The sequence below is a fragment of the Ctenopharyngodon idella genome, chromosome 3 (assembly GCF_019924925.1).
Source record: "Ctenopharyngodon idella isolate HZGC_01 chromosome 3, HZGC01, whole genome shotgun sequence".
Lineage (NCBI taxonomy): Eukaryota > Metazoa > Chordata > Actinopteri > Cypriniformes > Xenocyprididae > Ctenopharyngodon > Ctenopharyngodon idella.
The window spans coordinates 5,547,029-5,691,207 of record NC_067222.1 but is presented as its reverse complement, the minus strand read 5'-3'; the positions used below and the strand labels follow the sequence as shown (position 1 = coordinate 5,691,207).

Sequence of the window (144,179 nt, the reverse complement as noted above, 5' to 3'; positions counted from 1 at the left end):
GGACATGCTTTCACTCTGATGGGTCTTGTTCTGTATTCACAGCAGCGAGTCCCATATGTCCCTCCACAGACCTCCCTGATCACCACTCCATCCTCTATCCGAGGGTGAGGACCATTGAGGTACAGCGTGATCTGTGTATTACAGCTGTATGAACTAACACAGGTCTCTGGCATCTGGATGTTCATTCCATTGTAGAAAAACCGGTACCAGCCATTCCAGGAGAAAAATCTATCACAAATACGATCTTCACTTTCATTGTTGGTTCTCCAGGGACGATCCAGAGACTGATAGTTGTAGCAGGGATCACTGCTGATGTTTTGGAAAGCAACTGTCATGGAGTTTGCAAAAGTACAGTTAAAACACTGCATTAACATTGAAGACAATTTAGATTATTCTAAAACCAATAAGCATTGTTACTTTCATGATTTTGAAATCAGCAATTATATTCTAACCAGTGGCATGCAGTCTGATCCAAAAGCCCAAGAGGACTGTGCGTCATCTGTGTCTGTGTTTCTTGAAGACTCTTAAGTTGATTTTGTTTGGTTTTATGTTTTGTGTTTCTATTTCCTGTATTCCTGATTTCCTTGGTTTCTGATAATGTTCAACTGTTTCATTTAGCATCATTATCTTTTTTATATTCCTTGATTTATTTTGTTTCTTGTCTATTCAACATAGGTGTTTAATGTTATCTGCTTTATAAATGATGTTACATTTTGCTTTTCTATCTTCTTAAGTTTTTCTGTGTTCTGTATTTACTTTTTTATTAAAAAAAATAAAATAAAATTATATATATATATATATATATATATAAAGATGCCTGTGATTAGATCCACACCATAACTACTTTCCTTTTTTTCCTGTCAAACATTAAGCAACTACAGTAAGGATGCATTTGTACTATTGAATGGTTTGATTAAAGTTGTGAGATTTCTGGAATTGAGGAAGTGCTACAGTAATGATGGGTGGGTGTGATGAGCTAATGTTTAATGGACTGCACAGCACTGATTCTGACTGTTTAAAACATGTTTAAAGATTTCTAAATGACCTAATACATAGAGCATTTACTCTTCATATTGACTTTTAAAATTCACCTGCACAATACATTGGCTTGGGAATCGATGCATTGGGTTTGACAAATTCATAGACATAATAATCTCCTGGACAGGCTTTGACTCGAATGGAGGTGGACTTGTAACTGCCACAAGAAGACGACGACCACAACCACCACCATGCATTAGTTCCCACAACTTTACGGGTCACCACTCCATCTTCAATACGTGGATGAGAGCCATTAAGAGACAGTCCAGTTTCACCACCACAATGTGTTGTACTCACACACCACTCAGACATCTGAGCACTTTTTCCTCTTAGATACAGCCGATACCAGCCGCTCCATTCAACAAGAGTGTCGTCATGTACAAGGCTGTAAAAGCTTGGCTGTATGTCTCTCCAGTATTGATCAAGAGTGGTATAATTATAGCATGGATCAGAGCTGGAAGTTGTAGAACCTGATGTTGAATAAAACAACAAAAACAATCAGTTCTGTGATGATACATTCTCAATCACTGAATATTATTCAGAATACAGACAGCAAAAAACTAACAGTAGAATACAGGTAAACATTTGTGTCTGCTTGACAGAGAAGATGTGGATTGAGAACCTCAAATGTATCATTTATACTCATCTTTAATAAAAAACGATTCATTTTCTAGAAACTGTATCTGTGCTGAAAAGTATTTAATGCAGAAAGTTTATTTAGGAATATTGTTAGTATGACATAAACTTCTATATAGACCTCTAAACCTAATGTGTATTATACAATGATGGGCTTGTTTCTCAAAAAATGCAATTTATTACTTGTTGTCACTCTTTTAAAAGTAATATTATTGCTTATTACTTCCTTGTAGCAGTAATTTACTAAATAACTGTGGTAATTGAGTATTTCCTTTTTAAAATTCTGACTTCGCATGTGTGCCTCTTTGTTATGTTAAGGTTTTACATATTTTATTTTGTATTTCTTTATACAGAACCATTATAGCTATTCATTTTCCACTGAATTATGTGATCTGGTGAGCATAGTGGCTTCCAGCACTGTCTCCGTGTGTTTTCATTTGTACAACAGCTGTTATAACTCGGAGGAAGATTTGCATTGTGTGTCACTCATATTACTCTTCCAATGATGAAGTTCCACTACATTTCTGAGTTCAGTTTCATACATGCTATGCATACTAACTGGGACTAGTCACAGCACTTGAATATTGTTGCCCTATTGTTGGCTTGATTGCTTCTATTGCTCTCCTCATTTGGATAAAAACGTCTGCTAAATGATTAAATGTAAAATGTAAATGTACTAACCTAGAGAAGCATTTCTACATATGAAACATGAAGCTAATAAACAAATGATTACAACAGCATGGTATTTTTATGCAATTTTCATGTGATTTGGGCTATTTTTTTTTTTTTTTTTATAACAATAAAGAATATTTACATGGGAAATGCTAAGCAGGGGTAGGAATTAGCTTATTATAAAATGCTACAACATATGTTTCTGCCTCATCATATGACCAAAATCCACATTACACTGTAAACACAAATAAGTTGGACTAACTCAAAAAAATTGAGGTAATCAGTTACATCAAAATTTTTGAGTTATGTTCCCAATTTTAAGTAAGCAGAACTATCAAGTTTTGAGTTTGTATTACTCATGTTTGATACTCATACATTTTGATAGCAATTAACAAACGATTTAGTTGATTAACATTTTTTAGTTCTTGCAAATCAAATGATTCATTTACTTCACTGTTTGACTACTCTAATTTATACATTTAACTTAAAGGTGCAATATATAGAATTTTCTGTCCGCTAGAGGTCGCTAGAGGCCTATTCAAAACAAAGGCGTAGCTTGATGATGGCAAGTTTGAGCGTGGAATCTTGGGACATGTGGTCTTCACCTCACAGCCGGTAGAAATAATCTGGATATGACTTGGGCAGAAATCATGTTCATGGATGAGATTATTAACGTTACCGTAGTATGAAGCAGAGCAGGACCGAGTGTTGTGGGAGCTGAACGGGGCCGCTGGAGCGACTGCGCAACACACGCCTCTTGAGCAGCGGAACTTTTATTATGCCACAGTCGCCGGCGCTGCTTCCGCTCTTCCGGTCATGAGTATGAGGTAACACAGCTCTGTTTATCATATTATATACATTGGAGAGTGTTGAAAATGATGTTATAACGTTACTCTGTGCGTTCGCTCGGCGGCTGCTGTGAGACACTTGTTTGAGACACACTGCAGTAAGATAGATCGATTTTAGAATATCATATTAAATGCTGGATGGCTTGTGTTGATAAATGGCATGAAATTAAATTTAAAACGTATTATATGATGGAGAAAATGATGTGTTACTGTTACTAAAAATAAAGCTGCATCTGATTATGCTATGTTAGCTACTTCACAAAATAGTGTTTTTCTCTGAGGCATGGTAAAAGCATGGTACTCGCAAAAAAAAAAAAAAAAAAAAAAAAAAAAAAAAAAAAAATCAAGAAAACTAGATAAATAGACAATAAGACGTGTTGAGCTATGCTACGCTACGTGTTGAGCTACGCTACGTCGAATGACGTGATGGGAACCCTCTGTGTGATTGCGTCGTGAAGCACTTCTGTATCTAACCAATGATGAGACGAGACGTCAGAGGCGGTGACGTCACGGACCAGGAAACTGGTCCGTGAACAAAGAACGCTAGCTTCTGTTGTCTTCAGCAAGCGCTCTCTGTATCTTGTGTGTCTTATTTAGTGTTGTTTGTCCTGTTTTCGCACAGTGATCTCTTCGTCTGAGGACAAGAGTTTCAAAACACTCACAAAGACACAATATATATATAATATATATATAAAATGGCGGAGAAAACCAGCAAGCAGCAGTTCATTAAGTGTGTGCCTCCCTGCACGCGATTCATCTTGGGTGGGGACACACACGAGATGTGTGTTGTTGGCTCTCAAACATCAAGATATAGTAACATTGTGGGGCTGAAGCACCACGGCTATGGGGCGATGCCTCGGGGAACCGTCATTATTTCCTGGAAGGCTTCAAAGAAAAAGTCCTGACGCCAGCTGTCTGGGACTCACGAGGGCAGCCCCCTTGGGCTGAGGCTCAATGCCAAGAAAAGTGTGCTGGTTCCGAGTCAAATTACCAACTACTTAGGGGTAATTTGGGACTCCACCACGATGCAGGCATATCTATCCCCTGCTCGTGTGAGTTCAATTCTCGGGGCCGTGAAAGGGGTGAAGTTAGGCCAGTCACTCACTGTAAAACAGTTTCAGAGACTGTTGGGTCTTATGGCAGCTGCGTCCAACGTGGTAACTTTTGGCCTTCTGCACATGAGACCCTTACAGTGGTGGCTCAGGACCAAGGGGTTTTCTCCGAGGGGAAATCCTTTTCGCATGATCAAAGTCACGCGCCGATGCCTTCGTGCTCTGGTCATGTGGAAAAAGCCTTGGTTCCTGTCCCAGGGACCTGTGTTGGGGACTTCTTGTCGTTGCGTAATGCTTACGACGGATGCTTCCTTCACGGGCTGGGGGGCGATCATGAGTGGTCGCTCGGCTCAGGGTTTATGGGAGGACCATCAGCTCTCCTGGCACATAAATCGGCTGGAGATGATGGCGGTATTTCTTGCATTGAAACACTTCCTCCCAGACCTGAGGGACCATCACGTGTTGGACAACACGACGGTGGTCTCATATATCAACCACCAGGGGAGTCTGCGGTCTCGCCGACTTTGCAACTTGGCCAGTCAGATCCTCCTGTGGGCCCAGGGAAAGTTCCTCTCATTGAAAGCAGCTTATATTCCAGGGCATCAAAATGTGGGAGCGGATGCCCTGTCGAGGCAGGGGCCGAGGCCCGGGGAGTGGAGACTCCACACCGAGGTGGTGGAGCTCATCTGGAAAAAATTTGGTCAAGCGGAAGTCGACCTATTTGCTTCGGGAGAGTCAACCCAGTGTCCACTGTGGTACTCCCTAATGTACTCAGCACCTCTGGGGCTGGACGCTATGCTACAGACGTGGCAGACGTAGTTCTGGAAAAAGTACGCCAGGAAGGGGTCAGCCTAATACTGGTGGCCCCATACTGGCCGACCAGGATATGGTTTGCGGACCTAATGTCTCTGTTAGACGGCTCTCCAATGAAGCTTCCTCTCAGGCAGGATCTCCTGTCTCAAGCAGGCGGCACAATACTCCATCCCCGCCCAGAACTATGGAAACTGTGGGCCTGGCCTCTGAGGGGGCAAGGCTCATAGATTCCGGTCTCACAACCGAGGTTGTGGAGACCATCCTTCATTCGAGAGCTCCCTCCACAAGGAAGCTATATGCATACAAATGGAAGTTGTTTTCTACTTGGTGTAGTCAACGCAATATGGACCCTGTCCAGTCATCTATTAGCCTTGTGCTTCAGTTCCTCCAAGAAAAGTTCTCGGAAGGGTTATCTCCTTCGACATTGAAGGTTTATGTAGCAGCCATCTCGGCTTATCATGCTCCTGTAGGGGGTTTCTCGGTGGGTCGAGACCCCCTTGTCATACGCTTCCTTCGTGGCACGCTGAGGCTGAGGCCTTCAGTGCGTACAAGAACTCCAGCCTGGGACTTGGCTATAGTATTAGAGGGGCTAGCTGAGGCTCCCTTCGAACCACTAGAAGAGGTGTCAGAAAAATACCTCACTCTGAAAACGATATTTCTTCTGGCAATCTCGTCTCTTAAAAGGATAGGAGATTTACAAGCACTGTCGGTTGCTCCTTTGTGTCTGGAATTTGCGCCTGGTATGGTTAAGGCTTTCCTGCACACTAGACCTGGCTACGTACCAAAGGTCCCCACCAACGTCCCGGGTCCTATTGTACTCCAGGCTTTCTGTCCTCCTCCTTTTGTAGATCCGGATCAGGAGAAACGCAATCTGCTTTGCCCCGTCAGGGCTTTAGATACATATGTCCACAGAGCTGCCCTGTGCCGGAAAACAGACCAGTTGTTCGTATGTTATGGGTCCCCTAAGAAAGGGGGCCCAGCATCTAAGCAGAGGATGAGTAAGTGGGTGGTCGAGGCCATCTCACTTGCCTATGAAGCAGCTGGACAGCCATGTCCTCTAGCTGTCTGTGCTCATTCCACCAGGGGTATGGCGGCCTCTAAGACATTAATGTCAGGAGTGTCATTGAATGATATATGTGATGCAGCTGGATGGTCATCCCAGCACACATTCATCAGGTTTTACAACCAAGATCACAGACAGGTACTCGGTGATACGGCGTAGTTGGGACAGCGTTTCCATCACGTCATTCGACGTAGCGGCGATAGTTCCCACGAAAGGGAATGTCTCGGGTTACTGGTGTAACCCTTGTTCCCCGAGTAAGGGAACGAGACGCTACGTCACGTTGCCGTACCCCCAGCGTACCTGTGAGCGTCTTGCTTCAGTCATAATCCAGAAGCTAGTGTTCTTTGTTCTGGGTATGCTTTATAGTTTCCTGGTCCGTGACGTCACCCGCCTCTGACGTCTTGTCTCATCATTGGATAGATACAGAAGTGCTTCACGACGCAATCACGCAGAGGGTTCCCATCACGTCATTCGACGTAGCGTCTCGTTCCCTTACTCAGGGAACAAGGGTTACACCAGTAACCCGAGATGTTTTCTGTCTATAAATATATCAAAACAGTTGTTCCCTTGTCTATTAAAACATGTAATATATTAAAGCGTCTTTGGTGTTTTCATGGTTTCTACAAAATAAAACCGGAAACTGAGGGTAACGCAGGTATGACACAATTGACAGGCGACTCCTCACATGTCCTGGAGCCTTGGTTAAAATTGCAATTTTCTCACGATTTACAAATAGTTGGAAACATTTGGGATGTTGCAATTACTCAAGTGAACAAAATATATAACACTGGCCTAGTGGTTTTTGGATATTTTACTGCAAAATTCTTACATATGGCACCTTTAAAATTATCAGGTTATCTCAACGTAAATAGGTTGCTAGCTATAACATTAGCATAACAAAACATTAATCACTTCTAAAGCTCCCTTACCATTAATCTTACACAATAAACATTATATAACACTTGATTTGAGCATTTACTCTCCCTTTCGAGTGCCATGGGTAAAGCATGCTGGAAAATAGAAATCCCATCCCAGTTTCAGTTAAACTTAAGTTAGTCTAAATTAAAAGAAATTAGTTCATGCAACTCAAAACAATGAAACAGTTCAGTTTACTTGAAATATTTCAGTGATGTGAACTCAAAAAGTTCTAAATACTCATAACAGTTAATTTAACTGGACTAATTTGTTTAATTTAAGTTTGTCCTACTCAACCAATTAAGTATTTTGAGCATTAGGGTTTACAGTGCAGATCACAGTAGGAAGTGACGTCACATGCATGTGCGAGTTGTGAACGTTACAAAAATGAATCTAGGAATGGATGGATTGTTGGATTTCAAATCAGGGGTTGAGGCATCAAAATTAACACTAACTGTAAAGAGCTGTAAAATTATTACAGAAATCTTGTTAGTAAATAGTTACACTACTAGTTACACAAAGTAATATTATTACTTATTATTACTAATTTAACAACAGACATTTTTCTAGATAATGCTGAAATTAAAAGTTGTGCTGATTTGTTTATTCTTGCTATGTTTTTAAAAGTACTATAGCAACTTTGACTAAAAACATTTACAAAATGTAAATGCTTATTGATAAACTGAATACAAGGAATTCTTTTTGAAACTCTCTTTTGAAACCCTGAAATATTTCTCTTTGAAATATAAATATTTAATTTGCTTAAAATTTGATGTAATTGATGTTTAAAATTTGATAACCGTTATGTCTGCTTTTATCTTTCACTTTTTGCTTTCCAGGTCCTGCTCTGACCACCAGGGGAAGATGTTGTTACTGTTCTGCTGTCTATCAGGGATACTCTCACATGTAACCCCGCCCATTTCACCTGTTCATCATTACCATCTTGCCTTCTTATCGTTCTGATCGTTCAATATCATAGTGACAATCGTTGCCTTCTTATCGTTCTTATTGTTCTGATCGTTCCTTGTTTTTCTTATGTGTTTAACATCAAGACATTCCTATTTAAGTCATTATCTTCATCTGACATCTGAGATTGCTCTTTTAGCAATAACAACATATTAAGTCACAACTTTGCCAAATGAAGTAATAATTAACAGAAATAAAGTTGAAATTGTAATCGTAAATATGAAAAATAAGAACGCAACTGCGAGAAATAAAATAACCCGAAACATTTTTTTTTCTTCTTTATTCAAGGCAAATCTATACATTAGATGCAAATTCAAGAAGTTAATTTTGCTTTGATGACCGACCTACACTTATCCCTTACAATATATTGGTACTGATCTTAAAACAATGCATTACATACTCTTAAAATGACCATGTGAGAATGGCCATATAACAGTTCATACAGCAATTTCAGCTTTAATTTGATCAGTTAATTTGATCAGCACCCTTAATGATTATCAACCAATATCCGAGAGGCTTTAATATGGCAGGTGTGAATTATTCCCACCACATTTTTAATAAAAAGCAAAGGATGGAAAGGGGAAAGATTCAATAAAGTGACAAAACATTAGAAACATGTTTGTCCATGAATCATTTCACATGTTAAATACAAAAGCATAATGTTTTAATACTGTCCGTTGGTTAAACTACCTGTAGATCCATCCACATGACAGATGATAATACTCACAATTAATCAGCAGCATCAGCAGCGACACACACAATGAGATCAGAAACCTCATAGTGACAAACTCCTACACCTGCACACACACACACACATAATACCCTTACAAAAAAGTTTAAGTGTGCAATTGTATACATTTAGTTTTGAAGTAAAAATAACAGTATACTTTTCAGTCTACTTTTTATGTACTTCTCAGAAATACCAACGCTATCTCACGCCAATTTGTACGTATTTTACGAGGTTGCTAATTCATACAAATTCGTATGACCTCGCTTGTAGAGCAGTTGTTTCAACTTATGTTTTTGAGTTAAAACAACAATTATACTTGTTCACTTAACTCAGTCTAGTTGAGGACAAGTAAACTTAAAATTTCTTGTTGTCTGGACAATCTAGTTATCTCTACTGAAAGAAATAAGTTGAAATAACTAAATCGCAAAAATATTTTGGTCGAACGAATTCAAACAAATTAGCCACTTCATAAAATATGCACAAATTGCCATGAGATCAGGTTGGTATTTCTGAGAAGTACATAAAAAGTAGACTGATTTTGTACTTCTTAGAAAATTATTTACAATTGACATACTCGTACTCAATCTTTTAATAGAGATATACTTAAAAGTATAATGAAGTATTCTAAGTACACTTGGCTTGTAGTTGTGTTTACTCTTTTGATTGAGGAGCCTATTAAATACTTTTTTTCACATAAATTTACAAAATGTCTTATAAACTTACCTGTTTGAGTTTATATAGTAACAATTCAGCTTTGGGGTGCAAAGTATGAAAATAATATATTAATAGTGAACTATAACATAAGCATGATGTTAAGTCCACTTAAAGAGAACTTTCAAGTATACTTGCAGTATAAAACTACTAAACTAGTAGTTTACTACGAGTATACTTCAAAGTGTACTTTCATTAACTAAAAGTAGGCTAAACTATCAGTATACCTGTAAGTTCACTTGTAGTACAGTTGCTGTACAAATGAAAATGTAGTTGTAAACTAGCTGTATACTCAAAGTTTACTACTGTTATACTTAAAGTCTACTTAAGTGTAGCATACTTTCATACACTAAAAAGTGGGCCACTTAAAAGTAAACTACTAGTACATTGATATTAATTTACTTACTATATAAAGTATACTTAAAATATACTTTAACTTTAAGTATACTTAATACAATGAACTTGAAGTATACTTATTTTTTTGTGATGGATACATATATAGGTAGACATGAAATATGTCTCTTTTAATTATTGTGCTAGATTTTATTTGTTTATGGTGCACATTTGTAAAAGCAAAGTTATTTAAGTTTTATTTAAAAAAAAAAAAAAAAAAAAAAAACTTGAAGTAACATTCAGAGATATTTATATAAAATTAATGTTTTTCAAAATTATCTTAGTCCATCAAATCCAATAATATAAAGAGTGATTTGAGCCCAGTGGGATGAAATGAAGAGAAATAAGTTTACCTGAGGTGAAATGCTTCTGCAGAGCAAACTCAGGGAGATTCAGAGTTCAGTGATGCTGAACTGAAGCTCTCACAATCTCAACAGCCTTTATTAATACCTGTGGGTGGACCAACACTGAAATCACCAGTAATCTCTAAACATCTTAAACCAGTTTTTCATTTTCATGTGTGCTTAAGATTTTCTTTGTTTAAAATGAGAGAAAAATAAAACATGTAAATAAACATAAAAAAATAAATAAATAAATAAAAATCTAGATCTAGATCAGTCACTATGTTAATTTACCTCTCTAAATGTACAATACATTTTGGGGTAACTGGTTCAACATTAGTTAATACATTAGGTCTCATGAACAAACAATCAACATACTTTTACAGCATTTGTTATTCAAGGTTACTGTTAATTTCTACATATTTTATACAATTAATTATCATTAATGTATTACAAACAATCGTATAGATTTTTATTTAACATCAAGCTTGATTCTTTAATTCTGTAAAAGAAATTAAACTTTATTGTAAAGTATTACCTATAGTTTTGATGTGCACACATGCTGCGATACACATACATTTATTCTGCTGTGTTTTAATCTGACCTACAGCATGATTTTATCTCTTCATGTCAAGTTTACTTATGTATTTAGTCAAACTCGATATCAGCAATGTTATCATTTTTGTTCATTACCATGCTTGGGCCAATATAACTTTTTAAAAAACAATTATTAAAAAAAGTATTAAAAAAAAAAAAACCCTAGCCTAAGCTACTGTACAGTGCCTTGTGAAAGTATTCTTATACCCTCATTTTTTCATAGTTTGTTGCATTGCACCCTTATGCTAAACTACTTTACTTTTTTCAGTCTACAGTCCACACCCCACAATGACAAAGAAAAAAAAAAAAAAAAAGATTTGTGCCACCTTTTTTCAAATTACTTAAGAAAATTAAAAACTGGAATAATTTAATTGCATAAATATTAATGCCCTTTTCTGTGACACTTGAAATTCAGCTCAGGATCATTCCAATTTCACTGAATCACCTTTGAGATGTTACTACGCTTTGAGTGGGAAAAGCCAAGAGTCAAACTGCCCAACTAAAGGAAACACAAATATTTTCAATAAAACATCAACATCTAAATATCTGTTAATTCTCAAAAAAGAACTTCGGTAGATGAATGGAAGAAATCAATCTGGTTATTAATAAATGAAGCTGGTAATGCTGTTTGTGGAGTTATGTAATCCTCCTCTGCTGAGATCTTGAGAGATTGAATGTCTTTTATCTTCAGTTGATTTCATCAACTGTGAAATCAACTGAAGATAAAAGGTGTGGCTGAAGTCACATGTAGTTGTTGTGTTTCATTTTCTGAGAGTGCAAGCATGATGTTGAACCAACACATTGTAACATTGATTCATGCCATTACCATTGATTTTTTTTTTTTGATGAGATTTCAAAAAAATGTTCAACATTAATTGTGGGTGCATATGTGATGTTGATTCAATGCGGTTAATGTTGACACATTAACATTGATTTAACATTGTTTCGATGGTTGCTTGCTATCCCAGCCAGGGCCTGAACTTGAACCCATCTCTGGAGAAACCTTAAAATGTCTGTCCACCAATAGTCTCCATCCAACCTGACAGAGCTTGAGAGGATCTGAGGATTTGGCACACAGTCCTGCAGTGTGACTTCTCCTACGAGTCGAACGTCAAATTGTCTTCCTTTTTCAAAACAAGCCGTGATCAAAATTAACGCTAGAGATGTCTTTGTTAGCCACCAGTTCTCATGCGCGCGTCCGTTTTTAACGTGTCTTGACAGCTGAGATCCCACAGTGTGACATGAGGATCATGAACGTACAGTCTGACAAGCAACCAAGGACTATTATAAATCGCACAGTGTGCATCCGGCTTAAATCTAAATTCTCTTCACAGATTATTTATTATTTGACTAATTTTAAGTAGTCAAAATTAGTCCACAATGACTTTTATAAAACAATAAAACATGATCAATCCTACTGAGGGTGATCAGGAGTTTAAAAAGGGTTCTACTTCATGCATATGCATTATGTTTTCTTTTTTCCGTGTCAGTGTTTTTAGATTGTATGGCTGATTTAGATGTTTGGCTTTCTGCATAGTAAATTCTCTAAATCAAATGAGCTGCATATCTTATCACATTTTTGGAGCATGCTGGTGAAAAAGTACACAGTATCGCACATCACTCATTGCGCGTTTTAGCATGAGAAACTTTGCCTTTATCTTAAAAGCTCTGAACATGTGATACATATATATATATATATATATATATATATATATACACATATATACATATATATATATATATATATATATATATATATATATATATATACATACATACATACATATATACATATATATATATATACATTATATATATATATATATATATGTATATATATATATATGTATATATATATATATAGCTATAATTAACCCATAATTCTACATGTTTCTATGAATCATGGTAAAAATACTGGGGGGTTACTCTCAGTGAAGCACAAACCTCATTTAGAGATAGAGATATGTGCTGCGGAGGATAAAACATTCTCTAATTCTTGTTCTGTAACATCAGCAAGCTGACAATATTCATTATCAGCTTGCTGGTGTGAGTCTAAAGTAAATTGTTGTACAATGAAAAATTAGAACTAAAAGTATATCTTACACATTAATTGGTATATCATATTACCATGACCACCTTTTTCAAACTCCTGTTACACCTATTAAATATATTGGCTATATTACACCATGATATACGTATCAGTAACCCTCACAGTCCAATAGTACGACAATCGTGCCTGTGTATCAGATTAAACTACACAACAACAGCTGCTCACGCTTTCAGAACAACTCATCCAGTGCAGCAGCATTCTTCAAAACTGAAAGTAAAATAGCAAGACACTTCTCATGCATGTTATCGTAAATCATCACTATGGAAAATGAGCGAAACGATCGAAAACAATAGAAATGATAACACTATGATCAGTAGTCTTCCTCTCTTTCTTTCACTTTCTCTTACTAAAAAGAAAAACACTATGTTTTTAAAACACTAAAGACAGACAATGAGGCCACCTTGCTAATTCATCAGTGTTTATTTTATTTTTTCCCCCAAAAACTCGTCATAAATGATTGCATTTTAACGCCTCTATCACATATGCCTCATAATAAATGCCTTTAAGAAATATTAAACACTTAATATCATATTACAGTAGTTTATTTTCTACTATCACAATATCATGTTTCTGTTTTGCTATTTCTCTGCTGAGTCTGAAAGAAATACTTCCTTGAACTACTACACAAGCATATTAATGTTTAATGTGTTATTAAACAACAATTAATTTATAACCGATATAGAATATAGAAACGTAAATCCACTGTGCCATCGGTGCCACCTCCATTGGCATTAGAAAATATATGGAAGTACTGTCCGACCTGCGCTCTTTCCAATGTGGTCCAGAGTTACAAATCTACAGGAGAAAACGTACTTAGTTACGTACGTAACCTCGGTTCAGGAGCGAGTACTGCATCGCTAGACGCATGTGGGGGAAAACTCCTTTTCCTCCATTTACTGAAGCCTTTTTCAATAACGCAGTAAAACTGCATGGCAATTGGCTCGAATTTGAGGGGACTTTGAGCGAATTGGAGTGAATAACTTTGTTTTATAACCCCCAACACCCAGCTTGACACTGCCAGACTTGGCCCGCTTGGCAAGTGGTTGGATCAGATCGGACGACAGGCTGCTGCGCAGGGGCCTGGCGTTCACGATAGGCGGAAGAGGAAATTTGCTCTCTTTTTGAGTATTTTTGTATTTTATTGTATTCAGTGACTGGTTGCATGGGCACGTGAACATGTTCGGGCCCAATGTTTGCAACAGACACATTGCTTCCAACACCCGGAACTGAAAGAGGTGGCGGGAGGCATAACAAAGGCAGTTTACAGTGAAAGCGGTCTGAACGCAGCGAGGCGGACTCGCGCTTTCATGGTGAGAGCGTCCATCTTCGATGGAGGCGGATTGCGGGGGCGGGGCCAGCAAGTGACGTGCTCTGAAATTCGGCATTTACCACACGCATCAGTGAAATAATGCTATTTAGAAGAAATATATTCCATAAGTCTCACTTGATAGTTAGGGGAGCTAGTCATGGCATAGAGCTACATTCAGCTGAGCACTGAGCAGTGTGGCACTTGCCCTAAAGCGTCTACACTATGAAAGCAATCCGGTCAGATGCATTTTTGACTCCCTCAATAAGTGGTCGAAAGTGGACAAGCTCAAAACAATTTAGACCGCGTTTACACCTGTATTTAGCATTGTCCATTTGTGATCTGATCAACCAAAAAGCATCTTAACACCAGGTGGAAACAGGGCCAACAGGCAAAACTCATCAAAATGCCATTTCAAAAAATAAATTTTTATATCTCCTGACCAGTAGGTGGTGCTGGAATGAAACTACCCTCAAGTCATGCTTATGATAACATGTACCAAGTTTTATCTCATTATGCTAAAGCATTGCAGAGATAGCCTCACATCCATTTTTGCATGCTCTTCATAGATTGATCACAAATTATTCAAGAACCGTTTGACTAATCAACTTGAATTCCATAAATTTTTGTCAGCATGGTCTGAAGATAAACTGATTCGATTTTCGTGAAAATGGGAGCAACAGCCTAGGAGGAGTTAGAATTATTTTTTTTTTTTTTCATAAAATTAAAAATGGCAGGGAAAAAAAATCATGATAGACAGTGACATCATAATGTATTCAAATCAAAGAATCAGAAGGAAAATAATTTTGTTTCTAGGCCTTACCGTTCAAAAGTTATTAGCATAAACATGAGTGCAAATTGGAACAGTTGGTGGCACTAAAGGGCTTGAGCTAGAGGGTGCTTCTCATTTCTTATTTATGCATACTCATTTCCTTCTCTCACTTCCATTCCTTGCATCTCAGTTTCACCCCCTTATGATGCGAGGAAAAGATACACCAGTGTATCCTCCCTCATGACTCTTCAGGAAGCTTCCTCACTCCTCGTGGTCAAATTAGAGAATTGAGATGGCTTTCAAGATGGAGTTCAGTCGGTTTCTAGGCCATGGATCGGACTTGTTTGTTCAGCACATCCCACAGATGCTCGACTGGATTGAGATCTGGGGAATTTGGAGGCCAAGTCAACACCTCAAACCACTCATGAACCATTTTTGCTTTGTGGCAGGACGCATTATCCTGCTGAAAGAGGCCACAGTCACCAGGGAATACTGTTTCCATGAAAGGGTGTACATGGTCTGCAACAATGCTTAGGTAGGTCGTACGTGTCAAAGTAACATCCACATGGATGGCAGGACCCAAGATTTCCCGGCAGAATTAAGGGAGGAGCTTACAATTAGTGTTTGGGTTGAAACTATCTTCAAAATATGAAAGGAAAGGCATCCAGACTTTAAAAAATCTGTTGACAGAGCCTTGCATGGAATGCTTCAGTTTCTCGAATTTTAAATATGCCATGATACTTTCTACCCACTTAATATGTGTTGGTGGTTTATTTGACTTCCATTTTAGAAGTATAAGCCGTCGGGCCAGACTGTTTCTGCGACTACACTTCCCAAATCCTCTTCCCACTGTTTCTTTAAAAAAATCTAAAGATGGAGAGACCGCTCTTTGAATCAGACTGTACACTGTTGATATCAGACCTCGCTCAGATATACTCAAGTCAAAGAGCTCCTTAATCCAACAATGAGGAGGAGGGACCAAAATGGTATTGCAATATTTTTTGACTAGACTTCGCACCTGCAGATATCTATAAAAATTAGATTTAGGAATATCAAATGCTTTAATCATATGTTCAAAAAAGACAAAACTACCGCCTTGAAAAAAAATCCCTTACACACCTGAGTCCCTTTCTAAACCATGCCTGAAATGCATGATCAATTAAGGATGGTGGAAACAATGCATTGGAAGTAATGGGTAACAAGGAAAGTGCTTGTTTTTGCTTAAAGTGTGACCTAAACTGAGCCCATATTTTTAGAGAGCTAGTCACCAATGGGTTGCTTGTCAAATACTTCCTGTTGAGTGGTAATTTGGCACAGAGCATTGAAAATTGAGAGACTGGACCATAAGATGCCTGTTCCATCTCCACCCAAACAGGTTTGTTCTCCTGATTCAAATGTTCTGCCCAATAGATAACTTTATCAATATTACATGACCAATAGTAATACAAAAAGTTGGGCAATGCCATTTCCCCTTCATCCTTCTGTCTTTCTAAAAATGTTTTCCTGATTCTTGGAATGCTTTTATTCCATATGAAGAAAGATTTTTTTTTTAGTTTTTTCCATCAATACAGAGAAATTACAGTTAAATAGCTCTTTGTATGTACTTGTCACTGAAAATCCCAAGTACTTAAAGGATTCATAAGTTGTTTTGAATGGAAATTTCTTGAGGTCTAGCTGCTTTGCCTCATTATTAATTGGGAATAATATACTTTTATTAAAATTTATCTTATATCCTGATATTTCCCCAAAACTATTTATAAGTTCTATCGCTTTAGGTATGGACATATCTGGGTTGGATATATATATTATGAGGTCATCAGCATACAACAAAATCTTGTGGGTGCTCCCACCTCTATTTATACCTAGCAGATCTGCCTTCTTCCTTAACGCTATAGCTAGGGGTTCTATCACTATGTTAAATAAGAGTGGTGACAAGGGGCAGCCCTGTCTTGTACCCCTGTGCAAACAAAAATAGTCTGATATTACCCTTTTGGTTCTTATACAAGCAGTTGGGTGTGCATAGAGTACTGATCCAAGTGCAAAAACCAGATCCAAAACCAAAATGTTTCAGGTCTGTGAATAAATTCATGTATTCTATGTGATCAAAGGCTTTATGTGCGTCTAACGACAACAGAACCTCTGGTAGGCGTGGGCTGCCTTGTGAATAAAGTATATTGAAAAGTCTTCGCAGATTACTTGAGAGCTGCCGTCCAGGTATGAACCCTGTCTTGTCTTGATGTATAATAGACTGCATGACAGGATTCAACCTCACTGTCAAGATCTTAGCTAATATCATATAATCATTTGAAAGCAAACTTATTGGGCGATATGAGTTGCATTTTAGGCAATCTTTACCTCTTTTGTGTACAACTGTAATAATTGTTGGTGGTAAAATTTTTTGCTCAATTATTTCTTTAAACACTTCTTTAAAAATAGAGGATAGTTTTCCTGAAAACTTCTTATAAAATTCAATTATAAACCCATCGGGTCCAGGTGCTTTTCCATTTTTCATTTGTTTAATAGCTTGTTCAGTCTCCACTGTTGATATGGATTGTTCAAGATTGGCTTTATTTTGTTCACTGATGGTAGGTATTTCTAATTTGGCAAAAAAAATTGCTATGTTCGCCTTGTCACATGGCTCCAATGTATACAATTCCTCATAAAAAAATTTAAACTGCTTGTTAATATTCAACTGGTCTGTGGTTACTCCATTCGCTGTCTGAATTTCAGTTATATAATTAGCTTCAGTTGTCTGTCTCAGGTGGTGAGAAAGCAACTTGCTAGCCCTTTCACCATACTCAAATTCTTGCTGTTTAGATCTCAGATACAATGCCTCCTCTGCCTCTGTAATCAGGTTATCTAATTCTGACTGTAATACTCCTCTCTCCTTATATAGAGTAGCAGTGGGGGTTCTAGAATGTTCTTGATCTATATCATTTATCATGGAGATAATCTGATTGATCCTCTCCATTCTTTTTTTTCCTCATACCTACACTGAATGAAATTATTTGGCCTCTTAAAAAGGCCTTCATTATCTCCCAGAGGTTGCAGTGAGTCATACCTGGTGTGCGGTTTGTTTCAAAGAAGTAATCTATCTGATTAGATAAGAAATCAACAAACTTCTCATCTGTCAATAGTCTGGAGTTGGAGTTCTTATATTTCCATGCGTCGACCATACCATAAGTTTGCATAAACTCACTGACACATCGGGCTGATTTACTAAGTGGCCCAGATGATGCTTTAGATCGGTCCAGCACTGGGTGGAGTGTACAATTTAAATCACCTCCTAAAATAAGCTGGTGACTGTCAAGATCTGGAAGACGTGTAAAGAGGTCTTTAAAAAAATTTTACATTGTCCCAATTAGGTGCATGTATGTTTACCAGCAGCACTTGCTGGTTGAACAGTTTTCCTTGGGCAATAACATAACGGCCCTCTTTATCAGCTATCACCTTTGATTCCTCAAATGATACATCTCTATGAATTAATATGGCAGTACCTCGACTTTTTCCAGTAAACTTTGAATGAAAAATTTTTTGAAAGCCCCCTCTTTTTAACTTATTGAGATCTTTAGGAATCTTGTTTCTTGTAAATATACAATAGATGCTTTCTGCTTGGAGATGTGAGAGAAAACCTTACTTCGTTTTCTTGGATGATTACGACCCCAACAATTCCAACTTAAAACTACTGTACTGCCTCTCTTTGCCATCCGTGATTACTATTTGCTGCATAATATATGCTCCCTGGGAAGGGGAGGAAAAAAAAAAAAAAAAAAAAGACAACACAACACAACAACAACAACAACAACTTGAGCTGGCCTCTAAACAAAGGCTGCTAATACTACCAGTTACCATATCCTCTTAACGTCATTTGTCCCACTGACTTAAACTCCAATCTGAACTGTTATAATAAAATAATATTGCCACAAACTGCATTTCTCTTACTTACAGAAAGATGTTAAATACTAGAGATATAAAGAACGGATCTCTTAAATGTATTACTGTCAACCGACTTTATCTTCAGATACTATCCCTGATAGCACACGTACATCTCGGAGACGTCTATTTGAGGTGTGTGTTTACGTCTGGAAGATGTATTTTTTAGAATCTTTGCTCATCTGGAATACGTCTATTGGACGTTTCCTGTCAGATGTCAAATAGACGTTTAGAAGATGTCTTTAAGATGTTTATGATTTAGAATGTATGTGAAACTGACATCTAAAAGATGTCTATCAGATGTTTGTAAACAGCAGATGTTTTCCAGATGAAGTGATCTTTAACAGACATCTTGCAGATGTATGTGTGCTAGTGCCATAATCAACAAAAACCAATCAAACAAAGTCCGAATGATATAAGTTTAACTCACCATGCATTAATTAGCAAGATATTAAAGGGCATATCGTTTGTATTAGGGTTTCAGAGTGTCTCTCACGAAGTCCATCCTGCTTTGGATCTTTAAAACTCCGCCTCACCCCATCTTTCGCGGTGATTCTCAACTCGGCAGGATAGAACAGACCGTAGCGCACACCCTCACAGCGTCTGAGTAGTCCACGTACCTCATTAAAGGCTGATCGCTGTTTCACGACCTTTTGGGTATAGTCAGGCTGGAGGTGTATTTTGTCTCCATCCGGTGTGACAATCTCCCTTCTCTGCATGGCTTTCTTAAGCAATAATTCCTTCTCCTGAAAACAGTGAAATTTCACTATAATTGCTCTTGCTGGTTGATCGTCTCCTGGTCTCGATCTCAAGGTTCTGTGTGCGTGATCTATTACAGGGGCCTTGTCCAGCTGCAACGCTCCTTGAGAAGCTCGGATATGAAGTCGGGAATATGCTTTCCCTCCTCCCGCCTCTCCTTTACTCCCGTGATGCGTAGATTACAACGGCGCGATCTGGCCTCAAGATCCTCATTTTTTGCTTCCAATGCAACGACATCTTGTTATAGTTTCGCCACCTCTCGCTGCAGAGTACTCACGTTATCCGAATGTCCACTTTCTGCTTCTTCCAGCGAGAGCACCCGCGTCTGAATTGTGGCCATTCTCGCGGCTGCTTGGCCCATCACGGTCCCAAACTCCTCTCTCAGTTGCTCACATTGTGTCTTTAACTCCGTGGCCTGGACCTCAGCTTTTTCGTCTATTTTCAAAAGTAGCTCCGTTTTAAGCATTTGTATCTCGCTGAGAATAATCTCTTGGTTAGTTTCCATTCTGTTTTCCGCTACTTCAATCGTCGCGTTTTCCGCCATCTTATCTGGTTTGCTGCGTGTGCCGGGCATATTCAATAAACCTCTGAATTAGACGATTATTTATTCAAACGTTACTTTGTAGGGTCTCTTCTCTTTTAACTATATGAAATCACAATGAGCTGGTCGAGAATGCATTTGTTTTTAACTAGTTAAATACAGTTCAGTATGGAAACCAGTCAAACACGTCTTCACATGTTGCCGTCCAAACCGGAAGCCCTGTATTCATCAAAAACCACTACTGCCTCGAAAAATGAACAAGAGAGCAATTAAGAAAATCAAAATGAGTAATTAAGTCATCATGGTTGTGTCATTTATGTTGCGATCCTGACTTAGACCAGGAATCGTAACAATTGATACAGTAATTTCAAATGAATAATTTGCATATGCAAGAGTGAAGGGGCGTGGTCCCAAGTACACACACACACACACACACACACACACACACACACACACACACACACACACACACACACAGGCAAATGCAGGTCTCTGCAGGACACTAAAAAGCCTAATCAGAGTTTGTCAGTGTTGCCTTAGTAAATAAACCAAATTGCAAAATTTATGTAGGCCTATGTATGTTTTAAATCTCCATCTTGACATTTCCTCCAGTAGCCTACATAAAGAAATTGTAATTCTATCAACAATTCAATGAAAATACACTGTCTCTTTCTTTAGTGTTCAGTCGATCATCTTCTCTGACTCCTGACGTCTGTCTGTTCATCATCCTGTAAGAGATTCATCAGTTCTGAAACTGTTCATTTCATCGACTGTGTCGTATGGATCTCTGAACACCTGCTATGAGTCACAGGTTTGATTCCAAATGAACAAATACTGATCAAACATTGAGTCTTTTTAGATAAAACCTGTCAAATGCATAAATGTATATCGTGGGACAGGACGTTGGTGAGTGACTCACCTTACTGGTGTAAAATATGTATTTTAATATGCATAAATACAATTTGACATTTATTCTGTCTTTTATCTCTCCAGGTACACACTTGTGTTTGAGAGAGAAATTCTGTACGTTTTAATAGATAAGTAATGTATTACTTTCCATACAAAGTTGTTACACCTCACAATTGTTGCACCTCATAATTACTTTTCATAGAACAAACACAAAGAGTGTTTATAATGAAATATACCCCTATTTTGAGGTTTCATCATGCTTAGATATTTCTTTCCTTGTTGCCAACGAGAGCAGCTAGAAGTTTGCAGTCATGTTACAAAGGAAACTAACCTGTTTTATGTCTGTCTGGTCTGACAAGTGCAGGTAAAAGTTTAAGATGCAGTTCCTGTGAGAATGATGAGGGGCAATGTGAATAAATGATAAAGACATAAAAACAGCTAACCATAAAGGCTTTCAATGACAAAAGTTAAATCTGTCTATTCATTTCTATTAGAGAATTTTCAGTGATATTCTGTTAAAGGGTTAGTTCACCCAAAAATGAAAATTCTGTCATTAATTACTCACCCTCATGCCGTTCCACACCTGTAAAACCTTCGTTAATCTTCAGAACACAAATTAAGATATTTTTGTTTAAATCCGATGGCTCCGTGAGGCCTCCATAGCCAGCAATGACATTTCCTCTCTCAAGATCCATAAAGGTACTAAAAACATATTTAAATCAGTTCATGTGAGTACAGTGGTTCAATATTAATATTATAAAGCGAAGAGAATATTTTTGGTGCGGCAAAAAAAACAAAATAATGACTTATATAGTGATGGCCAATTTCAAAACACTGCTTCAGGAAGCTTTGGCGCGTTATGAATCAGCGTGTCGAATCAGCGGTTCGGAGCGCCAAAGTCACGTGATTATAGCAGTTTGGCGGTTTGACACGCGATCCGAATCATGATTCGACACGCTGATTCATTACGCTCCGAGTCTTCCTGAAGCAGTGTTTTGAAATCTGCCATCACTATATAAGTCATTATTTTGTTTTCTTGGCACACCAAAAATATTCTCGTCGCTTTATAATATTAATATTGAACCACTGTACTCACATGAACTGATTTAAATATGTTTTTAGAACATTAATGGATCTTGAGAGAGGAAATGTCATTGCTCCCTATGCAGGCCTCACTGAGCCATCGGATTTAAACAAAAATATCTCAATTTGTGTTCCGAAGATGAACGAAGGTCTTACGGGTGTGGAACGGCATGAGGGTGAGTAATAAATGACATTATTTTCATTTTTGGGTGAACTAACCCTTTAACTGGTGGATAAATTGTGTTGTGTATAGCAAATATCTGACAGATGTCCACCTTCTAGATTGACTTGTTTGTTAAATATCATCAAATCATCCTCAATTTCATGTTCTTTATGATTAAAATCAGCAGAAACATGGACATGAAATCTTCTGTTTCCATCAGCTTCAATTGTCAGCCCAGTGTTTTTATCACAGCTCATCTCAATTCTCAGGTAATTATCACTTCACTTACACCAGAAAACAAAAAGTTTCATACACACTGATATTATGAATTTATAAATGTGTTTTTTTTTTTTTTAAGTTGAAAGTGTAAATATAGAGTCGTTTCTGTCCTCTGGTGGTGAGACTGTTGAACTGCAGCTCCAGATATTATAATAGAAAAGACCTCAAACTGCAGTTCTTTACTTATAAAGTTAATGAGCCATTTGCTCTATTTTATTTTTTTATTGTATAATATGTTTGTTGTATTTTATAGTACTGTGAAAATGTCGTGCAAGTAGAAGCAGAAAGAGATCAACTGAAAGTGCATCATGAGTTTAATCAGAACTCGAAGTGATTTGATCAGTTTTTAATGAGTGTCCCATTTGACACATTTACCATCATTACAGTGATGATCACAGTGGTTCATGACAGATGCTTTTGAATGCAGTTATATATAAAGATCCCAGCAGGTGATAGTCATGAATCATGATGAAGTAAAGGAGAATTGATTGTAAATTCACAAGTTAGTTTCTTTCTCCTTATCCACCTTTTGGTGTAATTCACTTCCAGTAATTTTACCTGTGCAAAAACAGTCTGTTATGCTGCTTTATATTGCAAACTTTTGATTATCATATAATTTTAATTTCATTATCATAATCTTAAACATACTGGATTGTAGTGCCAATGGTTCGATCATTTAGGCGTTTACTGCACTTTGTTTTTCTTCTAGTTATTGACATAATAGGCTCTACTGAATCGGAAGATGTGCACATTCAAAAAATGGCTTACTTCACAATGTAACTGCGTTTGCTGGGATGATAAGCTATAATGTACATGCATGCTGGCTGTTGCATATGAATTTCAGGACTTAAATACTTGTGTAGGCCTACTAGTGATGACTGACTCAGTAAACAGCAGTAAGTAGTTCATACTGCATAGGTCATAGTTCATGTGGTGATCATCTCTAAACTCTCTGTTTATGTTGTGTCTCCATCATGATTGTGATGTAGGAAACAATATTTCCAACAAATTTAGGAAAATAAGTTTATCATTTACTACAAAACAACCTTTGATTCAAACTCAGCACAAATAACCATTTGCAAATAAAGTGAAAGACCTTTGAGTTGAACATTTTCAGTGTTTATCAAAAGTATAAGGTCCTATAAATGGCATTTTATTTATATTTTTATTCAGTTTGAGATGATGAGGATCATCTAGGTAATATGGGAGACAACAGCAACTTTAGTTTTGTCCTATTTAAGCACATTCAAATACTTGTCAAACTTTTTTCTACCTCTCAGTTTTTATCAGTTCAATAGATAGCTCAGTTTTCTAAACGACATGCTTTGCAGTGGCAGTTAAAAATATATTTTACAATGGCTGTACCATTGCAATGTTTGGAAGCTTGAACATGTTGTTCCACTGATTTCACAGACCAGGCTTAATCTAGTCCTAGACTAAAATGCATGTTTGAGCTTTTTTAACAGAAAGCAACTTGCATTGACATATCTTAAAATATGTCGGTGTCATTGTATTTTTTTTTTTTTCTTTACAGTGCTCTGTGGGTCAGATTTATCTGTCAAATTCCATACTTCTTAAATCAATGAAATACATGAAAAACATCTAACAGGTTTAGGCTACAGAGGTCAGCGGTGAACATGGCCTTAACTTTCATATGTTACATAAATGTGACTCAAGAAGTTTGACTTCACTAAGAGAACATTTCTTCTGGTGTTTCCAAATGACAGATATTAATGGCTGATTCAGATAGGATTTTGTGTTGTTTTTATTTATAGGAAATATTGTCTGTGCACAGAGAAGTCTGGTGTAAGATACGTCTTTTTGACTTTTGTAAATTATTAACTTGATCAACTTTTTGATCCCCAAGCGCAGAAGAGTTTCAGAGAGCAAAGACCAAAAAAGTTGTGAAGTGAGCTCAAAATGGCAGGTCCACTAAAAGTCCTCGGCTTCCTCTTTTGGTTGTTTTCCTTCAGTTTTGTGCGAGGTCAAGGCAAGTGTTGATGTTGTTCTTTATTTTCATTGTTCTTTTCATTTACATTTTATTGACTTGAATGTAAATATTACTCATACAGTATTATATGAACTTCCTGTAACATTTAACTGACCTCACGTAGCTTTAGAGAGAGTTGAGCTTGTACTTCAGCGTGTGATATACATTAGACAGTAATGTCTTTGAGTAATGTTTGTTTCTGCCTCTCAGCATGTCTTTGAGAGGATATATGAAAACATAAAACTAGTTGTGAGAGCTTCATGTGCTGATGGTAAAAAAGTGAACTGCATGACAGGTTACGCTGGCTTTTTTAAGACAGCTCAGGCAATGCTTCAAACCACTGTCAAACTACTAACCTCAGATAACAGTTTCATGTTAAAACTGAATTTCAAACTTGAAATATGCTTTATTTTATTCTTCTGTAACTGTTACTCTAATATCAGAGGAGTTTTATATTATCACGACAGGTAGAGATCCATCAGTGTTAGATATAGATCCGAGTCGCTAAAGACCCGAATATGTAAGAATGATTAGCAAAACATTCATGCATTTAAAGGGTTAAAAAAAAAGATGAGAAAGCATCACAGAACACGTATCATAATTTTCAATTGTTCTGGGGTTTACAATACGGTTGGTGAAAAACAATCTTTTCTGTTGGTTTCTGATGGCTGCGTGTGCCATTTTTCTTGATTTAAAAAGGATGGATCACAGTGGAAATGACCTGACTGATTTCATCCAGTATCCTACAGTAAAACTAGAGACAAATCATTTAAAATCAGTGTTATAAATATTTAATGAAATCGGTAACACTTTACTATAGGGAACACATATAAACTATTAACTACAACTTTTCCCTCAATAAACTCCTAATTTACTGCTTATTAATAGTTAGTAAGGTAGTTGTTAAGTTTAGGTATTGGGTAGGATTAAGAATGTTGAATAAGGTCATGCAGAATAAGGCATTAATATGTGCTTTATAAGTACTAATAAACAGCCAATATTCTAGTAATATGCATGCTAATAAGCAAATAGTTAAAATACCCTAAAATAAAGTGTTACCATGAAATCAAAGCAGTATAACTTGTGTAGTACAGCACTAACAGTTACACAACCATTCAGACAAGGAAAGGACAGACAATAACAGTTGTTGTTGCAAAATTTCAAATGTCTTCAACATCGTTTCATTGTATATAAACCAAAATTGTTTTCATTTCAGTGAATCCACAAACACCAACCCTGAGCTTGGTTCCTGTAATAACTCAGAAAAGTACATCTGTCATGTGTGTTTTTGAGGATTTCTACCCCAAGGACCTCACTGTGCAGTGGGAAGTAAATGATACTAACTGCTTGAGACAATCAAAACTGGAGTACAAACTGAATGCTGAAGGTCTTTACACAGCATACAGTCTTTGTAAAGTCAGCAGTGAGACGTGGAATGCAAATATTGACTATACTTGCGAGGCCATGCACCAGGGAGAACTGATTAGTGTGAGGAAGAACTTCAGAAGTAAGTCATCTAATGTTGGTTTGCTCTCTCTAGTTCACACTGTCATTTCTATAAATCCATGTGCTGATGGTGAAAAAGTGAACTGCATGACAGGTTACACTGGCTTTTTTAGCCCAGGCAATGCTTGAAACCACTGTCATCCTTCAAACCTTGAATGACAGTTTCATGTTAAAACTGAATTTCATGTCATTTAAAACACTTAAAATATTCCAAAGGGAAGCTGTACAGGATCTAGCACTATTGTTCTTAACCTGCACTTGTTTCTTTTATTTTATTTATTGATATTATTGATTTGTTTGCTTATTGATTTATTAATTGCAGTAGTTAGTTTGAGCAGCATTAAAGGGCGTCAGCCAAAATTGAATGTGTTATTTAATGAAAATCCTGATCTTGGCTGTTGGTTTCTGATGGCTGCGCCTGCCAGTTTTCTTGATTTCAAATGGATGGATCAGAGTGGAAATGACCTGACTGATTTCAACCAGTACCCGACAGGATACAACTAAAGACATTAAGAGAAATGAAATGAAAAGCAATATAACTTGTGTAGTACAGCACTAACAGTTACACAACCATTCAGAAAAGGCAAGGACAGACAATAACAGTTGTTGTTGCAAAATTTCAAATGTCTTCAACATTGTTTCATTGTATATAAATCAAAATTGTTTTCATTTCAGTGAACCCACAACCACCAACCCTGAGCTTGGTTCTTGTAATAACTCAGAAAAGTGCATCTGTCATGTGTGTTATTGAGGATTTCTACCCCAAAGACCTCACTGTGCAGTGGGAAGTAAATGATACTAACTGCTCGAGACAATCAAACCTGGAGTACGAACTGAATGCTGAAGGTCATTACAACACACACAGCCTGTGCAAAGTCAGCAGTGAGACGTGGAATGCAAATACTGAGTATACCTGTGTGGTCAACCACCTGGGAAAAGTGGTTAGAGTGAAGAAGAACTTCAAAGGTAAGTCATCTAATGTTACTTTGCTCACTTATACGCTCTCACTTCTGTAAATACAAATTTACACATTAAATCATATTTACTTTCTTATTCCTTTGCAGATAAACTCACACTGATGCTGAAGCCACCAATTGAGAGAGAATTATTTGTCAATAATAAAGTTGTCTTGGAAGCTGTTGTTTCTGGAGATGAACTAGAGACAGTGAAACAAGCTTCAGTGTCGTGCAAAGTGAAGAATAAACCTGTAACCAGTGTTGCAGGAAATATAAACTTTCCTGAAGGCGCTTCACAGTTTATAAGAACCCACTACATCTTTGTTGATACAGAGAAATGGTTTAATAGTGAAATGGTCACCTGCAGCATTCATGACAGAGGCATCAATAGAGACATCAAGCAGGAGATCAGCTTTGATAAAGGCGGTGAGTCTTTCCAGTTAATCAACTGTGTGGCTCTGTGTGCATTCATGGATGATGAAGGGTTGGATATGATTTTTTTGTATGGCAAAAAAGCACATTTGAAATGCTTAGACACACTGTCAAAAGCTGGCTTGTTAAACTCTTGTTATTCAATATTGTTTGATACTTATATTTGATTTTTTTTATGATTTATTCTTTATCACTTTCTCCAATTCAGATGGACGGAAACCCAGTGTTGTCATTTACACACCTGATATTAACCACACAGACGCAGTCTCTCTGGTGTGTGAGGTCACCAGCCCTAAACTTGGCCATGTCTATATCATGTGGAAAGTGAACAAAGAGTCTTACATAAAGGGCTCAACCAGCGCTCCCATTCAACGAAATAACTCCATCTCTGTTCTCAGTATTCTGACAGTGTCGAAACAAGAGTATGAAGATCCCAGAACTACCATCACCTGTGCAGTCAAACATGCCAACATGAGCAATATAGGATCTGCATTACAAGTTTCAACATCCCAAAGGAAACAGGCAGAATGTCCAGTGTGCAATAGAGATTATGCTTGTTAATGTACAGCAACTCTCTCAAAAGAGCATGAAGTTTATCTGTTGTTCACTTGTACGTACTCCAGTGCTTCTGTCCTGTTGCTCTCTTGTCAGCTTATATATCTTTGTTGTTGTTTTTATGCATTTTTTTGTCTATCTGTATCAATGTTCTGCAAGAGTCTTCAACTTCAATGCTAAATTACAGTAAACACTATGTTTAATTTGTTATTGCATGCAAATAAATATGGTCACATGAAAACATAGTCAACACAATATAGTGTGAAAAATCAAGTTTTCAAGAGAAAAAAAGGTATTGTGAATGTGATACTGTTAGCCTGTTCATGCCTTCTAACATTTTCACATTCTGTTCTCTAGAAATTATGATTTTAAATCCAGAACGATTCATTTCGATTTGCTTTTGTTGTCTTAAAATATTAAGCAATACATTTTTCTGTTTGCACGATTGAGTTTGTGTGGTTCTCAACATCAGAAACATTCATGTGGTTAATTTTCTGGTCCATTTTTTATCAGTATTTAGAGAAAGAAGAATATTTTTGTGATTCTGAACACAGTAAACCCTCATACTCATTTCTAAAAGTGACCATCAAAGTAAATATTGAAATTAACATAAATTGCAATGCACAGATGTTTTGTAAGGATGTGTGATATTTTGTATATCAGCATTAGATACTGATAGTTGAAAGTTACTTGACAACAGTATTATAAAGGGAAGAATAAGCATATTTTTATCAAGTGTATGGTGTAATGCACTAAAAATGACTAACAGACAGCTGAACATTATTATGACCTGAAAGTTTCAGTCTTTATTTAAAAACATTTCCCTGAAAGTCTGAGTTAGAATAGTTTGCAAGAGCATTATCATAAACACAACAAGGCTGTAAAAGCGACTTGTGAGTAGATTTTGCTGTTAAGTGTGATGATGTTTAATAATCAACCTCTGTAGTCCCATTTAGCCACTTGTTCGCAACCCAGATCTGGCCTTTTTTATTTATTTATTTATTTTTGTTTTTTATTGTTTTAAAGAATTTCGATTACAGTCAGGGGGGTACATTGAATAAACAAACATAAGACAAATACATAAATAAAACTGACAAATTTAAAAGATAAAAAATAAAAGTTAAATAATAAGAAAATGTTTACAAATACAAACACATTTTACAGCTTTCTTTTAAACATAACATTGTATTTAGGTATTGTTTAACTTCTGATTTTAAAATTAAAAACAAAGGCTTATTTCCCCCAAAATTACATTTATGAATACTAAATTTAGCTAAAAGAAGCAGCAGATTAATTAAATAATATTCCTTAGGATAACATTTGTTATAGGAGAAAAAACAAATAAAACATTTTTAAAGCACAGTTCAAAGCTGGGCATGATGTGAGCCTTCATAAAAGGACAGAAATCTGACCAAAAACAAACTAAATGAGGACAACTCCAAAATAAATGATATGTCTCAGCATGTAAACCACAAAATGTACAAAATATTTCAATATCAAAATTAAATCTGTTTACAAGATAGTATTTACAAGGGTAATATTTATAAATGAGTTTAAAAGAAATTTCTTTGATTTTATTTGTGATTAAATATTTATGAGGAAGTTTCCAGATTTTACTCCACAATAGACCATCAACACAACCATTCCAAAATGATACAAGAGCAGGTCTGGAGACAATATCCCTTTGAAACAAAGCTCGAATGTAACGATTATTATTCTTAAGAGGGAGATCCGGTCCATATCTGACACATGTTGAATTGTAACGGATCAAGACATTTTCTCTGCTAAATTGTAATTTTCTTCCTAATCAGTAGGGGTCAGTCTCCTCTGGTAAAGAGTCCTCTCCAGGTATAAAGGGAAAGGAAGAGAGGGTTAGAAGAGCGACTGTTAGATTTAAGAGAATAAGTGATGGGTCTGTAACAAAGAATGGATATAGATAGCGGAAAGTTGTCAGTGATAGATTTAACACTGGTATCAGATAATTTAGCAAGAAAGAGTACTTAGATAGTGTTAACTAACAATAACAATATCATTTTCCAATTTTCTGTAAAAAAATGGATTCATATTCAAAAAGAATAGGTAGAAAGATGGAAATTTAAAAAAAGGCTAAATGGGTTAAATTTTATGTTAAATTTAATTTAATTGTGAAAATCATTTGGAGGGGTTGTCAGATGAAATGGAGGATATAGATCAGTTTATCAAAAGAATTGCAAGGTGATACGGAGAGCAGCAGAAGAAGCAGTTTGCAAAAAGAAAGCAGGTAGTTTCAATGAGGAATAAAGCTAAGAAGTAATTTTAATTTAATGGATTTAATAAACAATAAGAGGGCACAAGCAAGTAATTGTGAAGCATGTTATAAGAACAGCAAAGAGAAAATATTGGAGGGAAATTGATATATGGGGGATGATTAGGAAAATGAGAGGGATTCAGCGATACAATAGTATACCAGCTCTAACAAATAAAGATAAATTAGCAGTTACAGATGAGAAAAAGCAGAATTATAACCAGAAACATTCATGGAGGTGCATAGTAATGACAATATGTCTGAGGAAATGAGAAGATACAGGAAACTAGAGAAAAATCTTAGAAAAATGAGGGCATGCAGGTAGTGTAATAGAGGCGGAGTTTACATTGTATGAAATGAAGAGAGCTCTATCGAGGGTGAAAAGATAACATTTTTGTTGAGATATTTTTAAAAAATGATCAAAAACCTCACTAAAAATAATACTAAGATTGTTTAATAAATTATAGTAAACAGGGAAACTTCCATTCGAATGGAAACACGGGATCATAATGCCGATTGCTAAGCCAGGGAAAGATTAGTTTGCCGGCACTATCTACATCAGACAGGAGGGGGCACTCCTCCTCTACTTTTTTAACTGATATGTAACAGATTGTCATAAATACAATCTTCCCTAATAAACAATCTATGCCTATGGCATTTATTCAAGCTTATTATTCCAACAACATACTTTTATATGTTTCTTAACTGTAAGTACACCTAAGTACACTACATAGGTAATAGTGACCTCTAATTTGTGTAAACTTATGGAGACAATGGTAATGTCAAGATTGTTGCATTTTATTGAGAAAAAAGGGGTTATTTTCCCAATACCAGTAGTTTTACTCAGTAGCAGCAGCTGTCTGAATGAATGAATGCATGCTAGAAGCTCTCCCCTACAAAGGCAAAAAGCAGTAACTTCATTTTTGGTCGAAAATGAGTTATTCATTTTTTTGGGACATTCAAGTATCTTGAGTCAATTCCATTGCTATTTCGAGAAAATAATGGGTTGTCTTAACAGTAACATCCAAAAGCCTAAGAGAAACCAAGGCAAAACACCATAACACCAGTTACTGCTCTTTGCCTTTGTTTTGGAATGCTCAAATTGAGTTAAGGTACTCTGATAATGTTTAGCCATTGTTTGGAAGTTACTGTGCCAGCCTGGAGTTGCAGTATTTTGCCTTTTTTACTGTCCATTAAAGTTTGCTGCGTTTAAATTATGGTGTAGCCTGTGTCATACATCTGTCACTGAAGCGCTTCTGACACGCATGATACCTGAATAAAAGTGTAGGTAAAACAAATAGTTGAGTGGTTGTTTTTACTAATATCTTTTAAGGATGGCCCATTGCTCTCGAGGGGAAATGATGGTTGAGATGGCTTTGAAATGCAGACATCAAGGTCAGTGTAAGAAATTGTGTATCACAAAAGATGCATTAGACAAACAAATTTGATAGATCACAATCTACTTCATTTAGCTAGCTAGCAGCCTATGAATAGGCTAGTCAGCTATCCAATGAATAGCCTACCAAACTGCTCGTGCTCCATATATCAGCACGATAGCAACTATAAATCATCCAAAATAAATGCCATGATCACTAGATTTCATACAGGTGTTACTATAATGATTTTGTTAATGGTGATTAGCAACCAAATTTTTATAATGTGGAAGTTACTGCCATTTGTATTAGTGTGACAATTTTTGCAGACAATACAAAGGCAGAGTACAGTAACTTCAAACTAGTGGTCAAAAGTCTGAGCTCAAGATTTTATATATATATATATAATTTATATATAATTTTCATTACTAAAACATCTATGGCCTGTTGCACAAAGCCGGTTTCAGTTCCCAAATGAGTTAACTAATTTTTATTTGCAGAATCTGCCATTTAAGTTTTTAAACTAATATTTATAATGTGCTAGTAATGTGAGCATATTAATGCTGTGAATTTATTTAATTTGAGCCCACTAAAAATATTACTACTTAAAGGTAAATTAACTGAAGCATCAAATTAATTTAAATCTCTTGCAGACTAGCTAACTGCTAGCTAACAATAGAACACATGCATGTGCAACTGGAATTAACTAAGAAATTTTCACTGCATCAGCAACTACACAGTTACTGCCTTTAAATAAAGCAACACACAACTTATCATTCACTTACCTTAACATATAATCAGTGTTCTTGGTCTTCTCTTGGACTGAGGCACAGTCTCTACTTGACACTTGACATTTGACTTGACATTTGATATTCAACAGTGCTTTGATCTGCCTGCATTGACACTATTCTTTTAAGAGCTGCTGTGCAGCCAAATAATGTACCAGTTATCAATGTAAAGCTGCTTTGACACAATCTACATTGTAAAAAGTGCTATATAAATAAAGGTGACTTGACTTGACTTGACATTATCTTGTAAGTCGAAAAATCACTACTACTTCAGTGGTAAAAGCATTGACAAAAAATTTGGTCTCCCTAAAATCCTCCAGACTGATCAGGGTTCAAACTTTCTTTCGAATGTGTTCAAACAAGTTTTGGACGCATTGGGTATTCAGCACAGAGTCTCTAGTGCTTATCACCCTGAGTCCCAGGGTTCACTTGAAGTGAAAAATGAAAGTGACATGTGAAGGCCAAATATGATAACCCATACTCTGAAATTGTCCTCTGCATTTAACCCATCCAAGTTAGTGCACACACATCAGGAGTAGTGAGTAGCGAACACACACACACTGCAAACTGTGGCACCCGGGGAGTGATTGGGGGTTAGGTGCCTTGCTCAAGGGCACCTCAGTCATTTCCTGCCAGTTTTGAGAATCGAACCCAATCTTCGTTTACCAGTCTGACTCTGTTTGGAAACAGCAGTGTGAGGCTGCTTTGAGTCCCTTTGGTTTAGTCTTGCAGAAATTTTCTTTGGACATACTCTTCATGGCTCCTTGTTATGTGTATTTTCATCATCTTTAGTTAGATGCATTTACATTGTGACTTTGCCTTAGTTGCAATCAACTCTACCTGTGTCTGTAAAGGTGTGAACCAAATGGCCCATACAGACATATGGCCCACAGAAACTAATGGGTGTGAATGACAAAGAAACAGTACTGTTCAGAGTAGAATGCATGATATATAAATCTCTTGTGGGAGGTCCTAACAGTTTTCTATTGGTTGTAGCCAATTTGTCTTCATGTATAAAGTTCTGTCCCACAGACAGAACTTTGGCTTAAGATACTTTGAAGGCCGACATGCTGAACTGTGCTACACTTGTACCTTCAATAAATTCTTCTCCCCACATGAACTATGGTCAAGCTTACTTATTTTATGTATTAAAGAAATCTAATATATTGGCGAGCCACCCCAAAAGACTGCTCAGCCAAATACAGCAAAAATCTAACAGTGATGTGTTAAATTGTAGATGATTTGGTAATTTAATCTCCTGATTGGTTACATCATGTTAATACACTTAGGGTTTATTACTTAATCTAAGTACTAATTTTAAAATATGACTAAGTCCAACTAAACATACTAAGTATTGCATCTAAGTGATGAAATGTAAAAATAAATAAGGTAAGGAAGTAAAGACTATGTAGAATGCATGAAGTCTTAAAGGATTAGTTCACTTCAGAATTAAAATTTCACATCACAGAGCAGTACAAGACGAGCATTTGTGGTTAAATGTATATCATTTTGATGCGGGCGAAGAGAAGATTAATGTTTATGTTTTAACATTTCAATCATATTTTTATAGAAATAATATATCTGGTAACGCTTTAGATTACAGCCCGGAAAGTACTGCGTAATTACAACGTATTTACAGCGTAACTTTCGATAATTATAGCGTACCTATAAAGTAAGTATGTGTAAGTATAGGGGAACAATATGAAAAGTCTTGAGAATAAAGGGGTAACAAAAATAACAAATTATTTATAATTTGTTATGATAGACAACAATCTTACGTTTGGGAGCAATTTAGCGAGAAAGTGCACTGATTAAGTTGTTTCAAGGCAAGTAGAAAGAACTACTGCAATCTTTTTTAATACATGGGGAAATATACTTTTGTTTCATGTAGTTACAGGGTAAGTATGACATTGCGGGCTGTAAATTAAAGTGGTGCTTGTTACGCTCTTGTTTCATGTAGTTACAGGGTAAGTAATATATATATATATATATTGTTATGTTCCATGTATGTTTTGTATTTTATTTTGTTGTTTCCTCCCTCTCTTATGTTATCTATCCATCGAGTTGTTTTAGGTTGATCTTATTGGACCGGAAGACCAGCAATCATCGTGATGTCATGACGCTCTGACGTCACGACCAGCGTTCTGCCAATCTGCGGGTTGCTGATTGTTTAAAGGGCTTTTGACGGCGTCCATCTGCAGTGAGCGTTTGGGCTTCGGACCTCACTCACCTTTGTCGAGCCAGAAGCACTCAGCCAATCTACGTGTCTTTGAGCCGTCCTCCATTGTACTTCTGGTTATTTATGTAGTAAGTTTAGTTAAGGCGTCGTATACGCCGAAGTTTTCGGTTTTGTTTCTACATTTTATTTTTGGTAGTTAGTTTAGGGGTGTGGGCGCTAGTTAATGGGGTTTTGTTTTGATTATTTCTTTTGTTTGGCGACACCCTCGTTTTTTTTTTTGTTCTTTTTGAGTTTGTTCTCTTGTATCGTCCATTTTCCCACCCGTGTCAATAAAGATCGGGTTATTTTTGCAACCCTTGTTGTCTGGTCTGCTCTTCCTCACACTGCAACAGCTGCATCTCACCTAAATGTTGCGTTCATTCCATTTAACATCTGTAAACACGTAACAATTATTGGTGGCAGCGGTGGGATATCCTCTTTAGGATATCTTTTTCTTTTGGAATGAATTTGTGAGATGCACTGTTGCTGGTGTGTTGGTGGATCGGTCAGGTAATAAGGATTGTTTGTGTAGTCGGTGAGGGCATGCTTTGCGTTAATTGACACCAATTTTGGGGGCTTAGTGTTCAGTTCAATTATCATGGCTGATTTTGATTTGAATAACTTTGTGAGTGCACCAACTGTCGAACAGCTAGATAAATGTCGGAAGGACGATTTATTAGACGTTGCGGCGCATTTTCACATTAAAGTCTTGAAACAGCAGCTTAAACGCGAAATCAAAAGGGTTGTAGTGCATGGCTTGAGGGAATTGGGTGTGCTTAAACTGGCTGATAGTTCCTAGCAGGGTCCAGGTTCTGATGGTGGCGCTTCGTGGATTGGTGAGGAGGAAGCGAGTGATACTGCTGAGGCGGAGGGTTCCGATGCCAAAGCTGTTTTACCGCCCTTCGATCCCTTTTCTCCACCCGTGATTGGGACTGGAGGTGACTCGCGGCTCAAGTATCGTTTGGCAGTCCAAGCGGAAGAGCGCGAGAGGGCAGCGGAGCGTAAGGCCCAGTTGGATCTGCAACTCCAAGTTCGCCGTATGGAAATAGAGGCGGACACGCAAATCAGGTTGCGGGAGTTGGAACTGAAAGCAGCCAGAGATGCCCCAGTTTCCCCGGTGCCGCTGGTGTCTACTGCTCAACCTGCGCAGACTGCTGCTGTTATGACTGGCGTGAATACGGCGAGTAAACACATTTCTCTTGTTCCACAGTTTAGGGAGTCAGAAGTTGATTCATACTTTAATGTATTTGAACGAATTGCTTCTGCTTTAAATTGGCCTAGAGATGTGTGGCCTTTGCTACTGCAGTGTAAGTTAACAGGAAAAGCTCAGGAAGTATGTGCTGCTTTGACTTTGGAAGATAGTTTAAATTATGATGTTGTCAAATTGACAATTTTGAGAGCTTATGAGCTCGTACCTGAAGCGTACAGGCAGCGTTTCAGGAACCAAAGAGCACGAGTCAAACGTTCGTAGAATTTGCGAGAGAGAAAAGTATGTTGTTTGACAAGTGGTGCACCTCAAACAAAGTTTCGGATTTTCAGGCACTTCGTGAGTTAATTTTGTTAGAGGAATTCAAAGGTTGTATTCCTGATCGTATTGTTGTCTACCTAAATGAACAAAAGGTGGCATCGTTGTCTCAGGCGTCTGTTCTAGCTGATGAGTTTGCGTTGACGCATAAGAGCATTTTTGCTCCCGTTCGTATTGACAAAGTTTTGTCTAGTTCCGTTGCTTCGAAAAATGTTTCAAAGCCTAAGGAAGATCGAGATTGTTTTTACTGTCACAAGCCGGGTCATCTCATTGCTGATTGTATTGCTTTGAAGCGCAAACAGCAAGGTAACGCTTCTAAAAGTGTTGCTTTTGTGAAGCCTGTCGATATCGTTAATTGTGAGCTTGGTGATAAGTTAGATGTTGGCTATCAACCTTTCGTTATGGAAGGATTGGTATCTGTCAGTGATCAGTCTTCGGATCAAGTGAAAGTGACTATGTTACGTGATACAGGGGCGATGCAGTCCTTTATAGTGGCTGGTGCGCTGCCGCTCCCAGAACAGACTTTTTGTGGTACCCATGTGTTAGTGCGAGGCTTTGAAATGAACGTTATGAAAGTTCCTTTGCATCAGATTTATTTGAAGTCAGATTTGTTTACGGGGTTTGTTAAAGTCGGCGTGCGTGACACTCTGCCTGTGCATGGGGTGAGTTTCATTCTGGGTAACGACATCGCAGGTGGGAAAGTCGTGCCGTTGTTAGAGGTTTGTGATAAGCCTGTTTTGTCTGAGTACACTGACGAATTGTCAGAGAAGTTCCCCGAAGTTTTTCCTGTTTGTGCCGTGACGCGAGCGCAGGCTCGTAAATTTGCTGATGCAGATGACTTGTCCTCTACTTTTATGTCACCTATTATTATGAATGACACTTTGCCAGTTGAGGAAGGTAAGTCAGTGGATCAAGCTCTTGTTTTGAAGTTAGACGAGGTGAAATTGTCAATGACTCGTGAAAAAGTAATTGCAGCTCAGAAAGAAGATTGTTCCTTGCGGAAGTGCTTTTTCTCTGTTGTTCCTTTGGAAGTGGCCAAAGAGAGGAAAACCGCTTACTATATCGAGAACGGGTTGCTAATGCGTTGGTGGTGTGCGGATGTTGCGAGCGATAATGAGTGGACTTCTGTACATCAAATTGTCATTCCTGTATGTTACAGACAGACTGTACTTTCTCTAGCTCACGATCATGATTTGTCTGGGCATTTGGGCGTTAAGAAAACGTATCATCGAATTTTGAAACATTTCTTTTGGCCCCGAATGAAGGCCGATGTAACGAAATTCTGTAAAACATGCCAGAATTGTCAGTTTTCAGGTAAGCCAAATCAGGAGATTCCGCGTGCACCGCTTGTTCCTATACCAGTGATGGGGGAGCCGTTCGAGCGTGTTATTGTTGACTGCGTTGGACCGTTGCCTAAGTCTAAAACTGGTAACCAATACTTGTTAACAATGATGTGCGCAGCGACGCGCTTTCCCGAAGCTATTCCGCTGAAGAAGATTACAGTGCCAGTGATTAGTAATGCACTTGTAAGATTCTTTTCTATGTTCGGCCTTCCGAAAGTGGTTCAATCTGATCAAGGTACTAACGTTTTGTCAAAACTTTTTGCACAGGTGTTGAAGACCTTAAATGTTTCTCATCAGACTTCGAGTGCTTACCATCCGGAAAGCCAAGGAGCTTTAGAATGGTTTCACCAGACGTTAAAAGCTATGTTGCGACGCTATTGCATGGATACGGGTAAGGATTGGGACGAGGGCATACCTCTGGTCTTGTTCGCTGTCAGAGAGGCAGTACAAGATAGTTTAGGATTTAGTCCTGCCGACCTTGTATTTTGTCATATGGTGAGGGGTCCTTTAAAGATGCTTAAAGAAGATCTGTTATCCTGTGAGCCTAATACTAAAATTCCTGTGCTTGACTATGTAAGTAAATTTCGTGAGCGGTTGCACAAGGCGTGTTCAACGGCAAAGGAGTCATTGTTGAGTGCGCAGGTGGCTATGAAACATCAATTTGACCGTAAAACTGTTCAGCGTCACTTTAAAGAAGGAGATCAGGTGCTGGTTTTATTGCCAGTTGTTGGTTCTGTTCTGTCTGCACGATTTTCGGGTCCATATGAAGTGAGTAAAAAATTGAGTGACACTGATTATTTAATCCGAACTCCCGAGCGCAGAAAGAAATCTCATGTATGTCATGTGAATATGCTGAAGGAGTACCATGTCAGAGGGTCGCTACAAGATGTTTCGAAGGTAGATGAGCTTGATACTACCTCTGTTGCTGCTCTTATGTGTGAGGTGGCTGATGTCGCTACGCAAGATAAGGACGATGGAGTGTTAGTGCGCCACACGTATCAGCAGTGCGTTAGGCTGAAGAATTCTGAGATGTTGAATGATTTGACTTCTCATTTGTCTCATTTACCGGATTGCCAAAGAAGTGATATTGAAACATTAATTCACGATTTCTCTTTGTTATTTCAGGATGTTCCTTCTCGTACTACGGTTTTACAACATGACATTGATGTATGTCATGCCGTTCCTATTAAGCAACGAGCTTATAGGGTTAACGTTGTTAAACGTTCGGTGATGAAAGCTGAAGTCGAGTATTTACGTGAAAACGGTCTAGCCAAGCAGAGTTTTAGTCCGTGGAGCTCCCCATGTCTACTGGTGACGAAGAGTGATGGGTCCGCTAGATTTTGTACGGACTATCGCAAGGTAAATTCAGTAACTGTTCCTGACAGTTTTCCGTTACCCCGCATGGAAGATTGTGTAGACAATCTGGGGTCTGCTAAGTTCGTCAGTAAACTAGATTTACTGAAAGGTTACTGGCAAGTGCCATTGACATCTCGAGCGTCTGATATCTCTGCTTTTGTGACTCAGGATGACTTCATGCAATATTGTGTTATGGCTTTCGGCATGCGCAACGCACCAGCTACGTTCCAGAGGCTCATTAATATTGTGCTTGCTGGTGTTCGAAAGTGCAATGCGTATCTGGATGATCTCGTGATTTATTCACCCAACTGGTCCGCACATGTTGCAACGTTAAGAGAGGTGTTTGAACGCCTTCAGAGTGCTTCGTTGACATTAAACCTTTCCAAATGTGAATTTGGTCAAGCTACAGTGACGTATTTGGGCAGAGAAGTGGGTCAAGGGCAGGTCAGACCTATAGGGGCAAAGGTAACCGCGATTGCAGATTTTCCAGTTCCGACCACACGAAAAGAACTTCGCAGATTTCTGGGGATGGCCGGTTATTATCGGAATTTTTGTAAAAATTTCTCTACTGTGGCCAGTCCGTTGACCTCACTCCTTAGTCCGTCACGTACTTTTATTTGGAGTGATGACTGTCAGAGTGCTTTTCATAACATCAAAGTTTTGTTATGCAGTACGCCTGTTTTGACAGCTCCTGACGTGGGAAAAGGCTTCAAGCTGGAAATTGATGCAAGCTCGGTTGGTGCAGGTGCAGTGCTTGTACAAGAAGACGCCAATGGTATTGACCATCCTGTATGTTATTTCTCGCGTAAGTTCAATAAACATCAGTTGAACTACTCTACCATCGAGAAAGAAACTTTAGCTTTGCTATTGGCCTTACAACACTTCGATGTTTATGTGAGTTCAAGTAATTTGCCTGTAGTTGTATTCACCGATCACAATCCTTTGGTGTTTTTAGCACGCATGAACAATCAAAATCAGCGATTGATGCGCTGGTCTTTGATCGTGCAGGGTTATGATCTAGTGATTAAACACAAGAAAGGTTCGGAAAACATACAGGTGCTGGTCATATAATTAGAATATCATCAAAAAGTTGATTTATTTCACTAATTCCATTCAAAAAGTGAAACTTGTATATTATATTCATTCATTACACACAGAATGATATATTTCAAATGTTTATTTCTTTTAATTTTGATGATTATAACTGACAACTAAGGAAAATCCCAAATTCAGTATCTCAGAAAATTAGAATATTACTTAAGACCAATACAAAGAAAGGATTTTTAGAAATCTTGGCCAACTGAAAAGTATGAACATGAAAAGTATGAGCATGTAGAGCACTCAATACTTAGTTGGGGCTCCTTTTGCCTGAATTACTGCAGCAATGCGGCGTGGCATGGAGTTGATCAGTCTGTGGCACTGCTCAGGTGTTATAAGAGCCCAGGTTGCTCTGATAGTGGCCTTCAGCTCTTCTGCATTGTTGGGTCTGGCATATCGCATCTTCCTCTTCACAATACCCCATAGATTTTCTATGGGGTTAAGGTCAGGCGAGTTTGCTGGCCAATTAAGAACAGGGATACCATGGTCCTTAAACCAGGTACTGGTAGCTTTGGCACTGTGTGCAGGTGCCAAGTCCTGTTGGAAAATGAAATCTGCATCTCCATAAAGTTGGTCAGCAGCAGGAAGCATGAAGTGCTCTAAAACTTCCTGGTATACGACTGCGTTGACCTTGGACCTCAGAAAACACAGTGGACCAACACCAGCAGATGACATGGCACCCCAAACCATCACTGACTGTGGAAACTTTACACTGGACCTCAAGCAACGTGGATTGTGTGCCTCTCCTCTCTTCCTCCAGACTCTGGGACCCTGATTTCCAAAGGAAATGCAAAATTTACTTTCATCAGAGATCATAACTTTGGACCACTCAGCAGCAGTCCAGTCCTTTTTGTCTTTAGCCCAGGCGAGACGCTTCTGACGCTGTCTGTTGTTCAAGAGTGGCTTGACACAAGGAATGCGACAGCTGAAACCCATGTCTTGCATACGTCTGTGCGTAGTGGTTCTTGAAGCACTGACTCCAGCTGCAGTCCACTCTTTGTGAATCTCCCCCACATTTTTGAATGGGTTTTGTTTCACAATCCTCTCCAGGGTGCGGTTATCCCTATTGCTTGTACACTTTTTTCTACCACATCTTTTCCTTCCCTTTGCCTCTCTATTAATGTGCTTGGACACAGAGCTCTGTGAACAGCCAGCTTCTTTTGCAATGACCTCTTGTGCCTTGCCCTCCTTGTGCAAGGTGTCAATGGTCGTCTTTTGGACAACTGTCAAGTCAGCAGTCTTCCCCATGATTGTGTAGTCTACAGAACTAGACTGAGAGACCATTTAAAGGCCTTTGCAGGTGTTTTGAGTTAATTAACTGATTAGAGTGTGGCACCAGGTGTCTTCAATATTGAACCTTTTCACAATATTCTAATTTTCTGAGATACTGAATTTGGGATTTTCCTTAGTTGTCAGTTATAATCATCAAAATTAAAAGAAATAAACATTTGAAATATATCAGTCTGTGTGTAATGAATGAATATAATATACAAGTTTCACTTTTTGAATGGAATTAGTGAAATAAATCAACTTTTTGATGATATTCTAATTATATGACCAGCACCTGTAATTGCTGATGCTCTGTCTAGAGTTTATTAAGCTGGGAGTAGAGTTAAAGAAGAGAATAAAAAGTGTTGTTTTTTTTTCTCATTTATTTATTTTTTTTAGGGGGGGAGTGTTATGTTCCATGTATGTTTTGTATTTTATTTTGTTGTTTCCTCCCTCTCTTAGGTTATCTATCCATCGAGTTGTTTTAGGTTGATCTTATTGGACCGGAAGACCAGCAATCATCGGGGGGGGGGGCGTTCGCCTCCATTGTACTTTTGGTTATTTATGTAGTAAGTTTAGTTAAGGCGTCGTATACGCCGAAGTTTTCGGTTTTGTTTCTACATTTTATTTTTGGTAGTTAGTTTAGGGGTGTGGGCGCTAGTTAATGGGGTTTTGTTTTGATTATTTCTTTTGTTTGACGACACCCTCGTTTTTTTTTTTGTTCTTTTTGAGTTTGTTCTCTTGTATCGTCCATTTTCCCACCCGTGTCAATAAAGATCGGGTTATTTTTGCAACCCTTGTTGTCTGGTCTGCTCTTCCTCACACTGCAACAGCTGCATCTCACCTAAATGTTGCGTTCATTCCATTTAACATCTGTAACACGTAACAATATATATATATATAAAATAAAAAAAAAACACAAACAATCTGATATCACTGACTCCAAAACCTTTATTTGAAAAACAACTTTATTAAAAACAGATTTAAAGTTACAACACTTCTTATTTGTTTCTCTTGCTTGGCTTCCTCCTCCTCTTGTTCCTCTTCTTCTTTTTCTTTCTTTCCACTGATGAATCTTAAGAGGGAATCCCATGTCATTTGCTAATCTGTATTAAAAGAAAATACAGTACACCCGGAAATGTGCTCACCGTTTACTCATCTTTTACCCTCATGCCATCTGAGATGTATACGACTTTCCTTCTTAAGATAAACACAAAACAATTTTTTAGAAAAACAAATAATCTCTGGGAACGCTTTATGCAAGTGTGTTCCTAAAAGTCGAAGCATCAAACACTACATACAGCAATAACTACAGTAATCCATACGACCCCAATGGATGAATCAATGTCTTCTGAAGTGAAACAGTACGTATTTGTAAGAAAAATATTTTAAAATTTTAAACTTTCGACCAACTGTAATCTGCACGTGCATGAGAGGGTTGAGAGTTCATGCTTGACGTAACTTGAAGCGTGACGAAACAAACAAGTTCTCGCGCGAGTTTCACATGAATCTCCTGAGAGAACTTCATGAAAGCTTCACGTTGCTCATTACAATATGCTTCGTCAAACTCAAAGTCGACTCTCATGCAGGCGCTGGTGACAGTTGGTCGGAGGCGAAAAGATGAATAGCCTAAACCATGAGAAAATTTCTGGGTGTACTGTATTTTCTTTTAAAGGGATTCCTTCTTAAGATTCATCAGTTGAGAAACAAGAGGAGGAGGAAGCCAAGCAAGAGAAACAACAACAACAAAAAAAGGAACAAAAACGTGTGACTTTCTGTCAGGACTTTAGAACTTGAAATGAAAAGTTGATTTAAAAAAAATGAATAAATGAATAATAAGTGTTGCAGACCTGTTTTTAATTAAGTTGCTTTTCAAATAAAGGTTTCGGAGTCAGTGATATCAGATTGTTTGCGTTTTGTTTTATTACTTACTCTAACTATATGAAACAAAAGTGTAACAAGCACCACTTTAATTTACGGCCCGCAATGTCATACTTACCCTGTAACTACATGAAACAAAAGTATATTTCCCCATGTATTAAAAAAGATTGCAGTAGTTCTTTCTACTTGCCTTGAAACAACTTAATCAGTGCACTTTCTCGCTAAATTGCTCCCAAACATAAGATTGTTGTCTTTCATAATTTATTAAATAATAAGTACCCCTTAGTTCTAAAATACTTACAGTATAAATAATTTGTTATTTTCCTGGTTGTTACCCATTTATAACCAAGACTTTTCATATTGTTCCCCTATACTTACACGTACTTACTTTATAGGTACACTATAAATTATAGAAAGTTACGCTGTAAATTCGTTGTAATTACACAGTATTTTCCAGGCTGTAATCTAAAGGGTTACCGGAAATTTTCATTACTAAAACATCGAATTGCCAGATTTCCAGTGTCTACCTTTAAATAATTTGGCTGGACAACTAAAAAACTAACTAAACGTGATTTTTTCACAGTTCCACACTCTAGTGAGTTAAGGTCTTTTGCCTTTGTAGGGCAGGGCTGTAGGTTTTACATATTTACAGTAAATATTTTTGAAGTTTTGAAGTTTTTTAAAATAAATATTTTACCAGAATTCTGCCCGACTTCCCCACGTCTTATTTGTTTTTCAAATTATGCCTTTGTCAGAATTCAGTTTGTCCTTCACCACCGCTGTAGAATTGCTGCCATCTGGAAAGCAGGATCAGAGTGAACTAGTGAAAATGGAGTGACGATATGAATACAATCGAAGGACAGGTAGAAGAGAGAGACTACTGGGGGAGTAAAACGGAGTTTATTTTAGCCGTGGCAGGAAATGTGGTTGGACTGGGTAACGTGTGGAGGTTTCCTTACCTCTGCTACAAGTACGGAGGAGGTATGAGGCAGTCCAAATGCACAATTGTTGGGTTTTTGTTTGTTTGTTTTGTTACAAAAAGAAATTATTTTTAATCAAATTATTTTCAATACATTTAACAACACACTCTGTCTTAGCATTGTGTCAGTGGTAATTTAATAATATATTATTGTACTAGTGTGTTCTCAGGTGCGTTCCTGATACCCTACCTGGTGTTTGTGGCTACTTGTGGGCTTCCTCTGTTCCTACTAGACATAGCAATGGCACAACAGTGGATGATAAACAGCTAATGTCCTGTGAAAGATCCTGTCAAGATTTTTGTTGTAAATGTCTGTAAATGACATTTTTAAACCGTAACCTGACTGAGGGCATTTCTGCTGTGCCATAAAGTTTGGGGGTCTTCCTAGATTGTCACCTGCTGATATCACAAAGGCCTAACCACATTTAATCTTGAAATAAGCCTTATACATTGTAGAGGGGTCTGGGGAAAACAAAACTACAGAGCTTATTTTTTAAAATCACATTCTCTGTGAGATGTTTCTAATAATGCTATAATATGGTTAGATAACATGTTACTTTTATTTATTATATAATGAGAGCATCAAATTACAAAAATGAGCAGAATATTTTTTGCTGTTGCCATATTGGGGGAAAAATAAGGCAGCTTGTGCAGTGAATTTCCTATGGGAGCTAAAAGAGAAAAGAGAGGGCTCCTGCAGGAACAGAGAGAGAAATGACTGCTGGGGTAGTGAAGGAATACTTTCCTGTTCCTACAGATGATTAGAGAATGATTAGAGATGGTTGTAGAACTGCTTCGAGAGCAGTGGCTGAAATCACTGCTGCAGCAGTGAGAAATAAGTTTAGAGAGCAGTGGGGGAGATATCATTGCTGTGGTAGATAGAAATAAAGTTTTAGTCTGAAAGCTGATGCGAGAGCACTGGCTGAAATCACTGCTGTGACAGTGGGGAATAAAGTTTGATCTGAAGAGTGTTGCAAGAGAGGTGGCCGAAATCACTGCTGCGACAGTGGGGAATAAGGTTTATTCTGAAAACTGATGAGGGAGTGGTGGCCAAAATACCTGCTTTGACAGTAAAATTAAATTCACATTTATTTGTATAGCGCTTTTCACAATACATATTTCAAAAGCAGCTTTACGGATATTCATGTATCTACATTTCAATTTAGAGTGATCTGTCATTAGAGGTCACTGTGTCCAAGTAATGTATTTCAGAAATGTACATACTGTCACTAGTGTAGATGCGATGCACCCTTTCTATCTCGACTGATTTGTTTTTAAGGGAAGGAATCCACTTAGATAGCTGTGTTTGCACAAAGCCCACAGGGTCGGTGCCCTCTTCTCTAAGGCCAACGAAATGAATGTTGGATTGCCAACTCTTATCTTCCAGTCTCGCCATCTTGTCTTGTAGCATGTCTACGGCTAGCTTAACTTCAGCCGAATCCTGCTTTACTTTCCGAACCGCTGATTGAATGTTATCAAAGTTGTTACTGATTAAGAGGTGTACTTCAATATACTGCAGTTCTTTCTTGTAAGGAATCTCTGTCAGTAGGTCACGTGATCTCCTACATGTTACTTCTTGCTTTCATCCTGCGCTTATCATTTACTTCCCCCCACTTTAAACCTATCAAATCCACATGATGTTCTGCTGTTCTCTTTTGAATGGGAACTCACTGCATCCACTGGAGGGCACAATGGGTAATGCCTCTGATATGACTGGTGTTTGAAGCATGAGTCTAAAAACGCAAATGAACTTGACATTTTTCATTGTTTTCATATCTCAAAATGTTTTTGTTTTGCTATGTATACACACAAGCTTTTTTAATTGATTTCAACTGATTTGCGAACAGATCCTTTGAAACAGGAGACAAATCTCTTTGGTCTTTTTAAAATTTTTACCAGTTTGAATTTTTACTTTATTCAAAACTACAGATGACTGATTAATAACGTAATCATAACTGAAACTATTTGTATTTTCATTTACTTTCAAAAGAGGGAGCAAAAAATAAAGATAATTATGTATATTACAATAAATTAAATGTTTTAGTCTTATATTGTTTTCCTTTACATAGTGTGTTAAATATAGAAATATACAAGCAAAAACAATGCTTGTTCCCAAAACACTGCTTGCATACAGACTCTGGTCTACTCACACTCAACTCTGCAAGACAATGCTTGTGAACTAGCTTCACCAGCTCTGTTTTGATTGAGAACAGTATGACTATGTTGGTCCAACAGCCAGACCAGCACTAACCAGCATAAACCAACCTGGACCAGCATGTAATTAATGCTTATTTATGCTGGATTTTTGAGCAGAGTCTCTTTCTGGACTGGGGCGAATCTAGATATTCTGAAATGTTTTTCTTTAGTGTTCATTCATACACTAAGTAAATGTTTAGACATTGGTCAGAACATTTTGTCTTTCATCTCTTGAGCTGCATGCAGGATTTGTCCAGGGCTTCAATAAGACAAGAGGGAAAATGTGTTATTTCTTTGTTTTTATTTTTTTTACTATACTTGTTACATGATTTACACAAGCAAATGCAGCATTAGGCAAAATGTTTTTTTATAGGTTTTTTTTTTTTTTAATCTTCAATTTTGATATCATCATATGAAATATTAAAGTTGTTATTTCATTATCTGTATATCTACAGCTAATTTCACCTCTAAAAAAATCAGGAAAAAACTCTGTAAAATTCACCACCACAAAAACAATTCAATTTTAAATTAAATTTTGTTGAAAGTGCGGTAAGTGATTTCTGAGAAACGCTGTTGAAAGTGGTTCAGACCAAGCACCAAAACACACTTGTAGCCAATCATCAGTATGGGGTGTGTCCACTCATGATGGGGGAGGTGTCTGTGTTGCATGGTGTTTGAGAGTTTGTGAGTTCTACCACAATAGAGGTGTGATCCCTCTGGGTAGGGACATGTTTATTATGGTGATTTGAAAGATAAACAGTTCTTCTCAGAAATCGCATACTGCACATTTAAATGTAGCATATATTTTATGAGTAATTGAATCTTGTCAAGCTCTCATATTTGCTGAGATGTTGATGACTTCAGAATCTCTGTCATGTGTAATAGAAACTCTTACTGTGATCATAGTTTCATTCTTTCATTTTTCTATTCTTCTCCATTATATACATTGATCCAAACTCTCAATAGCATCCTGTTTTGTGTATTTTTTCCATTCGTCTGGAATCTTACCCTTCCCCTGAAATGTTTTGCTGTAGCTTTTTTCCAGATCTTTCTGGAATCTGCACACAAACCACTTCCAGTAGGGCTGATCGGAGTGGTCAGGGGTGATGCTCCATTCTGCATAAACTCCTCCTGCTGTGCTGTATTCTTTATATTTAAACTGACCATCTGGTGTATTAAAATACTGATCACTTCCCACTAAACTTGTACAAAGATTCTGTGTTAGACCATGATATGTGCCATTAATTCCATCCACTCTGTGGAAAGCAACTCTGTGATCTTCATGATGGTTTTCTATGGTGTTGGTGCAGACGGCTCCACAGAACGGACACCGAACCCAACAGCACTGACTGAAGTGATCAATCAGAATCTGGTGTGGTTTGTCCTTATAGTCAAGATTTACTAGAAATGTCTTTCTGTTGAATCTACTGCTGATGTCAGACATTATAGCAGGAAGTTGTTTTCTCATCACATCTTCTAGAAGCGTAAAATCATCAACAACATCATGTTTCACTCCACTGAGGTCTTTTTCAGAGAAGATCAGCACATCTGAGAGCTGCTGTGTGAAACTCTTCAACCACAAACCAACATCTCCTCTGTTCACTTGAACATGTTCAGTAGATTCATGTGCTGCTTTCATGATCTTCTGCTGCAGGAGTTTAATGTTCTCCTTCATCTTGGGTAAAACACTGACACTGAACTTATCAGTGATGTACTGACTGACTTCATCTCTGATGAAACTCTTGAAGTGATCTCTGGGATTATGAATGTAGTTCATGTATTTTCCAAAATCTTCCTCTTCTGCTAGTGTCTTCAAGATGTGTTTCTCCAGATTTGATCTGTTTCCATTCAGTGATTCACAGTTTGATCTCATTTCATCTGTCAGATCTCTGGCAGTCTTCTTATAGACACTCTGCTCAATGGATTCTTTCAGTTTCTGACAGATGATCTCACCAAAAATGGTAGCTGATGTTGCTTCATGACAGTATTTCTGGAAAATACTATAGTACTCTTCTCTCTTCTTCTTAACATATATTTCAGGATCATTGGCTTCTCTGAACAGCCGATGTTGGTCACTGATCATCTTGTTTGCTCTCTTACAGATGGAATAAACCAAGTCCATGACAAATTTACTCTTAAACACATATTTCACTGGTCCTTCCTCGTGTTCTTTTACTCTTACCCTGATGTAATCTGTGAGTTGTGGAATGCAGCTGATGTTGTAGCCCATCTTTGAAATGTTAAATGACTGAATAATTTTGTCTGCTTGCTGATCAACATCTGTGACCAATGATCTTATTTGGGCTTCATCCTCTTTAGAAAGTGCTAATTTGATGGCATTTTTAAAATCTCCTGTAAATCCACTGGACCGGTTTCCCTTTACATAATCAGAATAACTTGCCACAGAAAACATATCCCTGCTCTCCATCCAGTGATTGAAAAAAACACCTCTATAGATGTCACTGTGGTGCTTTTTCACATCTCTCATTATGTCAATGTCTTTGATTGGAAGAGTGTCTGTAATGATCTTCTTCACATATTGTTCCAAAAACAAATCAAACTTTTTCTTCAGTGTTTCTTCATCAATTGTTTTGTCTTTGAGTTTCAAGGCAAGTTTTTTGCTCTTTTCATAGAGAGTGTTTTCATGATTTATCCTCTGAGCATCAATAATTTTCTTCAGATATCGCTGCTGAAGAATCTCATTTAATTTCCTCTTTTTTTCTCTTACAATGTTTTCCTGAATCTCTTTGATTTTGATTTCAAATGATGTTTTCCACTGAATCAGTATATCTGCATCAGTGTCTTTCTCAAAGTATTCTGACATTGATTTCTCCACTTCTTCACTTGTCTTCTTCAGTTCTCTCTGAAGATCAGTTTCATCAACCTCATGAATTTCTTCATTTTCTATTTTGTTGTGTAGTTTGTTCTCAATTTCCATCATGGCACTGTGAACACTCCAGGACCACTTGCTGTATTCAGTCTCCAGTTTCCTGTAGGCTGTGACCTTTTGGAGTTAAAAGCAACACAAATCATTCAATAACCTTTTGGCAAGTTTTGGTGGGTTATTATTTCTGTTACAATTTCTTTTTTTTTTTTTTTTTTTGTAATAACAGAACTTGTACTGAACACTCACCTGTACTGAATCATCAGTTTCAGAGCACATCTTCATCTCTTTACTCTTAGTAAGTCTCAGATATTGATAGTCAGAAATCTGTTTCTCCCTCTCACTCCTTTTATCATCATGCTCTTCTCTTCTCTTTCTCTCTATGTCACGATTCTGTCTTTCTTCCTCCATCATCATCTTCATAATCTCTTCTTCATGTTTGCCTACCAGTTCTTCTCTGACTCTGTCCATCAGGATCTTCATTTGTTGATCTTGTTTTTCTCTCTCCATCTCTCTGAACATCTTACATGAGTAGAAACTCCCTCCGTTCGCTGTCACCATGTTGTCTATCTTCTCCAGTAGATCAGACACCTGTGTTCGGTCTCCAGTCTGATTATTATTGAACACATGGAATCTGTTTCCACACACTTCAATCAGCTTCATCACAGGAGATCCAGGTTTCCCCAAACACTGATCAACTGTTTTATCCTTCAGATCATCTCCTCTGGTGAAGAGCACCATGGTGTACATTAGAGATTTCTCCCCAAATGTCTCTTGAATGATCTTCACTGATGTTTCTTCTTCTTGAGTGAATCGTTGTCCTAAATTGAGCACAACGATGAACACATGTGGTCCAGGCAGTATCATGGAGATGCAGTGGCTGATTTCTCTCTGGATCTCCTCATTGGTAAGTTCAGTACTAAACAGTCCTGGAGTGTCGATCACAGTAACGTGTCGGCCGTTGATTTCAGATGATTCTCTCTGACTCTCTTTAGTCACTGATCGCTGAGATGTTTCTGCTTTAAACGCGTCACTTCCTAAGATGGTGTTTCCTGTTGCACTTTTCCCAGCTCCAGTTTTTCCCAGCAGCACAATCCTTATTTCATCTTCTCTCTCTGTTGAACCTGTAAAAGAAGAATTGCATAAGTCAAAGTCAAAAATCCACTTGTCCTGGACAAGTATTGAGCCCTTCTCAGTGTCATTTGGAATCAGAAATGGGTTCAAGTTAATCAAAAAAACCTTGATTAACTGAATCAGGTGTATTGGGACTAAACTTTGTAGGAAGGTAGATCTCCAGGAGCATTACTGTCTTAGTAATGCAGTCCACTACAGTCCATGAAAGTTTGACCAACAGTTGTTAAATGGGACGATCTAGCCTATGGAATTGTTAATCCTGTTTCCTAGCAACTGTGACAGCTGACTGAAAACAAAACATGGTTCACAACCTGTCTAACCATGTTCAGCTTGGTCCATTTATGTACGTAATAAAAAGTATATAAAACTATATACTATATATACTATCTATAAAATCTACACTTGAACAACATTCAACATACATTTTTTTCTTTTAAAATTTGTATTATTTGTGTAGAATGAAACCAAATACTTAATATTAATATTATACTTATTAAGTGTAATCTAGCATGATCTATCAAAAAAAAAAAAAAAAAAAAAATATATATATATATCCCACTGTCACTGGTGTGCAATAAATATTGAGATAGCCTGGGCCGTGAAGGATTCATTCGTTCTATCCTTCGTGGCTCAGGAATAAAAGGACAAGTTTGTGGGCTGCATTTGAAGGACCCTTTAAAATGAGAGAGCCTTCATCACGATGCTGTGATACAATCGGCCTTCAAAAGATGCAGCCCCTGAATTGGGACACAGCTATTGACTTCATGATCATTACCTTGAAAATGAATGTCTGTCTGTAGTTTTTTCATCTGTGCATCAAAAAATGTCTCTGTGGAGAAGAACTCTCCTCTGTTTTCTTCCACCATCTGCTCAATGTTCTCCATCAATGTGGACACTTGTGTGTTGGGACCAAAGAAATGATGTCGTCCTCCAAAACTCTCAATGACAGACTTTGTTTCTTCATTGAGTTCTGCTGTCTGATGCTCTGAACTCTGCATTATGAGGATCATGATGTGTTTGTTGATCCTTGGGCTGAATATCCTCTGGATCTCCTCCATTTCTGCTTTGTCTTCATCAGTCATTGGAGCGTCAGGAATAATGAGGAGGAAAACATGAACTCCAGGATCACAGAGAAAAACACAACGGAGAGTCTGATGCATCACTTCCTCCTCTGAGAGCCGACTGAGAGCTTGAAGCTTCACCAGACTGATCAGACGGCCATGAAGCTGCACGTCTCTCCTCACACACTCTGATCTTCTGTCTGTCTGCTGCAGGATCAGCTCTGATATGGAGGATTTTAATGTCCCGTCACGACCACACACAACTAGATTCAGCTTCACACCCTCTGAAACTGTGATAAGAAATTTAAAACACTTATTATAGTTCATTTATCACAACAAATATCATCATAATATTATCCCACTCATATCTTTCTGTGGCCTGTTGAGTTAAAAAAAAATTCTATGAACCTTCACAAGCCAGGTGATTTCCATCATTCATTTGCACAATCTCCTCAAACACCTGCAGAAGATCATCAGGAGAGCTGCTCCTCTGAAGACTGAAGTGTCTGTTGAAGCACTTCTGAATGATTTTCCGTAGGACGTCATTGGTTTCAGTGGGCTCTTGTGTGGTGAGCACCATGGTGTGTTGATAAACCCGCTCAGAGAAAGAGTCCAGCACCTTCTGCACACACTCTTGATCTTCTGCTGAACACTGATCATGTTTGAGGAGCAGAACAATCACATGAGGTCCTGGATGAGACAGATACACACACTCTCTCACTGTCTGTGTGATCTGATCATCTGAGATGTTTCTCTGGAGCAGCTGAGGACTGTTGATGACTATCATGTGTCTGTCCTTCAATCTTCCTTCAACTCTCTCTACAACATCTGGAGGAGCTTCACTGTCAAACGCTGCTCGTCCCAACAGGAAGTTTTCCACTTCACTGTTTTCTGACACGCTCTTCCCCAGCAGAACGATCCTCAGATCACTCACTGAAACAAACACATGTAACAAGTCAATGACACCAAGATCTAGATCTTAATTCAACATCACAGTTAAAGAAAAATTAATAAAACTGACCAGTTGGATGTGTTTTTGAGGTTAAATTTATCTCTTTTGTGTTATAGAAGATAAACTGAGCACACGCTCTTGCCCAGCTAACAATATTTTGTTCTGAGGATGTTTTCCAAACATTCTGTTTTGGTTATAGAAAGGTAAAAATGTCCTTTTTTTTAAGGACCTTTTTTTTAAGGTTAGTATGATGCTCCTGAAGCATTCTTCCAACATAATTTTTTATTAACAACTCAACACTCTAAGAACGTTACATTCCAAAGTTCATAGAACATAACTTAAAGGTTAGAATAATATTCCTGAAACATTCTTTCAACTTAATTTTTAGCAACTCAACATTCTGCACAGCAAAATCCTCAGTGTTAAATGAACACTATTCAATGTGTAATGCAGTGGCGTTGTATTTAAAATCCGTCTGTCCGAGATGAAAAGCAGTCTGCACTGCTACAGCACATGTGGTAGATTACCGTTTATCTTACATGCACATTTCACTAAACACAGATTTTGTGTTGGGTATTTAAATAGTCAGCTGTTAAACAGTACCTGTTTCTACCGGCAGGTGAGACTGTTGTCAGACAGCAAGCTTAAAAAAACCTGCCACTGAACCATCGTCATGCATTCATTATTAGAAGAGCTGAAGAGGTAATAATAATACAACTGTTCCGCAAAACTGAGAGGTTCTAACTACTAACTAAGCTTAATAATTGTTCACGATATACAATGTGTGTAGTTTTGGTGAAATAAAGTTGTACTATCTTTATATAGATATGATATAGCCAGTTAGGCACCTGTCTGATAACATTTGTTACTGTAATGTTATCTAGTGTTCGGCAAGTCAGTTTCTACACAGCAAATTTCCCAGTGTTAAATTAACACTGCTCATGGTTTATATGAGTCCACACTCAGAGTGTTATAAGTAGGGTTGGGTATCGAGAACCGGTTCCAAATTTCAAAGAACTGGGTATTCGATACGATACGCACATTTCGTAATAGTTTGGTTTGTACTCACCATTGTCGTGACCAGTGTTTGCTGTAGTTGGGCTCTTGAAACTGGGGATTTATATGTTTGTGGTCTTTTTAACAGTGTGTTTATTGAAACGTATGATTTGTTGGAAAAGCAGCCATAAGCAAAGATGATCAGGTGATATCATTTTTACCATCATAAAGTAGTTTCAAAAAATACATTACTGATCATAAGTGGTTACTTATATTCTTTTATTTTTCACTGTCAATACTGGTTTGGTAGAGATAAGACATTCTGAATTTTGATTTTTAAATATATTTAGGATAAAAATGCTCAGACACACAGACATCAAGAATCAGCATATGAATCTCAACAATGGTGACATGTTTCATGCTGCAGTGCATGCTGGGAGACACCATAGTATAAAACGTATGGCTCCCATCATGCATTTTGTGCCATGAATAAATCATTTACAAAGATTTCTGCATCCCCTAATCTAAAGTGTAAACTATTCATCACTTGCAAATGTGTTACATATCATTTGCAGATCTTTATAAATTATGTACAAACTGCAATTTGTAAATTTACCATTTATTTGTCATATGCAAAGGTTCTGGTATACCTTTCAGTTACAGGATATTAAAATCTATACTAATCCCTTATATGATACTTAAATGATAAATAATTTTTCATGCAAATATATTTTACTATTATATATATATTTTTAAGCCCTTAACTCACCCCTTATACCTAAACATGACCACTTTTTAGCCACTTCACAAAAAAAAAAGGCAATATAGATATATTTACAATGACTGTTATCTTAGTTAATATACTATCATATAAAAAGTATAATTTTAAGCTCCCTACTCCACCGTATAACTTTAAGCATAACCATTTTGAAATATTAAGTGTAACAGGCAGATAAATGTATGTTAGTCACAATCATTTATTTAAAACATTACAAAAAGCAGTATAAAGAACAGATAAAACGACGCGTGTGCTACATTACCAGTGCTTTGACAGCAAAACATTATTGTGTTTTGAGTTACAGAATTAAATTAAAGTGTTTAATCGCTGCAAACATTCCCCTGATCTGCATTTCCGTCCTCCAAAGCGTACCGCTGCATCTCTCAACACAGCAACTCAAATTTGGCATGTCACAAACAATGTTAGTCTCAAAACACAAGTGACAGCCAATAAGGAGTGAGGTTTGACGTCACTGCCGCAAACCTGTCGTATTGTTTGAAGAGCCAATTTTGAAAGTTTTAATGGATGAGACGGTGGATATGTACGATTATTAATGTTTAATGATTATATTACGGAATAAGAATCTTTTCCTCACACAGTGGTATCATACGACTTCTGAAGACTTGGAATACATTTCACAAAATAATGGACTACGTTTATGATCAGTTTATGGTGCGTTTTCGTGTTATGGTGAGGAGCTGTCCCGTGAAAAACAAAATAAAAATTAAATGATTAAGTGCTGATAAAACGGTGTCAGAGTGTTAATTTATTTTTTAAAACATTTAAAGTTCAGGCTTGGGTAAAGTGGTGGAATGAGATGGATCATGTAACAGGAAGATCTGCAAATGATATGTAACACTTTTACAAGTGATGGATAGTTTACACTTTAGAATAGAGGATGCAGAAAGCTTTGTAAATGATTTCTTCATGCGTTTACTCATCATCTATAGTGTGTACTGCCGTGTAAGTGCTGACTGGTGAGGGTATAGACAGCTGTCTTCTCTGACACACATGGAGTCTTTAACTCTGTGCACCTGATGTGAGCTTTAGTGGAAGGTAAAACTGGTTCAGAGGTTGACTTTATCACTAGATCCACACACTCCACACACTCCACAAGTCTGTGCTGATGAGTGAAAGGATTTAACATAATCCACTGGAATCACCTGACTGTAAGGCATTTATAAATGTTTATCCACTAACAAATAAATGACTCTTCTTAAAAATAGTGCTTTAGCATACCTGCATGTTTGTGCTTTTGAACACAGACCAGCTTACAACTTCAATAATCAATAAATCATATACTGATCATTTAATGGTTTGTTCATCATTTGTTCATGATTAACAATTGTTTATTGAGATGATACAAAACAATTTTGACATAAATTCTTCAATTATTTATAAGTGATAAATAATGTATCAACTAGTAACTTAACAACCATCTACTAATGATCTGTTTGATTTATTTCATGATTTAATTTTTTTTAAGATAATTTACCACACATTTGTTAATCGTTAGCATACCACTTATTAATCATTTATGAACGTATAGTCATGTTTTGTAAATGATTTGTTCATCATTAACTAATCATTTATAAATGACTTATAACTGAATTAATAAAACATTCATAAAATGTTAACATATCACTTATTAATAATTTATGAATGTATAGTCTTGTTTTGTAAATGATTAGTTAATAATTAACTAATAATTTATAAATGACTTATAACTGAACGTTATTATAAAGTGTTACCGATTTGACTATATAATATAACTATATACTTTCTTTTTAATCCCCATAAATCATAAGCAGTGTCTCAGAACAAGCCGTTTTCAGGTTCCTGGCAATGTGACATCACATTAGCCACAGGCCCTGCCCACAAATGTTGACAGACACTGCCGTTTTAACATAGAACCGCCCTGAGCGAGTTCACAGCAAGTTGTACAGTCCGCCATTGCTGCACTGACGAGAATGTCTGTTACGACCTGCGTTCTTGTATTTGGTATGTGTTGTTTGTTTTCTTTTCCCTCTTGTTCTGTCAGTGTTCTAATAGGTTGTCCAGTGATGGTGTACACTCTCTCTATTGGCGGTTCAGAAGAGGCATGGGTTTTATAAGGACACTGCCGGCATTCAACATGGAGCTCATTGTTGTTTCGGCCGCGTTTGGGTTGAGCGCTCCTGGCTCCTGATCAAACTTGTTACTTCCAAGTAAAAAGTGTACCGGTTGTACAACCTGTTGATTATGTTCAACTGTTCCTAAAGTTATGTTTCAAGAACGTGGAGCGTAGGGATGTCCTGTCTATTTATTTTGGTAACTTGGTTTGTGCTTTGTTTTTCGTTAGGGAGTTAGGGAAGGTAAATGTATTTTATTTTTATATTTACTTAGGTTATTTAACCCCTCCCTCTTTTCTTTTCTAGATTTGTTTTGTTTGTTATTTTAGCCTTTGGACACCCTGAAGAGATGCTCTCTTTCACTTGTTATATTTATTTTTAATAAATTCAATTATTTTCCTTAAGTAGTTTTGTGCATTTGTTTGATTATCAACTGGAGTGATTTGTAACTGGGATTCCACTACCATGACCCAGTTTCTTTATTATGCCCGTTTGGAGTTTTTCGATTCCCCCTAGGGCATAATAGTCTCCTAAGCGTTTTAGGTGTCCACATAGCTCTCGCCATTTACTCCCTAAATCTGAGCCGCTGAAGAAGAGGTGGATTAATTATGTTTTCAAAGAAAATGAAGAGTTCAGATGCAAAAGCCGCTAAACGCCATCTCCGTCAAAAATGAGATAATGACATTGAGCGAATGCTTACGGCACGTAGTACACGTTCAACAAATCACTTGCTTCAAATCCTCTAAATCCCAGCTTCAGCCCATTCAGAAATATCGGTTTGTTGGCAAAAGCCTCTAGACGCCACTTCCCTTTGGCAGCAAAAGCCGCTATGTTCAGAGAACCAATCAGAAGGCGCGAATGGAATCATATTATTTTGAGCGGTTTCAATACAGCGGCGCGCTGAGGAGATTTTTATGGAGATTGTTTTAGATTCAGATTCAGATTAAGATTTTTAACATAAAAGATGGAGTACGATGAAATGGTGAGCCTGTCCTACTGACAGTGAATGGCAGAAGAAAACGTTATTCACCTCAAAACTCTGCCCGTCATACGGCAAAAGAAAATAGATACAGTGGAAATGGCTTGGTCGCAAGTGTAGCATGCACTCATAACAGTTCTTCGTACCGTGCCGTTACTTTGAAGGAATCGGATTTATTATACATCAAACAACAGCTCTATTTCACCAAAGACAAAGTCAAACAAGATGCCATTCTTCTGTCTCATATGGATGCTATGCCATATAAACGGAGGAGGCAAAAAGTGGAGGCTGAAGAGAAGAGACGACAAAGATATATATCGATCAAGTATGCCGTTTTAAAAGAAGATAAAACGAAAGTTCCCGTCTGCCCGGCTTCATTCTTGAGCATTTTCTGTAAGTACAAAGATTTCCTCATCACAATAGTTACTAGTTTTTCCTATTTTTGCATTAGTACCTTATTATTTGGATTATTTTTAGTGTTTTTGTTTTTTTACGTCGTCAAAGCCATGTTTATTCAATTATCTTCCTCTAGTACGTGCACAGTACACAGGCTATTTTTTCAGCAGTCATTATCTGGTAATGACTCTCTATGCGGTATTAAAGGACATATAGCCTACTTAAGACATTATCACTGATGGTCATAGGCTACCTAAATTTGTTAAAAACAATATCAGAATCAGAAAGAGCTTTATTGCCAAGTATGTTTGCACACACAAGGAATTTGTTCTGGTGACAGAAGCTTCCAGTACACACTGTAGTGAACAGCAGACGTGATGGCACCAGAGCTTCACAACAGACATCCTTTTATTCCACTTTGATTAATACAAAAGAGTGCGATAGGACCCTCAACGACAACTATTGTAAATGACTATTGTAATCAGGACTGCCCAAGGTGGAGGACAGGAAAGATGACATCAACAGCCCATTGATCACAGGCTAATCTCATCACAAGATGCTTTCATTTTTTGGCATCCACTCCCCTCAAGCATGGCAACGTGGGTATATCGTTCCCCGAAGCGTGTCAAACGCAGTGTTGAGTTCCCTTTCGAAAGTTCCATGGTTCCCTGAGAACAGGGAACGAGACACTGCGTTACCTGTCATGCATTGGGGCTGCCTGCTGAACAGTCCCTTCAGACGATAAGGTACTGACTGCATCTCTAGGCGCTACTTATATACTTCCGGGTCGCGTCTATTATGATGTCATAGGCTGTCGCCGGCCAATAGGATTGGTGATATTTGATAATTGCTTTCAGACACCGGTTCACGTGATGACGTTCCCCAAAGCATGTCAAACGCAGTGTCTCGTTCCCTGTTCTCAGGGAGCCATGGTTACATACGTAACTTGAGACAATTTCCTGGAACATCATAAGTTATATTACTACTGTGAGGTATATTTGGAATTTCTGTGCAAGGGTGCCCTCCAGCTTACAGTATGAATGAAACAGACATTACATGTGTTTATAGCGTGCAATAATAAAAAGTTCTTAGGGGCTAAGCCCGTTATCTCTTCTGACCCCAGCAACGCCCCAGTGTGTCGATAATCCTAAAGTGAAAGTGTCAGGTGTATATTCAAAGTCCACAAAAGTGATAACCCAATAAAGTTCTGGAAAGGTAAGTCCTTTAAAAGTGACTGCACGGTCCAGCCAGTCAGTGATCACAAGTTTGTGACAGAGAGAGTGTTTGTTTGCCATGTTGCCTCCTTTATGCTGCTTTACTTCATGTTTCCCGTCATGTGATCAGTCACATGGCAGGCAGATCCAGTATCATTTAAAGACATACACATTAAAACAGGTATGAGGAATAAAATGGCAAATACAACATGTAAACCTATTAAAACTCTAATAGACATAAAATAATTTTTATATATAGAGCAGGTTAAAATGTGTCTCATGTGACTGTGTATGGAAGTAAAGTAATACCATATGTTTTTGAAACAAAAAGCATCTTGAATTGCACAACTTGAAAAAAATATGCATTGCATTAACCGTGCTTGTATTTTAATACATTGTATTTTTAGGGCTTGCATTTATATGGGCATGTTGACAAAGAGCAGAGCAACAGTTATTCATTCATTAAAATGGATTTACATTAACAGAGCAAGCAGTAAGTGCATGTGTGATAATTATCAGGGCCAGTATATATGCAGAAAAACTGAAAAAGACAAAAATTGTGTTTACATTTAATTTAATGTCTTCACTGTTACTTTCCCTGTGTAGCCTACATGTAAGCAGCTTTCTCTATTGTGAACAAGATTATAACGCTATTCCCTGATACTGATGTACAGTTCAAACGTTAAATCTGAGATAGACATATAACTTTCCTTATATCGCGGCTGTGCTGCAGTAGTGGATTTCCCTTAATATGTCATACTCTTGGATTCCCATGCCGTCGGGACAGAATTCTTAACTTATCTTTATAGACTAAATACAGTGATATAAAAGACCACCAAACTCACACATTATTGAGGTTGTAGGCTATAGGCTACAGGCAAGCAGGTTGACTCAGAATATGAATGTAATGCGCAAAGTTTGACGCAAAGTGAAATACTGGCATAAAGTTGGCGTGACATTGGACGGTCGATATTCGCAAATTTAGGGATCATCTCTAAAGTTACATACAACATTTCTAACTTCAGTAGCATATGAAGAGAATGACTTACAGTCATGAAACCAAATGTAAAGTGTTCATGTAGGTTTCAGGTATGATGCACACCTTTTAGATTCTTGATATTGAATAAAATAAACTGTCAAGTCATATGTTAATATTGTTATATATTTCACTTAGCCTACTGTATGCTCATACACAAAATATACCATAATTTAAAGCTCTATAGTATTTGAAGAGAATGAATTACAGTCAGCAAGATGATGACAGGCAAAGTAAACACAAGTAAACGCTACGGTGAACGGACCAGGAATGAATGTGAGGGACCAACTTATAAGGCAAACACAAATGAGGATAAAGACTGGAACACAGCTGATACATGTGAACTAATAATGACGTTAACCAAGGAGACAGACGAGTTCGGGGAAACTGAACAAAGGAACATGTGACAAATGAAAACAAACTGAAAGTCCATGAAACTGAACAAAACAGAACTGAACGTGACATCCTTAATATTTCAAGGAGAATCAAAGAATGTTGTTCAAAGAATTCTATGAATGTTACCGGAAGATCATGGTAACACTTTATTTTGAGGTTCAATTCTCACTTTTAAATAGTTGCCTATTAGCTTGCATATTACTAGGATATTGGCTGTTTATTAATACTTATAAAGCACATATTAATGCCTTATTCTGCATGACCTTATTTTACATCCCATAATCCTACCCATACCTAAACTTAAATTCTACAAAAACTACCTTACCAACTATTAATAAGCAGTACATTAGGAGTTTGAGTTTGCCAAAGTTATGACAATGTTATGTTAGCTGGGTCATTTGTTTATCACGACTTACAGTTAAGAGGTTCGTCTTTGCTCCATCTTTTCCTGTCAGGATGATTGTGAGCATCATTCTCTGTATAAAATAAAAGTCTTACATTACAATTGATTCTTTCATCACAGTATACACAAACCAGCAGAAATAATTTTAATCATATTTGCAAATAGCTACATTAGTCAGAGAATGTGAGATGAAAATAGAAATTGCATTTCAGAAAGTGTAATCAGTTATTATCATTGTTGCCTTAATAAATAAACATAATTAAATATATATATATATATATATATATATATATAATTATGTTTATTAAGGCAACAGTGATAATGTGTGTGTGTGTGTTTAAATCTCCATCTTGACATTTCCTTGACATAGCCTACTTAAAAAACAATTTGTATTGACAGTTAATTAAGAATGCACTTGAACAATAATTTAAAATGGATTTGTCTGTGACTCTCACCTCTGGTTTCAACAGTTGACATGTTGATATTCTGTTCTCTCCTCAGTGTCTTTCTTTAGTTTCAGCTTAATCTTTTCTGACTCCTGATGTCTATCTGTTCATTGTCCTGTAAAAGATTCATCAGACTGTGTCATATGGAGCTGCACACCTGCTGTGAGTCATGGGTTTGATTCCCAATGAACAAACATTAGGGATGCGTTCATGAACGGTTTGTTCAAATTGAACGAATCTTTAATATGACTCGGGAACATCGTGTTGTCTCATTGAGGGATTGGTTCATTTCAGGTTGACCAACATCCTATAGGTTCTGTACAAGAAAAAGAAATTAATTATTCACCTCTCAATTCTTTGGGTTTGGGTTTGGGTCCAAGTCGTTTGTTCATCCCGTGACAGCCCCATATGCTGTCTGTACCGGAAAGAGAAATGATTAGGTCACTTCTGAGTTCGGGTCTGGGACGTTCGTTCTTTTGTCACATTACATGACAGTCATATTGGATACAGAAATTTTAGATAACAATTCCTTACAATCATGGGTAGTCAGTTTTTTTTTAACTCTTGCAGTTATGCAATGCGTTTCTGGTCTCAAATTGTAGCTTTTTTATTTCTTACAGTTTATACATTTGTGAATTTCTGTCATAATGGTTATTTTAATCAAAAATAATCAAAGACTCGAGAGGCAAACTAATCAATTCTGTTTCCGGTGGTACACACTGCATAGCTTCAGCTTATGGAGATATGATGTGACAAAAGAATGGTTATGGCCAGTACTAGGAGAAATGCCGCCCCATGCTTGCTATGACCTCGTTAGTATTTTTATTTAGCCCCCTATTGTGATTATGACTGCATAACAACTTAAAGTCAAGCAGTTAGTCAGGAAAAATCTCGCCTGATGTCCCCTCATGCTCCATGCAATCCGAGATTTAGTATGTACTTATATAAAATCAAATGTAACAATGTAGCAAAAGATGCAAAGTGCCATCTGAAATGTGTGGAATGAAGATTGGTGTAATAAAAAATAATATAAAGAATATTATAATATAGAATCGAACTGTGAAAAAAAGAAAAGAAAGGTGAATTCTACTGTACATTGCTCAACTCTGAGAATGAATCAACAATGCATTTCATTCCTTGCTCGTCTTGCTGGAGGACATTTTTCATGAGGGAAGTGTCAGTGAAAAGAAGCAGCAAAACCTTATGTGAAACAAAACCTTATCTGCTTTAGATAATCACTTTTTAAATTATTTTTTGGCTTATTTTTAACACAACAAAATTGGTGTATGCTTTCAAAAAATCATTTAACCCTCTATGGTATGCAATATGATATAAATGAGGAAAAAATTATTTGTGTTGTTTTTCCTGCTTAAAATTGGACACTTTAACAATATCAATCAACATTTTCATATAAATTTTTAATTTATTTATTGTTAAGTTTGTTGCTTCAAGGCAACATTTGAAAAATTTCAACATTTGGCATTTTCATGTAGAAAAAAAGAAATATATTGATTGAAAACATCAGTTTTTTTTACAGAGAAAAAACTGTAGAATTTAACAGTCATATCACATTTTGATCAGAACTGTGAATTTCCATAAAAACGCGTACATAGACACCAAAGCCTACATTTTGTCAGCTATTTAACTGATTATAATATGTGTTACTGGAAAACGCGTAATTTGTGGAGGCACGGGTGAGTACGTCCCCACCACGTTTTCAAACACCTCACTGCACGGATGTACCCAATAACGATTTTAGGTAGCAGAGCAGAGCATTCATATCATTAGTTTGTTAAAGAGGCGATCGGGCGCTGAAATGTGTTTCTGTAAACATACTGAGTGCTCGTTGCCGCCGTTATCAGTGACTAAAGGCAACAGTCAGTGTTCCCTTGTGGCGTGCACAGTTCACGCAGAGGAGCACTTAACGCTATTGCAGAGACCCTGAATTTGTTGTGGTGAAATCACAAAATAAAATGCACACAAATGTGTTCGTATTATTGATAAACAATCATGGACTAACGTCTTTGGTTTTTATGAGATAAAAAAAAACAAAAAAACAACTTATACGAGGTCGGATTCGAACTAAGAACCTCATTTTTTTCGATGAGGATTCAGCCACTAACCCATTGAAACTCAACAGTCATACATATTCTAAAAAATGTTGCAATAGATTTCAATCTTTGCTACAAGTGACCAGAGTTCAAATCTGCCTCATGCCGAACTCATTCTCCTCTCTTTTCCCATCACATATTAAATTGAAAAGACATTCGTTTTTTAATTAAAATGAAGGAAATATTTAAAAATGTAAATAAAGGTCCTCGCGGGCAGTGGCACCGGCAGCCGTACGTTAATTAATGCCGTTTTTATTTTTTACATAATTTTTAAATTGATTATTAAAATCTTTGTACACTCATGATATATTAAGAAAGCAAGAAAGAATGAGAATAAAACAGCTAAACTTTATTGAAAAATTTGCAAAAGGCCTAAAACTATTGAGTAGGAAATGAAGCCTCTTAAATCTTTGAAGCTTTTCTCTATGGAAGCCCGTTTCCGCCACTAAATAAAAAAAAAAAAAAAAAGAGTAATTGCGACTTTTTATCTCAGAATTCTGACTTTTTATCTCGCAATTGCGAGTTTATATCTCACAATTGCGTGATATAAAGTCAGAATTCTGACTTTTTTATTTCTCGCAATTAACTGACAGACAGTTTCTCTGTCTGTAACAATTCCGGACATCCAACATTTCTGGTGCATCCAACGATAGCCGTGCTGCCGTCCTGATGTCTGAAGCTGTTGGTGTAGAAAATGTGCCACTTCAGCTTCGTCTGTTTTATTGCGCCTCCGCCACAGCTGATTCTTATTATTATTACTATTCTATTGTTATTATTGTGCCAAATTCATTAGTGTATCCATTCTGTTAAAAACAACTTTTATTCACCAAATACTTCCACTGTATTTGCAGAATTGCATGATTTTACCCTTGAATGCCCCCTTTTATGGAGCCACCAGACTTGAGTTGCAAAGTTACAAAGTTGATGAAACATGATAGGTATTGGTGTTTTAGTATTAAGCCCACTAGATGGCAGTAAAAGCTGTTTTTTCTCCTTGAAACGAAACAATGATACTCATGTACAAGGTTACCGTGGAAACATGCTATATGCATATTCCTGCACAATGCATATGTCCGGAGACTAATCTTTATGTGTCTCCTCCAGTAAAATCAAAATTTCTTTATTGGTAAATCCGCGCTGAAAATAATCCTTTATGAGGTCTTCCATGTTATGTAGAATAATAACGAAGCACCAATCCTGATGGTCAGTCGCAGTGAAAGGCAACGCAAGCAAAGTAAGAAGTCAGAATTCTGACTTTATAACTCGCAATTGTGAGAAAAAAAGTCAGAATTGCGAGAAAAAAGGCAGAATTCTGACTTTATATCACGCAATTGCGACTTTATATCTCAGAATTCTGACTTTATAACTCGCAATTGTGAGATATAAACTCGCAATTGCGAGATAAAAAGTCAGAATTCTGAGATAAAAAGTCGCAATTACTCTTTTTTTTTTTTTATTTAGTGGCGGAAACGGGCTTCCATATTTCTCTGAATGTTTCGGGAAAAGTTTCAAAGCATCAAGAGTGTCGAAAACAGTGCCATCTTGTGGCAGGTAAAATTTACAGCAGCCATAAACCTGAGTGCGCAGCTCCGTTGTTTTATCCATTAAGCACAAATAAAAGCCTGACGACGCTAAATGAGTTCAGATAATATAATTCACATATGTGTGGCAATAAATTAAATGTAACAACGAAAACAATAATTATAATTATAATTATACTAATACTAATATTACCTTCTGAGTTGTTTAAGGCAAGTGCATTGTACTGTTATTTTATTGTTTTACCGGTTATATGACAGAACATATGACAATGTAATATATTTTTATATATATTTAAAATGTTAGTAAATGGATTTGAACTTCGTGGTTACCGGGAAATATTTTGTATTTTTGATTTTTAAATCGTCTCCAAAATCAGAAGTCTGTGGTCTGTGGTACGTTGTTTAAATTTATCTGTAGCAACCCAAATTTAGCTACCCTCTCATTTTATAAACTGTTTCTTTTTTAAAAAAGAAAAAGAAACATTTCTCAAGGACACGTGGAGTAATGCGCAAAAATTGGTCAACGAACGGAACTAAGAAGGACACATGGAAAATGGTATGCATGTTTAACCTCACTTTTACTAATTAAAATTCTTACAATTGAGATGTGTAACCATTCTCTCTCTCTCTCTCTCTCTCTCTCTCTCTCTCTCTCTCTCTCTTTTTTAAGGGACCAAGATGCAGAATGAATTGGAGTTGTACCCATTGGTCTGTCCAAACCCTTGTGTGTGGAAGACTTGCAATGCAATGATATTAATTAGATTTGTTGATGTTGTGTTTTATACAGAGATTTATAGGATAATGATGTTTTGAGTTGTCTTGCAGGGTATTTTGGGCTTTGCATTTTTTATTTATTTACTTTAAATGGAATAAGTTTATTTACTTTAAATTGAATAAGTTTAAATGTTTGAATTATTTAATATTTTACTACATGTTAGAATCTAATGATACTTTTAAGCAATGTACAAATGTTGGCTGTTTTTAGTTTTTAAGATTGGTGTTATTTACAACAGAAACTGTATCGCATTAAAGGAAAATAGAGGGGGACCAATTAATATTGATTGTCTGTAATAAATTCATTTACATGATACATTATAACTAACAGCCTTAAAACATCACAGATGAAAAATTGTCATAGCTTAATGTAAAATGACAGCTGGAAGCCATAATCATGATACCATATGTTATATTTCAAATCATTGCAACTCATTTTTACAAGTAAAGCATTTAGGCTTAGGGTGGAAGTTTTAAAATAAAGTGCTGTACATGTAATTCTAAATTATGGTGCATTTCAGTTCATTTTTTTTAAATATTGGCTGACGCATGTTGCATGTCAAAACATGCTTTCTTAAGTAATGGGTTTACATGTTATGTATATCTATAGTCAAAACTGGTTTAGTTAAGTAACTGTTTAACCATGTTTTTTTTACATCTACAGTTAAAACATGTTTCATGAAATAAGGGTTCAAAAATGTTATTTACATTTTCAGTCAAAGAATGGTATTTAACACTATGCATGTTTCTTAATTACACAGACAAAACATCTCATGTCAGATTACACTTTAAGCATTTTTTTGGATTGTATAGTCAATGTACCATTTCTCATGTTGCTGTGTAAGCAACTTCAGTTCATGGTGTATCACTGTTATTCCCATTAATGGCAAACGTTTGGCACCCTGTGCTGTCATGCATTGCACCTTTTTTTTTTTTACGTTTTTTTTTTTTTTTTTTTTACAGTGTATGGTACAATGTTGCCTTGAGGCAACACACGGGTTTTTGTTATTTTCTCTAAAACATTTGATGATATATAATGTAAAGTTCTTGAAAATACTTCTTTACTTGCCAGTGAAGGTGACTCGTATTTTTTTGTGGGTGATTAAATGGATACAAACATGTGAAAAAAGCACTTTTCATTGGAGAAAATATGGAGCCATGTGATATATGCACATGTGCTGAAACAGGACACAAAATGGACCCCTGTTTGGTCTTTTTTTGCACTTTTATTGATTAGTATTTGAGTCATTCTGTCCTGAGATACATTTGATCAATCAATTGGTGCCTTATTTTATTAAAAACAAACTAAAATAGGCCATGTTGCCTGGAGGCAACACCGTACCATAGTTGTGCAACAGAAAAATCCGTTGTGCCTGGATGTTTTTCACAGCACACACAATCATGTAAATAATCAACTATACTGAACCATAATAAACTAAATGACTGAAGGAGATGAATGATCTGCTCCTTCATATAATAAAATCTAAAATAAAAAGAGATCATTGTTGAGCAACATCATATAGAACAATTCATCATTTTCTGCTCCAGCATCTCTTAATACAATTGTACATGGATTTGCAGCAAGAAAACAATATGAAAACAGCAATATTTGTGCTTCTCAACACTGAACAGTGTTTTATACACAGATTTACTTCAGTTATGTGACAGAAGATGAAAGTGAAACTCACTGATGTTACTGGAGCTCATACAATTAATAATTACATTCATATTTAAACCAAACTCATTATTTATTGTTACACATTACAATTAATGTTTATAGAACAAACATAAAGAGAGTATTTATAATAAAATATTATACCTGTTTTCCAAGGTCTCATCATGCTTAGACGTTTCTTTCCTTGTTTCCAACATGCAAGCAACTGAAGTTTTTGGGTGGAGTCAAGGGGAAAAAAAATAAACCTGTTTCTGTCGGTCTGGTCTGACAACAAATGCAGCAAAAAGTTCAAGCTATGTTTCCTGTGAGAAGAATAATTTGTTTAAATGAGGAATAATTTGTGTAAATGACAAAGCCAGAAAGAAAAAGACCTTAAAGACTTTCAACAACAAAAACAGATACAGATGGAGTAAAATCTGTCTATTTCAGTTTTCAGTGATATTGTTATAATTGATGACTGATGACTAGTTTGTGTTCTGTATAGTATCTGACGGGTGTCCACTTTTCACATTGTCTTGTTTGAATATTATCATATCAAGTTCAATTTCTTCATGAGTAAAATCAGCAGAAACACACGAGGAGAACGTGAGATGGACGTGAAGTCTTTTGATTCTCAGGTAATTATTACTTCAATTACACCAGTAAACAGGACGAAAAGCCCAATTAAGTTTCATGCACATGAATCTTTTTATATAAGACATTTTATATAAATCCCTCATGCTTTAAATAAGAGTAAAACCAAGTGTCATAACTGTAATGTTTAAGTTGCAAATAATGCAAGTGTAAATTTGCTCACTTGTGGTGAAGCTGTAGAACTGAAGCTCCAGATATTACAGTAGAAAAGCCTGCAGTTACACATACTGTAGTCATTATTCATTCACCTCTAAAGTTGCTGCTCTCTCATTATTTTTGATATCATATAGCATGTTTTGTTGTATCTTATAGGACTATAATATGAATGTCTTACAGACAGAAGTGGAAAGAGTTCAATTGTTTTAAATTATAAATTCCAGTTATTTATGCTCATTATTTTTCTAGTTTTTAACATATATTGAATCAGAAGTGTTGCACATTCAAAAAAAAAAAAAAAAAAAAAAAAAAAAGCTTCATAAAGTACTATTCATGTGGCTGTTGCATAATAGTTGTGTACTAGTGATGACTGACAGTATTTTTTTTTTTTTTTTTTAAGGTGTCTGTACAGTGTAATTAAGTACTGAGTAATAACTGTGTTAGGCCCTCTGCTATTTTTAATATACATGTTGCCACTTGGCAATATTATTAGAAAACATGGAATTAGTTTCCACTGCTTTGCCGATGACACTCAGTTATATATTTCATCATGACCAGATGAAATCTCTAAATGAACCAAATTGACAGAAAAAAATATAAAAAAATATAAAACATTGGATGACCAGTCATTTTCTTCTATTAAATTCAGATAAGACTGAAGTGTTACTTATTGGACCAAAAACCTGTACAATCTCTTAGAATACAATCTGCATTTAGAAGGATGTACTGTTACTCCATCCTCGACAGTCAAAGATCTGGGTGTTATATTAGACAGCAACTTGTCTTTCCAAAATCATATTTCATATGTTACAAAAACAGCCTTCTTCCACCTCAGAAACATTGCTAAGCTACGGTTATCTATTTCTGATGCAGAAAAGTTAGTTCATGCATTTATGACCTCTAGACTAAATTACTGTAATGCATTACTAGCTGGTTGTCCTGTATCCTCAATGAACAAGCTACAATTAGTACAAAATGCAGCTGCTAGAGTTCTTACCAGGTCAAGAAAATATGATCATATTACCCTAATTTTATCATCTCTACACTGGTTACCTATTAAGTTCCGTATCTATTATAAAGTACTGCTAATGACCTATAAGGCTCTAAATGGTTTAGCTCCTGTGTACTTAACCGATCTTCTATTGCCCTACAATCCTTCACGCTCTTTAACATCACAAACCTCTGGGCTTCTGGTTGTACCTAGGATATCTAAGTTCTCTAAAGGAGGGAGAGCGTTTTCACATTTGGCTTCTAAACTCTGGAATAGCCTTCCTGATAATGTTCGGGGCTCAGACTCGCTCACCCAGTTTAAATCTAGATTAAAGACGCATCTCTTTAGCCAAGCATTCACATAATGCATCTCATATCAGATCACTTGCACATGATTATCTTTGATTAATGTTATGAACAGCATCTACGCTAATTATTCTCCATTTGCTTTTCTGTTTTATCTTGGGACGCCCGTCCCGAGGTCACTAGAGTACAACAGCTTAAGCCACCATGCAGTTATACACAATGCAAAACCGCAAAACTTTGCATCACATTTTTGGTCTGGGACAGGCCAGAGAATCTTTTCAACTTCACAGGCTGTACCAGCCCTATTCAGGCAGCGGGGGGAAATCCTCTAGCATGCCTGATCCACCCCTGGCACACATCAACTGAAATGTCTAGTCAGGCTTCTTCCATTCCATCGTCTCTGTGTCCTACAAAAATAGAAGTACTGATTACTGTAACTGTAACACATCCTTTTTATAAAATGGAAGCAGACAGAAATTCTATCGGTATGTAAGGCACTTTGATGCATGTGTTGTAACACTCAAAAGTTACAGTAGATACACTGAGGTGCACCTACCTGTTTTCCTCCCTGAAGGTTCTTATGATCGAGGTGACGGTGAAGCAACTTAAGTTTGGCTGAACTCATTGCCCAGCCTCCCTCATAGTCATACCATGGACAAAGACATGGTCAACTAGTGGCACGAATTTCATCTGAGACTCCTTGTCTCCTTGCACCTCATCCTTATCCTCATCCTCGTCCTCCTCCTCTTCCCTCACCTCTTCCTCCACTCTTTACCGCTCTTGCTCATCCTCTTCCTTCTCCTCTCTGGTGTCCTCGACCTTTTCAGTCATGTCTCTCTGAATCCATTGTTCCAAAACTGAATGAACTGACTCGGGCTCTTTTATCTATCTATTGAAGGTTCTATTGAAGGTTTTGAAATTTTAGTTCAAAAGCCTGGTTATAGTGTTTAAGCAATCGAGAAAAACTGTAAGATTACAGCATGCATACCATATTAGAGTACAGTGCACATTGCTGAAATACATACCTGATATGTCTACGAAATGCTTGAATGATTGAGGAAAAGGTTTTTCTCCAAACGTTCAGCTGCACATTTAGACCCGCATAAGCCATTGTAAGGTCATGATTGAGAACATAGTTCACAATAGTGGCCCTTATTTCACCAGAAACTTGCCTGCGCCCTTTGCCTTATCTACCTCTTTCTCTGTTTTACTACACATCCTTACTCCTCTTCTTCTTCCCAGCTGTTGACCCTATTTGTTTCCATGTTGTTCTTCCATTATCAGATATTGTAACTCTTGTGTTGTGCTCTGTCTATATATGCTTTCCAGTTGAAGATTCATGACATGCATCTTTGAGCTGTTTTAGAGAACTGGTTGGGTCATTGGTTGATCTAATGCTTTGCATTCCCCTGAATACATTAGTGAAATTCAGAATTCACCTGCAAAATTCATCAATTCAGGACACATTTACAAAAGTCTAATAGAAATGTATAGATAATATACTTGACATTGTGATAACTAGGTCAACCATTTTGCATTTAATGACTTACGTGATGAACTAATGCCTAGATGTTTTGAGGGGTAAGACTATTCAACAGAGAACCATATAATACATTTTGAGCAACATGACATTAGCTATTGATAATGTAGGAAATAGCAGACAATTGTACATAATCAATTGCATGAATGTACCAAAGCATTTGCAACTTGTTCGAAAGAATAAGAAACTACTTTTATGATGTGCACAAGTGACTAGATGATGTGGAGGTTGAACAAGTAGTTTTGAGAATTTCAGTTCTGATCTGAGAAATGTGCCAAAGCGACTGAGAAAAACTGTAATAATGTTTGTAAGTATTTTGTTTTATTTACCAGTATTTTTATTTAAATTAATTTTATTGTTGCATTGAGGCGCGTTTTTAGAGTAAGATACATTTCTTTTTCATGAGATTACTTCCTCTTCATGGCTGGGTTACGTTTCTCTGTGTCGTAAACTGGGCGAGGCTTCTAAATTTTGGGGTGTGATATTTAAATGACGACAGTTTTCAGCCGCCACATTTATCAAAGTACGATCAGTTGTACGATTGCCAGCATACGGATGTTTGATAAATCGCATGTAAGCCCAGTCGTAAGATGATTTCTGCGCTCGGATCTGCACTCATTTCTACGTTAGATTGATAAATGAAGCCCATTTTCTGTAAATTTTTATCTATACTATTTTTACTCAACAAGTAAGGAACTCAAATACAGTTTATTGTATTGTACATTTAATCAGGTCAAAAGAAGATTTAAAAAGAATAAATTACTAAGTAGTTCTTAAATATATAACAAATTAAATCATTTTATTTGCAAATTGCTCATGGTTATTTGCGCTGTATGCAAAAGTTGTGTTTGGAAATTCTGCACTTAAAGCACTTGTTAGCAGAAACAAACTAGAAGTTTCAATTTATACCTCACATTTTCTTTGGTTTGCACAAAAACAAAGTCTCATCTAAAAAAAAAATAAAATAAATAAAAAATTATATAGCATCATCTTAAAATAATTCCACCTGGACTACGACGCTCAAGATCACTCCTTCCTTCTTCTTCTTCGTCTTCTTCTTCTTCTTCTTCTTCTTCTTCTTCTTTTGTGTTTAATGGCGGTTGGCAAACCAGCTTAAGGTGCATTTCCGCCACCTACTGGGATGGAGTTTGAGGCCTCGATGAATGAAAGTATTATATACAGTAAAAAAAAATTAAAAAAAATTATAATAATAAAAATAAACAACTAAATTATTCTAATCAAATCTGTATCTCTCAAATATTCTAGCAGAAAATCATAAACCCTTAACTGTTTCTGTGCATTCTGAAATAGGCCTATATTCTGTCATCGATTTCCATATCTCTTAGTTTTTCAACAAGCTGCTTTCTTAGTCTATTATATGCCTCACAATGTAAGAGCATATGTTCAACTGTTTCTGTTATTCCACAGTAAACACTCCTTCCTCTCATCGTAGTCAAAGGTCATTTGATGACGACACACGCTTAAACGACCTATGGGGTCATTTTTAGGAGGAGGACAGTCTCATTAAAAATGATGGTCATAACATCGTATTCTTAAATTATCAAGCACACTTTCATGTTTATGTGTTGAGAAAAAATGAGGATATCATTAAAAGAGAATCGGCGGCGGGTCCTCGGGTAGTTTTAGCTGGTGTCGTCACCATAGTAATGGTCGATAAGGCTCATGGGTACTGTAGAATTCACTGTTAGATTTGACACACTAAACCGATGGAAAAACTGTATTTCTCAGAAAAGAAGCAGCAACATTTAGAAGCGATGGCCGTAGCACAGCTCTGCAGCCTTGTTTATTAAGAATAGATTTACTATATTTTGACTAAACCACTGACAATGGTTTACAATGGTGTGTAGCCGCCTACATAATATAAAACAATAAAACAAGGATAACATCTCCTGTTTAAATGTTGAGTAATGTAGCTCTTAAAGTTTAAAAATGAATAATAATAATAATAATAATAATAATAATAATAACTAGAATGTACATTTCCTGAAGAAAATGTGAATGGTGCTTGCAGTGGCAAAATTCAGCACTCTTGATTAGCATGATGCTAACATAATTAGCATTTTGCTAGCATGATGCTAACATCATTAGCATGCTTCTAGCATGTTTTTAACAAGATGCTAACGTGATTAGCATGTTGCTAGCATGATGCTAACATGATTAACATGCTACTAGTGTGATGTTAACACGATTAGCATGCTGTTAGCATGATGCTAGCACATTTTGACTTGTTTGTGTCATGTTTTTATCCTAAGATAATTGCTATTAGCATGTAGCTATTCACTGCTAGCATGTGTAGCATGTTGGAAGTCCTGTTTGCTAGCATGAGTCAAAAGAACCAACCCCCATGTCTCTACGATGTTCTGATGCAGAGATATAGGTCTTGCTAAACGGTTGCTAGGGTACTTTGTTTGGTTGCTAGGGAGTGGCTTGGCATCTGCCAATGACTCTAAAGGCTGCTTGCCATTATGAATGATATAAACCAACCCCCATGCTTCTATGTCTTTCAGATGTGAAGATAACCCTCTTTGAATTTGGGTTGCTAGAGTGCTCTAAATGGTTGCTAGGGCGTGGCTATGAAGTGCTGAAGGTGATTCGTGATTGGCAGTTTGCTGCCCTGAGTCAAACGAGCCCACCCTCATGTTTCAATGACACTTCAATCCAAAGATATTGCTTTGATCTTTTTCAGTGGAAGTCTATGGAACTGTTGCTAGGGTGCTCTAAATGGTTGCTAGGGCGTGGCTTGATAGCTTTTCAATGATCCCGAGAGACTGATTGGTTGCCTGAGTAAAATGAGCCCACCCCCTTGTCTCTATGACATTGTGATCCAGAGTTATGTTCAATACAAAATCCCTATGTAATTTCCCATAGTAGGAAAAACACACTGGTTCATGGGCACGGCCATAGTATGTGTATGGGGCAACTTTGGGCAGCTCTTGCGCCCCAGGGGTACAACTTACACCCTATTTTGAGGTATGGTCTGACAGAGCCTGCAAGCCTCTTCAAACGTGGTAACCCACATGTTTCTATGAACTCAGAGCTATAACTCGTCAAAGTTCGTCGCAATGCAAAGTCTATGGGACTTTTTCGGCCGATTTTTCGCCCCCCGGTGGGTGAAAAATCTAGTTAAGCCAACAAGTTAAGCCAAATTTATCTAGTTAAGCCAACTTAACTAGATAAAAAAGTTCGTCGAGACAAACTTTAAGTTGGCTTGAAAAATCCGGTCCAAAAAGTTTGAAGTAGTTTTAAAAGCTTAAAGTTTGAAGGTTTTCAGTTTGAAAGTTTAAGTTTTAGTTTTTTAGTTTTTATAGATAGATAGATAGATAGAGTCAGGGTACTCAAGGTGGTTGCTAGAGTGTTATATGGTTGCTAGGGTACTCTGAGTGGTTGCAAGGGTATTATGTGGTTGCTAGGGTTTTGCTATGTGGTTGCTAAGGTACTCGGGGTGGTTGCAAGGGTGTTGCTATGCAGTTGCTAGGGTACTCTGGGTGATTGCTAAGGTGTTGCTATGCGGTTGCTAAGGTATTCTGAGTGGTTGCTAGGGTTTTGCTATGTGGTTGCTAAGGTACTCGGGGTGGTTGCAAGGGTGTTGCTATGCATTTGCTAGGGTACTCTGGGTGATTGCTAAGGTGTTGCTATGCGGTTGCTAAGATATTCTGAGTGGTTGCTAGGGTGTTGCTATGCGCTTGCTATGGTAAACGGGGTGGTTGCAAGGGTGTTGCTATGCAGTTGCTAGGGTACTCTGGGTGATTGGTAAGGTGTTGCTATGCGGTTGCTAAGGTATTCTGAGTGGTTGCTAGGGTGTTGCTATGTGGTTGCTAGGGTAAACGGGGTGGTTGCTAAGGTGCTGCTATGCGGTTGCTAGGGTAATCTAAATGGTTGCTAGGGTGTTGCTATGCAGTTGCTAGGGTACTCGGGGTCGTTGCTAAGGTGTTGCTATGCGTTTGCTAAGGTATTCTGGGTGGTTTCTAGGGTGTTGCTATGCAGTTGCTAAGGTATTCTGGGTGGTTGCTAGGGTGTTGCTTTTTGGTTGCTAGGGTACTCAGAGTGGTTGCTAAGGTGTTGCTATGCGGTTGCTAGGGTACTCAGGGTGGTTGCTATGCGGTTGCTAAGGTACTCTGGGTGGTTGCTAAGGTGTTGCTATGCGGTTTCTAGGGTACTCGGGGTGATTGCTAAGGTGTTGCTATGCGGTTGCTAAGGTACTCTGGGTGGTTGCTAAGGTTTTGCTACGCAGTTGCTAGGGTACTCGGGGTGGTTGCTAAGGTCTTGCTATGCGGTTGCTAAGGCACTCGGAGTGGTTGCTAGGGTGTTACCATGTGGTTGCTAGGGTACTCAGGATGATTGCTAGGGTGTTGCTATGAGGTTGCTAGGATATACTAGGGGGTTGCTATGCTGTTTTAGGTGGTTGCTATGCGGTTGCTAGGGTACTCGGGGTGGTTGCTAGGGTGTTAATATGCGGTTGCTAGGGTACTCTGGGTGGTTGCTATGGTGTTGCTATGCAGTTGCTAGAATACTCTGGGTGGTTGCTAAGGTGTTGCTATGCAGTTGCTAGGGTACTCTGGGTGGTTGCTAAGGTGTTGCTATGCGGTTGCTAGGGTAATTGGGCTGTCGCTAGGATGTTGCCAGGGTGATTTGTGTGGTTGCTAGGCGGTTGGCATGGTGTTCTAGGTGGTTGCTAGGTTGTTCTGGGTAGATAGATATATAACTAGATAGATAGATAGATAGATAGATAGATAGATAGATAGATAGATAGTTTTACTAAAAATGCTGATTAAAACTTGGAAAAATCCCATTGACTTTCATTGACGGAATGTTCAAATGAGCCAAGACTGTTCAAACTCCAACTGTCAAAATTCAAATTTTGACATTTGGAGAGGCTCATCAGACTCCATCAGCTGCCAATCTATGTACTATTTCTAAACCATTGAAACTTATTCAAACTCATAAACTAATTTAATCTATCTATCTATCTATCTATCTATCTATATAACTGAATCTATCTATATTTCTAACTATCAAACTAAAGCTATCTATCTTTCTAACTAAAACTATCTATCTATCTATCTATCATCCGACTATTTCTATCTATCTATCTATCTATCTATCTATCTATCTATCTATCTATCTATCTATCTATCTATCAATCATCTGGCCATTTCTATCTTTCTATCTATCTATCTATCTATCTATATAACTGAATCTATCTATATTTCTAACTATCAAACTATCTATCTATCTATCTATCATCTATCTATCTATCTATCATCTGACTATTTCTATCTATCTATCTATCTATCTATCTATCTATCTATCTATCTATCTATCTATCTATCTGTCTATGTCTATCTATGTAACTGAATCTATCTTTCTTTCTAACTATCAAACTAAAGCTATCTATCTTTCTAACTAAAATTATCTATCTATCTATCTATCTATCTATCTATCTATCTATCTATCTATCTATCATCTGACCATTTCTATCTATCTATCTATCTATCTATCTATCTATCTATCTATGTCTATCTATGTAACTGAATCTATCTATCTTTCTAACTATCAAACTAAATCTATCTGACTAAAACTATCTATCTATCTGTCTATTTATCTATCATCTGACCATTTCTATCTATCTATCTATCTATCTATCTATCTATCTATCTATCTATCTATCTATCTATCTTTCTATCTTTCTATTTCTTATCTGTGTATCTCATCTGACTCTATCAAACTAAATCTATCTATCTATCTATCTATCTATCTATTTCTTATCTATGTATCTCATCTGACTCTATCAAACTAAATCTATCTATCTATCTATCTATCTATCTATCTATCTATCTATCTATCGATCTATCGATATATCTATCTTATAGCAACCACCCAGAACAAACTAGCAACCGCATAGCAACCACCCAGAACACCATGGCAACCACCTAGCAATCACACAAATCACCCTGGCAACATCCTAGTAATCAGCCAGAGTACCTTAGCAACCACATAGCAACACCGTAGCAACCACCCAGAATACCTTAGCAACCGTATATCAACACCTTAGCAACCATCCCGAGTACCCTAGCAACTGCATAGCAACACCATAGCAGCCACCCAGAATACCTTAGCAACCGCATAGCAACACCTTAGCAACCACCCCAAGTACCCTAGCAACCACATAGCAACACCCTAGCAACCACCCAGAGTACCCTAGCAACCGCATAGTAACACCTTAGCAACCACCCCGAGTACCCTAGCAACAGCATAGCAACAACTTAGCAACCACCCAGGGTACCCTAGGAACCGCATAGCAACACCTTAGCAATAACCCAGAGTACCCTAGCAACAGCATAGGAACACCCTACCAACCATCCAAAATACCTTAGCAACCACATAGCAACACCCTAGCAACCACCCCTAGTACCTTAGCAACTGCAAAACAAAACTCCAGCAACCATATAAAACCCTTGCAACCACTCAGAGTACCCTGACTCTATCTATCTATCTATCTATCTATCTATCTATCTATCTATCTATCTATCTATCTATCTATCTATCTATCTATCTATCTATTTTAAGATTTGGGGCAAATGTATTGAATATTTCAATAATTTGGATGTTACATTGATTGAAAATGCTGATGTGATTATGTAACCCTTCTTTACTTTAACTTATTTTTGAAGTATTAATATATTTTTTTTATCATAATTATTTTTTGTTGTTGTTGTTTTATCTTACGCATCAGCTCAAGGCCTTGTAATAATGTCCATGCAAGTGTTCTGTCTCTTGAGGGGTCGGACAGGGGTGAGAGGGTGTTTAGAAAAAAAGTTTACTGAACTGATTCTGTAAATTGTTCATGTAAAAAATAATAAATATATTGATAAAAAAAGGTTAAATTTCATCTTGATAAACAAGCTGTGGATAGGCATTATGACCTTTTTGGAGTATCATGGGTAAGACAGAAACTTCTGGTAAGCAACATAGTAAGAAAAGTGGCAGTCATGAGATGTTAATAAGAAAACCACAAATACAACTCCCTTCAGTCTAATTATGATAGTCAATTTTTGCTGCATCATGAAATAAACCAGGAATCTGGTTTTGAGTTAAATAAGTGTTAATAAATACATTTATTAAGCATTTATAACATGTGAGTTAAAAAAGGCTCACTATTTGGCAGGTTAAAGTCACCCTTTTTATTCATGCAGTTATAACTGCATTATTAATGATTTATAATGCATTTGTAAATGATTTATTACTCATTAACAAACACCTTTATAAACCCTTTACAAAGGGAACCTTAATGTAAAGTGTTACCGAAAAATGTGTTAAATTTAAAAGTTAAAATGTTCAACTTATGAGCACATGTGCTCCTTGGGAAAAAGTGAGCATCAAGCCCTGTATACGTGTGGGCTGTGTTATCATTGCATTTACACCATTTTGACTAGCAGGTGTCGCCAATGTACAGTGTTTCAAGTGCTTCAAAACAGTCAAATATTTTGGGAAGCAATTCCACACCAGTATATAGCGTTTCAAGCATTGTGCTGATCCGTGTCTGAGATATCTGACACCAGATGACACACACGACTTGTGCGTTCACTGCCTGGGTGAGGAGCATGCGCATTCAGTTCTCGAGGGATCTGTTTGCGTTCATTGTGAGCGTCTGCCTATGCGGATGCTCCGCTCTCGCCTGTCAATCTTCCTGGGGGGGACGAGGGAAAGGCATCTGCACCTGGCGGCTCAGGTCCTTCTCGTGCTGAGGCCGCGAGGAGACTCAAGTCGTGGGGCTCGCAGGTGGAGTTCGCCGAAAAGTTTGAGAAAGGCGTTTCTCTTTCTCACGATTCAGCGGCTCACGAGAGTGATCTGCTCGACGAGGATGCCATTTCTCTGGCATCCTCTGGTTCAGCAGACAGTGCTCTTTTGGCTTCAAGCCACACTGAAGAGCAGACGATGGTTGTTGAGGGCAGTGAGAGTGTTTCATCTGAGCTCGTGTGACCTTCCTGCCCCGCATATGTTGAGTTGTTGGACGTTATGGAGTGCGCTTCGGGCAGATTAAAACTTCTGTGGGCACGCGCTTGGGAAGAAGCGGTTCGTGGGAGGCTAGACGAACACTTTCTTTCCGGCCATACTCCTCCAACTCCCGTGAGCCTTCCATTCCTTCCCGATCTCCATTCTGAGATTGAGAAGGCATGGAAAAACCCTTATTCGGCCCGTATTCATCGGTCTGGGCATGCGAATTATGCCAATGTCGAGGGGATACATGAGCACAGATATGTGGCGATGCCCCCTATCGACGAGACGTTTGCGAACTATCTCATTGGTGGTGGAGCTTCATCTTTGAAGGCTCCGGCCCTGCCTACTAGACCACTAAAAACAACTTCACGGTTGAATGGCAGGGCATACGAGGCTGCAGGTCAGGCTGGTGCTGCACTGCACACTATGGCAGTGCTTCAAGCATATCAGGCCGACCTGTTGAAAGATTTGGACCAGGGCCAGGGTCTTTCTCCTGATGTGGTGGCTGAACTGCGCCTCACCACAGACCTGGCTCTCCACGCCACCAAACAAACTACTGCCGCGATCAGTCGATCGATGGTGGCGGAGAGACACCTGTGGGTGAACCTGGCTAACATCGGAGAGAAAGAGAAGGGTTTTCTCCTCGATGCGCCGGTCTCGCCACTTGAGCTTTTCGGGACCTCCGTCGAGGCAGTGGTTGGGAAGTTTAGGGAGGCGAGGGCGCACTCAGCAGCATTTAAATCCTGTATACCGCGCCGGTCTGAATCTGCACACCAGGCAGCCAGGGGGACCTGGCCCGTCATAGTCTGAGGATCATAGACAGGGCCAGAGGTCTAGCGTCGCCTCTCGGGCCCCTCCTCCTCAGAGGAGCAGGTCTCAAAGAAGGCGCAATGCTAGAAAGAAAAAGCAGGATCTGAGAGAGGTGATACAACGCCGCTGAGTGTTTTCTCTCTCTTGAGGGTTTTTCCATCTCCCTCTCCCCTTTTTCTTCTTTCTCCCTGTACCCTTTTCTCTTGCTCTGCGCACACACTCTGATATCAGGCCTGAAGCCTGGGCCTGATGATGAGTTTGTTCACGTTCTGGAACTCCTTCTGAGGGTCCGGCTTAGTGCTTGCTTAGTGCTTGAGCACAGCAATTTTTAGACTCCTGGAGTATGGCAGGCCATTTTTACATTTGGCCTCTACTCTTTTTGGTCTTAGGTGAGCTTAGCAGGTCACTTCCCCGCTAAGGGAGATTTATTTATATTGCAGTGACCGCGACTCTCTGCTTTAGGCTGGTGGGGCTTTTATTTTGTATACGTTAGGATTTTTTGGGGCTAGGGCCCTGGAGCTCTTATGGAAGGCTGTTTTCACATCCTTGCTATTGCTTCCTCTCTATTGAGAGTTTTATTAGAAGCTTATAGCGGGTGTTTTTCAATAGAACGATTGTATAGTATGGCAAGCTATTTTATCATCTAGCTGCCCTTTACTTCTGAAACCTCCTAACTATGTTGAGTTTCAGTTTAGTTCATTTTTAGCGTAGGCCGTGTGGCCTCTGTTTCAGGTCCCTTTCCTTAGGTTGCAGTGATGCGGTTCTATTTGAACCTCCATTCCCTTGAGCTCCAGTTCTTCATGACCTGTTTTTGGGTAGTGGTTTTTTGTGTTTTGCTCAGTCGAGCTTTATGTTTGTCCTAGCATCTGCCTTTCTTGAGGCCGCCTTGACATTCCTGAGTGTGTTGGCCCTCTCTGTTATTATATTTGGCTCTGCTCCCTAGAGCTCTGGGCTATTTCTCCTTCTTGTGTTGGCCCTTTTTTTTGGCCACCTTGGGGTTTTTTATTTTTGCCAGCCTCCTCTCTTATGAGAGTCGTTCAAACCACTACCCACCCCTATCCCGACCTAGGCAGACATTGTCAACCTGTTCTGACTATAAATTCAGCAGTAGGTGTTGGCTATTTCCGTTTCAGCCTCCCTTGCTAGTCGCTCAGTTTATGTTTGCCTCCCCTCTCATCAGGGTTGCTTTTGGTCGGGGGCCCGCCTTCTGCATTAGGTCCTTCTCATTTAGCTCAGTGACAAGCAGTGAGCTTTTGTTATTAGCCTCCCTGTGGTCGCTTTAAGCGTTGTAAGCGTTCAAGAGTGTGCTTTTTGCTGAAGCATCCGCTCTCTGAGCTTGGTAATCTCATTGTGAGTGGCCCCTTGATTTGTTTCAAGTTTTGGTTTGAATGGCCGGCCTCTTTGGGTTTCTCCCTGTTGAGGCCGCTATTCATCCAGAGCTAGCTCCTTTGAGTCCCTTTGGGGAACTATTTGCCCCATGCATGCTTTACATCTACACTGCTCGGGTCGAATGCGTTATTCTCCTTCCTATTGGTTTTGGAGTTCGCTCCCCTAGAGCTCTAGCATTGGCAACCCGGGCCCGCGGCCGTGTTTTCTGGGAGTAGCAGGCCTTTCTTGAGGCCTCCTCGCCATTCTGGTAGCGTTATGTTGTGATCCCCTCATTAAAGGGTAGAGAGGCGATATGCTGAGCACACAGCTCGTGTTTGCTGTGCGAACGAGTATTCCAAGCTTGCAATATATATTCTCACGTCTAAGTAGCTGGCTCCTCGGAGCCTCCTTGGGTACGTTATCTAGATGTTGTATGTTTCACTTCCTGTTTACCTCCATCTTTGAGCTGCTCAGATTCTCCAGGCTCTTCTGGGAATCCTCACCATTTTCTGGTGCTGTTTCACAGCTCTTTATTGTTCAAGCTTGGCTTTGCTTGTCCCAGTCGAGCTTAGTTCTCCCCTTATGTTTTTCCTGGGTCGTTAGAATTTGCTCCCAAAGACCGGTTGAAAGGTAGAGGGACTCTTTAGACCGCCCTGAAGGACCGGTATTAGGCTGTTGAGCGAAAGCGAAAGATGGAGACACTAAAGAACCAGTGAGTACACAAGCTGAACAACCGTTATAAAGTGTTTGAACCATTTTAATAAATCCATGTCCAGCCCCTATATGTTTAAGAACCACCCAGAAGAAGCTCCACTCGATCCTATCGATCATCCAATGATATGACTGCAGAGGAAGCCGAATAGGAGCTGGATCTGTGAATGATATGTAATAATCGCCTGATGTTATCTGATGCAAACCGATCTTTGACTGATCATAATTTATGACCTTATTTATACGTTTATCTAGCCTAAAGGCTAAAGTTTTGGCAAGGAGTTTTGCATCTTAGAAGAAGAAACAAACGCACTACTGTCTGAGGTGCCAGTCAGGAGGGATAGGTTCAAATATATATGAAAAGATATGACTGCACACTCAACTTGCAAATAGTTTATTTACCAACGTTTCGACCTTTTTTTTGCATCAAAAAGTTTTGCATCAACAGTAATTAAACTAATAGGATGATAACTAATGCATTCCAAGGGGTCTTTATCTTTTTTAAGTAAAAGAGTGATAAGAGCTGTATTTTGGTCCCTGTGTAGGGCTCCATTTTCAATCGTAAAGTTAAATGAATTTAGAATAAGCAGTGCTACTATATCCCAGATCACAGAAATTAATTCAGGAGGAATTCCGTCGCTACCTGGAGCTTTGTTCTTTGGCAAATTTTAATTCTTCAATTGACATAGGGTTATTAAGTATATCATGACAACACTCATCAATTTTAGGAAGATGAAACTGTTCAAGAAAAGACATACATTGCTGATAGGATGCAGAGGTATCAGAAGTATACAACTGTTCATAAAAGGTTTTAAAAATTTGGTTTATATCTTCTGGCTGGGTATATAGAATGCCTTCATTCTTTATGATACATATATATTTGCTCTAGCCTCCATATGTTTAATCCATAGCGCTAATAATTTTCTTGGTCTCTCACCGTTAAAATAATATGACTGCCTTGTGCAGTGCATTGTGAATTCAGCTCTGTGTAAGAATAAACCTTTCAGTTCAGATTTAAGTGCACGTAGTTCATCTGCCTTCTTTGACAAGACATATTTTTGAGGTCCTGCTCTACCACCCGAATTTGTCTCTCCAGTTGTTCTTTGTGGATATTTCTAGATTTTTGTTAAAAGGAAGAGAAGGCAATACATTTCCCTCTTATAAAACATTTTGTCACCTCCCATAGAGCCTGGGGATTCTTTGTTTCAGATTCAGATTTTCTATTAAATTTAATGAACTCTACTAAGGAAGAACGTAACTGTGACAGAAATTTTTGATCACGAAGAAGGGATGTATTAAATCTCCACCGTTTGCACCCAGGGGGACAGTAAAAGGAAGAAGACACAACAATACTGGGGAGTGATCTGAAAGGAGGATAGGTAGGATATCTACGTTGTCAACAAATGGAATACAAGCAGATGATATGAGCAGATAATCAATACGCGAATAGCTCTTGTGGCGGGCTGAGAAGAATGTGTAATCTTTAACACCATAATTTCTCAACCGCCATATATCACATACCTTTACTTGATTTATGAAGTCGTTAAACAACTTTGAAGAAGCCGGGTCAGATAAAGATTTTGTGGACCTATCAAGTGAGGGGTTATGGACCGCGTTGAAGTCACCCCCTATAACAAGAACTGAATGAGAAGGCAGAAAGATGAGAACAAGAATAAAGTCTACTGCCTGCCTGTTTAACAACTTTGTCTGTATATGTGGCCAGTATAGTCGATCACTCGAGTGGAAGAACCGACTCGGCATACCGGTTCACCGATGTGATGCTCGGTATAGTCGCTGCGTTTGACAAGTCTTTTAATCAGTTGCTATGGTTTGCGGGCTGGCATCCGTTAACATTACAGCGGGTACGTCATCTGATGAAGCATAAGATTCCACTTCGGCCGGCGTTTCCAGAAGGGAGGTTGATTCGCGATGTGTCACTTTAATCATAGTGGGGTAACTCATGAAGGAAGGGATCCCAAGCTGCGTGAGTTTTTTCCTAGCCTGATTCATTTCATGTCTTTTCATGGTGGTTTGGTTGCTGTAATCAGGGAAGAAAAGAAGCAAACTGCTTTTGTGAAGTATTGGACCGGCGGCTCGGGCTCCTTTGAGAATCACGTTTCTGTCCTGAAAGTGTAATAGTTTAAAGATCAGTGTTCGCGGGCCTTTCCTGTTGCTATGACTAGTGTAGACGTGATGTGCCCTTTCTGTCTCGACTGATTTGTTTTTAAGGGAAGGAATCCACTTAGATAGCTGTGTTTGCACAAAGCCCACAGGGTCTGTGCCCTCTTCCCCTTCTCTAAGGCCAACTCTTATCTTCCAGTCTCGCCATCTTGTCTTGTAGCATGTCTATGGCTAGATTAACTTCGGCCGAATCCTGCTTCACTTTCCGAACCGTTGACTGAATGTTTTCAAAGTTGTTACTGATTAACTTCATCTCTCTCTCCAAGAAACCGATTCTTTCAGCAACAGGTTGAAATTCCTCCTTGAAGATTTTTCAAACAATACCAAACTGTAGCTTTAGCTCGTCGGCCACCATGCTGTGCAACGCTTCGTTGTCTGGTTCTTTTAGTCCTTTTTTCTCCGGAGAGGACATTAAAAGCTGTCGTTTAGCATCACACACTGGTAAAAGAACCCAAGGAGCAAATATTATTGATTTATACCAAAGTTATAACTCGAAAGGATGATTTATCAGTGCCTAGTAGGGGAGCTCCAGACTCAAGCGGCCATCCCTTACAAAAGATTATTGCAGATTTTACATATAGAAAACTGCAGTTTTTTTGGACACAAAGTGTTTTACTGCAGTTGTACTTCAATATACTGCAGTTCTTTCTTGTAAGGAATCTCTGTCAGTAGGTCACGTGATCTCCTACATGATACTTCTTGCTTTCATCCTGCGCTTATCATTTACTTCCCCCCACTTTAAACCTATCAAATCCACATGATGTTCTGCTGTTCTCTTTTAAATGGGAACTCACTGCATCCACTGGAGGGCACAATGGGTAATGCCTCTGATATGACTGGTGTTTGAAGCATGAGTCTAAAAACGGCAATGAACTTGACATTTTTCTTTGTTTTCATATCTCAAAATGTTTTTGTTTTGCTATGTATACACACAAGCTTTTTTTAATTGATTTTAACTGATTTGTGAACAGATCCTTTGAAACAGGAGACAAATCTCTTTGATTTTTTGAAAATTTTCACCAGTTTGAATTTTTACTTTATTCAAAACTACAGATGACATTGATTAATAATGTAATCATAACTGAAACTATTTGTATTTTCATTTACTTTCAAAAGAGGGAGCAAAAAATAAAGACAATTATGTATATTACAATAAATTAAATGTTTTAGTCTTATATTGTTTTCCTTTACACAATGTGTTAAATATAGAAATATGCAAGCAAAAACAATGCTTGTTCCCAAAACACTGCTTGCATACAGACTCTGGTCTACTCACACTCAACTCTGCAAGACAATGCTTGTGAACTAGCTTCACCAGCTCTGTTTTGATTGAGAACAGTATGACTATGTTGGTCCAACAGCCAGACCAGCACTAACCAGCATAAACCAACCTGGACCAGCATGTAATTAATGCTTATTTATGCTGGATTTTTGAGCAGAGTCTCTTTCTGGACTGGGGCGGATCTAGATATTCTGAAATGTTTTTCTTTAGTGTTCATTCATACACTAAGTAAACATTTAGACAGTGGTCAGAACATTTTGTCTTTCATCTCTTGAGCTGCATGCAGGATTTGTCCAGGGCTTCAATAAAACAAGAGGGAAAATGTGTTATTTCTTTGTTTTTATTTTTGTACTATACTTCATGATTTACAAGCAAATGCAGCATTAGGCAAAACATTTTTTTTATAGTTTTTTTTTTTTTTTTTTAATCTTCAATTTTGATATCATCATATGAAATATTAAAGTTGTTATTTCATTATCTGTATATCTACAGCTAATTTCACCTCTAAAAAAATCAGGAAAAAAATCTGTAAAATTCACCACCACAAAAACAATTCAATTTTGAATGAAATTTTGTTGAAAGTGCGGTAAGTGATTTCTGAAAAACGCTGATGAAAGTGGTTCAGACCAAGCACCAAAACACACTTGTAGCCAATCATCAGTATGGGGTGTGTCCACTCATGATGGGGGAGGTGTCTGTGTTGCATGGTGTTTGAGAGTTTGTGAGTTCTACCACAATAGAGGTGTGATCCCTCTGGGTAGGGACATGTTTATTATGGTGATTTGAAAGATAAACAGTTCTTCTCAGAAATCGCATACTGCACATTTAAATGTAGCATATATTTTATGAGTAATTGAATCTTGTCAAGCTCTCATATTTGCTGAGATGTTGATGACTTCAGAATCTCTGTCATGTGTAATAGAAACTCTTACTGTGATCATAGGAGAAGTAAGTTTCAATCTTTCATTTTTCTATTCTTCTCCATTAGATACATTGATCCAAACTCTCAATAGCATCCTGTTTTGTGTATTTTTTCCATTCGTCTGGAATCTTACCCTTCCCCTCAAATGTTTTACTGTAGCTTTTTTCCAGATCTTTCTGGAATCTGCACACAAACCACTTCCAGTAGGGCAGATCGGAGTGGTCAGGGGTGATGCTCCATTCTGCATAAACTCCTCCTGCTGTGCTGTATTCTTTATATTTAAACTGACCATCTGGTGTATTAAAATGCTGATCACTTCCCACTAAACTTGTACAAATATCAGTACAAAGATTCTGTGTTAAACCATAATATGTGCCATTAATTCCATCCACTCTGTGGAAAGCAACTCTGTGATCTTCATGATGGTTTTCTATGGTGTTGGTGCAGGTGGCTTTACAGAACGGACACTGAACCCAACAGCACTGACTGAAGTGATCAATCAGAATCTGGTGTGGTCTGTCCTTATAGTCAAGATTTACTAGAAATGTCTTTCTGTTGAATCTACTGCTGATGTCTGACATTATAGCAGGAAGTTGTTTTCTCATCACATCTTCTAGAAGCGTAAAATCATCAACAACATCATGTTTCACTCCACTGAGGTCTTTTTCAGAGAAGATCAGCTCATCTGAGAGCTGCTGTGTGAAACTCTTCAACCACAAACCAACATCTCCTCTTTTCACTTGAACATGTTCAGTAGATTCATGTGCTGCTTTCATGATCTTCTGCTGCAGGAGTTTAATGTTCCACTTCATCTTGGGTAAAACACTGACACTGAACTTATGAATGATGTACTGACTGACTTCATCTCTGATGAAACTCTTGAAGTGATCTTTGGGATTATGAATGTAGTTCATGTATTTTCCAAAATCTTCCTCTTCTGCCAGTGTCTTCAAGATGTGTTTCTCCAGATTTGATCTGTTTCCATTCAGTGATTCACAGTTTGATCTGATTTCATCTGTCATATCTCTGGCAGTCTTCTTGTAGACACTCTGCTCAATGGGCTCTTTAAGTTTCTGACAGATGATCTCACCAAAAATGGTAGGTGATGTTGCTTCATGACAGTATTTCTGGAAAATACTATAGTACTCTTCTCTCTTCTTCTTAACATATATTTCAGGATCATTGGCTTCTCTGAACAGCCGATGTTGGTCACTGATCATCTTGTTTGCTCTCTTACAGATGGAATAAACCAAGTCCATGACAAATTTACTCTTAAACACATATTTCACTGGTCCTTCCTGATGTTCTTTTACTCTTACCCTGATGTAATCTGTGAGTTGTGGAATGCAGCTGATGTTGTAGCCCATCTTTGAAATGTTAAATGACTGAATAATTTTGTCTGCTTGCTGACCAACATCTGTGACTAATGATCTTATTTGGGCTTCATCCTCTTTAGAAAGAGCATAACCAAATCTCCCTATTGCTAATTTGATGGCATTTTTAAAATCTCCTGTAAATCCACTGGACCGGTTTCCCTTTACATAATCAGAATAACTTGCCACAGAAAAAATGTCCCTGCTCTCCATCCAGTGATTGAAAAAAACACCTCTATAGATGTCACTGTGGTGCTTTTTCACATCTCTCATTATGTCAATGTCTTTGATTGGTTTAGTGTCTATGATCTTCTTCACATATTGTTCCAAAAACAAATCAAACTTTTTCTTCAGTGTTTCTTCATCATTTGTTTTGTCTTTGAGTTTCAAGGCAAGTTTTTTGCTCTTTTCATAGAGAGTGTTTTCATGATGTGTCCTCTGAGCATCAATAATTTTCTTCAGGTCTCGCTGCTGAAGAATCTCATTTAATTTCCTCTTTTTTTCTCTTACAATGTTTTCCTGAATCTCTTTGATTTTGATTTCAAATGATGTTTTCCACTGAATCAGTATATCTGCATCTGTGTTTTTCTCAAAGAATTCAGACATTGATTTTTCCACTTCTTCACTTGTCTTCTTCAGTTCTCTTTGAAGATCAGTTTCATCAACCTCGTGAATTGCTTCATTTTCTATTTTGTTGTATAGTTTGTTCTCAGTTTCCATCATGGTGCTGTGAAGACTCCAGGACCACTTGCTGTATTCAGTCTCCAGTTTCCTGTAGGCTGTGACCTTTTGGAGTTAAAAGCAACACAAATCATTCAATAACCTTTTGGCAAGTTTTGGTGGGTTATTATTTCTGTTACAATTTTTTTTTTTTTTTTTTTTTGTAATAACAGAACTTGTACTGAACACTCACCTGTACTGAATCATCGGTTTTAGAGCACATCTTCATCTCTTTACTCTTAGTAAGTCTCAGATATTGATAGTCAGAAATCTGTTTCTCCCTCTCACTCCTTTTATCATCATGCTCTTCTCTTCTCTTTCTCTCTATGTCACGATTCTGTCTTTCTTCCTCCATCATCATCTTCATAATCTCTTCTTCATGTTTGCCTACCAGTTCTTCTCTGACTCTGTCCATCAGGAACTTCATTTGTTGTTCTTGTTTTTCTATTTCCATCTCTCTGAACATCTTACATGAGTAGAAACTCCCTCCGTTTGCTTTCACCATGGCGTCTATCTTCATCAATAGATCAGACACCTGTGTTCGGTCTCCAGTCTGATTATTATTGAACACATGGAATCTGTTTCCACACGCTTCAATCAGCTTCATCACAGGAGATCCAGGTTTCCCCAAACACTGATGAACTGTTTTATCCTTCAGATCATCTCCTCTGGTGAAGAGCACCATGGTGTACATTAGAGATTTCTCCCCAAATGTCTCTTGAATGATCTTCACTGATGTTTCTTCTTCTTGAGTGAAGCGTTGTCCTAAATTGAGCACAATGATGAACACATGTGGTCCAGGCAGTATCATGGAGATGCAGTGGCTGATTTCTCTCTGGATCTCCTCATTGGTAAGTTCAGTACCAAACAGTCCTGGAGTGTCGATCACAGTAACGTGTCGACCGTTGATTTCAGATGATTCTCTCTGACTCTCTTTAGTCACTAATTGCTGAGATGTTTCTGCTTTAAACGCGTCTCTTCCTAAGATGGTGTTTCCTGTTGCACTTTTCCCAACTCCAGTTTTTCCCAGCAGCACAATCCTTATTTTATCTTCTCTCTCTGTTGAACCTGTAAAAGAAGAATTGCATAAGTCCTTAAAACCTATTTAAACAAGTTCAAAAATCTCCCACTGTCACTGGTGTGCAATAAATATTGAGATAGCCTGGGCCGTGAAGGATTCATTCGTTCTATCCTTCGTGGCTCAGGAATAAAAGGACAAGTTTGTGGGCTGCATTTGAAGGACCCTTTGAAATGAGAGAGCCTTCATCACGATGCTGTGATTCAATCGGCCTTCAAAAGATGCAGCCCCTGAATTGGGACACAGCTATTGACTTCATGATCATTACCTTGAAAATTAATGTCTGTCTGTATTTTTTTCATCTGTGCATCAAAAAATGTCTCTGTGGAGAAGAACTCTCCTCTGTTTTCTTCCACCATCTGCTCAATGTTCTCCATCAATGTGGACACTTGTGTGTTGGGACCAAAGAAATTATGTCGTCCTCCAAAACTCTCAATGACAGACTTTGTTTCTTCATTGAGTTCTGCTGTCTGATGCTCTGAATTCTGCATTATGAGGATCATGATGTGTTTGTTGATCCTTGGGCTGAATATCCTCTGGATCTCCTCCATTTCTGCTTTGTCTTCATCAGTCATTGGACCGTCAGGAATAATGAGGAGGAAAACATGAACTCCAGGATCACAGAGAAAAACACAACGGAGAGTCTGATGCATCACTTCCTCCTCTGAGAGCCGACTGAGAGCTTGAAGCTTCACCAGACTGATCAGACGGCCATGAAGCTGCACGTCTCTCCTCACACACTCTGATCTTCTGTCTGTCTGCTGCAGGATCAGCTCTGATATGGAGGATTTTAATGTCCCGTCACGACCACACACAACTAGATTCAGCTTCACACCCTCTGAAACTGTGATAAGAAATTTAAAACACTTATTAAAGTTCATTTATCACAACAAATATCATCATAATATTATCCCACTCATATCTTTCTGTGGCCTGTTGAGTTAAAAAAAATTCTATGAACCTTCACAAACCAGGTGACGTCCATCATTCATTTGCACAATCTCCTCAAACACCTGCAGAAGATCATCAGGAGATCTGCTTCTCTGAAGACTGAAGTGTCTGAAGCATTTCTGAATGATTTTCTGTAGGATGTCATTGGTTTCAGTGGGCTCTTGTGTGGTGAGCACCATGGTGTGTTGATAAACATGCTCAGAGAAAGAGTCCAGCACCTTCTGCACACACTCTTGATCTTCTGCTGAACACTGATCATGTTTGAGGAGAAGAACAATCACATGAGGTCCTGGATGAGACAAATACACACACTCTCTTACTGTCTGTGTGATCTGATGATCTGAGATGTTTCTCTGGAGCAGCTGAGGACTGTTGATGACTATCATGTGTCTGTCCTTCAATCTTCCTCCAACTCTCTCTACAACATCTGGAGGAGCTTCACTGTCAAACGCTGCTCGTCCCAACAGGAAGTTTCCCACTTCACTGTTTTCTGACACGCTCTTCCCCAGCAGAACGATCCTCAGATCACTCACTGAAACAAACACATGTAACAAGTCAATGACACCAAGATCTAGATCTTAATTCAACATCACAGTTGGATGTGTTTTTGAGGTTAAATTTATCTCTTTTGTGTTATAGAAGATAAACTGAGCACACGCTCTTGCCCAGCTAACAATATTTTGTTCTGAGGACGTTTTCCAAACATTCTGTTTTGGTTATAGAAATGTAAAAATGTCCAGTTTTCTTTATGTTAAAGGGACCTTTTTTTAAGGTTAGTATGATGCTCCTGAAGCACTCTTCCAACTTAATTTTTTATTAACAACTCAACACTCTAAGAACGTTACATTCCAAAGTTCATAGAACATAACTTAAAGGTTAGAATAATATTCCTGAAACATTCTTTCAACTTAATTTTTAGCAACTCAACATTCTGCACAGCAAAATCCTCAGTGTTAAATGAACACTATTCAATGTGTAATGCAGTGGCGTTGTACTTAAAATCTGTCTGTCCGGGATGAAAAGCAGTCTGCACTGCTACAGCACATGTGGTAGATTACCATTTATCTTACTTGCACATTTCACCAAACACAGATTTTGTGTTGGGTATTTAAATAGTCAGCTGTTAAACAGTACCTGTTTCTACCGGCAGGTGAGACTGTTGTCAGACAGCAAGCTTAAAAAAACCTGCCACTGAACCATCGTCATGAATTCATTATTAGAAGAGCTGAAGAGGTAATAATAATACAACTGTTCCACAAAACTGAGAAGTTCTAACTACTAACTAAGCTTAATAATTGTTCACGATATACAATGTGTGTAGTTTTGGTGAAATAAAGTTGTACTATCTTTATATAGATATGATATAGCCAGTTAGGCACCTGTCTGATAACATTTGTTACTGTAATGTTATCTAGTGTTCGGCAAGTCAGTTTCTACACAGCAAATTTCCCAGTGTTAAATTAACACTGCTCATGGTTTATATGAGTCCACACTCAGAGTGTTATAAGTAGGGTTGGGTATCGAGAACCGGTTCCAAATTTCAAAGAACCGGGTATTCGATACGATGCGCACATTTCGTAATAGTTTGGTTTGTACTCACCATTGTCGTGACTAGTTTTTGCTGTAGTTGGGCTCTTGAAACTGGGGATTTATATGTTTGTGGTCTTTTTAACAGTGTGTTTATTGAAACGTATGATTTGTTGGAAAAGCAGCCATAAGCAAAGATGATCAGGTGATATCATTTTTACCATCATAAAGTAGTTTAAAAAAATACATTACTGATCATAAGTGGTTACTTATATTCTTTTATTTTTCACTGTCAGTACTGGTTTGGTAGAGATAAGACATTCTGAATTTTGATTTTTAAATATATTTAGGATAAAAATGCTCAGACACACACAGACATCAAGAATCAGCATATGAATCTCAACAATGGTGACATGTTTCATGCTGCAGTGCATGCTGGGAGACACCATAGTATAAAACGTATGGCTCCCATCATGCATTTTGTGGCATGAATAAATCATTTACAAAGATTTCTGCATCCCCTAATCTAAAGTGTAAACTATTTATCACTTGCAAATGTGTTACATATCATTTGCAGATCTTTATAAATTATGTACAATATTATGTGCAATTTGTAAATTTACCATTTATTTGCCATATGCAAAGGTTCTGGTATACCTTTCAGTTACAGGATATTAAAATCTATACGAATCCCTTATATGATAATTAAATGATAAATAATTTTTCATGCAAATATATTTTACTATTATATATATATATTTTTAAGCCCTTAACTCACCCCTTATACCTAAACATGACCACTTTTTAGCCACTTCACAAAAAAAAAAGCAATATAGATATATTTACAATGACTGTTATCTTAGTTAATATACTATCGTATAAAACGTATAATTTTAAGCTCCCTACTCCACCGTATAACTTTAAGCATAACCATTTTGAAATATTAAGTGTAACAGGCAGATAAATGTATGTTAATCACAATCATTTATTTAAAACATTACAAAAAGCAGTATAAAGAACAGATAAAACGACACGTGTGCTACATTACTAGTGCTTTGACAGCAAAACATTATTGTGTTTTGAGTTACAGAATTAAATTAAAGTGTTTAATCGCTGTAAACATTCCCCTGATCTGCATTTCCGTCCTCCAAAGCGTACCGCTGCATCTCTCAACACAGCAACTCAAATTTGGCATGTCACAAACAATGTTAGTCTCAAAACACAAGTGACAGCCAATAAGGAGTGAGGTTTGACGTCACTGCCGCAAACCTGTCGTATTGTTTGAAGAGCCAATTTTGAAAGTTTTAATGGATGAGATGGCGGATATGTACGATTATTAATGTTTAATGATTATATTACGGAATAAGAATCTTTTCCTCACACAGTGGTATCATACGACTTCTGAAGACTTGGAATACAATTCACAAAATAATGGACTACGTTTATGATCAGTTTATGGTGCGTTTTCGTGTTATGGTGAGGAGCTGTCCCGTGAAAAACAAAATAAAAATTAAATTATTAAGTGCTGATTGTAATGATGAGTCGACAAAATGTGGATCCATTTGCAGCTGTTTATTAAGAGAACTTACAGAGCAGACAGGGCAAAGGCAGAGGCATAAACTGGGACAGGCAATGGTCGAGGCAGGCGGCAGACAAACAGAGTCAGTGTACAGGCAAGGATCAGGGCAGGCAGCAAACAATCACAGTCCAAGAAACAGGCAAAGATCAGGGCAGGCAGCAAAGGGTCACAGAGAATAAACAGTCCAAACGATAACAGGTAACAGTCCACGGGAAAACGCTCAGAAATGATCACCAAGGCAAATCAAGACTTTGCGATGTGTGTGTGTGAGTGTGTGTCTTAAATAGTGTGAGTGTGATGTGGTGCAGGTGTGTGTGCAATCAGTCCCAGGAATGAGGGCCCATGGGAGACGTAGTCCGAATGAGAACTGATCAGTATTCCGGTGATGGCTCCCTCCGGCGGTCCGGAGGAAGGGCCGAGGGAGCCACATTCGTGACACTGATAAAACGGTGTCAGAGTGTTAATTTATTTTTTAAAACATTTAAAGTTCAGGCTTGGGTAAAGTGATGGAATGAGATGGATCATGTAACAGGAAGATCTGCAAATGATATGTAACACTTTTACAAGTGATGGATAGTTTACACTTTAGAATAGGGGATGCAGAAAGCTTTGTAAATGATTTCTTCATGCGTTTACTCATCATCTATAGTGTGTACTGCAGTGTAAGTGCTGACTGGTGAGGGTATAGACAGCTGTCTTCTCTGACACACATGGAGTCTTTAACTCTGTGCACCTGATGTGAGCTTTAGTGGAAGGTAAAACTGGTTCAGAGGTTGACTTTATCACTAGATCCACACACTCCACACACTCCACAAGTCTGTGCTGATGAGTGAAAGGATTTAACATAATCCACTGGAATCACCTGACTGTAAGGCATTTATAAATGTTTATCCACTAACAAATAAATGACTCTTCTTAAAAATAGTGCTTTAGCATAGCTGCATGTTTGTGCTTTTGAACACAGACCAGCTTACAACTTAATCAATAAATCATATACTGATCATTTAATGGTTTGTTCATCATTTGTTTATTGTGTCCAATTTGTCCAACAATTGTTTATTGAGATGATACAAAACAATTTTGACATAAATACTTCAATTATTTATAAGTGATAAATAATGTATCAACTAGTAACTTAACAACCATCTACTAATGATCTGTTTGATTTATTTCATGATTTAATTTTTTTTAAGATAATTTACCACACATTTGTTAATCGTTAGCATACCACTTATTAATCATTTATGAACGTATAGTCATGTTTTGTAAATGATTTGTTCATCATTAACTAATCATTTATAAATGACTTATAACTGAATTAATAAAACATTCATAAAATGTTAACATATCACTTATTAATAATTTATGAATGTATAGTCTTGTTTTGTAAATGATTAGTTAATAATTAACTAATAATTTATAAATGACTTATAACTGAACGTTATTATAAAGTGTTACCGATTTGACTATATAATATCTATATACTTTCTTTTTAATCCCCATAATTCATAAGCAGTGTCTCAGAACAAGCCGTTTTCAGGTTCCTGGCAATGTGACGTCACATTAGCCACAGGCCCCGCCCACAAATGTTGACAGACACTGCCATTTTAACATAGAACCGCCCTGAGCGAGTTCACAGCGAGTTGTACAGTCCGCCATTGCTGCACTGACGAGAATGTCTGTTACGACCTGCGTTCTTGTATTTGGTATGTGTTGTTTGTTTTCTTTTCCCTCTTGTTCTGTCAGTGTTCTAATAGGTTGTCCAGTGATGGTGTACACTCTCTCTATTGGCGGTTCAGAAGAGGCATGGGTTTTATAAGGACACTGCCGGCATTCAACATGGAGCTCATTGTTGTTTCGGCCGCGTTTGGGTTGAGCGCTCCTGGCTCCTGATCAAACTTGTTACTTCCAAGTAAAAAGTGTACCGGTTGTACAACCTGTTGATTATGTTCAACTGTTCCTAAAGTTATGTTTCAAGAACGTGGAGCGTAGGGATGTCCTGTCTATTTATTTTGGTAACTTGGTTTGTGCTTTGTTTTTCGTTAGGGAGTTAGGGAAGGTAAATGTATTTTATTTTTATATTTACTTAGGTTATTTAACCCCTCCCTCTTTTCTTTTCTAGATTTGTTTTGTTTGTTATTTTAGCCTTTGGACACCCTGAAGAGATGCTCTCTTTCACTTGTTATATTTATTTTTAATAAATTCAATTATTTTCCTTAAGTAGTTTTGTGCATTTGTTTGATTATCAACTGGAGTGATTTGTAACTGGGATTCCACTACCATGACCCAGTTTCTTTATTATGCCCGTTTGGAGTTTTTCGATTCCCCCTAGGGCGTAATAGTCTCCTAAGCGTTTTAGGTGTCCACATAGCTCTCGCCATTTACTCCCTAAATCTGAGCCGCTGAAGAAGAGGTGGATTATTTATGTTTTCAAAGAAAATGAAAAGTTCAGATGCAAAAGCCGCTAAACGCCATCTCCGTCAAAAATGAGATAATGACATTGAGCGAATGCTTACGGCACGTAGTACACGTTCAACAAATCACTTGCTTCAAATCCTCTAAATCCCAGCTTCAGCCCATTCAGAAATATCGGTTTGTTGGCAAAAGCCTCTAGACGCCACTTCCCTTTGGCAGCAAAAGCCGCTATGTTCAGAGAACCAATCAGAAGGCGCGAATGGAATCATATTATTTTGAGCGGTTTCAATACAGCGGCGCGCTGAGGAGATTTTTATGGAGATTGTTTTAGATTCAGATTCAGATTAAGATTTTTAACATAAAAGATGGAGTACGATGAAATGGTGAGCCTGTCCTACTGACAGTGAATGGCAGAAGAAAAACGTTATTCACCTCAAAACTCTGCCCGTCATACGGCAAAAGAAAATAGATACAGTGGAAATGGCTTAGTCGCAAGTGTAGAATGCACTCATAACAGTTCTTCGTACAGTGCCGTTATTTTGAAGGAATCAGATTTATTATACATCAAACAACAGCTCTATTTCACCAAAGACAAAGTCAAACAAGATGCCATTCTTCTGTCTCATATGGATGCTATGCCATATAAACGGAGGAGGCAAAAAGTGGAGGCTGAAGAGAAGAGACGACAAAGAGATATATCGATCAAGTATGCCGTTTTAAAAGAAGATAAAACGAAAGTTCCCGTCTGCCCGGCTTCATTCTTGAGCATTTTCTGTAAGTACAAAGATTTCCTCATCACAATAGTTACTAGTTTTTCCTATTTTTGCATTAGTACCTTATTATTTGGATTATTTTTAGTGTTTTTGTTTTTTTACGTCATCAAAGCCATGTTTATTCAATTATCTTCCTCTAGTATGTGCACAGTACACAGGCTATTTTTTCAGCAGTCATTATCTGGTAATGACTCTCTATGCGGTATTAAAGGACATATAGCCTACTTAAGACATTATCACTGATGGTCATAGGCTACCTAAATTTGTTAAAAAACAATATCAGAATCAGAAAGAGCTTTATTGCCAAGTATGTTTGCACACACAAGGAATTTGTTCTGGTGACAGAAGCTTCCAGTACACACTGTAGTGAACAGCAGACGTGATGGCACCAGAGCTTCACAACATCCTTTTGTCCCACTTTGATTAATACAAAAGAGTGTGATAAGACCCTCAACAACAACTAAATGACTATTGTAATCAGGACTGCCAAAGGTGGAGGACAGGAAAGATGACATCAACGGCCCATTGATCACAGGCTAATCTCATCACAAGATGCTTTCATTTTTTGGCATCCACTCCCCTCAAGCATGGCGGTGTGGGTATATCGTTCCCCGAAGCGTGTCAAACGCAGTGTTGAGTTCCCTTTCGAAAGGGAACGTCTCAGGTTACATATGTAACCATGGTTCCCTGAGAACGGGGAACGAGACACTGTGTTACTTGTCATGCATTGGGGCTGCCTGCTGAACAGTCCCTTCAGACGATAAGGTACTGACTGCATCTCTAGGCGCTACTTATATACTTCCGGGTCGCATCTATTATGATGTCATAGGCTGTCGCTGGCCAATAGGATTGGTGATATTTGATAATTGCTTTCAGACACCGGTTCACGTGATGACGTTCCCCAAAGCATGTCAAACGCAGTGTCTCGTTCCCTGTTCTCAGGGAGCCATGGTTACATACGTAACTTGAGACGATTTCCTGGAACATCATAAGTTATATTACTACTGTGAGGTATATTTGGAATTTCTGTGCAAGGGTGCCCTCCAGCTTACAGTATGAATGAAACAGACATTACATGTGTTTATAGCGTGCAATAATAAAAAGTTCTTAGGGGCTAAGCCCGTTATCTCTTCTGACCCCAGCAACGCCCCAGTGTGTCGATAATCCTAAAGTGAAAGTGTCAGGTGTATATTCAGAGTCCACAAAAGTGATAACCCAATAAAGTTCTGGAAAGGTAAGTCCTTTAAAAGTGACTGCACGGTCCAGCCAGTCAGTGATCACGAGTTTGTGACAGAGAGAGTGTTTGTTTGCCATGTTGCCTCCTTTATGCTGCTTTACTTCATGTTTCTCGTCATGTGATCAGTCACATGGCAGGCAGATCCAGTATCATTTAAAGACATACACATTAAAACAGGTATGAGGAATAAAATGGCAAATACAACATGTAAACCTATTAAAACTCTAATAGACATAAAATAATTTTTATATATAGAGCAGGTTAAAATGTGTCTCATGAGACTGTGTATGGAAGTAAAGTAATACCATATGTTTTTGAAACAAAAAGCATCTTGAATTGCACAACTTGAAAAAAATATGCATTGCATTAACCGTGCTTGTATTTTAATACATTGTATTTTTAGGGCTTGCATTTATATGGGCATGTTGACAAAGAGCAGAGCAACAGTTATTCATTCATTAAAATGGATTTACATTAACAGAGCAAGCAGTAAGTGCATGTGTGATAATTATCAGGGCCAGTATATATGCAGAAAAACTGAAAAAGACAAAAATTGTGTTTACATTTAATTTAATGTCTTCACTGTTACTTTCCCTGTGTAGCCTACATGTAAGCAGCTTTCTCTATTGTGAACAAGATTATAACGTTATTCCCTGATGCTGATGTACAGTTCAAACGTTAAATCTGAGATAGACATATAACTTTCCTTATATCGCGGCTGTGCTGCAGTAGTGGATTTCCCTTAATATGTCATACTCTTGGATTCCCATGCCGTCGGGACAGAATGCTTAACTTATCTTTATAGACTAAATACAGTGATATAAAAGACCACCAAACTCACACATTATTGAGGTTGTAGGCTATAGGCTACAGGCAAGCAGGTTGACTCAGAATATGAATGTAATGCGCAAAGTTTGACGCAAAGTGAAATACTGGCATAAAGTTGGCTTGACATTGGACGGTCGATATTCGCAAATTTAGGGATCATCTCTAAAGTTACATACAACATTTCTAACTTCAATAGCATATGAAGAGAATGACTTACAGTCATGAAACCAAATGTAAAGTGTTCATGTAGGTTTCAGGTATGATGCACACCTTTTAGATTCTTGATATTGAATAAAATAAACTGTCAAGTCATATGTTAATATTGTTATATATTTCACTTAGCCTACTGTATGCTCATACACAAAATATACCATAATTTAAAGCTCTATAGTATTTGAAGAGAATGAATTACAGTCTGTAAAGTGTTCATGTATAAAGTTTGTGCATCATACCTGAAACCATCTTATTGACTTATCGTTATTGTTAGGAAGAGGGACAGACAGAATGTACGGGTGACAAAATTCATGTGCAGAGCTGACTGTTGGACTGACCACAGAGTCATCATCAGCAAGATGATGACAGGCAAAGTAAACACAAGTAAACGCTACGGTGAACGGACCAGGAATGAATGTGAGGGACCAACTTATAAGGCAAACACAAATGAGGATAAAGACTGGAACACAGCTGATACATGTGAACTAATAATGACGGTAACCAAGGAGACAGACGAGTTGGGGGAAACTGAACAAAGGAACATGTGACAAATGAAAACAAACTGAAAGTCCATGAAACTGAACAAAACAGAACTGAACGTGACATCCTTAATATTTCAAGGAGAATCAAAGAATGTTGTTCAAAGAATTCTATGAATGTTACTGGAAGATCATGGTAACACTTTATTTTGAGGTTCAATTCTCACTTTTAAATAGTTGCCTATTAGCTTGCATATTACTAGGATATTGGCTGTTTATTAATACTTATAAAGCACATATTAACGCCTTATTCTGCATGACCTTATTCTACATCCCTTAATCCTACACATACCTAAACTTAAATTCTACAAAAACTACCTTACCAACTATTAATAAGCAGTACATTAGGAGTTTGAGTTTGCCAAAGTTATGACAATGTTATGTTAGCTGGGTCATCATTTCATCTACTTGTTTATCACGACTTACAGTTAAGAGGTTCGTCTTTGCTCCATCTTTTCCTGTCAGGATGATTGTGAGCATCATTCTCTGTATAAAACAAAAGTCTTACATTACAATTGGTTCTTTCATCACAGTATACACATACCAGCAGAAATAATTTTAATCATATTTGCAAATAGCTATATTAGTCAGAGAATGTGAGATGAAAATAGAAATTGCATTTCAGAAAGTGTAATCAGTTATTATCATTGTTGCCTTAATAAATAAACATAATTAAATATATATATATATATATATATATATATATAAAATTATGTTTATTAAGGCAACAGTGATAATGTGTGTGTGTGTGTGTGTGTGTGTGTGTGTGTGTGTGTGTGTGTGTGTTTAAATCTCCATCTTGACATTTCCTTGACATAGCCTACTTAAACAATTTGTATTGACAGTTAAGAATGCACTTGAGCAATAATTTAAAATGGATTTGTCTGTGACTCTCACCTCTGGTTTCAACAGTTGACATGTTGATATTCTGTTCTCTCCTCAGTGTCTTTCTTTAGTTTCAGCTTAATCTTTTCTGACTCCTGATGTCTATCTGTTCATTGTCCTGTAAAAGATTCATCAGACTGTGTCATATGGAGCTGCACACCTGCTGTGAGTCACGGGTTTGATTCCCAATGAACAAACATTAGGGATGCATTCATGAACGATTTGTTCAAATTGAACGAATCTTTAATATGACTCGGGAACATCGTGTTGTCTCATTGAGGGATTGGTTAATTTTTTTAGGTTGACCAACATCCTATAGGTTCTGTACAAGAAAAATAAATTATTTATTCACCTCTCAATTCTTTGGGTTTGGGTTTGGGTCCAAGTCGTTTGTTCATCCTGTGACACCCCCATAGTAGCTATGCTGTCTTTACCGGAAAGAGAAATGATCAGGTCACTTCTGAGTTCGGGTCTGGGACGTTCGTTCTTTTGTCACATTACATGACAGTCATATTGGATACAGAAATTTTAGTTAACAATTCCTTACAATCATGGGTAGTCAGTTTTTTTTTTTTAACTCTTGCAGTTATGCAATGCGTTTCTGGTCTCAAATTGTAGCTTTTTTATTTCTTACAGTTTATACATTTGTGAATTTCTGTCATAATGGTTATTTTAATCAAAAATAATCAAAGACTCGAGAGGCGAACTAATCAATTCTGTTTCCGGTGGTACACACTGCATAGCTTCAGCTTATGGAGATATGATGTGACAAAAGAATGGTTATGGCCAGTACTAGGAGAAATGCCGCCCCATGCTTGCTATGACCTCGTTAGTATTTTTATTTAGCCCCCTATTGTGAATATGACTGCATAACAACTTAAAGTCAAGCAGTTAGTCAGGAAACTAGAATCTCGCCTGATGTCCCCTCATGCTCCATACAATCCGAGATTTAGTATGTACTTAACCCTGGTCGTAGATTTGCGGTTACAATTGATACAACGTAATCTACTAGAAAATAAGTTCAGAGTAAATCAGAATAAAATCAAATGTAACAATGTAGCAAAAGATGCAAAGTGCCATCTGAAATGTGTGGAATGAAGATTGGTGTAATAAAAAATAATATAAAGAATATTATAATATAGAATCGAACTGTGAAAAAAGAAAGAAAGGCGAATTCTACTGTACATTGCTCAACTCTGAGAATGAATCAACAATGCATTTCATTCCTTGCTCGTCTTGCTGGAGGACATTTTTCATGAGGGAAGTGTCAGTGAAAAGAAGCAGCAAAACCTTATGTGAAACAAAACCTCATCTGCTTTAGATAATCACCTTTTAAATTATTTTTTGGCTTATTTTTAACACAACAAAATTGGTGTATGCTTTCAAAAAATCATTTAACCCTCTATGGTATGCAATATGATATCAATGAGGAAAAAATTATTTGTGTTGTTTTTCCTGCTTAAAATTGGACACTTTAACAATATCAATCAACATTTTCATAAATTTTTTATTTATTTATTTTTAAGTTTGTTGCTTTGAGGCAACATTGGAAAAATTTAAACATTTGGCATTTTCATGTAGAAAAAAAGAAATATGCAGGTGCTGGTCATATAATTAGAATATTATCAAAAAGTTGATTTATTTCACTAATTCCATTCAAAAAGTGAAACTTGTATATTATATTCATTCATTACACACAGACTGATATATTTCAAATGTTTATTTCTTTTAATTTTGATGATTATAACTGACAACTAAGGAAAATCCCAAATTCAGTATCTCAGAAAATTAGAATATTGTTAAAAGGTTCAATATTGAAGACACCTGGTGCCACACTCTAATCCGCTAATTAACTCAAAACACCTGCAAAGGCCTTTTAATAGTCTCTGAGTCTAGTTCTGTAGGCTACACAATCATGGGGAAGACTGCTGACTTGACAGTTGTCCAAAAGGCGACCATTGACACCTTGCACAAGGAGGGCAAGACACAAAAAGTCATTGCAAAAGAGGCTGGCTGTTCACAGAGCTCTGTGTCCAAGCACATTAATAGAGAGGCGAAGGGAAGGAAAAAATGTGGTAGAAAAAGTGTACAAGCAATAGGGATAACCGCACCCTGGAGAGGATTGTGAAACAAAACCCATTCAAAAATGTGGGGGAGATTCACAAAGAGTGGACTGCAGCTGGAGTCAGTGATTCAAGAACCACTACGCACAGACGTATGCAAGACATGGGTTTCAGCTGTCGCATTCCTTGTGTCAAGCCACTCTTGAACAACAGACAGTGTCAGAAGCGTCTCGCCTGGGCTAAAGACAAAAAGGACTGGACTGCTGCTGAGTGGTCCAAAGTTATGTTCTCTGATGAAAGTAAATTTTGCATTTCCTTTGGAAATCAGGATCCCAGAGTCTGGAGGAAGAAAGGAGAGGCACACAATCCACGTTGCTTGAGGTCCAGTGTAAAGTTTCCACAGTCAGTGATGGTTTGGGGTGCCATGTCATCTGCTGGTGTTGGTCCACTGTGTTTTCTGAGGTCCAAGGTCAATGCAGCCTTATACCAGGAAGTTTTAGAGCACTTCATGCTTCCTGCTGCTGACCAACTTTATGGAGATGCAGATTTCATTTTCCAACAGGACTTGGCACCTGCACACAGTGCCAAAGCTACCAGTACCTGGTTTAAGGACCATGGTATCCCTGTTCTTAATTGGCCAGCAAACTCGCCTGACCTTAACCCCATAGAAAATCTATGGGGTATTGTGAAGAGGAAGATGCGATATGCCAGACCCAACAATGCAGAAGAGCTGAAGGCCATTATCAGAGCAACCTGGGCTCTTATAACACCTGAGCAGTGCCACAGACTGATCGACTCCATGCCACGCCGCATTGCTGCAGTAATTCAGGCAAAAGGAGCCCCAACTAAGTATTGAGTGCTGTACATGCTCATACTTTTCATGTTCATACTTTTCAGTTGGCCAAGATTTCTAAAAATCCTTTCTTTGTATTGGTCTTAAGTAATATTCTAATTTTCTGAGATACTGAATTTGGGATTTTCCTTAGTTGTCAGTTATAATCATCAAAATTAAAAGAAATAAACATTTGAAATATATCAGTTTGTGTGTAATGAATGAATATAATATACAAGTTTCACTTTTTGAATGGAATTAGTGAAATAAATCAACTTTTTGATGATATTCTAATTATATGACCAGCACCTGTATTTATTGAAAACATCAATTTCTTTAACTAGACACTTAAACAAACAAATTTATCCAGTTATTAATGTATTAAAAGTTTCATATTTGATAAAAAGTAACATTTTATATCCAGCTGTTGCCCTCAGGCAACATTCTACCATAGTGGAACACAAGTTTTACCAAACCATCATATTATTATGTTATTATATCAAGTTATCATATCCATCTTCATCCTCATCTCCATCTTCTTTCTCACCCTCACTCTCTCCCTGACGGATTGTCACTATGATTTTATCTTCCTCATCACAGTATTTCAGTTCATTTTTTTTAAATATTGGCTGAAACATGTTATTTCAATTTACAGTCAAAATCTGTTAAACAACGATTTAAACTTTATTTCAGTTTACAGTCAAAACATGCTTTCTTAAGTAATGGGTTTACATGTTATGTATATCTATAGTCAAAACTGGTTTAGTTAAGTAACTGTTTAACCATGTTTTTTTACATCTACAGTTAAAACATGTTTCATGAAATAAGGGTTCAAACATGTTATTTACATTTTCAGTCAAAGAATGGTATTTAATTTAATGGTCTATGAATGTTTCTTAATTACACAGACAAAACATGTCATGTCAGATTACACTTTAAGCATTTTTTTGGATTGTATAGTCAATGTACCATTTCTCATGTTGCTGTGTAAACAACTTCAGGTCATGGTGTATTACTGTTATTCCCATTAATGGCAAACGTTTGGCACCCTGTGCTGTCATGCATTGCACCTTTTTTTTACGTTTTTTTTTTTTTTTTTTTTTTTTTTTTTTTACAGTGTATGGTACAATGTTGCCTTGAGGCAACACACAGGTTTTTGTTATTTTCTCCAAAACATTTGATGATATATAATGTAAAGTTCTTGAAAATACTTCTTTACTTGCCAGTGAAGTTGACTCGTATTTTTTTGTGGGTGATTAAATGGATACAAACATGTGAAAAAAGCACTTTTCATTGGAGAAAATATGGAGCCATGTGATATATGCACATGTGCTGAAACAGGACACAAAATGGACCCCTGTTTGGTCTTTTTTGCACTTTTATTGATTAGTATTTTAGTCATTCTGTCCTGAGATACATTTGATCAATCAATTGGTGCCTTATTTTATTAAAAACAAACTAAAATAGGCCATGTTGCCTGGAGGCAACACCGTACCATAGTTGTGCAACAGAAAAATCAGTTGTGCCTGGATGTTTTTCACATCACACACAATCATGTAAATAATCAACTATACTGAACCATAATAAACTAAATGACTGAAGGAGATGAATGATCTGCTCCTTCATATAATAAAATCTAAAATAAAAAGAGATCATTGCTGAGCAACATCATATAGAACAATTCATCATTTTCTGCTCCAGCATCTCTTAATACAATTGTACATGGATTTGTAGCAAGAAAACAATATGAAAACAGCAATATTTGTGCTTCTCAACACTGAACAGTGTTTTATACACAGATTTACTTCAGTTATGTGACAGAAGATGAAAGTGAAACTCACTGATGTTACTGGAGCTCATACAATTAATAATTACATTCATATTTAAAACAAACTCATTATTTATTGTTACACATTACAATTAACGTTTATAGAACAAACATAAAGAGAGTATTTATAATAAAATATTATACCTGTTTTCCAAGGTCTCATCATGCTTAGACGTTTCTTTCCTTGTTTCCAACATGCAAGCAACTGAAGTTTTTGGGTGGAGTCGAAGGAAAAAAATAATAAACCTGTTTCTGTCTGTCTGGTCTGACAACAAATGCAGCAAAAAGTTCAAGCTATGTTTCCTGTGAGAATGAGGAATAATTTGTGTAAATGACAAAGCCAGAAAAAAAAAAAAAAAAAAAAAAACTTAAAGACTTTCAACAACAAAAACAGATGGAGTAAAATCTGTCTATTTCAGTTTTCAGTGATATTGTTATAATTGATGACTGATGACTAGTTTGTGTTCTGTATAGTATCTGACGGGTGTCCACTTTTCACATTGTCTTGTTTGAATATTATCATATCATGTTCAATTTCTTCATGAGTAAAATCAGCAGAAACACACGAGGAGAACGTGAGATGGACGTGAAGTCTTTTGATTCTCAGGTAATTATTACTTCAATTACACCAGTAAACAGGACGAAAAGCCCAATTAAGTTTCATGCACGTGAACCTTTTTATATAAGACATTTTATATAAATCCCTCATGCTTTACATAAAAGTAAAACCAAGTGTCATAACTGTAATGTTTAAGTTGCAAGTAATGTTTAAGTTGCAAATAATGCAAGTGTAAATTTGCTCACTTGTGGTGAAGCTGTAGAACTGAAGCTCCAGATATTACAGTAGAAAAGCCTGCAGTTACACATACTGTAGTCATTATTCATTCACCTCTAATGTTACTGCTCTCTCATTATTTTTGATATCATATAGCATGTTTTGTTGTATCTTATAGGACTATAATATGAATGTCTTACAGACAGAAGTGGAGAGTTCAATTGTTTTAAATTATAAATTCCAGTTATTTATGCTCATTATTTTTCTAGTTTTTAACATATATTGAATCAGAAGTGTTGCACATTCAAAAAAAAAAAAAAAAAAAAAAACTTCATAAAGTACTATTCAGGTGGCTGTTGCATAATAGTTGTGTACTAGTGATGACTGACAGTATTTTTTTTTTTTTTTTAAGGTGTCTGTACAGTGTAATTAAGTACTGAGTAATAACTGTGTTAGGCCCTCTGCTATTTTTAATATACATGTTGCCACTTGGCAATATTATTAGAAAACATGGAATTAGTTTCCACTGCTATGCTGATGACACTCAGTTATACATTTCATCATGACCAGATGAAATCTCTAAATTATCCAAATTGACAGAAAAAAATATAAAAAAATATAAAACATTGGATGACCAGTCATTTTCTTCTATTAAATTCAGATAAGACTGAAGTATTACTTATTGGACCAAAAACCTGTACAATCTCTTAGAATACAATCTGCATTTAGAAGGATGCACTGTTATTTCATCCTCTACAGTCAAAGATCTGGGTGTTATATTAGACAGCAACTTGTCTTTCCAAAATCATATTTCATATGTTACAAAAACAGCCTTCTGCCACCTCAGAAACATTGCTAAGCTACGGTTATCTATTTCTGATGCAGAAAAGTAAGTTCATGCATTTATGACCTATAGGCTAGATTACTGTAATGCATTTCTAGCTGGTTGTCTTGTATCCTCAATGAACAAGCTACAATTAGTACAAAATGCAGCTGCTAGAGTTCTTACCAGGTCAAGAAAATATGATCATATTACCCTAATTTTATCATCTCTACACTGGTTACCTATTAAGTTCCGTATCGATTATAAAGTACTGCTAATGACCTATAAGGCTCTAAATGGTTTAGCTCCTGTGTACTTAACCGATCTTCTATCGCCCTACAATCCTTCACGCTCTTTAAGATCACAAAACTCTGGGCTTCTGGTTGTACCTAGGATATCTAAGTTCTCTAAAGGAGGGAGAGCGTTTTCACATTTGGCTTCTAAACTCTGGAATAGCCTTCCTGATAATGTTCGGGGCTCAGACTCGCTCACCCAGTTTAAATCTAGATTAAAGACGCATCTCTTTAGCCAAGCATTCACATAATGCATCTCATATCAGATCACTTGCACATGATTATCTTTGATTAATGTTATGAACAGCAGCTACGCTAATTATTCTCCATTTGCTTTTCTGTTTTATCTTGGGACGCCTGTCCCGAGGTCACTAGAGTACAACAGCTTAAGCCACCATGCAGTTATACACAACGCAAAACCGCAAAACTTTGCATCACATTTTTGGTCTGGGACAGGCCAGAGAATCTTTTCAACTTCACAGGCTGTACCAGCCCTATTCAGGCAGCGGGGGGAAAATCCTCTAGCATGCCTGATCCACCCCTGGCACGCATCAACTGAAATGTCTAGTCAGGCTTCTTCCATTCCATCGTCTCTGTGTCCTACAAAAATAGAAGTACTGATTACTGTAACTGTAACACATCCTTTTTACAAAATGGAAGCAGACAGAAATTCTATCGGTATGTAAGGCACTTTGATGCATGTGTTGTAACACTCAAAAGTTACAGTAGATACACTGAGGTACACCTACCTGTTTTCCTCCCTGAAGGTTCTTATGATCGAGGCGACGGTGAAGCAACTTAAGTTTGGCTGAACTCATTGCCCAGCCTCCCTCATAGTCATACCATGGACAAGGACATGGTCAACTAGTGGCACGAATTTCATCTGAGACTCCTTGTCTCCTTGCACCTCATCCTTATCCTCATCCTCGTCCTCCTCCTCTTCCCTCACCTCTTCCTCCACTCTTTACCGCTCTTGCTCATCCTCTTCCTTCTCCTCTCTGGTGTCCTCGACCTTTTCAGTCATGTCTCTCTGGATCCATTGTTCCAAAACTGAATGAACTGACTCGGGCTCTTTTATCTATCTATTGAAGGTTCTATTGAAGGTTTTGAAATTTTAGTTCAAAAGCCTGGTTATAGTGTTTAAGCAATCGAGAAAAACTGTAAGATTACAGCATGCATACCATATTAGAGTACAGTGCACATTGCTGAAATACATACCTGATATGTCTACGAAATGCTTGAATGATTGAGGAAAAGGTTTTTCTCCAAACGTTCAGCTGCACATTTAGACCCGCATAAGCCATTGTAAGGTCATGATTGAGAACATAGTTCACAATAGTGGCCCTTATTTTACCAGAAACTTGCCTGCGCCCTTTGCCTTGTCTACCTCTTCCTCTGTTTTACTACACATCCTTACTCCTCTTCTTCTTCCCAGCTGTTGACCCTATTTGTTTCCATGTTGTTCTTCCATTATCAGATATTGTAACTCTTGTGTTGTGCTCTGTCTATATATGCTTTCCAGTTGAAGATTCATGACATGCATCTTTGAGCTGTTTTAGAGAACTGGTTGGGTCATTGGTTGATCTAATGCTTTGCATTCCCCTGAATACATTAGTGAAATTCAGAATTCACCTGCAAAATTCATCAATTCAGGACACATTTACAAAAGTCTAATAGAAATGTATAGATAATATACTTGACATTGTGATAACTAGGTCAACCATTTTGCATTTAATGACTTACGTGATGAACTAATGCCTAGATGTTTTGAGGGGTAAGACTATTCAACAGAGAACCATATAATACATTTTGAGCAACATGACATTAGCTATTGATAATGTTGGAAATAGCAGACAATTGTACATAATCAATTGCATGAATGTACCAAAGCATTTGCAACTTGTTCGAAAGAATAAGAAACTACTTTTATGATGTGCACAAGTGACTAGATGATGTGGAGGTTGAACAAGTAGTTTTGAGAATTTCAGTTCTGATCTGAGAAATGTGCCAAAGCGACTGAGAAAAACTGTAATAATGTTTGTAAGTGTTTCGTTTTATTTACCGGTATTTTTATTTAAATTAATTTTATTGTTGCATTGAGGCGCGTTTTTAGAGTAAGATAAATTTCTTTTTCATGAGATTACTTCCTCTTCATGGCTGGGTTACATTTCTCTGTGTCGTAAACTGGGCGAGGCTTCTAAATTTTGGGGCGTGATATTTAAATGACGACAGCTTTCAGCCGCCACATTTATCAAAGTACGATCAGTTGTACGATTGCCAGCATACGAATGTTTGATAAATCGCATGTAAGCCCAGTCGTAAGATGATTTCTGCGCTCGGATCTGCACTCATTTCTACGTTAGATTGATAAATGAAGCCCATTTTCTGTAAATTTTTATCTATACTATTTTTACTCAACAAGTAAGGAACTCAAATACAGTTTATTGTATTGTACATTTAATCAGGTCAAAAGAAGATTTAACAAGAATAAATTACTAAGTAGTTCTTAAATATATAACAAATTAAATCATTTTATTTGCAAATTGCTCATGGTTATTTGCGCTGTATGCAAAAGTTGTGTTTGGAAATTCTGCACTTAAAGCACTTGTTAGCAGAAACAAACTAGAAATTTCAATTTATACCTCACATTTTCTTTGGTTTGCACAAAAACAAAGTCTCATCTAAAAAAAAAAAAAATAAATAAATAAAAAATTATATAGCATCATCTTAAAATAATTCCACCTGGACTACGACGCTCAATATCCTTCCTTCCTTCTTCTTCTTCTTCTTCTTCGTCTTCTTCTTCTTCTTCTTTTGTGTTTAATGGCGGTTGGCAAACCAGCTTAAGGTGCATTTCCGCCACCTACTGGGATGGAGTTTGAGGCCTCGATGAATGAAAGTATTATATACAGTAAAAAAAAAAAAAAAAAAAAAAAATATAATAATAAAAATAAACAACTAAATTATTCTAATCAAATCTGTATCTCTCAAATATTCTAGCAGAAAATCATAAACCCTTAACTGTTTCTGTGCATTCTGAAATAGGCCTATATTCTGTCATCGATTTCCATATCTCTTAGTTTTTCAACAAGCTGCTTCCTTAGTCTATTATATGCCTCACAATGTAAGAGCATATGTTCAACTGTTTCTGTTATTCCACAGTAAACACTCCTTCCTCTCATCGCAGTCAAAGGTCATTTGATGACGACACACGCTTAAACGACCTATGGGGTCATTTTTAGGAGGAGGACAGTCTCACTAAAAATGATGGTCATAACATCGTATTCTTAAATTATCAAGCACACTTTCATGTTTATGTGTTGAGAAAAAATGAGGATATCATTAAAAGAGAATCGGCGGCGGGTCCTCGGGTAGTTTTAGCTGGCGTCGTCACCATAGTAATGGTCGATAAGGCTCATGGGTACTGTAGAATTCACTGTTAGATTTGACACACTAAACCGATGGAAAAACTGTATTTCTCAGAAAAGAAGCAGCAACATTTAGAAGCGATGGCCGTAGCACAGCTCTGCAGCCTTGTTTATTAAGAATAGATTTACTATATTTTGACTAAACCACTGACAATGGTTTACAATGGCGTGTAGCCGCCTACATAAAATAAAACAATAAAACAAGGATAACATCTCCTGTTTAAATGTTGAGTAATGTAGCGCTTAAAGTTTAAAAATGAATAATAATAATAATAATAATAATAACTAGAATGTACATTTCCTGAAGAAAATGTGAATGGTGCTTGCAGTGGCAAAATTCAGCACTCTTGATTAGCATGATGCTAACATAATTAGCATGTTGCTAGCATGATGTTAACATCATTAGCATGTTGCTAGCATGATGCTAACATCATTAGCATGCTTCTAGCATGTTTTTAACAAGATGCTAACATGATTAGCATGTTGCTAGCATGATGCTAGCATGATTACCATGTTGCTAGCATGTTTTTAGCAAAATGTTAACATTATTAGCATTTTGCTAGCATGTTTTTAACAAGATGCTAACATGATTAGCATATTGCTAGCATGATGCTAACATGATTAACATGCTACTAGTGTGATGTTAACACGATTAGCATGCTGCCAGCATGATGCTAGCACATTTTGACTTGTTTGTGTCATGTTTTTATCCTAAGATAATTGCTATTAACATGTAGCTATTCACTGCTAGCATGTGTAGCATGTTGGAAGTCCTGTTTGCTAGCATGAGTCAAAAAGAGCCAACCCCCATGTCTCTACGATGTTCTGATGCAGAGATATAGGTCTTGCTAAACGGTTGCTAGGGTACTTTGTTTGGTTGCTAGGGAGTCGCATGGCATCTGCCAATGATGATACTCTAAAGGCTGCTTGTCAGTATTAATGATACAAACCAACCCCCATGCGTCTTTCAGATGTGAAGATATCCCTCTTTGGATTTGGGTTGCTAGGGTGCTCTAAATGGTTGCTAGGGCGTGGCTATGAAGTGTTGAAGGTGATTCGTGATTGGCCGTTTGCTGCCCCGAGTCAAACGAGCCCAACCTCATGTTTCTATGACACTTCTATGCAAAGATATCCCTTTGATCATTTTCAATGGAAGTCTATGGAACTGTTGCTAGGGTGCTCTAAATGGTTGCTAGGGCATGGCTTGATAGCTTCGCAATGATCCTGAGAGACTGATTGGTTGCCTGAGTAAAATGAGCCTGCCCCCTTGTCTCTATAACATTGTGATCCAGAGTTATGTTCAATACAAAATTCCTATGTAATTTCCCATAGTAGGAAAAACAACATGCAGTCACTTCCTGGTTCATGGGCACGGCTTCACCATAGTATGTCTATGGGGCAACTTTGGGCAGCTCTTGCACCCCAGGGGTACAACTTACACCCCATTTTGAGGTAAAATGTTAAGTCTATGGGATTTTTCGGGCGATTTCTCGCCCGCCGGGCGAACAGCGTACACCCGATCGCTTATAAAAGTCATAGCACACCTCTCCTCAATGAGCCGGTCGATTTGACACCTCATTCATGGGTCTAGGACAAACGGTGCAGGACAAGTTGCTAACATAATGCTAACATGATTAGCATGTTGCTAGCATTGATACTAACACCATTAACATGCTGCTAGCATGTTTTTAATGAGATGTTAACATGTTTAGCATGTTGCTAGCATGTTTTTAACAAGATGCTAACATGATTAGCATGTTGCAAGCATGTTTTTAACAAGATACTAACATGATTAACATGTTGCTAGCATGATGCTAACATGATTAGCATGTTGCTAGCATGTTTTTAAGAAGGTGCTAACATGATTAGCATGTTGCTAACATTATGCTAACATGATTAGCATGTTGCTAGCATTATGCTAACATGATTAGCATGCTACTAACATGATGCTAACACGATTAGCATGCTGCTAGCATGATGTTAACACATTTTGACTTGTTTGTGTCATGTTTAAACCCTAAGCTATTTACTATTAGCATGTAGCTATTCACTGCTAGCATGTGTAGCATGTTGAAAGTCCAGTTTGCTAGCATGAGTCAAAAGAGCAAACCCCCATGTCTCTACGATGTTCTGATGCAGAGATATAGATCTTTCAAAACGGTTGCTAGGTTACTCTGTTTGGTTGCTAGGTAGTGGCTTGGCAGCTGCCAGTGATGATACACCAAAGGCTGCTTGCCAATATAAACCAACCCCATGCTTTTATGTCTTTCAGATGTTAAGATATCCCTCTTTGGATTTAGGTTGCTAGGTAGCTCTTAATGGTTGCTAGGGTGTGGCTATGAAGTGTTGAAGGTGATTCGTGATTGGCAGTTTGCTGCCCCGAGTCAAAAGAGCCCACCCTCATGTTCCTATGACACTTCTATCTAAAGATATTCCTTTGATCTTTTTCAATGGAAGTCTATGGAACTTGTTGCTATGGTGCTCTATATGGTTGCTAGGGCGTGGCTTGATAGCTTCACAATGATCCTGAGAGACTGATTGGTTGCCTGAGTAAAATGAGCCCACCCCCTTGTCTCTATGACATTGTGATCCAGAATTATGTTCAATACAAAATCCCTATATAATTTCCCATAGTAGGAAAAACACACTGGTTCATGGGCACGGCCATAGTATGTCTATGGGGCAACTTTGGGCAGCTCTTGCGCCCCAGGGGTACAACTTACACCCCATTTTGAGGTATGGTCTTACAGAGCCTGCAAGCCTCTTCAAACGTGGTAACCCACATGTTTCTATGAACTCAGAGGTATAACTCGTCAAAGTTCGTCGCAATGCAAAGTCTATGGGACTTTTTCGGCCGATTTTTCGCCCCCCGGCGGGCGAAAAATCTAGTTAAGCCAACAAGTTAAGCCAAATTTATCTAGTTAAGCCAACTTAACTAGATAAAAAAGTTCGTCGAGACACATTTTATGTTGGCTTGAAAAATCCGGTCCAAAAAGTCTGAAGTAGTTTTAAAAGCTTAAAGTTTGAAGGTTTTCAGTTTGAAAGTTTAAGTTTTAATTTTTTAGTTTTTATAGATAGATAGATAGATAGATAGAGTCAGGGTACTCAAGGTGGTTGCTAGAGTGTTATATGGTTGCTAGGGTACTCTGAGTGTTTGCAAGTGTATTATGTGGTTGCTAGGGTTTTGCTATGTGGTTGCTAAGGTACTCGGGGTGGTTGCAAGGGTGTTGCTATGCAGTTGCTAGGGTACTCTGGGTGATTGCTAAGGTGTTGCTATGCGGTTGCTAAGGTATTCTGAGTGGTTGCTAGGGTTTTGCTATGTGGTTGCTAAGGTACTCGGGGTGGTTGCAAGGGTGTTGCTATGCAGTTGCTAGGGTACCCTGGGTGATTGCTAAGGTGTTGCTATGCGGTTGCTAAGGTATTCTGAGTGGTTGCTAGGGTGTTGCTATGCGGTTGCTAAGGTGCTGCTATGCGGTTGCTAGGGTAATCTAAATGGTTGCTAGGGTGTTGCTATGCAGTTGCTAGGGTACTCGGGGTGGTTGCTAAGGTGTTGCTATGCGGTTGCTAAGGTACTCGGGGTGGTTGCTAAGGTGTTGCTATGCGGTTTCTAGGGTACTCGGGGTGATTGCTAAGGTGTTGCTATGTGGTTGCTAAGGTACTCGGGGTGGTTACTAAGGTTTTTTCTATGCGGTTGCTAGGGTACTCGGGGTGGTTGCTAAGGTCTTGCTATGCGGTTGCTAAGGCACTCGGGGTGGTTGCTAGGGTGTCGCTATGCGGTTGCTAGGGGACTCTGGGTGGTTGCTAGGGTGTCGCTATGCGGTTGCTAGGGGACTCTGGGTGGTTGCTATGCGGTTGTTAGGGTACTCTGGGTGGTTGCTAGGATGTTACCATGTGGTTGCTAGCGTACTCAGGATGGTTGCTAGGGTGTTGCTATGAGGTTGCTAGGATATTCTAGGGGGTTGCTATGCTGTTTTGGGTGGTCGCTATTTGGTTGCTAGGGTACTCGGGGTGGTTGCTAGGGTGTTAATATGCGGTTGCTAAGGTACTCTGGGTGGTTACTAAGGTGTTGCTATGCGGTTGCTAGGGTACTCGGGGTGGTTGCTAAGGTGTTGCTATATGGGTGCTAGGGTACTCTGGGTGGTTGCTAAGGTTTTGCTACGCGGTTGCTAGGGTACTCGGGGTGGTTGCTAAGGTCTTGCTATGCGGTTGCTAAGGCACTCGGGGTGGTTGCTAGGGTGTTGCTATGCGGTTGCTATGCGGTTGCTGGGGTACTCTGGGTGGTTGCTAGGATGTTACCATGTGGTTGCTAGGGTACTCAGGATGGTTGCTAGGGTGTTGCTATGAGGTTGCTAGGATATTCTAGGGGGTTGCTATGCTGTTTTGGGTGGTTGCTATGCGGTTGCTAGGGTACTTGGGGTGGTTGCTAGGGTGTTAATATGCGGTTGCTAGGGTACTCTGGGTGGTTGCTATGGTGTTGCTATGCAGTTGCTAGAGTACTCTGGGTGGTTGCTAATGTGTTGCTATGCAGTTGCTAGGGTACTCTGGGTGGTTGCTAAGGTGTTGCTATGCGGTTGCTAGGGTAATTGGGCTGTCGCTAGGATGTTGCCAGGGTGATTTGTGTGGTTGCTAGGCGGTTGCCATGGTGTTCTAGGTGGTTGCTAGGATGTTCTGGGTGGTTGCTATGAGATAGATAGACATATATGGTCAGATGATAGATAGATAGATAGATAGATAGATAGATAGATAGATAGATAGATAGATTTACTAAAAATGCTGATTAAAACTTGGAAAAAATCCCATTGACTTTCATTGACGGAATGTTCAAATGAGCCAAGACTGTTCAAACTCCAACTGTCAAAATTCAAATTTTTACATTTTGAGAGGCTCATCAGACTCCATTAGCTGCCAACCTATGTACTATTTCTAAACCATTGAAACTTATTCAAACTCATGAACTAATTTAATCTATCTATCTATCTATCTATCTATCTATCTATATTTCTAACTATCAAACTAAAGCTATCTATCTTTCTAACTAAAACTATCTATCTATTATCTATCTATCTATCTATCTATCTATCATCTGACCATTTCTATCTATCTATCTATCTATCTATATTTCTAACTATCAAACTAAAGCTATCTATCTTTCTAACTAAAACTATCTATCTATCTATCTATCTATATTTCTAACTATCAAACTAAAGCTATCTATCTTTCTAACTAAAACTATCTATCTATCTATCTATCTATCTGTCTGTCTATCTATGTAACTGAATCTATCTATCTTTCTAACTATCAAACTAAATCTATCTTTCTAACTAAAACTATCTATCTATCTATCTATCTATCTATCTATCTATCTATCTATCTATCATCTGACCATTTCTATCTATCTATCTATCTATCTATCTATCTATCGATCTATCGATATATCTATCTTATATCAACCACCCAGAACAAACTAGCAACCGCATAGCAACCACCCAGAACACCATGGCAACCACCTAGCAACCACACAAATAACCCTGGCAACATCCTAGTAACCAGCCAGAGTACCTTAGCAACCACATAGCAACACCGTAGCAACCACCCAGAATACCTTAGCAACCGTATAGCAACACCTTAGCAACCACCCCGAATACCCTAGCAACCGCATAGCAACATCTTAGCAACCACCCCGAGTACCCTAGCAACCGCATAGAAACACCTTAGCAACCACCCCGATTACCCTAGCAACTGCATAGCAACACCATAGCAGCCACCCAGAATACCTTAGCAACCACTCAGATTACCCTAGCAACCACCCAGAGTACCCTAGCAACCGTATAGTAACACCCTAGCAACCACCCAGATTACCTTAGCAACCGCATAGCAGCACCTTAGCAATAACCCAGAGTACCCTAGCAACAGCATAGAAACACCCTACCAACCATCCAAAATACCTTAGCAACCACATAGCAACACCCTACCAACCATCCAAATTACCTTAGCAACCACATGGCAACACCCTAGCAACCACCCCTAGTACCTTAGCAACTGCAAAACAAAACCCCAGCAACCACATAAAACCCTTGCAACCACTCAGAGTACCCTGACTCTATCTATCTATTTTAAGATTTGGGGCAAATTTATTGAATATTTAAATAATTTGGATGTTACATTGATTGAAAATGCTGATGTGATTATGTAACCCTTCTTTATTTTAACTTATTTTTAATGTATTAATATATTTTTTTATCATAATAATTTTTTTTGTTTTTGTTTTATCTTACGCATCAGCTCAAGGCCTTGTAATAATGTCCATGCAAGTGTTCTGTCTCTTGAGGGGTCGGACAGGGGTGAGAGGGTGTTTAGAAAAAAAAGTTTACTGAACTGATTCTGTAAATTGTTCATGTAAAAAATAATAAATATATTGAAAAAAAAAAAAAAAAAAGGTTCAATTTCATCTTGATAAACAAGCTGTGGATAGGCATTATGACCTTTTTGGAGTATCATGGGTAAGACAAACTTCTGGTAAGCAACATAATAAGAAAAGTGGCAGTCATGAGATGTTAATAAGAAAACCACAAATACAACTCCCTTCAGTCTAATTATGATAGTCAATTTTTGCTGCATCATGAAATAAACCAGGAATCTGGTTTTGAGTTAAATAAGTGTTAATAAATACATTTATTAAGCATTTATAAAATGTGAGTTTAAAAAGGCTCACTATTTGGCAGGTATTGCGTTAAAGTCACCCTATTTATTCATGCAGTTATAACTGCATTATTAATGATTTATAATGCATTTGTAAATGATTTATTACTCATTAACAAACACCTTTATAAACCCTTTACAAAGGGAACCTTAATGTAAAGTGTTACCGAAAAATGTGTTAAATTTAAAAGTTAAAATGTTCAACTTATGAGCACATGTGCTCCTTGGGAAAAAGTGAGCATCAAGCCCTGTATACGTGTGGGCTGTGTTATCATTGCATTTACACCATTTTGACTAGCAGGTGTCGCCAATGTACAGTGTTTCAAGTGCTTCAAAACAGTCAAATATTTTGGGAAGCAATTCCACACCAGTATATAGTGTTTCAAGCATTGTGCCGATCCGTGTCCGAGATATCTGACACCAGATGACACACACGACTTGTGCGTTCACTGCCTGGGTGAGGAGCATGCGCGTTCAGTTCTCGAGGGATCTGTTTGCGTTCATTGCGTCCTATGTGGACGCTCCGCTCTCGCCTGTCAATCTTCTCGAGGGGAGAGGGAAAGGCATCTGCACCTGGCGGCTCAGGTCCTTCTCGTGCTGAGGCCACGAGGAGACTCAAGTCGTGGGGCTCGCAGGTGGAGTTCGCCAAAAAGTTTGAGAAAGGCGTTTCTCTTTCTCACGATTCGGCGGCTCACGAGAGTGATCTGCTCGACGAGGATGCCATTTCTCTGGCATCCTCTGGTTCAGCAGACAGTGCTCTTTTGGCTTCAAGCCACACTGAAGAGCAGACGATGGTTGTTGAGGGCAGTGAGAGTGTTTCATCTGAGCCCGCGCGACCTTCCTGCCCCGCGTATGTTGAGTTGTTGGATGTTATGGAGTGCGCTTCGGGCAGATTAAAACTTCGGTGGGCACGCGCTTGGGAAGAAGCGGTTCGTGGGAGGCTAGACGAACACTTTCTTTCCGGCCATACTTCTCCAACTCCCGTGAGCCTTCCATTCCTTCCCGATCTCCATTCTGAGATTGAGAAGGCATGGAAAAACCCTTATTCGGCCCGTATTCATCGGTCTAGGCATGCGAATTATGCCAATGTTGAGGGGATACATGAGCACGGATATGTGGCGATGCCCCCTATCGACGAGATGTTTGCGAACTATCTCATTGGTGGTGGAGCTTCATCTTTGAAGGCTCCGGCCCTGCCTACTAGACCACTAAAAACAACTTCACGGTTGAATGGCAGGGCATACGAGGCTGCAGGTCAGGCTGGTGCTGCACTGCACACTATGGCAGTGCTTCAAGCATATCAGGCCGACCTGTTGAAAGATTTGGACCAGGGCCAGGGTCTTTCTCCTGATGTGGTGGCTGAACTGCACCTCACCACAGACCTGGCTCTCCACGCCACCAAACAAACTACTGCCGTGATCAGTCAATCGATGGTGGCGATGGTGGCAACAGAGAGACACCTGTGGGTGAACCTGGCTAACATCGGAGAAAAGGGAAGGGTTGTCTCCTAGATGCGCCAGTCTCGCCGCTTGAACTTTCCGGGACCTCCGTCGAGGCAGTGGTTGGGAAGTTTAGGGAGGCGAGGGCGCGCTCAGCAGCATTTAAATCCTGTATACCGCGCCGGTCTGAATCTGCACACCAGGCAGCCAGGGGGACCTGGCCCGTCATAGTCTGAGGATCATAGACAGGGCCAGAGGTCTAGCGTCGCCTCTCGGGCCCCTCCTCCTCAGAGGAGCAGGTCTCAAAGAAGGCGCAATGCTAGAAAGAAAAAGCAGGGTCTGAGAGAGGTGATACAACGCCGCTGAGTGTTTTCTCTCTCTTGAGGGTTTTTCCATCTCCCTCTCCCCTTTTTCTTCTTTCTCCCTGTACCCTTTTCTCTTGCTCTGCGCACACTCTGACATCAGGCCTGAAGCCTGGGCCTGATGATGAGTTTGTTCACGTTCTGGAACTCCTTCTGAGGGTCCGGCTTAGTGCTTGCTTAGTGCTTGAGCACAGCAATTTTTAGACTCCTGGAGCATGGCAGGCCATTTTTACATTCGTCGTCTACTCTTTTTGGTCTTAGGTGAGCTTAGCAGGTCACTTCCCCGCTAAGGGAGATTTATTTATCTTGCAGTGACCGCGACTCTCTGCTTTAGGCTGGTGGGGCTTTTATTTTGTATACGTTAGGATTTTTTGGGGCTAGGGCCCTGGAGCTCTTATGGAAGGCTGTTTTCACATCCTTGCTATTGCTTCCTCTCTATTGAGAGTTTTATTAGAAGCTCTTAGCAGGTGTTTTTCAATAGAACGATTGTATAGTATGGCAAGCTATTTTATCATCTAGCTGCCCTTTACTTCTGAAACCTCCTAACTATGTTGAGCTTCAGTTTAGCTCATTTTTAGCGTAGGCCGTGTGGCCTCTGTTTCAGGTCCCTTTCCTTAGGTTGCAGTGATGCGGTTCTATTTGAACCTCCATTCCCTTGAGCTCCAGTTCTTCATGACCTGTTTTTGGGTAGTGTTTTTTTGTGTTTTGCTTAGTCGAGCTTTATGTTTGTCCTAGCGTCTGCCTTTCTTGAGGCCGCCTTGACATTCCTGAGTGTGTTGGCCCTCTCTGTTATTATATTTGGAGGGCCTCTGCTCCCTAGAGCTCTGGGCTATTTCTCCTTCTTGTGTTGGCCCTTTTTTTTTGGCCACCTTGGGGTTTTTTATTTTTGCCAGCCTCCTCTCTTATGAGAGTCGTTAGGTTCAAACCACTACCCCGCTGAGTACTAGCGGTTTCTATATAGAGTGAATTTGCCTGGTAGGTGCCCAGTTTTTGCTTATTTAACTGTTTGGGTTCTAGCCTCCACTGAGCCTCAGAGAGGTCATGTTCAGAGGGTCGGCCCTCCTCTTGGGCCACCCCTATCCCGACCTAGGCAGAAATTGTCAACCTGTTCTGACAATAAATTTAGCAGTAGGTGTTGGCTACTTCTGTTTCAGCCTCCCTTGCTAGTCGCTCAGTTTATGTTTGCCTCCCCTCTCATCAGGGTTGCTTTTGGTCGGGGGCCCGCCTTCTGCATTAGGCTAAGAATGAGAGTAGGAGGCCCTGCGGCCTCCTCTCCTTTGTTCCTTTACTCCATTGTTACTGAATTTTAGCAATGTTTGAGTATGTGGTTCACTGGTGGTGTTTAGCATTTAGCTCAGTGACAAGCAGTGAGCTTTTGTTATTAGCCTCCCTGTGGTCGCTTTAAGCGTTGTAAGCGTTCAAGAGTGTGCTTTTTGCTGAAGCATCCGCTCTCTGAGCTTGGTAATCTCATTGTGAGTGGCCCCTTGATTTGTTTCAAGTTTTGGTTTGAATGGCCGGCCTCCTTGGGTTTCTCCCTGTTGAGGCCGCTATTCATCCAGAGCTAGCTCCTTTGAGTCCCTTTGGGGGACTATTTGCCCCATGCATGCTTTACATCTACACTGCTCGGGTCGAATGCATTATTCTCCTTCCTATTGGTTTTGGAGTTCGCTCCCCTAGAGCTCTAGCATTGGCAACCCGGGCCCGCGGCCGTGTTTTCTGGGAGTAGCAGGCCTTTCTTGAGGCCTCTTCGCCATTCTGGTAGTGTTATGTTGTGATCCCCTCATTAAAGGGTAGAGAGGCGATATGCTGAGCACACAGCTCGTGTTTGCTGTGCGAACGAGTATTCCAAGCTTGCAATATATATTCTCACGTCTAAGTAGTTGGCTCCTCGGAGCCTCCTTGGGTACATTATCTAGATGTTGTAGGTTTCACTTCCTGTTTACCTCCATCTTTGAGCTGCTCAGATTCTCCAGGCTCTTCTGGGAATCCTCACCATTTTCTGGTGCTGTTTCACAGCTCTTTATTGTTCAAGCTTGGCTTTGCTTGTCCCAGTCGAGCTTAGTTCTCCCCTTATGTTTTTCCTGGGTCGTTAGAATTTGCTCCCAAAGACCGGTTGAAAGGTAGAGGGACTCTTTAGACCGCCCTGAAGGACCGGTATTAGGCTGTTGATACTCCCTTACTGTTTGAGTTTGGTTTATATGCTAGGAGTGTTTTCTGCCTCCTACTATATTACAGTCTCTGTTCCTCCCATGGCTTAGGTAGAGTATCCTGCCTCCAGAGAGCTTTGGTTTCACTCTGTAGTTCCTAGGTTGAGTAGGTTGCTCCCCTCTTTCAGGGTTTTAGGCAATTTGCTGAGCTCTACTCCCAGGGATGCCGATCTCTGGTCCGGTGAGTCGGTACTGCCTTTTTGCAGTCCTTCTCACAGGTTTCTTCCTCTCTGAGGAAGTTTGTAGAGATTCTGTTCTTTCAGACAGGTTGTTGGCCTGACTAGCCCTTGTCTGGGCCGGTTCGGCCTCCCTGGTGGCCCTTGGGGTTGACTTTTGTCCCTCTAGTAAGTGACTGGCCAGAGTCCTCTTGGTCCACTGGCCATTCTCCCTTAAAGAAACCCCTTCTTTTGAAGCTGTTGGTTCCAAGCCTTTGAGCGGCCTTGGCAGGCCTTCACTCTGTGGAGGCCTCTTTGAGGCTTTTTAGCTTGGGCAGTGGCCGTAGGGAGTTATGTCACTGACAGCCTGTGCCCAGGGGTTGAGTGTTTTGCTCTCTTCTCAGCCATTTTGGCATGCACTCCCCTCAGCATGGCGGCGTGGGTATTCCGTTCCCCATATGCGTTCTAGGACGCAGTGCGAGTTCCCTTTCGAAAGAGAACGTCTCGGGTTACGACTGAGAACAGGGAACGAGACACTGCGTCTCCTTGCCATGCCTCTGGGCTGCTGCTACAGTCACTTCAGACGAATAGCAGATGTCATGTTCTCTAGGTGCCCCTTATATACTGTCTGGTCGCACTAGTATGACGTCATAGGCTGTCGCAGGCCAATAGGATTGGCGTGATTCGACTTTCACTGCAGACACCTGTCACACGAGGGCGTTTCCCCATATGCGTTCTAGGACGCAGTGTCTCATTCCCTGTTCTCAGGGAACCAGGGTTACAGTCATAACCTGCGACGATTTCTCACATTCCACTGCAGATTAGCACTTTTAGTCATGATACTTCTTTCTTTTTGATACTTTCATGATACTTCTTTCTTTCTTTCTTCTTTTGATTAACATTTTATTATAAGTTTCAGCTGTATCAGAAACATTATCACAGATGCCATGAAAATTACCCAGACCAGAGTAAACAAATTACATAAAACAAGTACACATAATTAGGAAGTCAAGGTTTTAGTTTTTCTAACAACATCTCGGCAGTTATTGACCAACTTTGAATAGTTCTGTCCTTGGCTTCATTGAGTTTAGCAGTGGTGCCCTCAAGCAGGACAATGTCTCTGAAGTAAGAAAGCCAGATGGAATTAGAAGAGGTGTATGGTTCAATCCATAGCTTTAAGATCCTTTTTTGATGGATATTTAGCTGAAATGTAGAGTCATCTAAGAGCAGGAAGATCAAGGGGTCCTGAGGTATTTCTAGATTTAAAATATCAGAGAGGGCCGTACATACAAAGGTCCATAAAGGTACCACCTTAGGGCATTCCCAAAACATATACAAATACGAACCTACTATAGAATTATTACATAGATGACAATAAGGATCAGATCTGATCTTAATTTTATACAATAATCTTGGAGTAATGTAAGCCCTATTAATAAGTTTATAGTGGATCATCTGATGCGCCAGGATTTTAGATGCAATGAAACATCTGGCCCATACAACAATAAAGGCGATAATGGACAGCCTTGACGAGTACCTCGACCGAGAGCGAAAGATGGAGACACTAAAGAACCAGTGAGTACACAAGCTGAACAACCGTTATAAAGTGTTTGAACCATTTTAATAAATCCATGTCCAGCCCCTATATGTTTAAGAACCACCCAGAAGAAGCTCCACTCGATCCTATCGATCATCCAATGATATGACTGCAGAGGAAGCCGAATAGGAGCTGGATCTGTGAATGATATGTAATAATCGCCTGATGTTATCTGATGCAAACCGATCTTTGACTGATCATAATTTATGACCTTATTTATACATTTATCTAGCCTAAAGGCTAAAGTTTTGGCAAGGAGTTTTGCATCTTAGAAGAAGAAACAAACGCACTACTGTCTGAGGTGCCAGTCAGGAGGGATAGGTCCAAATATATATGAAAAGATATGACTGCACACTCAACTTGCAAATAGTTTATTTACCAACGTTTCGACCTTTTTTTGCATCAAAAAGTTTTGCATCAACAGTAATTGAACTAATAGGACGATAACTAACGCATTCCAAGGGGTCTTTATCTTTTTTAAGTAAAAGAGTGATAAGAGCTGTATTTTGGTCCCTGTGTAGGGCTCCATTTTCAATCGCAAAGTTAAATGAATTTAGAATAAGCAGCGCTACTATATCCCAGATCACAGAAATTAATTCAGGAGGAATTCCGTCGCTACCTGGAGCTTTCTTCTTTGGCAAATTTTAATTCTTCAAGTGACATAGGGTTATTAAGTATATCATGACAACACTCATCAATTTTAGGAAGATGAAACTGTTCAAGAAAAGACATACATTGCTGATAGGATGCAGAGGTATCAGAAGTATACAACTGTTCATAAAAGGTTTTAAAAATTTGGTTTATATCTTCTGGCTGGGTATATAGAATGCCTTCATTCTTTATGATACATATATATTTGCTCTAGCCTCCATATGTTTAATCCGTAGCGCTAATAATTTTCTTGGTCTCTCACCGTTAAAATAATATGACTGCCTTGTGCAGTGCATTGTGAATTCAGCTCTGTGTAAGAATAAACCTTTCAGTTCAGATTTAAGTGCACGTAGTTCATCTGCCTTCTTTGACAATACATATTTTTGAGGTCCTGCTCCACCACCCGAATTTGTCTCTCCAGTTGTTCTTTGTGGATATTTCTAGATTTTTGTTGAAAGGAAGAGAAGGCAATACATTTCCCTCTTATAAAACATTTTGTCACCTCCCATAGAGCCTGGGGATTCTTTATTTCAGATTCAGATTTTCTATTAAATTTAATGAACTCTACTAAGGAAGAACGTAACTGTGACAGAAATTTTTGATCACGAAGAAGGGATGTATTAAATCTCCACCGTTTGCACCCAGGGGGACAGTAAAAGGAAGAAGACACAACAATACTGGGGAGTGATCTGAAAGGAGGATAGGTAGGATATCTACGTTGTCAACAAATGGAATACAAGCAGATGATATGAGCAGATAATCAATACGCGAATAGCTCTTGTGGTGGGCTGAGAAGAAAGTGTAATCTTCAACACCATAATTTCTCAACCGCCATATATCACATACCTTTACTTGATTTATGAAGTCGTTAAACAACTTTGAAGAAGCCGGGTCAGATAAAGATTTTGTGGACCTATCAAGTGAGGGGTTATGGACCGCATTGAAGTCACCCCCTATAACAAGGTGATAGTCATTAAGACTCAGTATGTTATGGATGAGTTGCTGGTAAAATGCGTTATCATATTAGTTTGGAGCATACACTGAGACAAAGGCGCATTTGATATTGGTCCAAGTACATATGTAATACGACCATCTGCATCACCCTTCGAACTATGTATGGAAAAGGGAAGGTGCCGGGCAACCAATATCAAAACCATCTTATTTTTCTTTACAGATGAAGAAAATGAGGCTATTTTAAAATGTCTATTCTGAAAATGATGCACGTCACAGGCTTTTAAATGAGATTCCTGTATTAATGCAACAGAGGCCCGTTTAGATCTTAAATAATCCATTTAGTTCTCTTAACAGCGCCGTTTAAACCATTGACATTCCAAGATACTATATTGAGAGCCGTAAATCAGACACCATAACACAAGACATATTAAGTGTGTAACAAAAAAGAGTAAAAAAGAGTAACTACACTTATAAGAGTAATTCATGGCATCTGGAACATTGAGGGAACAAAAATAAGAACTGAATGAGAAGGCAGAAAGATGAGAACAAGAATAAAGTCTACTGCCTGCCTGTTTAACAACTTTGTCTGTATATGTGGCCAGTATAGTCGATCACTCGAGTGGAAGAACCGACTCGGCATACCGGTTCACCGATGTGATGCTCGGTATAGTCGCTGTGTTTGACAAGTCTTTTAATCAGTTGCTATGGTTTGCGGGCTGGCATCCGTTAACATTACAGCGGGTACGTCATCTGATGAAGCATAAGATTCCACTTCGGCCGGCGTTTCCAGAAGGGAGGTTGATTCGCGATGTGTCACTTTAATCATAGTGGGGTAACTCATGAAGGAAGGGATCCCAAGCTGCGTGAGTTTTTTCCTAGCCTGATTCATTTCATGTCTTTTCATGGTGGTTTGGTTGCTGTAATCAGGGAAGAAAAGAAGCAAACTGCTTTTGTGAAGTATTGGACCGGCGGCTCGGGCTCCTTTGAGAATCACGTTTCTGTCCTGAAAGTGTAATAGTTTAAAGATCAGTGTTCGCGGGCCTTTCCTGTTGCTATCACTAGTGTAGACGCGATGCGCCCTTTCTATCTCGACTGATTTGTTTTTAAGGGAAGGAATCCACTTAGATAGCTGTGTTTGCACAAAGCCCACAGGGTCTGTGCCCTCTTCCCCTTCTCTAAGGCCAACTCTTATCTTCCAGTCTCGCCATCTTGTCTTGTAGCATGTCTACGGCTAGATTAACTTTGGCCATATCCTGCTTCACTTTCCGAACCGTTGACTGAATGTTTCCAAAGTTGTTACTGATTAACTTCATCTCTCTCTCCAAGAAACCGATTCTTTCAGCAACAGGTTGAAATTCCTCCTTGAAGATTTTTCAAACAATACCAAACTGTAGCTTTAGCTCGTCGGCCACCATGCTGTGCAATGCTTCGTTGTCTGGTTCTTTTAGCCGTTTTTTCTCCGGAGAGGACATTAAAAGCTGTCGTTTAGCATCACACACTGGTAAAAGAACCCAAGGAGCAAATATTATTGATTTATACCAAAGTTATAACTCGAAAGGATGATTTATCAGTGCCTAGTAGGGGAGCTCCAGACTCAAGCGGCCATCCCTTACAAAAGATTATTGCAGATTTTACATATAGAAAACTGCAGTTTTTTGGACACAAAGTGTTTTACTGCAGTTGTACTTCAATATACTGCAGTTCTTTTTTGTAAAGAATCTCTGTCAGTAGGTCACGTGATCTCCTACATGATACTTCTTGCTTTCATCCTGCGCTTATCATTTACTTCCCCCCACTTTAAACCTATCAAATCCACATGATGTTCTGCTGTTCTCTTTTGAATGGGAACTCACTGCATCCACTGGAGGGCACAATGGGTAATGCCTCTGATATGACTGGTGTTTGAGTCTAAAAACGGCAATGAACTTGACATTTTTCTTTGTTTTCATATCTCAAAATGTTTTTGTTTTGCTATGTATACACACAAGATTTTTTAATTGATTTTAACTGATTTGTGAACAGATCCTTTGAAACAGGAGACAAATCTCTTTGATTTTTTTTCACCAGTTTGAATTTTTACTTTATTCAAAACTACAGATGACATTGATTAATAATGTAATCATAACTGAAACTATTTGTATTTTCATTTACTTTCAAAAGAGGGAGCAAAAAATAAAGACAATTATGTATATTACAATAAATTAAATGTTTTAGTCTTATATTGTTTTCCTTTACACAGTGTGTTAAATATAGAAATATGAAAGCAAAAACTATGCTTGTCCCCAAAACACTGCTTGCATACAGACTCTGGTCTACTCACACTCAACTCTGCAAGACAATGCTTGTGAACTAGCTTCACCAGCTCCGTTTTGATTGAGAACAGTATGACTATGTTGGTCCAACAGCCAGACCAGCACTAACCAGCATAAACCAACCTGGACCAGCATGTAATTAATGCTTATTTATGCTGGATTTTTGAGCAGAGTCTCTTTCTGGACTGGGGCGGATCTAGATATTCTGAAATGTTTTTCTTTAGTGTTCATTCATACACTAAGTAAATGTTTAGACATTGGTCAGAACATTTTGTCTTTCATCTCTTGAGCTGCATGCAGGATTTGTCCAGGGCTTCAATAAGACAAGAGGGAAAATGTGTTATTTCTTTGTTTTTATTTTTTTACTATACTTCATGATTTACACAAGCAAATGCAGCATAAGGCAAAACGTTTTTTTTATAGGGTTTTTTTTTTTTTTTTTAATCTTCAATTTTGATATCATCATATGAAATATTAAAGTTGTTATTTCATTATCTGTATATCTACAGCTAATTTCACCTCTAAAAAAATCAGGGAAAAAAAATCTGTAAAATTCACCACCACAAAAACAATTCAATTTTGAATGAAATTTTGTTGAAAGTGCGGTAAGTGATTTCTGAAAAACGCTGATGAAAGTGGTTCAGACCAAGCACCAAAACACACTTGTAGCCAATCATCAGTATGGGGTGTGTCCACTCATGATGGGGGAGGTGTCTGTGTTGCATGGTGTTTGAGAGTTTGTGAGTTCTACCACAATAGAGGTGTGATCCCTCTGGGTAGGGACATGTTTATTATGGTGATTTGAAAGATAAACAGTTCTTCTCAGAAATCGCATACTGCACATTTAAATGTAGCATATATTTTATGAGTAATTGAATCTTGTCAAGCTCTCATATTTGCTGAGATGTTGATGACTTCAGAATCTCTGTCATGTGTAATAGAAACTCTTACTGTGATCATAGGAGAAGTAAGTTTCTTTCAATTAATTTTTCTATTCTTCTCCATTAGATACATTGATCCAAACTCTCAATAGCATCCTGTTTTGTGTATTTTTTCCATTCGTCTGGAATCTTACCCTTCCCCTCAAATGTTTTACTGTAGCTTTTTTCCAGATCTTTCTGGAATCTGCACACAAACCACTTCCAGTAGGGCTGATCGGAGTGGTCAGGGGTGATGCTCCATTCTGCATAAACTCCTCCTGCTGTGCTGTATTCTTTATATTTAAACTGACCATCTGGTGTATTAAAATGCTGATCACTTCCCACTAAACTTGTACAAATATCAGTACAAAGATTCTGTGTTAAACCATAATATGTGCCATTAATTCCATCCACTCTGTGGAAAGCAACTCTGTGATCTTCATGATGGTTTTCTATGGTATTGGCACAGGTGGCTTTACAGAACGGACACTGAACCCAACAGCACTGACTGAAGTGATCAATCAGAATCTGGTGTGGTTTGTCCTTATAGTCAAGATTTACTAGAAATGTCTTTCTGTTGAATCTACTGCTGATGTCAGACATTATAGCAGGAAGTTGTTTTCTCATCACATTTTCTAGAAGATTAAAATCATCAACATCATCATGTTTCACTCCACTGAGGTCTTTTTCAGAGAAGATCAGTTCATCTGAGAGCTTCTGTGTGAAACTCTTTAACCACAGACCAACATCTCCTGTGTTCACTTGAACATGTTCAGTAGATTCATGTGCTGCTTTCATGATCTTCTGCTGCAGGAGTTCAATGTTCTCCTTCATCTTGGGTAAAACACTGACACTGAACTTATGAATGATGTACTGACTGATTTCATCTCTGATGAAACTCTTAAAGTAATCTCTGGGATAATTAATGTAGTTCATGTATTTGCTAAACCCCTGCTCTTCTGCCAATGTCTTCAGGATGTGTTTCTCCAGATTTGATCTGTTTCCATTCAGTGATTCACAGTTTGCTCTCATTTCATCTGTCAGATCTCTGGCAGTCTTCTTGTAGACACTCTGCTCAATGGGCTCTTTCAGTTTCTGACAGATGATCTCACCAAAAATGGCAGCTGATGTTGCTTCGTGACAGTATTTCTGGAAAATACTATAGTACTCTTCTCTCTTCTTCTTAACATATATTTCAGGATCATTGGCTTCTCTGAACAGCCGATGTTGGTCACTGATCATCTTGTTTGCTCTCTTACAGATGGAATAAACCAAGTCCATGACAAATTTACTCTTAAACACATATTTCACTGGTCCTTCCTGATGTTCTTTTACTCTTGCCCTGATGTATTCTGTGAGTCGTGGAATGTAGCTGATGTTGTAGCCTATCTTTGAAATGTTAAATGACTGAATAATTTTGTCTGCTTGCTGACCAACATCTGTGACTAATGATCTTATTTGGGCTTCATCCTCTTTAGAAAGAGCATAACCAAATCTCCCTATTGCTAATTTGATGGCATTTTTAAAATCTCCTGTAAATCCACTGGACTGGTTTCCCTTTACATAATCAGAATAACTTGCCACAGAAAAAATATCCCTGCTCTCCATCCAGTGATTGAAAAAAACACCTCTATAGATGTCACTGTGGTGCTTTTTCACATCTCTCATTATGTCAATGTCTTTGATTGGTTTAGTGTCTATGATCTTCTTCATACTCTGTTCCCAAAGCAAATCAAACTGTTTCTTCAGTGTTTCATTATTTGTTTTGTCTTTGAGTTTTAAGGCAAGTTCTTTGCTCTTTTCATAGAGAATGTTTTCATTAATTGTCCTCAGAGCATCAATCTTTTTCTTTAGATATCGCTGCTGAAGAATCTCATTTAAATTCCTCTGTGATTCTCTCACAATGTTTTCCTGAATCTCTTTGATTTTGATTTCAAATGATGTTTTCCACTGAATCAGTATATCTTTATCCCTGTTTTTCTCAAAGTATTCTGACATTGATTTCTCCACTTCTTCACTTGTCTTCTTCAGTTCTCTTTGAAGATCAGTTTCCTCAACCTCATGAATTTCTTCATTTTCTATTTTGTTGTGTAGTTTGTTCTCAGTTTTCATCATGGTGCTGCGAAGACTCCAGGACCACTTGCTGTATTCAGTCTCCAGTTTCCTGTAGGCTGTGACCTTTTGGAGTTAAAAGCAACACAAATCATTCAATAACCTTCACTGTTAGAGTTTGGCAAGTTTTGGTGGGTTATTGTTTCTGTTACAATTTTTTTTATTTATTTTTTTTTATTTTTTTTTATTTTTTGTAATAACAGAACTTGTACTGAACACTCACCTGTACTGAATCATCAGTTTCAGAGCACATCTTCATCTCTTTACTCTTAGTAAGTCTCAGATATTGATAGTCAGAAATCTGTTTCTCCCTCTCACTCCTTTTATCATCATGCTCTTCTCTTCTCTTTCTCTCTATGTCACGATTCTGTCTTTCTTCCTCCATCATCATCATCTTCATAATCTCTTCTTCATGTTTGCCTACCAGTTCTTCTCTGACTCTGTCCATCAGGAACTTCATTTGTTGTTCTTGTTTTTCTATTTCCATCTCTCTGAACATCTTACATGAGTAGAAACTCCCTCCGTTTGCTTTCACCATGGCGTCTATCTTCGTCAATAGATCAGACACCTGTGTTCGGTCTCCAGTCTGATTATTATTGAACACATGGAATCTGTTTCCACACGCTTCAATCAGCTTCATCACAGGAGATCCAGGTTTCCCCAAACACTGATGAACTGTTTTATCCTTCAGATCATCTCCTCTGGTGAAGAGCACCATGGTGTACATTAGAGATTTCTCCCCAAATGTCTCTTGGATGATCTTCACTGATGTTTCTTCTTCTTGAGTGAAGCGTTGTCCTAAATTGAGCACAATGATGAACACATGTGGTCCAGGCAGTATCATGGAGATGCAGTGGCTGATTTCTCTCTGGATCTCCTCATTGGTAAGTTCAGTATCAAACAGTCCTGGAGTGTCGATCACAGTAACGTGTCGGCCGTTGATTTCAGATGATTCTCTCTGACTCTCTTTAGTCACTGATTGCTGAGATGTTTCTGCTTTAAACGCGTCTCTTCCTAAGATGGTGTTTCCTGTTGCACTTTTCCCAGCTCCAGTTTTTCCCAGCAGCACAATCCTTATTTTATCTTCTCTCTCTGTTGAACCTGTAAAAGAAGAATTGCATAAGTCAAAGTCAAAAATCCACTTGTCCTGGACAAGTATTGAGCCCTTCTCAGTGTCATTTGGAATCAGAAATGGGTTCAAGTTAATCAAAAAACCTTGATTAACTGAATCAGGTGTATTGTGACTAAACTTTGTAGGAAGGTAGATCTCCAGAACAGTTACTGTCTTAGTAATGCAGTCCACTACAGTCCATGAAAGTTTGACCAACAGTTGTTAAATGGAACGATCTAGCCTATGGAATTGTTAATCCTGTTTCCTAGCAACTGTGACAGCTGACTGAAAACAAAACATGGTTCCCTTTCATGGGAACTGTCGACGCTACGTCATATGACGTTATGGGAACCTTCTGCGTGATTGCGTCGTGAAGCACTCTTGTATCTAACCAATGATGAGACGAGACGTCAGAGGCGGGTGACGTCACGGACCAGGAAACTATAAAGCATACCCAGAACAAAGAACGCTAGCTTCTGTTGTCTTCAGCAAGCGCTCTGTGTTATCGTGTGTCTTATTTGGTGTTGTTTGTCTTATTACATAAACAAGTCACAATCTCTTTGTCTGAGAACAAGAGTATCTCACACCAATCCATATATTTATATATAAAAAAGACACGTATTATGGCGAAAAACAGCAGTTGAATGGGAGTTGAGCATGCCCAGGCAGCTCTTGAGGGAGCTGTCTGTGTGCACTGTAAAAAAAAAAAAAAAAAAAAACTCACTCTCAGGACACTGTGTTCCTGTGTTCCCCACGGATCGGGTCCCGCTTCTGCTGAGGCAGAGCGAAGGCTCCATTCGTGGGGTTCACAATTGGATCTGACAGAGGGGTTAGAGACGGGCGCCGCCCTTTCTCTGCCCTTACCTGCCAGGTTCAGTGCCGTCTCCCAGGTGGAAGCATGCTCTGCGGTTTCTTCCCCCGGGTTGAGGCACCGGTATTTCACATGTCCAGCTCTGAGGAGGTGGATATTGTGATATCGATCTGAGGACTCGCCACCTCACACACATATCGTGTTTCAAAATCACACGTTTAAAACAAATTAATAGTGAACAGCAGTTTGAATCGCGTTTCCCCCTGTGCTACACTATAAAGCGAGTGGGGAAACACACGGTTGTGTTGTTTGCTGGGAGTGGAGCATGCACGTCAGCTCACAACTGACAGTGAGCAGTGTTCATTCATAAAAATGTCCCGAAGAGAAGCATGCACTAGCGGGAGTTTTTTAGCTCCACTCCTGTTGGCTTTATTCTCGAGGGAATAAAAGTCTAACGCAAGGCTCGGATCTCGCGCTTGCCGAGGCAGCGCGTGGATTGAGTTTTCATTAAAGAATATATAGCTCGGATCTCGCGTTGCCGAGGCAGCACGTAGATTAAGTCTGCAAGAGAGAATATACGGCTCGGGTCTCGCGTTTGCCGAGGCTGCACATAGATCACGTGTCCGTAATTTTATATATATATATGTATTTATATTTGGAGGGAACTGAGTAGACGGGAGTTTCCCTTTCTCTCTTTCCCTAAAATACCTTGCGAATTATTACGAGCTATAATTCTTTTTTGTATTCTAAATGTATTCAGCCTGTTCAAAAAAAATCTGGCTGCATTTAATTTGAGGATTAAATGAAATATTGAATACATTAAATTCTGAGGAATTTAAAAGAAAATAAAGGAGACCGTTCTGCCAACCCTGCCACCTCGTGTGCTTCAGGGCGCAGTGGTTTCCAGTGTTCCTCCAAGAAAGAGGAGGGTTGTAGAGCGGTCAGTTCAGATGTTCCCTGCCGGCTCGCCGTTTCAAGGCACTGGTCTGACCGTTCATCCAAAGAAAGTGTCGCCACCCGTGCTCCCCCGCAGAAAGCTTGGGTACAGGGACAGGCGACACAGCTGAAGTCTTTGTGGGGTAACACAGATCTGCGGACTGTAATTATCACCAAGAAGGCTTCGAAGAGGTCCTGATGCCAGTGGCGAGGGACATTGGAGGGCAGCCCCCTCCAGAGAGGGTTGGGTATTAAAATACTTGGTACCCATCCCTCTTTGGCGCCCTCAGGGGGCCGTTCTGCTAACCCTGCCACCCAGTGTGCTTCAGGGCACAGCGGTCTCCACCGACCCTCCGAGGAGGGCCGGTCATCACTTGATTCGGCTGTTCCTTGCCGGTTCGCTGCTTCAGGGCGCCGAGTTAAGTGCTCAAAAAACACCAGAGGCCAGTCTCGAGAGACTGGTTCCCTTAGTAAATTTTCTGGCAGAATGGAAACTTCTCCCAAATATTTCAAAATGGGTGCTGCTCACAATAGAAAAGGGTTACAAATTCGGGTATCACCCGCCCCAGTTTATTGGGGTCCTTCCCACAGTGGTGGCCCCCAAGCAGTCTCTGGTAATGGAACAGGAGGTTATGATGCTCTTGCAAAAAGGAGCTATAGAAGGGGTTCTCCTCCCAGCAAGCTGTCAGGGTTTTACAAGCAGTGCTTCATTGTTCCAAAGAAGGATGGAGGGTTATCCCACAGATCAGGTCCGAGGACTGGTTTGTTGCGATAGACCTGAAAGATGCTTACTTTCATGTATCCATCCATCCTCAACACAGGAAGTTCCTCAGGTTTGCTTTCGGGGGCAAAGCTTACCTGTACTGGGTTCTTCCCTTCGGCCTTATCACCCTGCACATTTACGAAAGTGCGTGGATGCAGCTCTGGCTCCACTGAGACTCCAGGGCATCCACGTACTGAACTATATCGACGACTGGTTGATTATAGCTCAAACAGAACATCTGGCAATTCAACATCAAGATGTTGTTCTGTCACACATGAAGAGGCTTGTGCTGAGGCTCAATGCCAAGAAAAGTGTGCTGGTTCCGGCTCAAATTACCAACTACTTAGGGGTAGTTTGGGACTCCACCACGATACAGGCACATCTGTCTCCTGCTCGTGTGAGTTCCATTCTCAATGCCGTGAATGGGGTGAAACTAGGCCAGTCACTCACTGTTAAACAGTTTCAAAGACTGTTGGGTCTCATGGCAGCTGCGTCCAACGGGATACCTTTTGGCCTGCCGGCACATGAGACCCTTGCAGTGGTGGCTCAGGACCAAGGGGTTTTCTCCAAGGGGAAATCCTTTTTGCACGATCAAAGTCACACGGCGATGCCTTCGTGCTCTAGTCATGTGGAAAAAGCCTTGGTTCCTGTCCCAAGTACCTGTGTTGGTGGTTCCTTGTCGTCGTGTAATGGTTACGACGGATGCTTCCCTCACGGGCTGGGGGGCGATCATGAGTGGTCGCTCAGCTCAGGGTCTCTGGGAGGACCATCAGAGTTCCTGGCACATAAATCGGCTGGGCTTGATGGCGGTATTTCTTGCAGTAAAATACTTCCTCTCAGACCTAAGGGCCCATCACATGTTGGTCCGCATAGACAACATGTCGGTGGTCTCATATCAACCATCAGGGGGGTCTGCAGTCTCGCCAACTATGCAATTGGCCCGTTGGATCCTCCTGTGGGCCCATGGGAAGCTCCTCTCACTGAGAGCAGCTTACATCCCAGGGCATCAAATGTGGGAGCAGACGCCCTGTCGAGGCAGGGGCCAAGGCCCGGGGAATGGAGACTCCACCCTGAGGTGGTGGAGCTCACTTTGGAAACTTTGGTCGAGCGGAAGTCGACCTATTTGATTCAAGGGAATCAACCCAGTGTCCACTGTGGTTCTCCCTATCTCATCCAGCACCATTGGGTCTGGATGCCATGATACAGACGTGCCCGAGGCTGCGTCTGTATGCATTTCCCTGTTCGCTCTGCTCCCTGGAGTTCTGGAGAAAGTACGCCAGGAAGGGGTCAGTCTAATATCGATAGCCCCATACTGGCCAACCAAATTATGGTTCTCAGACCTAGTGTCACTTCTAGATGGCTCCCTGATGGAGCTTCCCCTCAGGCAGGACCTCCTGTCTCAAGCGGGCGGCATGATAATTCATCCACGCCCAGAACTACGGAGACTGTGGGCCTGGTCTCTGAGGGGGCCAGGCTCATAGATGCTGGTCTCCCAACTGAGGCTGTGGAGACCATACTCCACTCCAGAGCTCCCTCCACGAGGAAGTTGTATGCGTATAAATGAAAACTGTTCTCTACTTGGTGTAGACAAAGCAATGTGGACCCTGTCCACTCTTCTATTAGCCTTGTGCTTCAATTTCCCCAAGACAAGTTCTCGGATGTTTTATCCCCTTCAACCTTGAAGGTTTATGTTGCGGCCATTTCGGCCATGCTCCTCAGGGGGATTCCTCGGTAGGTCGAGACCCCCCTTTTTTATACGCTTCCTCCGTGGTACTCTGAGGCTGAGGCCTTCAGTACGTACAAGGACTCCGGCCTGGGACTTGGCCGTGGTATTAGAAGGGTTAGCTGAGGCTCCCTTCGAACCACTAGAGGAAGTTTCAGAGAAACTCCTCACCCTAAAGACCATATTTCTACTGGCTATTTCATCTCTTAAAAGAATAGGAGATCTTCAAGCACTTTCAGTTGCTCCTTTGTGTTTGGAATTCGCACCTGGAATGGTCAAAGCGTTCCTGCACACTAGACCAGGCTATGTGCCTAGGTCCCCACCAACGTCCCGGGTCCCATCGTACTTCAGGCCTTCTATCCTCCTACATTTACAACTTCGGATCAGGAGAAACTCAATCTGCTCTGCCCAGTGAGGGCTTTAGATGCATATGTCCACAGAGCTGCCCTGTGGCGTAAAAAAGATCAATTGTTTGTGTGTTACGGGTCTCCTAAGAAAGGAGGCCCAGCATCTAAGCAGAGAATGAGCATGTGGGTGTTCGAGGCTATCTCACTTGCTTATGAGGCGGCCGGACAGCCATCTCCATTAGCTGTCCGTGTCCACTCTACTAGGGGTATGGCGGCCTCAAAGGCCTTAATGTCAGGAGTATCCATTAATGACATATGTGATTCAGCTGGATGGTCATCCCAGCACACATTTATTAGGTTTTATAACCAAGACGTAGGCTCCACTCCGGGGTCGTCAGTTCTGTCTACAAGATAACAGACAGGTACTTGGTTCTACGGCATAGTTGGTACAGCGTTCCCATAACGTCATATGACGTAGCGTCGACAGTTTCCATGAAAGGGAACGTCTCGGGTTACTTGTGTAACCCTGGTTCCCTGAATAGGGAACGAGACGCTACGTCGCGTTGCCATATCCCTGGCATACCTGTGAGCGTCTTGCTTCAGCCATAATCCAGAAGCTAGCGTTCTTTGTTCTGGGTATGCTTTATAGTTTCCTGGTCCGTGACGACACCCGCCTCTGACGTCTCGTCTCATCATTGGTTAGATACAAGAGTGCTTCACGACGCAATCACGCAGAAGGTTCCCATAACGTCATATGACGCAGCGTCTCGTTCCCTATTCAGGGAACCAGGGTTACACAAGTAACCCGAGACGTTCACAACCTGTCTAACCATGTTCAGCTTGGTCCATTTATGTACGTAATAAAAAGTATATAAAACTATATACTATATATACTATCTATAAAATCTACATTTGAACAACATTTTTTTTCTTTTAAAATTTGTATTATTTGTGTAGAATGAAACCAAATACTTAATATTAATATTATACTTATTAAGTGTAATCTAACATGATCTTTCAAAAAAAAAAAAAAATCCCACTGTCACTGGTGTGCAATAAATATTGAGATAGCCTGGGCCATGAAGGATTCATTCGTTCTATCCTTCGTGGCTCAGGAATAAAAGGACAAGTTTGTGGGCTGCATTTGAAGGACCCTTTGAAATGAGAGAGCCTTCATCACGATGCTGTGATACAATCGGCCTTCAAAAGATGCAGCCCCTGAATTGGGACACAGCTATTGACTTCATGATCATTACCTTGAAAATGAATGTCTGTCTGTAGTTTTTTCATCTGTGCATCAAAAAATGTCTCTGTGGAGAAGAACTCTCCTCTGTTTTCTTCCACCATCTGCTCAATGTTCTCCATCAATGTGGACACTTGTGTGTTGGGACCAAAGAAATTATGTCGTCCTCCAAAACTCTCAATGACAGACTTTGTTTCTTCATTGAGTTCTGCTGTCTGATGCTCTGAATTCTGCATTATGAGGATCATGATGTGTTTGTTGATCCTTGGGCTGAATATCCTCTGGATCTCCTCCATTTCTGCTTTGTCTTCATCAGTCATTGGACCGTCAGGAATAATGAGGAGGAAAACATGAACTCCAGGATCACAGAGAAAAACACAACGGAGAGTCTGATGCATCACTTCCTCCTCTGAGAGCCGACTGAGAGCTTGAAGCTTCACCAGACTGATCAGACGGCCATGAAGCTGCTCGTTTCTCCTCATACACTCTGATCTTCTGTCTGTCTGCTGCAGGATCAGCTCTGATATGGAGGATTTTAATGTCCCGTCACGACCACACACAACTAAATTCAGCTTCACACCCTCTGAAACTGTGATAAGAAATTTAAAACACTTATTATAGTTCATTTATCACAACAAATATCATCATAATATTATCCCACTCATATCTTTCTGTGGCCTGTTGAGTTAAAAAAAATTCTGTGAACCTTCACAAACCAGGTGACGTCCATCATTCATTTGCACAATCTCCTCAAACACCTGCAGAAGATCATCAGGAGATCTGCTTCTCTGAAGACTGAAGTGTCTGAAGCATTTCTGAATGATTTTCTGTAGGATGTCATTGGTTTCAGTGGGCTCTTGTGTGGTGAGCACCATGGTGTGTTGATAAACATGCTCAGAGAAAGAGTCCAGCACCTTCTGCACACACTCTTGATCTTCTGCTGAACACTGATCATGTTTGAGGAGCAGAACAATCACATGAGGTCCTGGATGAGACAGATACACACACTCTCTTACTGTCTGTGTGATCTGATGATCTGAGATGTTTCTCTGGAGCAGCTGAGGACTGTTGATGACTATCATGTGTCTGTCCTTCAATCTTCCTCCAACTCTCTCTACAACATCTGGAGGAGCTTCACTGTCAAACGCTGCTCGTCCCAACAGGAAGTTTCCCACTTCACTGTTTTCTGACACGCTCTTCCCCAGCAGAACGATCCTCAGATCACTCACTGAAACAAACACATGTAACAAGTCAATGACACCAAGATCTAGATCTTAATTCAACATCACAGTTAAAGAAAAATTAATAAAACTGACCAGTTGGATGTGTTTTTGAGGTTAAATTTATCTCTTTTGTGTTATAGAAGATAAACTGAGCACACGCTCTTGCCCAGCTAACAATATTTTGTTCTGAGGACGTTTTCCAAACATTCTGTTTTGGTTATAGAAATGTAAAAATGTCCAGTTTTCTTTATGTTAAAGGGACCTTTTTTTTTAAGGTTAGTATGATGCTCCTGAAGCATTCTTCCAACTTAATTTTTTATTAACAACTCAACATTCTAAGAACGTTACATTCCAAAGTTCATAGAACATAACTTAAAGGTTAGAATAATATTTCTGAAACATTCTTTCAACTTAATTTTTAGCAACTCAACATTCTGCACAGCAAAATCCTCAGTGTTAAATGAACACTATTCAATGTGTAATGCAGTGGGGTTGTACTTAAAATCTGTCTGTCCGAGATGAAAAGCAGTCTGCACTGCTACAGCACATGTGGTAGATTACCGTTTATCTTACATGCACATTTCACTAAATGCAGATTTTGTGTCGGGTATTTAAATAGTCAGCTGTTAAATAGTAACTGTTTCTACTGGCAGGTAAGACTGTTGTCAGACAGCTTAAAAAAAACCTGCCACTGAACCATCGTCATTCATTCATTATTAGAAGAGCTGAAGAGGTAATAATAATACAACTGTTCCGCAAAACTGAGAAGTTCTAACTACTAACTAAGCTTAATAGTTGTTCACGGTATACAATGTGTGTAGTTTTGGCGAAATAAAATAACTTTAATCAATAAAATGTGCATCATAATTATGTAAATACATGTATGTTATTCAGAACATTGTAAATTGTACTAGCTTGCTATTTTATATACAGTGCTCAGCGTAAATGAGTACACCCCCTTTGAAAAGTAACATTTTAAACAATATCTCAATGAACACAAAAACAATTTCCAAAATGCTGACAAGACTAAGTTTTATATAACATCTATTTAACTTATAACATGAAAGTAAGGTTAATAATATAACTTAGAGAACAAAATTTTCAGTTTTACTCAAATTAGGGTGATGCAAAAATGAGTACACCCCACTGAAAGTCTCTGGAGCAAAGCTAAATTTTAGACTACAAATGTCTAATTTAACAAGAATTCAACCACAGGTGAGTCTAATTATTCATTACACAGGTGTCCAGCTGACAGTTGACTATAAAAGGGTGTTAAAACCCCTTCCCATTTCATGCTGTCAGCAATGGCACCACATGGAAGAGAAATGTCACAAGACCTGAGAAAGAAAATAATTTCTTTACGCCAGAAAGGTGAAAGCTACAAGAAGATCCGCAAAGCTTTACTTATCAGTCAGAATACTGTAGCAAAAGTGGTACAAAAATTAAAAAAAGATGAAACTGCAACCATCTCACAGAGACGTCCGAGTCGTCCATGGAAGTTAACACCTCGACAGGAGCGTCTTCTGATGAGAAGGGTTGAAGAAAATCGGTGTGCAAGTTCACTGCAGTTATCTAAAGAAGTAGAAAGCCAAACTGGGGTGACTATTTCCCGTGACACAATACGGCGTACACTGTAGAGGAATGGCATGCATGGGTGCCGTCCACGAAAGAAGCCTCTCCTAAAGCACAGGCACAAAAAAGCCCCCTAGAGTTTGCCAGGGCCCATGCTGACAAAGATGAAGACTACTGGGACTCTGGAGTGATGAGACCAAGATAAATGTTTTTGGAACGGATGGCTTCAAAACTTTATGGTGTTGCAAAGGTGAGGAATACAAAGAAAAATGCATGGTGCCTCAGTGAAACATGGTGGTGTCAGTGTCCTTATGTGCGGCTGCATGAGTGCTGCTGGTGTCGGGAAGCTGCATTTCATTGATGGCATCATGAATTCACAGATGTACTGCTCTATACTGAAAGAGAAGATGCTACCATCACTCCGTGCCCTTGGTCGTTGTGCACTTTTCCAACATGACAATGATCCTAAACACACATCTAAGGCCACTGTTGGATTTCTGAAGAAGAACAGGGTGAAAGTGATTCAGTGGCTCCTGATCTGAACCCAGTCAAACACCTATGGTGAATTCTGAAGAGACAAGTTGAGCATCACTCTCCATCCAGCATCCAGTCTCTAAAAGAGGTAATTCTTGAAGAATGGAAAAAGATAGATGTTGCAAAATGTCGCCAACTTGTTCATTCCATGCCTAGAAGACTTGGTGCTGTCATTAAAATTCATGGAGGCCATACAAAGTACTAGATAGTTTTTGTTGTGGGGTGTACTCATTTTTGCATCACCCTAATTTGAGTAAAACTGAAAAATGTGTAATCTAAGTTATATTATTAACCTTACTTTCATGTTACAAGTTAAACAGATGCTATATTAAACTCAGTCTTGTCAACATTTTGGAAATTGTTTTTGTGTTCATTGAGATATTGTTTAAAATGTTATTTTTCAAAGGGGGTGTACTCATTTATGCTGAGCACTGTAGATATGATATAGCCAGTTAGGCAACTGTCTGATAACATTCGTTACTGTAATGTTATCTAGTGTTTGGCAAGTCAGTTTCTACACAGCAAATTCCCCAGTGTTAAATTAACACTGCTCATGGTTTATATGAGTCCACACTCAGGGTTTATAAGTAACACTGGAGCAGTGTTGAAGTTGATTAGGTAATTAAGTGATTAATTGAGTGATGATTGAGCATTATTGAAGACACCTGATGATAACAAGCAGAATCTGAAGAAAAGAGAAACACAAGAACTACAACTGACTTCAGCCACAGGCTTAGATGAAATCAACTGAAGATAAAAGAAGACATTAAATCTCTCAAGATCTGAAGATCAACTCCACAAACAGCATTACCAGCTTGTCTTATTACTAACCACATTGACTTTATTTCTGTCACATGTCTACAGAAGTTCGTATTAATAATAGTTTGGTTTGTACTCACCGTTGTGGTGACCAGTGTTTGCTGTAGTTGGGCTCTTGACACTGGGCATTTATATGTTTGTGGTCTTTTTAACAGTGTGTTTATTGAAACATATAATTTGTTGGAAAAGAAACCATAACCAAAGATGATCAGGTGATATAATTTTTACCATCATAAAATAGTTTCAAAAAATACATTACTGATCATAAGTGGTTACTTAAATTCTTTTATTTTTCTCTGTCAATACTGGTTTGGTAGAGATAAGACATTCTGAATTTTGATTTTTAAATATATTTAGAATAAAAATGCTCAGACACACACAGACATCAAGAATCAGCATATGAATCTCAACAATGGTGACATGTTTCATGCTGCAGTGCATGCCGGGAGACACCATAGTATAAAACATATGGCTCCCATCATGCATTGCGGCATGAAGTATGTCACAATTGTTGAGATTCACATGCTCATTTTTGATATCTGTATGTATTCAGATACGTGTCTGTTTAAAAATAAAATAAAAATTTATTATTTTTTTGAAGTCATGATCACCAGTGATTAATGTGAATATGTGCAGTCACAGGGCTACTGTAATCAATGATGTGCAGTTCTTAAAACATAACCTATATAATCAGAAACTAGACTCTGAATGAGATCAGTAAATAACACAATTACATAATGATTATACGCTTATCATTAAGCCAACATTATCTGATCACATTGTTTTCTTACTGTTCTTGCCATAACAAACACTGTTAAAGCAGCCAGAGAAAAAGTGATGTTAAAAAGTCAAGAGTCAAACTGCCTAACTAAAGCAAACACTAACCACAGTAACGGTGACTTCAAACAGAACTTATTTTCAATAAGACATCAACATCTAAACCTCTGTTGATTCTCAATAAGAACGGTAACACTTTATAATAATGTTCAGTTATAAGTCATTTATAAATTATTAGTTAATGATGAACTAATCATTTACAAAACATGACTATACATTCATAAATGATTAATAAGTGATATGTTAACATTTTACAAATGTTTTATTAATTCAGTTATAAATCACTTTTAAGTTATTATTTAATGATGAACAAGTCATTTACAAAACATGACTATACGTTCATAAATGATTAATAAGTGGTATGCTAACGATTTAAAAATGTGTTGTAAATTATCTTAATGTTTAAATCATGAAATAAATCAAACAGTTCATTAGTAGATGGTTTATAAATTATTAGTTGATACATTATTTATCACTTGTAAATCAATGAGGTATTTATGTCAAAATTGTTTTAGTATCATTATCTCAATAAACAATTGTTAATCATGAACAAATGATGAACAAACAATTAGTAAATGATAAATATATGATTTATTGATGAAATTGTAAGCTGGTCTATGTTCAAAAGCACAAACATGCAGGTATGCTAAAGCACTATTTTTAAGAAGAGTAATTTATTTGTTTTGAAGTGGATAAACATTTATAAATGCCTTACAGTCAGGTGATTCCAGTGGGTTATGTTAAATACTTTCACTAATCAGCACAGACTTGTGGAGTGTGTGGATCTAGTGATAAAGTGAACCTCTCAACCAGTTTTACCTTCCACTGAAGCTCACATCAGTTAAACACTCCATGTGTGTCAGAGAAGACCCTCACCAGTCAGCACTTGCACTGTAGTACACTCTACAAAGTGTTTGTTACAGTACAGAGGAGGTCGGAGACAACAGGTAAGGTTAATGATGTTTATTCTGAGACAACCAGAGCAAGTGCAGGTGAGTGAAGCCAGATAGAGTTCGTGATCGTGGATGACTGTGATACTAATACTTGTTTCTTCTAGGTGACTTGGATGCATTCAGGTAGGTATGCGTTAACGAGACCGGACAATGACTGTGTGGCTGTGAGTGTCTTTTATGGTGCTGCTGATTGGGATAGTGAGGAGCGTCAGATGTGCATGATCAGTATTCTGGTGAGGGAGTGCGTCGTGATTGAGTGAGTGATGAGCCTGGCGTGTCTGTGACAGTGTTCAACACCTGTTATAGATGATGTGTAAACAATGCATGAAGAAATCATTTACAAAGCTTTCTGCATCCCCTATTCTAAAGTGTAAACTATTCATCACTTGTAAATGTGTTATATATCATTTGTAGACATTTCTTACCGGTTACAAATTATGTGTATATGTATACAAGTCATTTATAATGCTTTCTGCATCCCCTATTCTAAAGTGTATTCATCTTGCAAATGTGTTATATATCATTTGCAGATCTTTATACATTATGTACAAACTGCAATTTGTAAATTTACCATTTATTTGCCATATGCAAAGGTTCTGGTATACCTTTCAGTTACAGAATATTAAAATCTATACGAATCCCTTATATAATAATTAAATGATAAATATTTTTTTATGCAAATATATTTTACTATTATATAGATATCTTTAAGCCCCTAACTCACCCCTTCTACCTAAACATGACCACTTTTTAGCCACTTCACAAAAATAAAAACGCAATTTAGATATATTTACAATGACTGTTATCTTAGTTAATATACTATTGTATAAAAAGGAAATTTTAAGCTCCCTACTCCACCCTATAACTTTAAGCATAACTATTTTGAAATACTAAGTGTAACAGGCAGATAAATGTACGTTAGTCACAATAATTTATTTAAAACATTACAAAAAGCAGTATAAAGAACAGATAAAACGACGCGTGAGCTACTGTAACGAATCGTCACTCGAGTTGGGATCCATAAGCAGGCTTTTATTAGAAGAATGCGTAGTACAACAGGCAGGGTCAAACAGGGGCTAACAGGAATGGTAAGGGACAGGCAGAATCGTAGTCAGGGTACAGGCAAGGAATCAGGGCAGGCAGATATCACTCACAGTCCAGGTAACAATAAACAGTCCAAAGGCAGGCGGCAGAGAATCGTAAACGAGAGGCAAACAGGATCAGTAACAGGCAGGCAAATAATACAAGAAAATGCTCAGAAATGTACACCATGGCAATACAAGACTTTGCAATGGTGATGGGGAAATGAGAGTCTTAAATAGTCCGGTAGATGAGCTTCAGCTGGGTGTGGTGATTAATCCAAGGGAAATGTAGTGCGTGAGTGTGTGTGCATGTCAGTATTCGGGAGAGGGTTCCCTCCGATGGCCAGAGGAGGGAATCACGGAGTTCGTCTCTGTGACAGAGCCAACCCACCCCCCGCGAGCGCCTCCTGGCACGAGGAGGTAACCGATGCCGAGGTCTCCCACGTGGTCGAGGGGCTGGTCTCTCAGGGTGA

General features: G+C 38.5%; 3 protein-coding genes and 2 long non-coding RNA genes across 10 annotated transcripts in view; all 5 read right to left on the bottom strand.

The window, feature by feature from the left end:
* Positions 1-46,124: 46,124 nt before the first annotated feature.
* LOC127508641 (interferon-induced very large GTPase 1-like) lies at positions 46,125-51,739 on the bottom strand. The gene is made up of 3 exons (XM_051886770.1): positions 51,173-51,739; positions 49,513-50,387; positions 46,125-49,383 (listed from the first exon to the last, which is right to left on the bottom strand). Exons 1-3 carry the CDS (start codon positions 51,555-51,557, stop codon positions 47,317-47,319), a joined length of 3,327 nt encoding a protein of 1,108 aa, XP_051742730.1. The 5' UTR covers positions 51,558-51,739; the 3' UTR covers positions 46,125-47,316.
* Positions 51,740-51,888: 149 nt separating this feature from the next.
* LOC127508665 (uncharacterized) lies at positions 51,889-105,570 on the bottom strand. Of its 6 annotated transcripts, none has more exons than XR_007928858.1 (4): positions 105,170-105,570; positions 100,315-100,420; positions 60,733-60,792; positions 51,889-52,391 (listed from the first exon to the last, which is right to left on the bottom strand). It is a non-coding gene; the product is annotated as an uncharacterized LOC127508665 (long non-coding RNA). The 6 variants fall into 6 exon arrangements; XR_007928856.1 differs by lacking the exons at positions 60,733-60,792; positions 105,170-105,570 and adding exons at positions 99,844-99,903; positions 100,655-100,732; XR_007928859.1 differs by lacking the exon at positions 105,170-105,570 and adding an exon at positions 100,655-100,732.
* On the bottom strand, positions 86,454-90,177 carry LOC127508656 (GTPase IMAP family member 9-like). Its single transcript, XM_051886794.1, has 2 exons — positions 89,624-90,177; positions 86,454-89,345 (listed from the first exon to the last, which is right to left on the bottom strand). Exons 1-2 carry the CDS (start codon positions 90,006-90,008, stop codon positions 88,414-88,416), a joined length of 1,317 nt encoding a protein of 438 aa, XP_051742754.1. The 5' UTR covers positions 90,009-90,177; the 3' UTR covers positions 86,454-88,413.
* Positions 105,571-127,931: 22,361 nt separating the features above from the next.
* On the bottom strand, positions 127,932-131,660 carry LOC127510167 (GTPase IMAP family member 7-like). The gene is made up of 2 exons (XM_051889671.1): positions 131,588-131,660; positions 127,932-130,853 (listed from the first exon to the last, which is right to left on the bottom strand). Exons 1-2 carry the CDS (start codon positions 131,658-131,660, stop codon positions 129,937-129,939), a joined length of 990 nt encoding a protein of 329 aa, XP_051745631.1. The 3' UTR covers positions 127,932-129,936.
* Positions 131,661-137,425: 5,765 nt separating this feature from the next.
* LOC127508666 (uncharacterized) overlaps positions 137,426-144,179 on the bottom strand; it is a 19,401-nt gene continuing 12,647 nt past the window's right edge. Inside the window, exon 4 of the long non-coding RNA XR_007928860.1 lies at positions 137,426-137,914. This is a non-coding gene — a long non-coding RNA (uncharacterized LOC127508666). The remainder of the gene's footprint in view (positions 137,915-144,179) is intronic.

What these genes read in the sequence shown, in the direction of transcription:
- LOC127510167 (XM_051889671.1), bottom strand. Translation starts at nt 131,660, where the DNA reads ATGGAGCCTTCGCTCTGCCTCAGCAGAAGCGGGACCCGATCCGTGGGG. An exon ending in AGGAACACAGTGTCCTGAGA is followed by an intron (nt 130,854 to 131,587) that starts GTGAGTTTTTTT and finishes CTTCTTTTACAG; the next exon opens with GTTCAACAGAGAGAGAAGAT.
- LOC127508656 (XM_051886794.1), bottom strand. Translation starts at nt 90,008, where the DNA reads ATGCATCAGACTCTCCGTTGTGTTTTTCTCTGTGATCCTGGAGTTCAT. An exon ending in GACAGACATTAATTTTCAAG is followed by an intron (nt 89,346 to 89,623) that starts GTAATGATCATG and finishes CTTCTTTTACAG; the next exon opens with GTTCAACAGAGAGAGAAGAT.
- LOC127508641 (XM_051886770.1), bottom strand. Translation starts at nt 51,557, where the DNA reads ATGCATCAGACTCTCCGTTGTGTTTTTCTCTGTGATCCTGGAGTTCAT. An exon ending in GACAGACATTCATTTTCAAG is followed by an intron (nt 50,388 to 51,172) that starts GTAATGATCATG and finishes CTTCTTTTACAG; the next exon opens with GTTCAACAGAGAGAGAAGAT. An exon ending in AAACTGATGATTCAGTACAG is followed by an intron (nt 49,384 to 49,512) that starts GTGAGTGTTCAG and finishes TAACTCCAAAAG; the next exon opens with GTCACAGCCTACAGGAAACT.